Source organism: Poecilia mexicana, unplaced genomic scaffold, assembly GCF_051168715.1.
Source record: "Poecilia mexicana isolate PSO_F unplaced genomic scaffold, ASM5116871v1 scaffold_12, whole genome shotgun sequence".
NCBI lineage: Eukaryota > Metazoa > Chordata > Actinopteri > Cyprinodontiformes > Poeciliidae > Poecilia > Poecilia mexicana.
Window position 1 is genome coordinate 26,828,570 of NW_028263381.1, and position 139,838 is coordinate 26,968,407.

The 139,838-nt window shown below is 43.6% G+C and overlaps 10 protein-coding genes and 1 long non-coding RNA gene across 16 annotated transcripts; 3 read left to right on the forward strand and 8 right to left on the reverse strand.

Annotated features, from left to right (window-relative positions):
- Positions 1-4,684: 4,684 nt before the first annotated feature.
- june (JunE proto-oncogene, AP-1 transcription factor subunit) lies at positions 4,685-12,060 on the reverse strand. The gene is made up of 2 exons (XM_014998389.2): positions 11,925-12,060; positions 4,685-9,908 (listed from the first exon to the last, which is right to left on the reverse strand). The coding sequence occupies exon 2, from the start codon at positions 9,812-9,814 to the stop codon at positions 8,831-8,833; it is 984 nt and encodes a 327-aa protein (XP_014853875.1). The 5' UTR covers positions 9,815-9,908; positions 11,925-12,060; the 3' UTR covers positions 4,685-8,830.
- Positions 12,061-13,729: 1,669 nt separating this feature from the next.
- On the reverse strand, positions 13,730-22,195 carry LOC148156296 (uncharacterized). Its single transcript, XR_015764938.1, has 3 exons — positions 18,621-22,195; positions 16,518-16,620; positions 13,730-14,734 (listed from the first exon to the last, which is right to left on the reverse strand). It is a non-coding gene; the product is annotated as an uncharacterized LOC148156296 (long non-coding RNA).
- Positions 22,196-29,882: 7,687 nt separating this feature from the next.
- Positions 29,883-42,224, reverse strand: LOC106924589 (leukemia inhibitory factor receptor-like). The gene is made up of 17 exons (XM_014998385.2): positions 41,664-42,224; positions 40,631-40,782; positions 40,403-40,556; positions 39,471-39,734; positions 39,279-39,396; positions 38,079-38,215; positions 37,864-38,003; positions 37,634-37,793; positions 37,500-37,561; positions 36,348-36,558; positions 34,231-34,410; positions 34,050-34,151; positions 33,316-33,483; positions 33,073-33,201; positions 32,177-32,264; positions 32,024-32,087; positions 29,883-31,787 (listed from the first exon to the last, which is right to left on the reverse strand). The coding sequence occupies exons 1-17, from the start codon at positions 41,722-41,724 to the stop codon at positions 31,398-31,400; spliced, it is 2,580 nt and encodes an 859-aa protein (XP_014853871.2). The 5' UTR covers positions 41,725-42,224; the 3' UTR covers positions 29,883-31,397.
- Positions 42,225-47,880: 5,656 nt separating this feature from the next.
- On the reverse strand, positions 47,881-59,333 carry crata (carnitine O-acetyltransferase a). Of its 2 annotated transcripts, none has more exons than XM_088011225.1 (14): positions 59,090-59,333; positions 56,509-56,799; positions 55,571-55,689; positions 55,322-55,375; positions 55,013-55,178; positions 53,667-53,841; positions 53,216-53,394; positions 52,531-52,631; positions 52,067-52,186; positions 51,807-51,962; positions 51,034-51,169; positions 50,873-50,935; positions 50,179-50,316; positions 47,881-49,532 (listed from the first exon to the last, which is right to left on the reverse strand). In XM_088011225.1, exons 1-14 carry the CDS (start codon positions 59,114-59,116, stop codon positions 49,317-49,319), a joined length of 1,941 nt encoding a protein of 646 aa, XP_087867351.1. In that variant the 5' UTR covers positions 59,117-59,333; the 3' UTR covers positions 47,881-49,316. The 2 variants fall into 2 exon arrangements, with proteins under 2 accessions (XP_087867351.1, XP_087867352.1); XM_088011226.1 differs by having other exon boundaries at positions 51,840-51,962; positions 59,090-59,327.
- Positions 59,334-60,026: 693 nt separating this feature from the next.
- On the forward strand, positions 60,027-76,179 carry ptpa (protein phosphatase 2 phosphatase activator). Of its 2 annotated transcripts, none has more exons than XM_088011228.1 (10): positions 60,027-60,113; positions 61,160-61,263; positions 61,344-61,430; positions 61,887-62,012; positions 62,080-62,197; positions 62,404-62,503; positions 63,321-63,445; positions 65,149-65,249; positions 70,329-70,508; positions 75,572-76,179. In XM_088011228.1, the coding sequence occupies exons 1-9, from the start codon at positions 60,089-60,091 to the stop codon at positions 70,458-70,460; spliced, it is 918 nt and encodes a 305-aa protein (XP_087867354.1). In that variant the 5' UTR covers positions 60,027-60,088; the 3' UTR covers positions 70,461-70,508; positions 75,572-76,179. The 2 variants fall into 2 exon arrangements, with proteins under 2 accessions (XP_087867354.1, XP_014853876.2); XM_014998390.2 differs by having other exon boundaries at positions 70,329-70,436.
- An 8,166-nt stretch (positions 76,180-84,345) lies between these two features.
- Positions 84,346-86,895, reverse strand: ier5l (immediate early response 5-like). Its single transcript, XM_014998414.2, has one exon. It carries the CDS (start codon positions 86,495-86,497, stop codon positions 85,700-85,702), a length of 798 nt encoding a protein of 265 aa, XP_014853900.2. The 5' UTR covers positions 86,498-86,895; the 3' UTR covers positions 84,346-85,699.
- Positions 86,896-103,831: 16,936 nt separating this feature from the next.
- On the reverse strand, positions 103,832-106,170 carry LOC148156297 (uncharacterized). Its single transcript, XM_088010661.1, has one exon. The coding sequence runs from the start codon at positions 106,004-106,006 to the stop codon at positions 103,832-103,834; it is 2,175 nt and encodes a 724-aa protein (XP_087866787.1). The 5' UTR covers positions 106,007-106,170.
- Positions 106,171-107,945: 1,775 nt separating this feature from the next.
- ntmt1 (N-terminal Xaa-Pro-Lys N-methyltransferase 1) lies at positions 107,946-110,691 on the forward strand. Of its 2 annotated transcripts, none has more exons than XM_014998406.2 (4): positions 107,946-108,083; positions 108,800-108,959; positions 109,034-109,286; positions 109,966-110,691. In XM_014998406.2, the coding sequence occupies exons 2-4, from the start codon at positions 108,801-108,803 to the stop codon at positions 110,220-110,222; spliced, it is 669 nt and encodes a 222-aa protein (XP_014853892.2). In that variant the 5' UTR covers positions 107,946-108,083; position 108,800; the 3' UTR covers positions 110,223-110,691. The 2 variants fall into 2 exon arrangements, with proteins under 2 accessions (XP_014853892.2, XP_087867358.1); XM_088011232.1 differs by lacking the exon at positions 107,946-108,083 and adding an exon at positions 108,110-108,662.
- Positions 110,358-116,012, reverse strand: ndor1 (NADPH dependent diflavin oxidoreductase 1). Of its 2 annotated transcripts, none has more exons than XM_088011231.1 (15): positions 115,899-116,012; positions 115,149-115,331; positions 114,253-114,330; positions 114,032-114,129; positions 113,863-113,961; positions 113,690-113,791; positions 113,389-113,613; positions 113,139-113,266; positions 112,561-112,772; positions 112,378-112,485; positions 112,194-112,308; positions 111,286-111,432; positions 110,956-111,074; positions 110,774-110,868; positions 110,358-110,619 (listed from the first exon to the last, which is right to left on the reverse strand). In XM_088011231.1, the coding sequence occupies exons 2-15, from the start codon at positions 115,281-115,283 to the stop codon at positions 110,475-110,477; spliced, it is 1,806 nt and encodes a 601-aa protein (XP_087867357.1). In that variant the 5' UTR covers positions 115,284-115,331; positions 115,899-116,012; the 3' UTR covers positions 110,358-110,474. The 2 variants fall into 2 exon arrangements, with proteins under 2 accessions (XP_087867357.1, XP_087867356.1); XM_088011230.1 differs by having other exon boundaries at positions 115,149-115,288; positions 115,899-116,010.
- A 619-nt stretch (positions 116,013-116,631) lies between these two features.
- On the reverse strand, positions 116,632-126,617 carry lrsam1 (leucine rich repeat and sterile alpha motif containing 1). Of its 2 annotated transcripts, none has more exons than XM_014998393.2 (25): positions 126,346-126,617; positions 125,080-125,217; positions 124,920-124,976; positions 124,230-124,274; positions 124,081-124,158; positions 123,945-124,013; positions 123,771-123,855; positions 123,581-123,702; positions 123,368-123,458; positions 122,851-122,960; positions 122,753-122,782; positions 122,557-122,679; positions 121,842-121,981; positions 121,725-121,769; positions 121,574-121,644; positions 121,241-121,340; positions 120,338-120,425; positions 120,194-120,268; positions 120,008-120,088; positions 119,383-119,478; positions 119,164-119,262; positions 118,960-119,091; positions 117,951-118,017; positions 117,686-117,876; positions 116,632-117,511 (listed from the first exon to the last, which is right to left on the reverse strand). In XM_014998393.2, the coding sequence occupies exons 2-25, from the start codon at positions 125,149-125,151 to the stop codon at positions 117,389-117,391; spliced, it is 2,190 nt and encodes a 729-aa protein (XP_014853879.2). In that variant the 5' UTR covers positions 125,152-125,217; positions 126,346-126,617; the 3' UTR covers positions 116,632-117,388. The 2 variants fall into 2 exon arrangements, with proteins under 2 accessions (XP_014853879.2, XP_014853877.2); XM_014998391.2 differs by having other exon boundaries at positions 125,080-125,290.
- A 3,097-nt stretch (positions 126,618-129,714) lies between these two features.
- On the forward strand, positions 129,715-134,923 carry lmo4la (LIM domain only 4-like a). Its single transcript, XM_014998409.2, has 5 exons — positions 129,715-130,009; positions 132,424-132,668; positions 133,687-133,783; positions 133,860-134,003; positions 134,412-134,923. Exons 2-5 carry the CDS (start codon positions 132,430-132,432, stop codon positions 134,418-134,420), a joined length of 489 nt encoding a protein of 162 aa, XP_014853895.2. The 5' UTR covers positions 129,715-130,009; positions 132,424-132,429; the 3' UTR covers positions 134,421-134,923.
- The last annotated feature ends 4,915 nt before the right edge of the window (positions 134,924-139,838 follow it).

Here is a 139,838-nt window from a genome sequence, read left to right on the forward strand (position 1 = left end):
AGAAATTACACAAAGTTTTTTCCTCTAATGACTAAATGATATTAACAACAATACATTAACTTTACAGTTTAACAATCTGGGATTATCAGGCAGCAGGTTTAGGTTTTTAAAGGCGTTTTTGTTTTTTTAAGGATTATTTTTTATTTGACGGGAAAGTTGGAATGGAAATAATCTTTTTTAAAATGATTTTTAATTTTGCACGCTGTCGTATAAGCTGCTGTTGAAGGAGTTTATATGAAGGCAGATTTAATTTGATGAGTCTGAGCTGAAGGTTTCCTCAGTGGGGGCGGAGCCTGTGCGGCCTCAGGTGAGGCTCATGAATATTTAATGAGTTGCTTTTCCTCCAGGTCTGAACCGCTGCAGAGCAGAAGCTGAAACTAATCTGATTTATCTGAGGCTCTGCTGGTTCCTCTGAAGATATTTAATCCATCCTGACACGATTCAGCCTAAATATTTATCTACGGCTCAGTACAGGAAGCCCGACCGACCCGATCAGGACGGGACGTTCTGTTCAGCGCCATGTTGGTTCTGGACCCACACAGAGGAGAAAACGTTTCCCTGCAGCTTGGAAAAATTCAGCTCATCTTCGCTGCTTCCAACAGACACAAAGGAGAGAGAATGAGCCGAATCGCGTTTATTACTGCATATAAACCATAAAAACAAAAACACACATATTTATAGGTGAAACTTTATCCGAGTCATAAATTCATCCTTCATCTAATAAGAGCTCAAAAAGGAGAGAAGACAAAACATTTTGCATTAACTTAAAATTAGAAACTTTACATTTAGTAAATTTCTAATTTTTATGAGATTTTCTCGTTTTGTAACTCAAGAAAATGATCCTGAATTTATTTCCAAGGTTTTACAGCTAAATATGGAAACATTTAACTGCCAAAAAACTCGTTAAAACAAGAAAGTTTTTCATTTTAACATTGTTAATAAGTCGTTTCTCTTTAAATGACACAAACTTTAAAAACTTCTTGTTTTAACAGGTTTTATCTCATTAAAACGTTAAAATGTTTCTCAGTGAGATTTTCTCATTAAGATGAGAAGTTTTTGTTTTAATGAGTTTTGTGTTAATGTGAAAGTTTCTCGTTTAAACAACAAAAGCTTTATATTTCATTACGATATAAAACTTTTTGTTTTAATGAGAAACTTTCTCATTTCAACAAGTTTAATCTGGAAACTTCCTCATTAAATGAGAATCTCGTCTTAATGAGGAAGTTTCTGGTTTAAGTGAGGAGTTTTGGTTGTAACGTGTTTTTATCTGGTTAAGCTGATTTGACTTCCAGTTAAACTCTCTCACATTGGGACGCTCTCTCTCGGTTTCTGGTTTCCTGCAGCTTTCAGACAGGAAGTTTCCCGTTTGGTTTTCATCTGCAGCCGGACCCGTCCGGCGGGTCTCTGCCGTCCTGACGTGACCCAGCAGGTGAGGATTTGCTCCACCTGTCTGCGGCCTGGAAGCCGTTCCAGACCGGCGTCTTCATGGAACAAAGACAGAACCAGAACCAGCTGTGGGCCGAACGAAGCCGCTCCTCTGCTGCTTCAGTTGGTCAAAGTTTCCGGGTCGAGGTGGGATCGTTCTGGTCCTGTGTTTTAAAGCTTTGTGGTTTTCCATCTTCAGAGGCGTGTGAAGCAGCAGCGAAGCCAGGAGGAAGTAAAAACACATAAAACTACAATAAGCATTCCTGACGTTGGCTGTCAGCACTCATCCCTTCACAAACATCTTTATTTTTAACAAACAGCCATCAGAGAGCGAAAACAGAGTAAAACAACATGACTGAGGAGGACACGCCAAGCAGCTCGCTGCCTGCGCGCGCGCGCGCGCGTGTGTGTGTGTGTGTGTGTGGAGGTGTGGGTGGAGGGGGTATTAGTCACCAGAAATGGCACAGAGCCGCTCTCTCAGTAAGTGGGTCACTCCATCTGGAGCAGAATATGGAAAAAACAGCCACATAACATTTTCTACCAAAACGTCTCAGTAGGAAAGTAATGAAAGAAATCACCTGACAGGTTGAGAGAGCAAGGCTACTTAAAGGAATCACCTGACAGGTTGAGAGAGCAAGGCTAGTTTAGTTAAAGGAATCACCTGACAGGTTGAGAGAGCAAGGCTAGTTTAGTTAAAGGAATCACCTGACAGGTTGAGAGAGCAAGGCTACTTAAAGGAATCACCTGACAGGTTGAGAGAGCAAGGCTAGTTTAGTTAAAGGAATCACCTGACAGGTTGAGAGAGCAAGGCTAGTTTAGTTAAAGGAATCACCTGACAGGTTGAGAGAGCAAGGCTAGTTTAGTTAAAGGAATCACCTGACAGGTTGAGAGAGTGATGCTCATTTAGTTAAAGGAATCACCTGACAAATGAGTGCTGCTCTCTCAACCCAACAGGAAAAACCACCATGAGCCTCCATGCACAAGGAGAACATGCAGAAAGACCCCAGGAATCGAACCCAGAACCTTCTTGCTGCCAGGCAACACCTCTACCAGCTGCTCCACTGTGCAGCCCGCATCCAGTCCAATTACATTAATTAACATTAATTAGTATTAATTAATATTAATATTTAGACCGGCAGCTTTATCAGCCTGACGGTTTAGCAGTGATTCTGGGTCATTGGTGTTTAATTTCTGCTGACTGAAGTTTCCTGGACAGTGGGTCGGTTCTGCTCTGTCAGCGGATCGGACCGGCGCCGACCCGCTCAGGACGGCGTTGCTCCTTCAGGGCTCAGTTTCCCACAGAGACGCGTCATCGAAGGATTTCCTTAAACACGGTTATTAAGTTCTGGGTTCTGACTCGGTTTGGCTCACAGACACAAACACCGTCTGAGATCTTGACCTTTAACCTTTCAAACATTTTCACCAACTGCTCAGGATGCCGCAGGCAGATTCAGCCCGAGAATGTCAGTGACAAATTTAACTCTTCATTAATGGAAAACGTTTTCTTTTAACCTGAATTTCCTTCCAAAACGTAAAAGAAAAGACTTTTATTCTGCTAGTTTTTGAAGAACGTTTTCCTTTTTGATGCTGAGAAAAGACAAATAACCTGGAAAAAATTACATGAAAAGTTCAGATATTTCACATTTAATTCATTAATAAACATTTAAATAAAAATTCCCAACAAAAACAATGAAGCCCTGAGTCATTCTGGTCCACGCTGCGCTGGTGGGGCTGCTTTAGTTTCAGGAGTTACAGTGTAATAGTAATAATAATAATAATAATAATAATACTGGATGACTAACTGGATGTGTTAAATGTGTGAAACATAAAAGAGCCTCAGAAACGTCTCTGATTCATCGATGATGGAGAGAAGCGACTCGCCGCCTTCAGCGCTTCGTTTCCACCAAGTTCTCCAAAGCAGAAGCAGGTTCCTCCGGTTCTGGTCGTGTTCCTGAACCGGATCTCAGTTGGTCTGGAGTCTCAGAGCATCACAGGTCATCGGGTCAGAAGTCCAGGCCGAAACTTTTCCCAACGTCTTTTTGTTGGGATTTAAAGGTGAAACATCTGAACGAGGAGAGAACGGCGCAGCGTTTACCAACCAGTTTATTTCTCTTTTCTCAGCAACAAAGAGCAAAATGACCTTCAAAAACTCTAAAAATGCTCTCGACTTTTTTCTTCAGTAAAAAGTTGCTGAATATTTATTATTTATTAGGAAATTAAAATTAAAAGAAAAGTTTATGAATCAAGAAGAGTTAAATTTGTCACTGAAATTCTTGCTCTAAACAATCATAAAAGTTTCCCAGATTCATTCTTGAACTGCAGTCTGGGGCCACGGAGAATTATTCTAAGGGCCACAAACGGCCCCTGGACCACACGTTGGACACCGCTGGTCTACATTAAGTCAGGATTTTAAAATTGTTGGACAATTTTTAAAATCTGAGACCCAAAACACAACGATCTGAAATCTTAGCTAAAGGAAAAAACTAAAAAAAACAACTTTCACTGCAAAACATTAAAATCTTCACAAAACGTCTCGAAAGGAAACAGAACAAAGATGGCCGACCGGGAAGAAGCAAAAAGACGTTAATATGAGGAATTGATTAGTTAAATAAACTAGCCATTGATTCATCAGTAAAACAAATGATTTATACTGTTGGGTTGGAAATAATAATAAGCTGCTAACGAGCTGCTGACGAGCTGCTGACGAGCTGCTGACGAGCTGCTGACGAGCTGCTGACGAGCTGCTAACAAGCTGCTAACGAGCTGCGCTGCTTTAATGAGGTTGTTTATAACAACCCTATTAAAGGTTGTCATAAACCTTTAATAGGTAAAGTTTGGGGAATATTCCTGATTTATTAATCAGTTTATATAAAATCCATAAAAGAAAAAGTCGTATTTTAGTAACTTGTAGCATTTTGATCCCAACATCAGCTGGGATGGACGAGACCGAAAGAAAATATAAATTCATAAAAATCTGGAGAAATAAAGATTTAACAGAATCAGAACATATTAATTATGAAACAAATATTTTAAAAAATTAATAAAACAAAACCTTTTTATTATAATTTGGCACTTTTTGTCTCTTTTTTTTATAAATGGTGAAGCTTAGAGTTTCTCAATGTTTCCTTAATTTCTTCAGTTTACAGTAAAACTGAACTAAAAGTTTTGAAACATCAAGTTTTCCTGATTTCTCAACATTAAACCAACAACTTTACAGTTTTACATCAATAAAAAAACCCAGACATGGAAATTTACCACATTATTTAACTCAGTTTATCATCATGAAGCGATAAAGTTTATTCAGAAACAACACGGTCATGATGGGGTTAAACGTTTCAACACTTCATCACAAAAACACTGGAGTACAGCAGAAACCAACAGTAAAAACATTATAAATAGAAACATGAATCTGATCATGTGAACATAGAAACAGGTTCTGTACATCTGTGCAAAAATATCCTCCTCAGGGAGGTAAAAAGCCTCGTTCAAGTTTAAAAATAAATATTTGCTCAACACGTTGATCCTTCTTAACCCGTCAACAGGAAGTTCTTTCCCCAGTCCTCCATGTTGTTTTATTACTGAACCTGATTTACGTTGTTTACTGTAATATCCTCAACCTGCAGTGAAATCTGACTGCATGTTAAACAGTCCTTGGTGGTAAAGGGTCGATTCGCCTCCTGGCTGAAAGTTTGTGATTAAATGTCGATGAAAACACAAAACAAACGGCTTCATCAGAAAACTTCATCTCAAAACTGAGTTTTATTTACATAAAGTAAAAAAATCACTTCACGATGTGAAGCTCTGAAACACTGAAACGATTTCAGTCATGAATCTTCTGCTTCCTGATTGGTTTTCTATAAAAGAAGCAGACATGTTGATGCTGCGTTGCTCTCCATCAGGAAAAGTTTCAACCAAAAATCTGCAACATTAAACATAAAGCAAACACATTTAATATGTAAATATTAGGGCAGGTGTTTATGGGAACCAACAAAGACTAAAACTAAATTTATTGTGGTTAGTCCTGCGTGGAAAAGCCTGTAGTTAGCTTCATGCTAGCTGCTGCAGCTACATGTTAGTTAGCATGTATGGCATTATTTACGTTGATTCTGTTTTTATTTCACTACTTAATGTTTGAAAAGTGACTTTTAGACATTTCTGTCAAACCAGAAGCTTCGACTCTTCGATGCTAAGCTTGTTTTGCCAAATTTAGAAAAACTTTGTGCTCTTTGTTAGCTAACTGCAACCAGAAACTCCATCCAACTTTTACATAAGTCGTCAGTCATTCAGTTATTTTCATGACTGTTTGATATCTTTTATGATTTTTCTAAAATCACTATTTAAGTTTGATACAGATTTTTTTGTCTTTTTCATTTTTACAATGTAAACCAATAACAATTCTTCAACTGCTAGCATGCGGACGCTAACATTCTGAAAACTGTCCCCAAACAAGTTCTTCTTAATTTTAAATACATTTTAAAATAAAAGCAGTGTAAACAGTCAGTTCAAGGAAAATGTGAAACAAATATGCTAGTTAGCTTGTAGCTAACTTCACATCAGCTGCTGCCTGATAGCTACAAGCTAGTTGCTGTAGTTTTTGTCATGCTAGCTTCTGTATCAGCTGCTAGTTAGCTGCTGCAATAAGCAGGTTTTTGTATTTGAGCTAAATGTGTTTGAAATGTGGATTTAACTGCCAGAGCTCAGACAGGAACAGCTCATTATGATGAAATTTACATTTCATTAAAACCAAAATAAACTGGAACTGGATGTAAGGTTAATCTTTTTAAAAGAGGAAACGTTCTTTTAAAGTACAGATTCTGCTCCAGTATTTCTGAAATATTACAAATACTTCAGCTAGATAATCAGTTTTTCAGCCACAGAGTCCATATAATTAAAGGATGCTAAGATCCTAAAGCTAATGCTAATCTGTAAAAAAGTTCAGTGGAATAAATACAGTTGTAGATTAAAGCTCAGTATGAAAAACTAATTATTTTTGTATTAAAGTAAGTGTACTTTTTTTCAGAGCATCATTAAATATCCCTCCAGGATTTTATGATTGTTCTTGTTAGTTTTTGTTTTGCAGTCAATAATCGATGGGCTCTTTGCACCTACGGCGTTGACGTCACATCTCCAGGAGCCGATGCGGCTCACTTGTTCCCGCTTTGAGTTACCATGACAACTAGAAAAGACAAAGTCGTATTTCAGACGCAGATAAAGCAATGCTATGAACATTGCTGTCTTCCTAATATAATGGGCTTTTAAGTTTTCGTTAATTTCCAAGCGATCCTGAATTAAGAAGATGGCTTGTAAATATCTGTCGCTACCAGCTAACGCCGCACAGCAAAGTTTGCAGCCTTCACTTCACTCCGGATCAGCCTAAAACTACCGGGGACACGGATGGTAAATAAAGGAGCCTCCCTGAGTTATTTCCATGGAATCACTTCTGTATTCAGCCTGAAAGAGTTTATGGGAACGAGAGAGCAGACCAGAGCCAGACAGCCGAGCAACTGATCCGCCTGTACATCCTGCTGTAAACACCGTCCTATCTGAGCTCTGAACAAGAAACATGCAAAGGTAATAAAACGAAATAACACGGAGACATGAAGCAACACGGTCATATTTTTCTAAAAGCAGCAACTTTGAACCTGAACAGCTGAACCAGATCTCTGACACCAGAGCTGCGCTACTGTTAAGCTATGAGGCTTGTTGAGCTTTATCAGGCTTCGGAAGTAAAAAGTCCGAACCGGAACCTCCCCGTTAGTCTGTGACACTAACGACAATAAACACACATAATATACTTGAAAATAAGATAAATACATTGTCCGTTAGAATGTTTAGATACTTAAATAGCACATTTTACAAGAACAATGTCCGAGAATATTGCCTACTAGCATAAGCTAAAGTTAATGTTAGCCACAAAGTTTAAGAAAGTAAAAGTGACCTTCGTGTCAGTGAACGTATAACGAGGCGAACATCTTAAAACATTTCTCCAGCTTGTTGGGCTTCAGATCGATGTTCATCATCAGCCCTGCAGCTCCTGGTGGAAAAGGCCATTTTCTACAGATCAGAAACAACCGAACCAGAAGCTGACGTGCAAAGAGCCCATTAGAAATATTTGTGCAGAATTTAGTGACATCCACTAAATGTCACTAAATGTGGGTACTGCAGTGGCAGTACCCACTGCCACTGCAGGTGGCAGTGGGTACTGCCACCTGCAGGTGGGAGGTAGCATCATTTAAACAACGCTTTTGACTACTTTTGTAGGAAATTTACAGTAAAGTCATAATTTTGTTGCAGGATCAGATAAATTTGCGTGAATTTCCAAGAAACCACATAAAACTGGAGGAGCAGATTATTTAAATGTCGTAGAAATCTCCATGCAGGACTGAGAAACATTTATAAAAACTGGAGCAGTAGCTTATAGTGACAACAGAAAACAAGCAAATCATTAATTTCATACAGTCAACAATGAGCTTACAGTTTAGTCCTGTTTGAAACATGACAGAAAAATTCAGCATCGATCCAAAAATCCATAAAAGATCCTCTTAAAACTGACTTAACCCTCAGTTTGAACCCAAGAATCTTTAAAAACGTTAAAGAGGCCAAATCTGAAACCAAACTGGGTTCATCGTATCTATTTATCTGCTTTATTCTAAACAGAACCTGACGCCTCACTTCACTTCTAAAAAGTCTAATTTAGCTCCTAATTCCAGTATTTCCCTTCAAACCGTTCGTCTATAAAATAAAATCTACCGGCTGCAGGTTCGTAGTTCAGCTCAGAAAATATTTTCTGGATAAAATGAGAATAAAAAACTTTTACCTGCTCAGCCACAAAACCCCAACAGTCTGAATAAATTTACATCCATGAATATTTTCATGTAGAAAGATTGAAAAACATGTTTTCCCCCAAAAGAGGTTACATAAACCTCTGATCAAATTTGATGATAAATGCAAGTCGGTCATTTTAACCGATTCCAAACCAGAAACTGGAGGTGAAAAGTTTAAATGTTTGTTTTTTAACATGAAGAAACGTTTTTGTTAAAAACTGATAAAACTGCAGAGAAGATTTCAAATATCATGAACATATGAAGAGAAAATGACAGTTTATGATGGATTTGGATGAAAACTGTTAAAATAAGGAAATTAAAACATTTTTACAAAGTTTTTTGTTTCCATTTTGGAAAATTGTCTTCAAACTGCAGAGTTTTTATTTTCATGTTTCTTCAGTTTTAATCCTTAAAATGTTGAAATAAAATCTCCTGTCAGGAAAACCAAACGGTCGGATAAATCCCAGGAGCCGTTTTAAAGGATCCCAAACCGGAAACGTTTCGTCTGGCTCCGCCTCCGCTGCGATCCGATTGGCCGACGGCTCCTCACCTGTCCAGGTGTCGTCCAGGTGTCGTCCCGCTCAGCAGCTGGAGTCCTCGCTGCCGGTTCCAGACTTGGCGGCGGCTCCGGTCGCCACGGCGATCTGGCAGCCGTTGGTGACGTGGCTCATGACCTTCTGCTTGAGCTGGGCCACCTGCTGCCGCAGCATGGCGGCGGTGGACGCCAGGTCCGAGTTCTGGCTCTTCAGGACCTTCACCTTCTCCTCCAGGCGGGAGATCCGCTCCAGCTTCCGCTTGCGGCACTTGGACGCGGCGATGCGGTTGCGCAGCTTCTTGCGCTCGGCTTTGATTCGCTCCTGCGTCTCCAGGTCGATGGGGGACAGGGACGGCGGGGACGCGGGGTCACCGGGCAGGTGGGGGACCTCGGGGACGGTCTGAGGGGCGTCCGGGCCGCGGCCGTGGGTCTGCGGGCCGCCGCCGTACCCCATCTGCCCCCCGGCGTAGGGCATCTGCCCCGGGGTGTAGCTGCTCAGGTTGGTGTAGACGGGCATGTCTCCGCCGGACATCAGGTTCCTCTGGTAGGACGCAGACGGGGACACGTGTCCGCCGCCCACCAGCTGGTTCTGCTTGTGCAGGTCGGCCAGCGCCTTGACGAAGCCGTCGGCGAAGCCCTCCTGCTCGTTGGTGGCCTGGCTGCGGTACAGGAAGGGGTTGGCGGCGCTGGAGGCGGGGCTTGTGGACACCAGGCCCTGATTGGACTGGATGATCAGGTGCTCCAGGTCCGGGGACGCCAGCTTCAGCAGGTTCATGTCCGCCGCCGCGGACGAAGAGCCGGGCGCCATCAGGGCGCTGCTGCCGGGAAGGCCCAGGTTGCCGTGGTTACCGCTCCTTCCTGCCGCGGCGCTGCCTCCGCCCAGGAAGTGGTGGCCGCCGCCCATGGACGCCGCCTTCTTGCTCATCAGCATCTTCCCGCCCGGGTAGCGCTCGTACTCGGCCACCTGGCTGAAGCTGGGCGCCGCCGGCGCGTCGTCGTGGTAGAACGGGGTTTCCATGGCAGCCGTCATGGACAGGGAGGGGCCGGAGAGGAGAGCCGCATAATCCGATTAACCTGAACGCCTCAGCAGATCCCCGTTGACCTGACGTCAGCAGGATGAAGAGCTGCAGAGGAAACAGAACCGTCAGCAGAACCTACAGAACCGGCATCAACAGAACCAACAGAACCATCAGAACCAACAGAACCATCAGAACCAACAGAACCATCAGAACCGTTCTCTACTCGTTCAGCATCCTGAAATCCTGGTTTTTCATTTTCTGCTAAAAACAAAACCAGGTCTGGAAAAGATGGAAGGTTTTCTACAGAAATGTAACTTTGACGTGTTTCATTCATTATTATTCTCTAATTTAACCATCTGATCAACACATTTGTTGCTAACAGGAAGTAGCAGTTGCTAAGCAGCATGAACCACATCTCTGGCGCCTCTGGTAAGGCACAAAGGATGAGCAGATCTAGCTAATAAGTGAAATATCATGTCTGCTCCTGGATGTAGAGCTGTTAGCATGTCAGTCTGCAGTCAGAGGCCTCTTCACATTTACTGTGACACTGACTGCTACTGGATTCCAAAAGGATTCGGAATTGGATCAAACGTTTTCAGATGAAAGCAGAGTTTCATCCATCCCATAATGAGCTGCAGCGTCGGCTGAGGTTTCCCTCGAGGCGACGGACTCGGCTCCACTTCCACTGCAGGATTTTCTTCCTGCCGCCGATCCGACGTTTTGTTTCCTGAAATGTCGGATTCTCCTGAAGTGGCGATGAAACGCGGTGAGACTGGCACTTCCTGTCTGGAGCACAGCACCTTTCCCATCCAGAACCAGGAGGAGGAATCCAGGAAAACCCAGGAAAACTAAGGAAAATCCAGGAAAACCTCCAGAACCCCAGGAGGAGCTATGAATCCCTTCTGACTTTCACCTGGAGAGTTTCACCTGCTGCGTCTCTGTGACCCAGATGGACGGAGGAAAACGTTCTGAAGTGTGCGGCTGACATTTATTTTGGTTTCTGGACAATGAGCCGTTGTTAGCAAAGCCTTAAAAAATAAAAACCAAAAACTGAGAAACTTTGTTGGGTTTTGCTGTGATAGAAATAATGATAAACTGAAAAAAGCCACAATAAAAACTGTAAAGTGTGGCATGCATGTATACTCAGCCTTTACTCTGATGCCCCCAAATAAAATCTAGTGCAAAAAGTAAATTAAACGTTTAATGTGAATGTAGCTGATCTGAAAAAAAGGTCTTAATATCCAGCCAGAGGTATTAAATGTCTTAGATCAGAGCTGATTCATGTAACGGCCTAGTCAAAGTCTAGAGTTGAGTCTGTAGAAGGGTTTTAAAACTGATGTTCTCCCTCCAACCCGACTGAGATGGAAACGTTTTAAATTAAAGATTCAGACTGCAGAAGTTTAAAGCTGACTAAATATAAATGTACTCCACACTTTTCAGAGTTTATTTATAAAAATTGTTGAAAACTATTTAAAATATTTTCCTTCTGTTTCATGATCATTTTCTGTCACATAAAATCCAAATGAAACAAACTGAAGCCAGAAAAAGGATAAAAAGTTAAAATCATGTTCCAGGTTCCTGTTTGATCAGAAAAAATGAAAACAAATATCTAAAGAGTCTTCACGTGTTTTTATAACAAAGACAATAAAAAGGTAACAAATCTGAGTTTTTACTGTAATTTAAAGGCCATCGTTACTGATCGGTGCCCTCTGGTGGACAGATGAGGCAACAGCAGCTGAACGCTCTCGGGTCCGAACCGGACTCTTTCCAAAGGACGTTTCTGTTTTATTTACTTTATATTTAAAATAAAAAGTGTTTTACTTTGATAATCAGAAACGCTCTGAGTTAAATACAGTAAATATGATAAATAAATGAGTCACTGAAACGAGATTTAAAGATGTTTCTACAGAAAATAAGAGAGAAATACCAAATAAATCTGAATAAAACTGTTAAATGTTTCAGTTTCTGGTTAAAACATGAATAATAAATTAAAAGCTGCGACACAAATCATCCACAGTGGATTAAAATAAATCTGCGTTTCTCGTTTTTTCATTAAAAAGCGCTCAAGTTGCCGTGAAGTTCAGCGGCACCGACACCGACAGAGTCATCATCCGGACTCACCTGCAGAACCTCCGCGGGCCGCCGAACCGGTACCGGAGCGGAAAAAACCCCGGAGAGACGAGAAGGAAGAGAGGAGAGGAGGGAGCCGGAATAATGTTTGATAATCTGAGAGAGAGAGAGAAAGAGAGAGAGAGAGAGAGAGAGAGAGAGCGGGGTGAGTCAGAGTCAGACTGAACACACACACACACACACACACACACACACACACACAGACACACACACACACACACACACACACACACACACACTCCCAGCGTGACTCACCATGATGTTTTCTCTTCATTTACACATTTATAGTGAAGTTCAGGTTAAATGTCAGATTTTCTCTCTGAGCCTGAAAATGAACTAAAATATCATCAGAATCATTTTAATGTTTATTAAAACCCAGAAGAAGTTCTGTTACGATGCGCTGCAGGAACCAAGCGGAGCGTTCAGGCATTTCAGCGGAAAGTTGAGTGGAAGGAGAAACTGTGGGACAAGAAGTCAGAACTTTAAGAGACGACTTTAAGAGACGTGAAAACACAGATGAAGCTACACCTGAACCAGAACCTTCTGAACCAGAACCGGACTGTTGTTCAGTCCAAATTGTTTTTTTAGATTTTATTCCTGAATCGAGGTCTCAGCGTCTGGAGGAAGAGCAGAAAGAACCAGAATCCAGAGTGAAGCTTCATCACTGGTTCTGCTGGTTCTGGTCCACTGGGTTTTCTGAATCCCAGTCCACCAGAACATTTCAGAGTTTCATGATGTTCATGATTTGAAGCTGGACCTCAGACCAAACCAAACTGCTAAATGTACCAATAATTAATTCAGAATTGCAATCTTGGTGAGTTATAGTCGATGGAAACGCAGCTGGAGTGAAACCAACCTGTTCCCCTCCTGGCCTGTGGGGGCGCTGCACCAAGAACCACTGAAGGAAACGACACAAAAACCTCTGAAGACGCTGAGAGCAACTTCCTTCTTCACCAGATGGAAACAAGATGGAGGCGTCAGATTTTAGCGGTTGGAGGATTTCTCTTTAGTCTTTGGCTAGCATATTAGCTTTGGTTGGATTTACCCAGAATCCCCTGCGCTGTAGTCCACTTCCTGTATACCATGGAAGAGTTCATGCTTGTGAACAGGTCAGAGTTCGGTTAGCGTTCACATCAGAACTGGACTTTCTTGATAAATGGACTGGAGTTCCTTTCTGGTTCTGGGAACTTCAGTTTCCCCAGATCCTCTGAACTGGACTGGACCGGGTCTGGACCAGAATCTGATCCTGTTTGGTGCTAAATGATTATCTTCAGAGCATGAGGTCTGAAAACAGACTGTGTGTGTTTGGATCTGTCACAGCCGGAGTAATTACTGTAACTATAGGTGGAGCAGCAGAACACACACACACACACACACACACACACACACACACACACACACACACATACTTGTATTAGGTGAAACGTGAGGACCATTTTTAGCGAGTGACTAGGTGGTTACGCGTGGGGACTCAACTTTCTAAATGAGCTAAAGACTCCATTTTAGGTTTGGATTTTTTTTAGGGACATTGGAACATGAAATATCATCTTTAACATAAAAATTTATAAAGTTTAGAAAATCAAAAATCTGTCAGGTTTTGGGTGCACGTGGGGACTTGTCCTTCACCAACTACCACCAGGTGGCACTGTGTAATTTTTGTGAACACAGTTTGTTAAATATGAGCAATCCTAGTTGTTTTAAGTCAATAAACTGCATTATATTAGATTTGTTTTTGTTTAATGTTATTTTAAGTTCCTGGTAACCTGCTTAAAGCCAACCATCAATATTGGACTGCATTTTCAGGTTGTATGTGAACCATTTTATTACACAATTTCCAGATATACGTAGTACAATTCAACATGGATATACATATATGAAATGGATTCATTGATTTGCATCCATAAACATTAACATACACACTTCCTCTTCTATGAAAGTATGCATACATACTTGGATTACAAAACTTGACTGCAGCTGTCTCAGAACTTCAAAACTGGCAGAAACTTCAAACAGATCCAGATACCAAAAAAGTCAACGCTTACCTTCTTTTGAAAGTCTCTCGTTTTAACGCATCTATGCGATTTTTCACATAGAATTTAACCCCTTGCCATGTCCTGTCCTTGAGGGCCACTGGTGAGGTTTCAATGCACTTCATACAGTCATGGCCAAAAGTTTTGAGAATGATTCAAATGTTAATTTTTACAAAGTCTACTGCTTCAGTTTTTATAATGGCAATTTGCATGTACTCCAGAATGTTATAAAGAGTGATCAGCTTAACAGCAATATTTGATTTTGGGTCCATGGCCTGGAAACTCCCCAGATCTTAATCCCATTGAAAACTTGTGGTCAATCATCAAGAGATGGGTGGACAAACAAAAACCTAGCAATTCTGACAAAATGCAAGCATTGATTGTGCAAGAATGGACTGCTATCAGTCAGGATTTAGTCCAGAAGTTGATTGAGAGCATGCCAGGGAGAATTGCAGAGGTTCTGAAGAAGAGGGGTCAACACTGCAAATACTAACTTGCTGCATTAACTCATTCTGTCAGTAAAAGCTTTTGTTACTCATAATATGATTGCAATTGTATTTCTGTATGTGATGAAAACATCTGACACATGAAAACCAGAGGGCAACAGTTAATGTGAAAATATAATATTTGTGTCATTCTCAAAACTTTTGGCCATGACTGTACACTGGGCTTTCTCAGGAACCTTTCCAGATTCAATACAGTCCATGAGCGTTTTCTCCACCGCCTGAATTTCTTCTTGGCTCCACTTGAGTCTCTTCTTTTGTGGTGGGCCTGAAAAATAATTAGGGGCACATAAGTGTTCTTCAATGAAAAAAGGTTTCAGTCTGTGTGACAGGGCAAGTTATAAAGCTATCACAAAAACATTTTTCAATCACAGCTGTAGTAAAGTATTTAATATTAAAGGGTCAGTTGTCAGCTGTAATAGTTGCCACTGATGAAGCTGACAACTAGTAATGAGTGAAAACATTAATCTCACCAGTCCTTAAAAAAGCATCAGCAGGTACCCTGCCAGCATGCCTAGGTGGGCCCCATGTGGGGGAAAGGAGGGCTGATATATGGGTCCCATATGGGTTTGTCTGCGGGTTCCACAATGGCCCGGCATGGGTTTGCCCATGTAGGGCCCATGTAGGGCCACAGCCCACATGGGCCCTACATGCCCTATATGGTGGTGGCCCACATGGGTTTGCCCATGTATGGCCCATGTGGGCTGTGGCCCTACATGGGCAAACCCATGTGGGGCCATCATGGAACCCGCGGACAAACCCACATGGTCTGCCCTCCTTTTCCCCACATGGGGCCCACCTAGGCATGCTGGCAGAGATGTGAATTATGGCATAAAAACAGAATCCGACGCTGAACAGTGAAAAATGAACACATGATGTGAAACATGATGATTAGGCAGCGCAGCAGGTGATGAGTGAAGATTACTGAGCATCAATAAATGATAAAATAAATCTAGAAACAGAAAAGAAACTAAAGTGGACATAGCAATAAACCAAGAGAGGACAATACTAATCAAAGGAAACTAAATGGAAATGAATGAAGAACAAAATGCAAGAATAAACTAAGAAACTAAAGTAAATACAGAGGAATAAACTGGTATGGCAAGGCCTTTCGAGCAATAATTAATACAGAGGACTGTATGGCAAGAATAAACAGACACTATTTCCAGATAAAAGGTAAAATAATATTGTTGAAGTGCCATGGGTTTGTTGAGACCACATCTAATACTGAGAATAAATATATCTTACAGACCATAACAGTAAATAACTTATCACTTATTTATGTTTTTAATTATATTTGATATATTTATTTCTTCAATATTATTTTTCATGTCAGTGTTAATGTCATGGTGGTGTTCAGTGACTCCATGACACTTTCAGTTTGACTCATTAGGATTTGATGAAGAACCAGATTTGTTCTTTGTAATTTCTGTTCAGTAAAACTATTAATCTATAATCAATAGACAGGTCTATATAAAGAAATAATCCATATTTCTGTCTCATATTTGTGTGGCATTAAAAGGAACTTTTGTTTTTCCACTAAAAGCTCTGGTTTGCACAGTAAATGCCATTTGGGTGAAATTTTATGGATGATGCTCTGATGTCCCATTCTCCTGAAGGCAGCACAGAGCTGCACCACAAGAAACTGACAAACACTGAACAGAAGAAGAGCTATGATTAATGTAGTTACAGTTCTATCCATGTTTTAATGCTGCAGAGTTCAGTTGGTTTGCAAATAGTCCAAAGTTTAAACTGGCATGTTGTTCATCTTTTATCTCCTCATTTTGTGGAATATTTAACAACTAGAAAATGGCACAAAATAATAATATTTTTTCCACTCTGATTGGCTGCTGTTAGGCCTACCGATGTTAACCTGAATGTTCATTGCATTTTTCTTAGACGCCTGTGAAAATAATTTCTATTCCCATGACTTTTTGTTCTCTGGGAAATTATTTCTGATGATAAATACAGAAACAAGCATAAACATCAAAACATCTACAATCATCAGTTAAAAAAAAGTGTGATACTATGATATTTATAGATAAACTTACAATCAGTTCTTGTGAGCTCAGGCACGCTCATGTCCCGTACTTCAGCTGGTGTTGGACCAAGGATGACGGTATCGTCGCTCTCATCGGATGACTGTTTCAACTCCTAAAAATTGACAAGTTTAACAGTAAAATGCCTAAATTAGCTGTTACAACTTAATACAGAGCTACAGAGTCAACTTCAACTTCATGAAGGTATTTAGAAATCCCAAATATGTCACATATTAACAGCATCAAAAGTGTACAGGCTCCATCAGATTACACTGGAGATTCTGCATTTCATGGTGCATAATATGAAAACACAGCACTTAACAGAGGGGGTGGGAGGACAAATAAAGCAAAAGCCTTACTTATATATTTAATACTAACCATGAAGTGATCCACCCGGATCTGTCACAAATACACCAAAAGCTAATATTCTGCTGTGTCCAAATTTGACAGTTAAAAATCAGACACCCACACAGGAGTTAGGTACTGACCGCAGCAAATTACATTTGGACTATGATATCCATTTTCACCTAATCTGACCTATTAACTGTAGGTTAAATGACACAAACTATGCACATTGATTTTATACTTCAACATGCAGGGTTTCCCCCAGAAAACTTGCTAAGCCCGGTGGTCGGGTGCCCAGGTGGTCCACCGTGTTTTTTGTATTAAAAGATGTTAAGTTGACAATAAAAGTAAAAATATCACTGGGTAATTATGTTATGGGAAAACATCATCATTGAACTGCTATATAAACCCACAACTAGTCTTAAAAACAACTAATCAAAAAATACAATTAAAATGAATATCAATTCTGTCCACTTCTGTTAAATCCAAATTAAGTCAGCAGCTCCATTGGGCCCCCAGAGCTTCAGGGGCCCCATAAAAGCTAATATTTTAACACAGACCACCATTTGTTTATTGAGATTATCATTGCTGCTAAATTTGACATAATGGTTTCAGCATACATAAATTAAAAGGCTTTAAATTATTTGACATTTATATGCAAGACAGTGGTTCTTAACCTTTTTTGAGGTACCAAACCCACCAGTTTCATATGCGCATTCACTGAACCCTCCTGCAGTGATAAATAAAATATGATTTCCCCAACTAGAAGAACAACTAAAGGAACAACTAGACTGTTACTAAATAAAATTAGCAAAGCTATAAGAAGTCAATAACAGATGAATGTATAAAGGAAAGCAGTTGAACTGGGTCCTACCAAAACATCTCCCGCTGTCAGAGATGACAACACAAATCTTTATTTCTTTGGATATTTAGAAACAACTGGCATTTGAAATAAAATAACTGCAGGAAAGATGTGTTGAGCCTTTTCTTTGTTTAAGAAAAACCTGACTGTGTACTCTTAAATCAAACATTAACTGATATTGTGTTAGCTTCTTCTAATCTAGGCAATTAAAATCAGGTAAATCCTCTTTCACACCTCCAGGGGCAGATCTACTGGGGTGGCATGGGGAGGCAGTTGCCACCCCATGTTTTTGTTTTTTGACAGATTTCTGCTTGTCCTGCATTGGGATAAAATTATTTTCTGGACACAATGATTTTCTGGACACAATGAGTCACAAAGCGATTAGTCCAATCCAGTAATACAAATCAATTAGTAGCAGTATGAAATACATAAAAATAATTAACTATACTATATTAAGAAATTTTATTTAATCCTCAGTGCTACATGAAGCTCATTTTGAAACAATGCAAGTTAAAAACAGATTAAGTCCAATGTTAGGTCTGTGTAAGCCAAATGTGAGAGTGAGACATATCTATCTATTAGAGGTGTGCCGATCAATCGGCCATCGATCATAATCGGCCGATTTCCGTGAAAAAGTGTATGATCGGTGATCGCCGATCACGGTATTGGCACATCTCTATCTAGATTCATACTTAGATACTGGCATATGCTGCCACCCCTGAAAAAATCCCTGCCCTCCTCTTGTCACCCCATAAATATTTTGCTAGATCCGCCCCTGCACACCTCCCTTCTCTTACCTGTGCGGTTATGCACAGGTTACATTAATTTAGCTGAAACAGTTATGCAAAAACAATTTAAAAGTGGGAAAAACACTGTGGGCTAATGCATCTTTCCCTGAGATAATTCACCTTTTAAACTGGAACAGCCGTCACTCCCATCACTGGATCTGCATCTCTGGTTGGGATTTTCCTGGAAACCCCCCCCCCCAAACATTCAATGATTATAAATGTGTCAAAGCCCTGAAATTCATTTTAACAAAGCAGATTCACTCTCTTCCCCTCAACTAAAGTTATGATGCTGAAGTTAGTTTCTAATTCACAGCTCTTCCCCAAATATCCCAACCTTTATTATTCTAAAGAGAATGTAGTCTGGTGTAATGTGCCCTGAAGGCCCCCCTCCCAGCAGAATCAACCTTTACCCACAAGGTATCCATTTACTTCAGCCTCGTGTTTTAGATCCTCATGTCTATCGTCTCTCCATTCAAAACACATGCAAAAAAGCAAAAACCCTCTTCAATCACACAAGCAGGGTGACTGAAAATAGTGCATATTTCATTATTTCTGCTTTATGAGGTTTGCAATTTGCTAACTTAGCTTTTTATATTTTGCATTTGAGTTATTTTTTGAGCAGTCATATTTTAATAACATATTTTTTAGGTTATCACTTTTATTTTTCTTGTAAGACTGCACATCAATAAATTGAAAATAAAACATGCATGTTTCTTATTAGCTGTACTAGGCTAATGTAAGCTAGCCATCCAAGTGAAGCACAATTGAAACAGTTTTTACAGATCAACACGTTTAAACAGCATTTAAAAGTATATCTGACCGAGTGATATAATGGATAAAAACTAGGAGTCCATTAAGATAACTATAATCTTACCATTTTTTTAGCTCATTCCTCGTCATATGTCGCTCCTCATTCCTCGGATGTGTTAGCATGAATCCCCTCCTTCGGTGTGCAGTAGTCAAAAAGGAGCGCTTGATTTTTCCTCCGGCACACGCCGGAGTTTCTGCTTGGTTGCAAAAAGCATTGAGCTGAGGTTGACGGCCCAGCCCTGTGTTAATAACTAATGACACCTTAACTTTGGCGTCACAACTTTCCCGCGCCATCAATTAAGTTTTAAAACTATGAAATTAATAAGTTACATTTTATTATCTCCCACAGTAATGCTTCAGGAGACAAAATTATTCTTTGTAATGGAAATTTTGTAGGTTCAACACCAGTCAATTCTGCAAAGTTTGAGAGCAAGTTATGGAGGAATGTTGAGGGGGGATGGGCATGGGTGAGGTGGGGACGTCAAATCTCAGGAAGTGTGTGAGATGGCAGCCATTACAGAGAGACTGGGGATAGAGGCTATAGCATATCAGAAAAACAAGATGTGGAAAAATAAATATATAAATTAGGAAAGTTGAAAGAAAGTGACTGAAGAAATGTGAGCCAGTCAACTTGTTTGATTAGCATACTGATTTTGTTATTTTCCCACCGTTCTTTATCTTCAACCAAGCATGTTGAGGGGGATGGGCATGGGTGAGGTGGGGACGTCAAATCTCAGGAAGTGTGTGAGATGGCAGCCATTACAGAGAGACTGGGGATAGAGGCTATAGCATATCAGAAAAACAGGATGTGGAAAAATAAATATATAAATTAGGAAAGTTGAAAGAAAGTGAAGAAATGTGAGGTGGTCAACCTGTTTGATTAGCATACTGATTTTTTTTATTCTCCAACCATTCTTTATCTTCAACCAAGCATGTTGAGGGGGGATGGGCATGGGTGAGATGGGGACGTCAAATCTCAGGAAGTGTGTGAGATGGCAGCCATTACAGAGAAACTGGGTAGATGGCTATAGTACATAAGAAAAACTATATGAGGAAATGTGAGCCAGTCAACCTGCTTGAGTTGCATGCGGATTCTTTATTTCTCTTCTCCCACCATTCTTTATTGTCAACCAAGCATTTTCCTTAAAAAGTTCAAACATGCTATACTTTATAGTTCAGCATGTTTCCCTCCAGGCCATGGAGGGAATGTTGAGGGGGGATGGGCATGGGTGAGGTGGGGACGTCAAATTTCAGGATGTGTGTGAGATGGCAGCCATTACAGAGAAATTGGGTGGAGGCCTATTGTAGATAAGGAAAACTATATGTGGATAAATATGTGGATAAGATTATACTATTATACTATTATTATACTACTATATATTACTATTATTATACTACATGTGGATAAATATGTGGATAAGATTTTTATTTCTGTTAAATTTTGTATGGGTAAGTCACTTAAAATGATGGACAACACTGCATAACCTTTACATAAAACAAAGAGCAAATAAAGGATTGTGTTCAGCAGAAAGCTTCTGCACTTAATGCACCTAATACTGTCATTTCTACTAAGCAGGCCTAAACATGACCTGTTTGACTTGACTAATGAACATGGAGTGAAATACTTTCTCTTTAGGAATTATTCAATTAGTTTTAATTCAATTTCCAGACATAGAACTGCTATGTTTACCATTTTATTAAGATTCCTGTTTCTTTCAGTCATACCATTCCCCTAGCACACAATGGGATAGAACAGTACCCCATTCCTAGAACTGTTTGATAGAACGTCAGACTTGTCGCATGAAGAATCAGAATCACTTTTATTGCTATTGCTAGTATACAGGGTCATGTGTTAGGAAATTGCTTTGATATATTGATGCAAAATATGACTAAAAAGTAAAAATATGTATGCATGTGCAGAATAGCAGGTAGATAAAGTGGCAGTGTTATGCAACATTCAATTATCTATTGTTAACAGTCTAATGGCTGAGGTAAAGAAGCTGTTCTTGAGAAGTGTTAGTTGCAATCCAACCTGCACGACCTACATCCCTGAAGTACAGGTCATGTAAATGTTGGAGGTTGCACCCAATCACCTTTTCATCAGTATGCATGATGTGTTGTAATCTAGGTTTGTCCTTGGTTGTGGTTCCATTGTACCCAGTGACAGAGGTGGTGAGGACGGACTTGATGATGGCTGTGTTAAACTGCACCAACACTCAATTGGCAGTTTGAGTTCTCTCAGCTGCCATAGCTAGAACAACTTGTTCTGGGCCTTTATGATAAAGGAGCTGATGGTTGGCTCCCACTTGAAGTCCTGGATGATGGTGATGTCCAGGAAGCAGAATGAGTCCAAATTGGAGATAGAAAGGACTCTGAGAGGGGATGATGGGTCTGTGACTTTCCTAAGTCCATCATTAACTCCACTGTCTTCTGGGTATTGAGCTTGAAGTAGCTGCACCAAGCCACCACCTCTAGTGTGACCCTTTTTTATTTTAGTTTCCAACTCCTTTATCCATGGAGGGTATTCTCTCTGTGTTATGGCCACTCTTCCATCACAAAGGTCCAGAAAACAAAAATGCCAGAGTAGTCCTTCAGGAGAAGGTTTTTGACTCACTCAAAAACAATAAAAAGCACTCACGGAGACTTTTCCTGTGTCAAAGGAGTTTCTTTTACTTATAAAAATAACAAAAAATAATCTCCGAGTTGACTTCAAATAAAACGTTAATTTGCGGTACAAAAACTCTGTTTCACTCCTCACTCCTTCACCCAACAATCAGATCAGCCCCAACAGCTGCTTCTGCCTGTTAATCACTGCAGGAGGAGGGTCTAAGCAAAACAAATAAATACATAAATAAATAAATAAATAAATATACAACAATAGAGGTACAATACAACTGGAGGTGGGGCACAATGGTGAGCGCCTGGTGGCCGGGCTTTTACCCACGGAGCCCGGCCGGGCTCAGCCCGAAGAGGAGACGTGGGTCCCCCTTCCAATGGGCTCACCACCTGTCGGAGGGGCCAAAGGGGTCGGGTACAATGTGTAATGGGCGGCGGCCGAAGGAGGGGACCCTGGCGGTCTGATCCTCGGCTGCAGAAGCTGGCTCTTGGGACGTGGAACGTCACTTCTCTGGTGGGGAAGGAACAGGTGCCAGTGTGCGAGGCTGAGAGGTTCTGGGTAGAACCTCTCAGCTTGAAGTAGCTGAGAGGTTACTCGAAAGGGTAGCCTCCTTCCGCCTACGGGTGGGGGTAAGAGTTCTGACTGTTGTATGTGCTTATGGGCCGAACAACAGTTCAGATTACCCACCCTTCTTGGAGTCCTTAGAGGGGGTACTGGAGAGTGCCCCTCCTGGGGACTCCCTTGTTCTGCTGGGGGACTTCAACGCTCACGTGGGCAATGACGGTGAGACCTGGAGGGGCGTGGTTGGGAGGAACGGCCCCCCCAATCTGAACTTGAGTGGTGTTCTGTTATTGGACTTCTGTGCTCGTCACGGATTGTCCATCATGAACACCATGTTAAAGCATAAGGGTGTCCATATGTGCACTTGGCACCAGGACACCCTAGGCCGCAGGTTGGATGATCGATTTTGTCGTCGTTTCATCGGATCTGCGGCCGTATGTCTTGGACACTCGGGTGAAGAGAGGTGCGGAGCTGTCCACTGACCACTACCTGGTGGTGAGTTGGCTCCGGTGGTGGGGGAGGAAGCCGGTCAGATCTGGCAGGCCCAAACGTGTAGTGAGGGTCTGCTGGGAACGTCTGGCGGAGTCCCCTGTGAGACGGAGCTTTAACTCTCATCTCTGGCAGAACTTCGAACACGTTCCGGGGGAGGTAGGGGACATTGAGTCTGAGTGGACCATGTTCCGTGCCTCAATTGCCGAGGCGGCTTATCGGAGCTGTGGCCGCAAAGGTTGTTGGTGCCTGTCGCAGCGGCAACCCTCGAACCCGTTGGTGGACGCCTTCGGTGAGCGATGCTGTCAAGGAGTCCTATCGGGCCTTTTTGGCCTGTGGGACTCCAGAAGCAGCTGATGGGTACTGGCGGGTGAAGTGGCATGTGGCTCAGGTGGTCGCTGAGGCAAAAACTTGGGCATGGGAGGAGTTTGGAGAGGCCATGGAGAAAGACTTCCGTACGGCTTCGAGGCGATTCTGGTCCACCATCCGGCGTCTCAGGAGGGGGAAGCAGTGCAGCACCAACACTGTTTATAGTGGGGGCGGTGTGCTGCTGACCCCGTCCCATCAACTCGGGCCGTGGGCCGTTGGGCGGAATACTTCGAAGACCTCCTCAATCCCACCAACATGCCTTCTGTTGAGGAAGCTGAGCCTGGGGACTCTGGGTCGGGCTCTCCAATCTCTGGGGACGAGGTCGCCGAGGTGGTCAAAAAGCTCCTCGGTGGCAGGGCCCCGGGGGTGGATGAGATCCGCCCGGAGTTCCTTAAGGCTCTGGATGTTGTAGGGTTGTGTTGGCTCACGCGTCTCTGCAATATCGCATGGACATCGGGGGCAGTTCCCCTGGATTGGCAGACTGGGGTGGTGGTCCCCCTGTTCAAAAAGGGGGACTGGAGGGTGTGCTCCAATTACAGAGGGGTCACACTCTTAAGCCTCCCTGGTAAGGTCTATTCAGGGGTTCTGGAGAGGAGGGTCCGTCGGATAGTCGAACCACGGATTCAGGAAGAGCAGTGTGGTTTTCGTCCTGGTCGTGGAACACTGGACCAGCTCTACACCCTCAGTAGGGTCCTGGAGGGTTCTCTGTTGCCACTGATCAGAGGCAAACAATCTACATAAGTTACTTTTAATGGTTTTGATAACCTCATCAGAATAATGTTTCTGGTTGTCGGCAGCAGTGATACTGAACCAAAGAGGTGAAATTTTATCCTGTAAACCTCAAGAGGTTTACTAATGTCCCCTTCTGGCCACCACAGAAACCTCAGAAAGTCCCTGTCCTTTTCATCAACATAAACTTGATAAAACATTGCCTCAATGTCTGCCATAACAGTGATTGCTTCTTGGCGAAACCTTAACAGTACCCCAATCAGGGTGTTTGTTAAATCAGGACCTTGGAGATGTTTCTTGTTCAGAGAGGTTCCTTGAAATGAGGATGTGCAGTCAAACACCACCCTCAGTATGTTCTTTCGCTTATGGTAAACGCCATGATGCGGAATGTGCCAGACATGTCCATTCTCCCTAGTGACTTTGGTGCTGCTTGGCTGAAATATGTGGAATTTAGAGCCAAATGAATGGCAATGGCTTGCTATATTGTGTGGGCATGGGGAAGTCACCTTCCAGTGTAAACTTGTTGAGCTTTAAAGCAAGTAAGACCAATTTTTCTGGTATCTGCCTCAGTATCATCTTGATTAGATCAAGGGAGTCAGAAATGGAACTTTCAAAGGAAAAAAACAGACTTCTTGTTCTGATAGGGTGTGCATTTATGTCATCATATGACCAAATAGTATCATTTGGCATACCACATGGATCACTCATTGTTTGGTATAAATCAGTCTTTCTTTAAGAAAGTTATAGATTTTCCAAATTTATGGTATGAAGCTCAAAGTTAAGGCCTGGCCATGCCCCTTTAACATCCACAAAAACAAAAAAAAAATTGATAATCATTACTCCCCAACACCTTAATGCAGTGGTTCTTAATCTTTTTTGAGGTACCAAATCCATCAAATTCATATGCGCACTCGCTGAACCCTTATGTAGTGATAAACAAAATTATTTTTTTCAAAATTCAAGACATAGGGGGTGACCCAATTAGAGTCTATTTGGGTCACCCCAAGATCACTAAGTCTTCTTCAAAGGTAGAGTCTCTGATAACAGTTCTTCAAAATATAGTCAGTGTTTTCAGTTGAGCTGACTGTCCAGGAACGACCCAAGGTATTTAAAATTTGCCACAATTTCAACAGGTTGACCATCGAGAGAAACTGGATCCACTTTAAGGTCTTGTTTAGATCAAATAATTAGCTCTACATTCTTAAGAGAATGAAAAATTAATAATAAATAAAGACTTTGCAGTATTCTGATTTAGTAATGTAATCCTTCTAGTGCAGGCTCCCAATCTGCCTCTGCGCGAAAGAACGCACACCTTTAATATGTCCTGAGACGCAGGCGGAGTGTCAGGGTCAGACATTGTTAATGATCACACAATCCCTTCACTTTCAAATAAGTTCATCCATAAACATCCTTTTTTGTTGCAATTCTTTTCCAAAATCCACAACTTTGCTTTCTGTGGCGATTGATTGTTTCTCTGCAGCGCAGCTGCACTTTCATTCATAAACTCAATCAGCTGATTTTACTCACTGCCCGCTGGCTGCTTTCTTTGTTCTTCTGTGAGTGATCGGCTGGATCCCACAACTTTGTGCTTTTCTTCAAGTCGTCGGTGAAGGTTTTTGTACTTGTTATGGCCACTCTTGCATCACAAAGGTCCAGAAAACAAAAATACCAGAGTAGTCCCTCAGGAGGAGGTTTTCGACTCATTCAAAAACAATAAAAAGCACTTGGGGAGACTTTTCCTGTTTCAAAGGAGTTTCTTTTGCTTATAAAAATAACAAAAAATAATCTCTGAGTTGACTTAAAATAAAACGTTAATTTGCGGTACAAAAACAATTTCACTCCTCACTCCTTCACCCAATAATCAGATCAGCTCCAACAGCTGCTTCTGCCTGTTAATCACTGCAGGAGGCTGACTGAGTAATTATGTTACCACCCCCATGCCACTAGAGGCAGTAGCAACCCCGAAAAGAATTTGGTACAGAATTTGGTAAAAACTGTGAGCTTTGCTGAAGTAAGAAAAGACACAAGTTCAAATTCATGCTGAGAAGTGGAGCTTCTTCAATCAGTGCGGCAGAGGCTCCACTGAACCCCTGAGACCGACTGATCAAACCCCTGGGGTTCGAATGAACTCACGTTAAGAACCACTGCCTTAATGTCATATTGACCAAATTTGAAGATAGCTCAGAATCTGTAGGAGTTTGTTGAAGTTCGACATGTATGAAAAGTCAAAAATGCCAAAAAATTTGACCCAAAATGGCAACATTTCCTCCAAAAGGCTTTTTTTCTTGTTTCAGTGGGTCCTACCGATGTACCAAATTTCAGCTCTTTACTATTTGCCAGTTAACTTGAGTTTCAATAGTGTGTGTGCGCTTAGCTTCTCAAAGCTAAGAGCGCAGCTTTGAGCTAAGCTGCTTATTTAATATTTATAATAATAAATAATAAATTTATTTATTACAATAAATTTATTATTATTTATTGTAATAAATTTTATTTAATTTATTGCAATAAATTAAATAAAAAAGTAAATACTGGTAAACTTCACTTTAAATTGCAATAAAATAAATTAAATGAAAAATACTCCATTAATCCCACAATGTAAAAAAATAAGTTAAAAATATTACATTTTTACAGTTAAAGTTTAATTTCACCGATAAATTGCAAAACCTCTGACCGACCAATAGAGGGAGCTAGAGAGTGAGCAGATGGTGACGCACTGTTCCGGAACACCTAGCCTAATGGGGACTGCAATAATCTGTGTGACCACTAGGGGCGGTTCCCTTATACACACACACACATTTTGTCTTGGAATGGAATTCGTGGGGACTTCCTGGAAAACTTCACCAGGCATGTTTATACACCATTTTCTACTTGAAAATGGGGTTGTGCCGGTGGGGACCTCAAATTTGGTCCCCACGTGTCATCAGGTCCCCACGTGTATGCACAGAGTCAGGCTGAAGTCCCCACGCGGCAGGTAAAACAAGTACACACACACACACACACACACACACACACACACACAGCCAGTCTACGGGGAGATGACTGATGGAACAAGTGAAAGCCAACAGAACTGTTCTGGTATTTTACTGATGTTTTTATGTTTTTATAAACACACTGAAACAATTCATACTGTTAGCTTTAAGTCTGGACTTTGACTAGGCCATTCTACACATAACAAGAACTTCTGAACGGTGTTAGCTTCTGGGTGGACCAACAGACGATGTTACAAAACATGTGAAGAACCTTTGACTTCCAGAATGTTTTTAACCGTATTAACTTAAATGTTAAACCCATCGTCTGATTTTAGTCGGCCAGGAGGTCATTAGGGTTTTTCTGAAGTTTCTCCAACAGCAGATCAGCTGGATGGATGATTGGTCAGTCATTTTATGCTAGCTACGGTATGCTAGCTATGATTTTCGCAGCATATTTTCCTCCACCTGAGCTGCAGCTCTCTGCAGCTCCTCCAGACTCAACATGACCTCATTTTGCTTTTAGTTTATTTCAGTTTCAACTTTAATCTGCAGGAAATTCAGGATTTTTTCTAGTGGATTGTTTCATTATTCTGAATCAGGTCAGTCCTACAAAAATTGGGCCAAATTATTCTGATTGATTTTTCCTCCAAACTTCATTTTTACATCTTTAAGAGTCACTTCCTCCTCATTTCCAGGTGTGAAGACGCTTCAGGTTCTGACTGGTTGGTTTTCCTCCAAGCAGAAAGACTCAAACATCTGAAAGTCATCAGCGGTGCTGACATCACTGCAGCCAGCAGGCGGTGACATCACTGCAGCCAGCAGGCGGTGACATCACTGCAGCCAGCAGGCGGTGACATCACTGCAGCCAGCAGGCGGTGACATCACTGCAGCAGGCGGTGACATCACTGCAGCCAGCAGGCGGTGACATCACTGCAGCAGGCGGTGACATCACTGCAGCCAGCAGGCGGTGACATCACTGCAGCCAGCAGGCGGTGACATCACTGCAGCCAGCAGGCGGTGACATCACTGCAGCAGGCGGTGACATCACTGCAGCCAGCAGGCGGTGACATCACTGCAGCAGGCGGTGACATCACTGCAGCCAGCAGGCGGTGACATCACTGCAGCCAGCAGGCGGTGACATCACTGCAGCCAGCAGGCGGTGACATCACTGCAGCAGGCGGTGACATCACTGCAGCCAGCAGGCGGTGACATCACTGCAGCAGGCGGTGACATCACTGCAGCCAGCAGGCGGTGACATCACTGCAGCCAGCAGGCGGTGACATCACTGCAGCCAGCAGGCGGTGACATCACTGCAGCCAGCAGGCGGTGACATCACTGCAGCAGGCGGTGACATCACTGCAGCCAGCAGGCGGTGACATCACTGCAGCAGGCGGTGACATCACTGCAGCCAGCAGGCGGTGACATCACTGCAGCCAGCAGGCGGTGACATCACTGCAGCCAGCAGGCGGTGACATCACTCCAGTGACACCGAGCGGCTCAGGACACGGAGAGGAGAGTTGAGGTTTCGCTTCGGCAGCGACTTCAGAGAATAAACATCCAAACTCAGAGAAGTTTGATGTGGAGGGGAACCAGGAGGGACAACTGAAAGCTGCTCAGAGGAGGAGGAGGATGAGGATGAAAAGGAGGAAGAGGAGGATGAGGATGATGAGGAGGAAGAGGAGGATGAAAAGGAGGAAGAGGATGATGAAAAGGAGGAAGAGGAGGATGAGGATGAAAAGGAGGAAGAGGAGGAAGAGGATGATGAAAAGGAGGAAGAGGAGGATGAGGAGGAAGAGGAGGATGAAAAGGAGGAAGAGGAGGATGAGGATGATGAGGAGGAAGAGGAGGATGAAAAGGAGGAAGAGGAGGAGGAGGATCTTCCTCAGCCTGTTTGGATCGAATCAGTTTGTTGTGATTCAGACGACTCAGAACTCGTCCGTCTGAGTCGAGTTCTGATATTTTCTCCCCAAATCTACAAACATTTCATTAAAAATCCTCAATATTCTGAACATGTTTCTATTTTTCTGCTTCTGAATCATTTAAAATAATTTATTTCTCCCAAACAGAAGAAAATAAAATATCATTTCCTGGGCTGCACAGTGGTTCAGTGGTAGAGCTGCTGCTTTGCAGCAAGAAGATCCTGGGTTCGATTCCCAGCCTGGGTCTTTCTGCATGGAGTCTCCATGTCGTCCCTCTTCATTGTCCCTAGGGGTGTGTGTGTGTGTGTGTGTGTGTGAGCGCATGGTGTTTCCTCTCAGAGCTGCTGCTGATGCTGCAGGTTTCACTCTGAAGCTCCTCTTTGGTCAGATATGATGGAGACGACTCTCTGAACTTCCTTCTGCTCTGGGATTTGGGGTCAAAGTTCAAGTATTAATTTGGATTTTGAGATGCTAACTAGCCGCTCCAAGTTGTAAACCACCCAGCCCCAATACCTCGTTGTCACGGTTACGCATGATAAAAAAAACATCTGAATTTAAAAAACAAGTAAGAGGAAAACCTTCTTCTATCGGGTCAGAACCAGAACCAGAACCTTTGTAATAAAAACCAGATGATGTTAAAACAGATTTAGATCAAAGCAAATCGCTGCTGACTGAACGTTTTATCTCTTTATGTCGTTTCTCTTACATTTAATCAAAGTTCAAAATATTATAAATCAACCTATAGCCGATTTTTGGATTTTAATTTAAAATAACTCAAAGATGATTGTTAAATATTAAAAGACTGAAGGATAAATGTTAAATATTCATGAAATGTAACTGTTTGGAGTTAGATTGGAGCTGGATGTATTTGATATTTTTGTTTTAGTTGGGTAAAAATTAATTAATAAAACAAACATGATTTGGTTCTGATTCATAATTATTTACTTTATTCAGGTTTACAGATCCAGTCAGAAACACAAACTGTTTTATTTCTGAAAAATATAAACACAAAAATCTGTTGATTCATTTTATAATTCATTTGTTTGATATATTCTGAAAATTGTACAAAAACTTAAAGCTGCTTCAGTTATTTAAACGTAAAAAAAAGAGTAAAGAAAATAAACTTTATGTGGCTCTGGCGCCCCCTGCTGTTCGCTCTGCATCATCACCAGCTGCTCAGTAAGAACTAGCAGGGTTTATTTACAACAAAAATAATTCACACAGATTTAATATCTACAAACATTTCAACTTTTAAGAGTCGTTGAATTTAAGTAAAAAACAAACAGCAGAAAAGACAAGTCCTAGTCCAAGTCTTCCAGTTTCCAGACATTTAAAACAGCAGCACAGCAGGACGAGTCTCAGCTTGTTCTGTTTGCACTAGAAATATTACAATCTTTTATTTATGAACAACAAAAAGAAGATGGAAAGGTTCAAAGTATTGGAAACAGAATACGACACGAAATGCTCAGTAGAAGTTTGAAATTTTTATATTCCAGATGGTTTCAAATGTAATTTAGAAATGTTAGGATGGAAGGAAAACTCACCATTACAATGAGTAGGCTACATACTAGCATGTAGGCTACATACTAGCATGTACGCTACATACTAGCATGTACGCTACATACTAGCATGTACCCTACATATTAGCTTGTAGGCTACATACTAGCTTGTAGGCTACATACTAACTTGTAGGCTACATACCAGCTTGTAGGCTACATACTAGCATGTACACTACATACTAGCTTGTAGGCTACATACCAGCATGTACCCTACATACTAGCATGTACGCTACATACTAGCTTGTAGGCTACATACTAGCATGTACGCTACATACTAGCATGTACGCTACATACTAGCTTGTAGGCTACATACTAACTTGTAGGCTACATACTAACTTGTACGCTACATACTAGCATGTACGCTACATACTAGCATGTACGCTACATACTAGCTTGTAGGCTACATACTAGCTTGTAGGCTACATACTAACTTGTAGGCTACATACCAGCTTGTAGGCTACATACTAACATGTACGCTACATACTAACTTGTAGGCTACATACTAGCTTGTAGGCTACATACCAGCATGTAGGCTACATACGGTGTGACGTTAGCTGCCTTCATTTTAAGGTTTGCGTTCCTTTGTGATGAATCTTACTGTTTGCTATTTTTCCTGCTTCTCTCCAGTTGTTGTTGCTCTCAGTAACTTTTTGTTCTGTTTTCATTCCTAGTTTAGTGATTCTGTTGTTCCTCTCTCCTGTCGCCACGTGTTTGGACAGTAATGTTGGTGTGACTGTTGCCATCCTGTGACGATCTGAAGGAGTTTTATTTTGAAGTTCATGTTTGGATCAGATTGTTGGATTCACATCTTTAAAGATTTAATTCACCTGATTCTGCCGAGTCTCCATCATGTTTCCCTCCATCTTTATGTCGGCTCATTGGCTTTGCTGTGGCACCATGATGTACTCTGACACACAGATGATGGGTTTCTGGGCCGCCCGGTTCTGACCGAACACCTCAGCCTGAATCTGGGGGTGGTAGCCGCTCGGCTCCGGGTCCGCCGGCCGCTCCGGGTCCGCCAGCCGCTCTGGGTCCGCCACCGGCAGGTTGTATGTCAGGTTGGGGAACACGGTGGAGACGCCGTGGCGGCGCAGGGCCGGGTTGTTCTGGTAGAGGGGCGGGGCCTGTGACATCACAGCCATGTCTTCCTGGTCGGTGTTGTTGTTCAGCGGCTCTGCAGGTTTGAGGAGAAGCTCTGGGACGGCCATGTTCTCCTCGCCATGGCAACCCAGCTCCGACTGATAGTAAGGGTTAACGCTCTTCTCCTGGAAGACATGGAGACGTCTCCATCAATTCACAGCAAAGAGATAATCAAGATAATTCATTTGATCTGTTTTGTTTATTTATTCTGAATATTTAAAATGTAGGCAAAAATATTTGGTAAGATTTTTACACTGCAAAGTTATTAAAAAATAATAATGTTCCTTATTTTTCACAATTATTATTTTCTGTTTGTACCTGAGCTCAAAACGGGGTATGAAAACTTTTGGTCTGAACTTACAGGTGAAGTGAACCAGTCGGCCATGTTTGGCTTCGGGACCTCAGGGTAAAACGTCTCCTTGATGCTGTCGGGTCAGAAAAACAGAGTCAGAGACGACATGTCTGGTTCTGTTTGGTTCTGTCTGGGTCGGTTCTGTCGGGTCCGGTTGCTCACCAGGCCCAGTGTCTGTAGCACAGGACAGTGATGAGGAAGAGGAGGATGAAAACGGCGCCCAGGGAGATGAAGATGTTGCTCAAACCGTCTGCAGAAGAAAAACATTCAGACACCTGCAGGTTGCTTCAGAAAAACAGTAAAATTATCCAGATTCTTTGTTTTCAAACTAATCACACATTTAAAATGTTCCTGTAACGCCTCTGACCTGCCAGCAGGGGCAGCATGGCGCTCCGTTTTCCAGACTTTCTGCTGATTTATGGATAATTATTCCCTCTGGTTCTGATGTTATGCTCTCATCAAACAACGCATCAAAACAACTTTCAGATACTTGTTTTGATGCGTTGCCGTGACAACGAGGAATTTTTATTTTTATTTTTTTAAACAGTAGATTAGCATCTAAAAACTCAAACGACACCTGAACTTTGACCCTAAGTCTTTCCTGTTATTGTTTATTTGATACAAACCTTTACAGGAAACATAAATATAAACAATCTGATGCGTTTATAAATAATTCCCTAGAATCACCTTTAACAGGTTTATTTAGAAATGATTCCAGTTCCAGTTCTTCAGCCTCGAGGTGAATATTTAAATCTCAGTTTTGTTCTTAAAACCAAAGTTTAAAACTTCTAACAGAGAAAATGTTTTGCTGCCAGGACTAGTGGTGCATCATGATGGACAATAGAAGATCTTTGGCAAACAAAATGGATGAATTTCAAATATAAATATTACATTCATTCTGTCATCTCTTGGCGTCTGGATGCAGCATCGTATCCCCAACTCCAGCATCTCTGCCAAACAGAGGAGTAGGATCTCTACTCCAGCATCTGACCAAACGGAAACCATGGAAACCGTCATGGCCGTCTTGTTTTGGCCGGAAGTGGAAGGAAGTTTCTTACCCTGGTCGTTTAGGAGGACCTGTAAGGTCGTGTTGCCATACGCTCCGCCAGCCGTCCGCGCCGCCACGGTGAAGGTGTAGGAGCCGCTCTGCAGGTCCCTGGCGGTCAGGCTGGAGTCCGCTGGGTTTTCTGAACCAGAACATGAAAAAACTCTGATTTATAAACTGGTTTTAAATCAGCCTTCAGCTTTATGAACTGAAGAGCAGCTCAGAGTGAACCTGAAGCCTCACAGGTGAGCATTACCTGTGGTCACGCTGATGGGTTTATCATTGTTTTTAGAGTAGTACAGGACGTATCCATGGATACAAGCAGGCTGCTGTGTGAGAGGAACCGGAACCCAGTGGATCTCCACATCGGAGCCTCGCTGTGTGTAGGACAGAGGCTGGAAGAGCTTCGTTTGTTTTCCTGGAACTGAGAGGAAAGTAAGGCATCAGGGAATGAATTCTATGCTAACAATGCTAATGCTGCTAGCTGCTACTAACGCTGCTGACTGCTGCTAACGTTGCTAGCTGCTGCTAACGCTGCTAATGCTGCTAGCTGCTGCTAACACTGCTAACTGCTGCTAATGCTGCTGACTGCTGCTAACGCTGCTAGCTGCTGCTAACGTTGCTAGCTGCTGCTAACACTGCTAACTGCTGCTAACGCTGCTAGCTGCTGCTAACGTTGCTAGCTGCTGCTAACACTGCTAACTGCTGCTAACGCTGCTAGCTGCTGCTAACACTGCTAACTGCTGCTAACGCTGCTAGCTGCTGCTAACACTGCTAACTGCTGCTAACGTTGCTAGCTGCTGCTAACACTGCTAACTGCTGCTAACGCTGCTAGCTGCTGCTAACGTTGCTAGCTGCTGCTAACACTGCTAACTGCTGCTAACACTGCTAGCTGCTGCTAACACTGCTAACTGCTGCTAACGTTGCTAGCTGCTGCTAACACTGCTAACTGCTGCTAGCTGCTGCTAACACTGCTAGCTGCTGCCTCACGTTTCTCCGTGAAGAAGCCATCCTTCCTCTCCAGGAGCATCGGAGCGCCGTCCCTGCAGGCGTAGATGGATACCGAGTATCTCCGCCCAGCTGCGGCGCTCTCTGAGGACGAACCAGAGGACATGTCAACGGGACGGACAGATCAGCTGAGGACTTTACTGGATCATGGACTGGATCTCACTGGGTTTTATCCTGACTGAGTTCTGACTGGGAGGCAGCTTTAACCAGTCAACAGGATCATCCTCCAACACTGGGAACCAGTCCACTATGTAGCCACAGCTAGCTTCTGGATGGTGGGACCAGGACAGGTTGAGGCCCCCATCACTCCCAGTGAAGCAGGACAGGTTCATACTGGTTTCATCTGAAAACAGAGACGCTGAGGGTCAGATGTGGAGAAGAAGAAGTTCTGATCTGACCAAAGGAACAAACGAACCGTCCAAACCGCTCAGATCATCTGGAGGAGCCAGCAGTTACAGCTGAACGACTCCAAAGAGTTGGACTGAAGTCTGAAAGGTTTAATCTGGATCTGGAAACCAAATGGACAACCAGCAACTAACCAGCAACTAACCAGCAACAAACCCAGAAACAAACCAGCAATTAACCAGCATGGAGATAAAAAACAAGAACATTTGAATCATGATTATAAAATAACTGAGTGTTTTTGATCAGCGTGTCTCAGTGAAACCGTCCAGAACCTGGACCTCAGTGGTCTGGACCTCAGTGATCTGGACCTCAGTGGTCTGGTCATCAGTGGTCTGGACCTCAGTGGTCTGGACCTCAGTGGTCTGGTCATCAGTGGTCTGGACCTCAGTGATCTGGTCCTCAGTGGTCTGGACCTCAGTGGTCTGGTCATCAGTGGTCTGGACCTCAGTAGTCTGGACCTCAGTGGTCTGGTCATCAGTGGTCTGGACCTCAGTGATCTGGACCTCAGTGGTCTGGTCATCAGTGGTCTGGACCTCAGTGATCTGGACCTCAGTGGTCTGGTCATCAGTGGTCTGGACCTCAGTGGTCTGGTCATCAGTGGTCTGGACCTCAGTGGTCTGGACCTCAGTGATCTGGACCTTAGTGGTCTGGTCATCAGTGGTCTGGTCATCAGTGGTCTGGTCCTCAGTGGTCTGGACCTCAGTGGTCTGGTCATCAGTGGTCTGGACCTCAGTAGTCTGGACCTCAGTGGTCTGGTCATCAGTGGTCTGGACCTCAATGGTCTGGACCTCAGTAGTCTGGACCTCAGTGGTCTGGACCTCAGTGATCTGGACCTTAGTGGTCTGGACCTCAGTGGTCTGGACCTCAGTGATCTGGACCTCAGTGGTCTGGTCATCAGTGGTCTGGACCTCAGTGATCTGGACCTTAGTGGTCTGGACCTCAGTGGTCTGGTCATCAGTGGTCTGGACCTCAGTGGTCTGGACCTCAGTGGTCTGGTCATCAGTGGTCTGGACCTCAGTGATCTGGACCTCAGTGGTCTGGTCATCAGTGGTCTGGACCTCAGTGGTCTGGACCTCAGTGATCTGGACCTCAGTGGTCTGGACCTCAGTGGTCTGGACCTCAGTGATCTGGACCTCAGTGGTCTGGTCATCAGTGGTCTGGACCTCAGTGGTCTGGACCTCAGTGATCTGGACCTCAGTGGTCTGGACCTCAGTGGTCTGGTCATCAGTGGTCTGGTCATCAGTGGTCTGGACCTCAGTGGTCTGGACCTCAGTGATCTGGACCTCAGTGGTCTGGTCATCAGTGGTCTGGACCTCAGTGGTCTGGACCTCAGTGGTCTGGTCATCAGTGGTCTGGACCTCAGTGGTCTGGACCTCAGTGGTCTGGACCTCAGTGGTCTGGTCATCAGTGGTCTGGACCTCAGTGGTCTGGTCATCAGTGGTCTGGACCTCAGTGGTCTGGACCTCAGTGGTCTGGACCTCAGTGATCTGGTCATCAGTGGTCTGGTCATCAGTGGTCTGGACCTCAGTGGTCTGGACATCAGTGGTCTGGTCATCAGTGGTCTGGACATCAGTGGTCTGGTCATCAGTGGTCTGGACCTCAGTGGTCTGGTCATCAGTGGTCTGGACCTCAGTGGTCTGGACCTCAGTGGTCTGGACCTCAGTGATCTGGACATCAGTGGTCTGGTCATCAGTGGTCTGGACCTCAGTGGTCTGGACATCAGTGGTCTGGTCATCAGTGGTCTGGACATCAGTGGTCTGGTCATCAGTGGTCTGGACCTCAGTGGTCTGGTCATCAGTGGTCTGGACCTCAGTGGTCTGGTCATCAGTGGTCTGGACCTCAGTGGTCTCTGTAAAAACATGGACTCCATCCTACCTGAACTGGTGGCAGGAACCGTGATGGTCGATGGGGGGGAGCGGCCATTCTGGTTCTTCGCTGTTACCGTGACGACGGCATCCCCGTCCAAAGTGTACTCATGAACGCTGGCACTGACTTCCTCCTTGCTGAGCCGATCCGAGCCGCCGGTTCTGGTCCAGGTTACTTCATATCCGGTGACGTCTCCATGACTCTGATTGGCCAGAAGCTTCTGCAGAAACAGCCGCAGTTAGAAAACAACAGACTGGAGAAACACGGCGACCAGGAGCCTGTAAGTTCACTAAAACACAGGAAAGGATGAGGTCAGATGTTGGGATTCAACCGCAGAACGTTTCATAACGACACCGACTGGAAAGGATCGACAGTTGTGTTCTCAGAAACAGGAAGTCGCCTCCAGCTACGTTTCCTTTAGCCATAAAGTTGCACAAATTGAAATTATGATAGCAAATTCGCTGAATGGAAACACGCTAGTTGAAAAAAAACAAATCACCGTTTTTGATAAAAAGTTGTTGTGTCATCATGAGGTGGTTTCTCAGAAACACTTTCATGGGTCACATGATCAACAGCCAGATGTTACTACTGGTGGAAACACAGAAGAAGACTGTGTTTAATTCCAACATGTTGAATCCATAACGCTTCAGGAAAATGGCCGACTACAATTTCCCCAAAACACCGCAGACGTAGCCGCTCCCAGGTAGGCGGGGCTTGTTGCTCCGACGCCTGAATGAGACGCAGACGGCTCCTCTGATCATTTTAATCTACAATGAAGCGTTTTTTCATCAGATGGTGATGCTGCACATGGCTGCAATGAACAGGAAGTAGAGTTTAACTAGCAACAACCAAACATCTGAGGAAAACAAAGAGTCTCCCAAACCAAACAGGAAGTTTCTCAGGGCTTCGTGCCTCTGGTAAGGCACTGTGGATGGGAAAGTGAATTAAGTCAGAACTTATCTGGTGAATGTGCTTCAATCTCAGAAAAGCTAAAAAAATCATCTCAAGAGAGCATTGGAAGTTTATTGTAAAATTGAGGAATTTATTTTGAATGTTGCCTTTTCTCCTCTTCCCAAACGTTGATGGAAACACGGTTACTGTGAGGGTCCGAAACCTTTCTGTGCTGGAAAACGTTCCGGTTGGTGGAAGCTGAAGACTCACCTTCCAAACAATCACAGTCTGGTTTCCCTTCTTCTGCATCCACACATCCAGAGCATCAGGAGCTGCAGAGCCAACAGGTCAGTGATTCTCTGTTCAGACTCATTTCTGAGTTCCTGTTTTCTTCAGAAACTCACCATCGCCCTCCGTGTGGAAGGAAACTCTGCTGCTCCAGTCGCTCCAGGTCCAGAAATGTTGGGCTGTTCCACACCGAACCTTCACCTCATATTTCCAGTTTGGCCTCAGATCAGTTAAAACTGCCGCCTTCAGTCCGACTCCATGTTTGATCTGCAGAAACTATATCAACACAACTCAGATTAAATGTAATATTTTTACTATCTGGCGTCTTCCTTTGCTGTGAACGTACGGATCCGTCAGCGTCAGAGACGATGATCTGGCAGCTCAGGTTCAGGCTGTGGTACTGCTGCACCGTCCAGCTCCAGCTCAGCCTCACGCTCCTGGCTTTCACGTCACCAACGCTGAGACCATGTGGAGCAAACATGTGAACTGAAACACAGAAACTGTTAGCCAGGCTGGTTTAAGAAGCCAGGAGGTTTTAGCTTTAGCGGCGGCTAACTGCACCTCTTCTGCTCAGATCTGCAGAGTCTTGGATCTCCACCTGTCCAAGAACGTTCTGAGCTGTTAGAGTCCAGTTCCTCTCACCGCCTCCAATCTTTACCCTTTTAGAGCATCTTAACTCTGAACTGGAGTTACACGGGCTGCAAGACGAAAATAAGGTTTAGGTCTGGACTTTGACTAGGCCATCCACAGTCATCCTGTTGCAGATTTTCGGCTGTTTGGGATCATTTTTACTGTTTCATGTTTTTGTGTCATTATTGCATGTGTGGACTTGCTAACATGCTATTTTACAAGTTTGATTTTCATGCTAACATATTAGCATAGTACACAGCTCATCGGATGCTAAATTGCTAATTCCTCATTCTCAAATCTGCTAACCTAATTAGTTGGTGAGAGCAAACTAACTTTCATGTTGTCTAGAAAGCTACATGATCACTTGTCAATATTTTCATTAACTAAGCAGAAATCCAAGCTAACATACTAGCATGTTATTTAGCTAGTTAGGTATTCAGACAAACTTTCTAGCATGCTAGCTAGTTGGTCCATCTTACATTCCCTTGTCAGAATTCACATAACTTAGCTTAAGCTAGATATTTATCTTAAGCTAAGTTATTGAGACAAACTTTTTAGCAAGTTTGTCATGAGAATATTTACATTGTTACACATTAAAAATATTAAAACAAACACAAGCAAGTTAGGGATCCTTGCTAACCACTGCAGTAGAAGTAAGCTAGTTAGAGTTATCTAACTAATGTTAGCTATCTAGCTAACATACTGCTTAGAGTCACCTTTCGATATGTTTACTAGACATCCTGGCCAACTTACTAGCTTCCTAATTAACTGGATAGAAATCCAGAATGACTTGCTAGCATGCTGGTTAGCTATTAAAACAAACTTGCTAGCATGCTGGTTAGCCTGTTATATATTCCCAGTCCAGGACTTCCTGGTTGACTGACAGACTGAAAGGTCTCCAGGTCAATATTGTTTCTAGAGAGAAGAAACTTTCTCCTTCAGCACTACCAGGCAGCCATACTGGTTCAGGGTCATGACCTTTAACCTGCTAACAGTGGCTGTTAGAAGAGAATAATCTTCCTCTCCTCAGATGCAGATTGGTCAGTGCTAACGTCTTTCTGTCTCGGTGTTTTGCTCTAATTGTGGTAAAACTGACCTCCATTGTTCTGATCTGAGATCATTTCCTTTTACCTTCCATCCAGCTGATAACTCGTCCGTTTCACCATCGTGTTTCTTCCTTCGTTCCAACGGCATTCCACCGACTCCAGATCCCGAGTTTCACACTGAAGGTCTTTGTCACCAGGCGGGTCTGATTCAGGGAATAGAACATCTGAGCTTTCTCACCAAAAGGAGGGAATCATGAGAACGCCATTTCTTACTTACAGCCAATGTAAACAATAGAGCCGTATTCTCTTCCTGATTTGGTTTCACAGAGGACAACCGCACCAGACTCCATGACGGGTTTCAGCCGCACAGTCAGGGCGTATCTATGCTCGCTGATCTTGGTGGTGTTGCCTGTATTTCCATCCAGATGCATTTTGTCAAACTGTTGATCGTCTGGGACTTTGCAGCAGAAGGAGGCCAAGCTGCCAGCCTGCAGCACTGCATCCTGGGGGAAGACGGGTCTGTTGTAAATGGCTTCTTTATCTGCAGAAACAGGAGATCGGCGTTAACCACAGTGGAGGACAGGAGGCCCAAACGGAGAACCACAAGGCCTGGAGCCCTCCAGGTTACCATGACAACCTTATGATGTCACCAGGTGACTGAACCATCCAGTCACTGAACAAATCAATGCATGATGAGCCATGACAAACCTAAATCTAGAGTTACAGATCTAGAGTTACAGATCTAGAGGTATAGATCTAGAGTCAACACACAGCTTCAGTTCTTCTAGCTGGAAACCAGAGATCAGGCTGACCTCTGACCTCTGAGCTGAACCTTCAGAGCCACATAAAGACGGTTAGAAAGTCGGCCTTCTATCAGCTGAAGATCATTTCCAGGAAACATGAAAGATCTGCTGCTGTTGCCATAGCAACCTTCAGGCCTCTCAGGTCTTCTGGTTCTGCTCTGCATCCAGAACCAGAACCAGACATGGAGAAGCAGCATTCAGCTTCTATGCTCCACAGATTGGGAACAAACTGCCAGAAAACTGCAAAGCAGCCGAAACCCTGAGATCCAGTAACTGGAACGTTGACCAACATTTGCATATTTACGTTGATGATGGCATTGATAACATGTAGAACTTTCTTGTTGCTGAAATGGGCCCTGCTACTCGACTTGATTTGACTAGGACTGTTGGGTTGTGAGGTACTGACCCGGCAGAGTCCACTCCTGGCCCAGCCGGCTCGGCTGGTTGTCGATTTGGGCTCTCAGCCTGACGGTGTGAGCAGCGCAGTCCATCGGCAGAGGAGACGTCCAGTTCCAGGAGTGGGCCGACCCGACAAGGCCCGGCGCCACCCAGACTCCGTCCTGAAACGTTTCCACAGCGGGTCAGAACCAGCAGGACCGGCGGGCTTTTATCAACCCGATCGGGTCAGACTCACTGAGTGAACTTCCTGGTTCTCCACCAGAATCGTCACGTTGTAGAGAATCGGGTCATTCAGAGCCGAGCAGGACGCGGCGTCTTCCCACGCTACCAGAACCGTCTGGTCCGATCGGCTGACGGTCAGGTTCTGAGGCCCGCATTGAGAAACACCTGAGGAAAGGACAGGTAACGTTACCATGACAACCTCATGGTTCTGATCATCACTGAAGGATCAACCTGAGCAAAGTTTCCCCAGGGAACCTGCCAAACCCGGTGGCTTGGTGCCGGTCCAGTCGGGTTTTTGAGTTAGAAAATGTTGAAAGTTGACAGGAAATATAAAAATATCACTTGATAATTACGTGTTATTGGAATATTAATACCTAAGCATTTTAAAAAGACTTAAATAAATAAGCAATGCTCAGCCTGGTGGGAGAACAACTGGAGCCTGGTGGCCCGCCAGGCTTACTGTACACTGCGGGAAACCTGCTGAGCACCAGATTAAATCTGGATTTAATCTGGACAACGAGCAGCAAACAGCACGAATATTCACAAAACCACAAAGAACAACAACCAGGAGAAGAAGAAATTAAATAAAATTACGATGAAGCCGAAATAATACGAGAATAAAGTCATAAAATCACAAGAATAAAATTATAACAATGTGAGAACAAAGTCACTGTCATCAGAATAAAGAAACAATCTGAGAAAAACTCGTAAAACACTAAAGTTGAAATAAGAGAATAAAGTCATAATATTAGGTGATTTTGTAATTCCAGCACAAACAAAAACTAAAATATAGTTTTACAAATAAATAAATATTTAACCTTCTAATAATCAGTAGCAGAAACTGAAATAATTGAATCTGTTTCTAAGTAAACGGATCACAAATTTAAATTCTGCTGCAGGTTCTGTGATTCTGGTCGGATTTAGTCAAAATTCAGTTTTTCTGTTGATTCCCTAACAAACCGTCCAAACTGTTCAACTGGTCCATAATCCCGTCAATCTGAGCATTTAAACATGTTCTGTTAATCCGGAGCGAAGGAGAAACTCACCTGTCTGGTTCTGTTGACTCAGCCGGATCAGAACCAGCAGCAGAAACCAGAACCGGATCATTTTAATCCTGATTTGCTTCCAGATGCTGTAGATCCGTCAACGGGACGATCCGCAGGGATTCAGCTGTCAGAGGGAAACGTCCAGCTGCGGTTCTGACCCGTTAACAAACAGAACCGGGCCGCTCAGGCGGATCCAGTGAGTGCTGTGTTCCTCCCAGCAGCCAATCAGTCGCTGCAGTTGTGAAATCCATGAGGAGTTCAGAGCAGGAAACGCAGCTGCTGCATTCCAGTAAGAGTTAGTCAGACCCAGCGGCCGGATCGGACCTGCAGAACCGAGTGACTGGAAATGATTCAGACTGAAACTAAAACAGCAGCAGGTCCAACGCTGCAGAAACCAAACGTCTGATTCCACAGAAAACCAGCAGCGGTTTGGATCGGAACCAGAACTACTCAGATTCATGATGCAGCAAGTTTCCTACAAACAGGAAACAGAAGAAAAAGCTACAAGTTTTCCTCCGACTGAAGGATCCGGAGCTGGAAAAGCAGAACCACTCAGGACGTTTCCACATCCAGACCCAAACAGAACCTCTGATTTATGCAACATGTCAGAGCAGCTGCAGCCAGTTTGGTATCAACGTTTATTTAATAACTGGGATTTTCATAGTTTATGCAAATAAAAACATGAATAAACCTGGAGACTAAAATGCTGCAACAATTCTGAATATTATTAAATCATATTTTAACTAAAAAACCCAAATTCAGCCACCAGGAGAAACGGATTTACTCTCTTGGTTAATATCACTAAAATAACTATTACTAATAATCTCTCTTAATTCATCTACGGTGCACCAATGGGGGTTTTATTTAGAGGCATCAGAGTAAAAGGGGCCTCTTCCTGCTGGTTTGTCCCAATAAGTCCCAGTAAAACAAACTGGTTGGATGAGATGCTGCTGGTTTCCCAAACCGGATGGCAGCTTTATTCCATCAGCAGAAGAAGAAAGTGAGTCACGAACCCGACCGGTTCCTCAGAACCAGAGCAAAGCAAACGGGTCGAATTACGACCCGCTGGGAAAACCCACCATCAGATCCGTTTATACTGGAGCTCTGATGGTTTCCTGCTGCTTGTTTTCACTCATTACAGCAAAACGTCTAAATTTAGTCACTGAGGAAACATTTTATAAATTTCTCCTCTCAGAATAAATGACATTCTGTCTTTATGAGGAAGTTTCAGTTCATCTGTTTCTGGGTAAAATCATCACATTAACAGTTTCTCTGTACTTTTACCTTTAGTTGAGGAATATTTCAGGACCCGCCGAGAGAAACTTCACTGGATGAAGAACAAACAGCTTTTAACCAAGACACCTAAAATTCATGTTGAAGTGAGACCTCCTGTTTCTACACCAGCTTTGTTGGTCCAACATTATTTATTTTGTTCCGTAATTTCTTTCTTTTTTTTTTTACTAAAACCATATTTTCAGTAAAATATGTTACTGATCAAGAAGATTCAGCTAAATATCATTTTTACTAAAAGCACTGTAAACTGAGATATATAAATATACACACAAAACCTGCTGTAAGTATTTATTTTATAAGTTTTATATTGAAAAAAGTATTTGGAAAGTCAGAGATCTGACTAAATTTGTTTTTTGTCATCATGTTAATAAAAGTGACATTATACATACATGTATACAATTACATGTATATTTATATATTTCTGATGACATAATTTTAAATAAATTTAATTGGATGATCTGATCAGTGACTTAGTAATATTGTTACAAAACCCAAATTAATTAGATGCATAAAACAATATTTACTGAATTATATTCTGAGTTTTTAAACCTGGCAGAACCAGAACCCTCCTGGATCCATCCGGGTCGTGGTTCTGATGGTTCTGATGGTTCTTCACTGCTCCAATAACTCAGACTTCACCTGAGTCTAGAATATAAACTCAGTTTTAATTTAATCTGGGTTTAAAACTTGGAATAAATCTGAGTGATTTACTGTGGATGTGGGAAACAGCAGAAGTCGGGCCAAAGCCCCCAGACCTGTAAAAAGCTTCTTACAGCCCTGCTTTGAAAACTCATTAAAACTTATATAAACTTTAAAAAATAAAGACTGTGCATTCAGATGAGGTGAGTTTGTGTTTTTGCAGAGGGATGAGAGAGGAGGTGTGTGTGTGTGTGTGTGTGTGTCAGAATGATGATTTTATGGTGTCTGCTCATTAAAGCCGTCATTAAATGACTCTGCTCATGTTCAGGGTCTTTGCTGAAAAACAAACTGATATTTTTCTGCTCCACAAAGTGAACCAGGGAGGGTGAGGATTTATTTCATGCTTCATAAAAGACACAATCAGATTAAGATAGCTAAATTAATCACTGCAGAAAGGGAAACATTTTTACTCCTGTCAGTGAGACAAGTTTCATGTTTCAGTTCGTTTTATACAATTAAAATATTTATTGCATTAAACTTGCTGAACAATGCATGCTAAACAAACTTCAGCTACATAATAAATTATTATTTAAATAATGATTTAGTGAAGCTTCTGTAACATTGAGGGTTAATCTCTGTTGCTGTATTTTATTGCCAAGCAGCAAATCTGACACAGGCTGGATAAAGAAACAAAACTGTCATTTTCAGAATATTTAAGTGGATAAATAAAACATTTTTCTGAGTGGATACATTTTAAGTGCCACTGACACCGAATCTCCACCAGGTGGCAGCAACAACCCACCCAGCCCACATGCAAAGAAATCAAAAAACAGACGCCCATAAATTAAGTGACGTGTGGTAACATGGAATGACCAAAATGATTCCTTCAGGGTTTCAGGCAGAAAAGAAAATAAAGTTATCATAAAATTGGTCAAAAAGCCAAGGACCATTTGTGGAGATCTTCAGAAAGACCAGGAATTATAAACAGTTTCAAAGAAAACCATAAGCAAAGCATTCAGCCACCACGGTCTGTAAACATCAGATGTGGTTGACGTTTGCTGGTTTTGTTCTAGAGGTGTCTGTTAGTGTCTGTTACGTGTCTGTTAGTGTCTGTTACGTGTCTGTTAGTGTCTGTTACGTGTCTGTTAGTGTCTGTTACGTGTCTGTTACGTGTCTGTTAGTGTCTGTTACGTGTCTGTTAGTGTCTGTTAGTGTCTGTTACGTGTCTGTTACGTGTCTGTTACGTGTCTGTTAGTGTCTGTTACGTGTCTGTTAGTGTCTGTTACGTGTCTGTTAGTGTCTGTTACGTGTCTGTTAGTGTCTGTTACGTGTCTGTTAGTGTCTGTTAGTGTCTGTTACGTGTCTGTTAGTGTCTGTTACGTGTCTGTTACGTGTCTGTTACGTGTCTGTTAGTGTCTGTTAGTGTCTGTTAGTGTCTGTTACGTGTCTGTTAGTGTCTGTTACGTGTCTGTTAGTGTCTGTTACGTGTCTGTTAGTGTCTGTTACGTGTCTGTTAGTGTCTGTTAGTGTCTGTTACGTGTCTGTTAGTGTCTGTTACGTGTCTGTTACGTGTCTGTTACGTGTCTGTTAGTGTCTGTTACGTGTCTGTTAGTGTCTGTTACGTGTCTGTTAGTGTCTGTTAGTGTCTGTTACGTGTCTGTTAGTGTCTGTTACGTGTCTGTTACGTGTCTGTTAGTGTCTGTTAGTGTCTGTTACGTGTCTGTTACGTGTCTGTTAGTGTCTGTTACGTGTCTGTTACGTGTCTGTTACGTGTCTGTTAGTGTCTGTTTCGTGTCTGTTAGTGTCTGTTAGTGTCTGTTACGTGTCTGTTACGTGTCTGTTAGTGTCTGTTACGTGTCTGTTACGTGTCTGTTAGTGTCTGTTAGTGTCTGTTAGTGTCTGTTATGTGTCTGTTACGTGTCTGTTACGTGTCTGTTACGTGTCTGTTACGTGTCTGTTAGTGTCTGTTACGTGTCTGTTAGTGTCTGTTACGTGTCTGTTACGTGTCTGTTACGTGTCTGTTAGTGTCTGTTACGTGTCTGTTAGTGTCTGTTACGTGTCTGTTACGTGTCTGTTAGTGTCTGTTACGTGTCTGTTACGTGTCTGTTACGTGTCTGTTACGTGTCTGTTAGTGTCTGTTACGTGTCTGTTACGTGTCTGTTACGTGTCTGTTATATGTCTGTTATGTGTCTGTTACGTGTCTGTTAGTGTCTGTTACGTGTCTGTTACGTGTCTGTTAGTGTCTGTTAGTGTCTGTTACGTGTCTGTTAGTGTCTGTTACGTGTCTGTTACGTGTCTGTTAGTGTCTGTTAGTGTCTGTTACGTGTCTGTTAGTGTCTGTTACGTGTCTGTTAGTGTCTGTTAGTGTCTGTTACGTGTCTGTTACGTGTCTGTTAGTGTCTGTTAGTGTCTGTTACGTGTCTGTTAGTGTCTGTTACGTGTCTGTTACGTGTCTGTTACGTGTCTGTTAGTGTCTGTTACGTGTCTGAGACGTCACAGTGTCCCTCTGTCACCCAGAAGTGACAGAAGTCACTGGAAACATTGAGTTTTTCAGCATTGCTTAATGTCCCCAATTATTTCCGACACATTATTTCTTTTTGCAACTGCATAAATACAAAGTCTAAACTTAAAGCCGCTAGAAATCTACTTGCAGTAGATCAAACATGAACCGGATGTGCGCTTTTATTGTGAAAGAAGCACGTAAAAAGGGGTACAGTAACGTCTTGAGCTGTCGCGTGCAGGCCGGAAAGCTCGTAGCCTCATCATCAGCTCACATGAGTAAGTAACAGACAAAGCTATACGGTAACATTTAAAACTTCAACAAAGTTCACACCTCCAGGAATCGGTTCTTAATAGCATAAAGTCCAAACCCTCTGTACGAGGGACAGAGTAAAAACATGGGGGTGTTTATTACCAGACTAGCCCGGTCTCAATCCGCTGCTGATTCCTGGCGCCATTTTTGTTTCTCGGGTGTTTCAGCGACTTCAGCTATTAAACAAAACGCCGCGAAAGGGTCGAGGTCGGGCCTTTTATTTAAAGATCCACAAAAACTCAAAATGTGACTTTAATAACTTTATCAGGGAACTAGTAAACTTATTTACAGGTAAATAAATGCAGCGATCTTAAACAGCCGCGCTCCTCCAGGCTTACTCGGTATCATTACGGTCCGATACTCCAAGAGGCGGGTTAGGGGAGAAGGACCTCGCTGCAGCAAACAGGAAGGGGCGGGGACGGACCACTGACAGTCTCTTACCTTATTTGGAAATGGGACCATTGCACTCTGGAGTTTTAATTTTCTTTTGAAATCTGTGATATAACTTCATCTTTAGGAAGGAGTTTCTCTCTCAGCATGTATTTGAACTTAATATTAATATATTAATATTAGTTAGCTAAATTATCTCTATTTGATTTCTATTTTTCAAAAATAACTTATTTTTCTTGCATCACTTTCAAACATATTTTCAATTGTTTATTTCAGGAACTTTATCACTGAGAAACGCGAGATCAACCACAGCAGTTTGGGAGGTTTTCTCGGTTTTTTACTTACAGGTAATGAAAACGTGACATTAGGATATCACACCACCATTAAAAAGCATATTTAATAGTTTAATGTTCGGACTTGATGTTCACCAAACGTTGTCTGAACGTTCAACCTTAACATTCAGTCACTGAAGGAAAAAAATAAAATTATTGCTGTATTTTATTTAATGAGTTTGTATATCCATTATGGTATTTATTATTTTCCACAAAATCACTCTTTTGTCTTAGAAAAAGACAAAAATAGCTCCTAATGTTACAAAACATCTGAACTTCAGCCAGTAGAGACAAATCTTCCATTCTAGTGATGGTTATATTATGTTTTCATTGTCGTTTCTGCTTAAATGTCAAATAAGTTAAATAATTTAGAGCAAAAACAACTAAAGTGACCAGGTTTACCTGGGGATATTTTAGCTCAGAGTTGGATGAATTAAATTTATCAGACTGAAATTAAGAAACTGGGCCAGTTACAGTTTAGATATTTAAGCAATAATAACCTGATTGATGACCTGAGGGAATACAGGAACAATCCCTAAAGCTACAATAAACTTCATCCAGTTTCACAAAATTTAAACCAGAAATTATTTTGACCATTTCAAAACCAAAGTTAGAGAAAAATCTAAATTATGAATCTCCTTTCATGTCAATGTTGTCCAAACACAAATATTTATATTAAGTCCAATCAAAGCTAATTTTTAAAGCTCATCAACAGGGATTAAAAAGTTAAATTACAGATAATACAATAAAATAAAGAAATCATGTATTTATTTTCAGGATAAAAAAACCAGTTTATACAACCATATTGTATAATCATGTTAAATTAATTTACTTTAGTTAAAATAATTGTTGCATTAAACAGACTGACCCACAAATGATCAGTAAAATGTTAAAGTCTTCATTCAGCAGGAAGAAAACAGGAAACATTTTATTAAAAAGGACAGAAACCTTCATGATTATCAGCTGATCTAAAGTCTGAGTGAGAAATCGGAGCAAAACTTCCACAAACTGAGGAACAACTGGACCGAGTCATTTACTTCAGAATCATTCAGATCTCTGTGGAGGTTCTGGACAGAACCGGTCCGATCCGTGCCAGAACCTCCTCCCAGGTTCTGAAACCCAGCAGAGGTCAGAGGTCACAATATCAGTCTTCACTTAAAACTTCAAGACTGGATCAGAAAACTGTCAACTCAGCAGTTTTCTATAAATCTTTATATGGAGCCAAATTAACAGCAATATTTTGAATTATTTAGTATTTTATAGGAGAAAAAGAATGGATTCAATTTTCAAAGTTATTTTTTCACAACTTTACTCATTCATTTATGAAAGTTAGCTGCAAATTAAATATTACTAGGAAAGCTAAATAAGTAGCCTAGAAGCTAAATATTTATCAAACTATTTAAATAACTAAATACTTAATTAGCTAAATGTTTACCTAAATATTTAGTATTTAATTGATAACCAAAGATTTTCCAGTATAGTATTTAACTTACTAAACACACATTTAGCCTGTCAAGGAAATATTTAGTTTACAAACTAAATATTCATCTTGGAGCTAAATATTTAGTAAATTAGCTAAAGGCTTCGCTTTCTAACTAAATGTTTAGTTTGCAAACTACCTATGTAATTAACAAGCTAAACATTTTATTGGTGAACTAAAGGCTTAGCTTACTGACCACATGGTCAAACTAAATATGTAGTTAGAACTGATAAATATTTAGTTTAAATCATTTATAAATGAACATTTATGTGAAAATATGAAAAGTGAATCTAATAACAGGCTAAATAATCCAAATCATTGCTGTTAATGTTTGACTCTAACCTTTTAAAATTTTGCTTATGAACATGTTGGACCAAACTGGCTTTAGGTAAACAGACATTCTGACTTTTTATATAAAATGATTCGAAACAAAGTATAAAAACAGGTGCAGTGAAACGTTTAAGGACCGACGATCTTCTTACAGCAAATGGTTGATTATTAACTTCATCTGATTGTTTTTGCAGAACTTAAATCCTATAAAACATTTTGAATAATTTAGGAAATAAATCAACTAATTGTCATTTCTGGTGGATTTAAACTTTTCCAGCTGATGTTTCTGCTGTTCATCAGAATCAGAGGATCTTAAAGTGCAGAGTGTTGATGGACGAGCTGATCAGAGCGGCGCCCCCTGCAGGTCGGGGAAGCCGTCACAGTTTGGACCTGGGGGTCCGGTCCAGCAGAACCTTCATGTCCAGCAGAGCCTTCTCCACGGCCGCTGCCAGGCCGCCGGCGTCCGTCTCCCCGCAGCTGTTGAACGCCGACACGGCGAAGTTGATGTGGTCGTCCATGGGGTTGTAGCAGACGCCGTAACCGTCGGTTACCACCGGCCCGAAGCACATCACGCAGTCCGTCTTAGACGGGACCTGATGGGAACCGGAGGGCGGGTCAGAGTCCAGAACCAGGAGAGGTTTGGGTTACAGCCTGACGTCAGGATCCTGAATCTCTGCTTCCTGCTTTAGTTAACAATGACTAGCATTGATGTTAGCTGCTAAGTTATCAACATAACACACTAAATCTTAAAGAAAACTGGATGCAGTGCATTGCTACTAACTGTCAATATTAACATAGCGAGTTAAAAAGGTTAGGAACAATTTGTAGCGAAGAAAAGGGAAGTAGCTCAGTTATGCTAGCTTGACTATGAAACATTAACATGTAGATGTGATGTGGAATTTGGCGTTTCAGTTAAAAATAAAGGTGACAAACAGCAACTGGCAGATCATCATCAGTTTAAATCAGCTGTTGCTGAAGGACAGTTTTGCTTCCAGAAACATTATAATTCATTTTATTTGGGTTTTTATTTTTATTTTGTACATTTAAAATGTCTTCAAGTTCCAGTGTTAAATTTTAAAGCCTTAAATTACCGTTATGTTACTGAAAATGGACTCAAAGCAACAATATTATCGTTTATATAATATGATAATTTATCGTCCAGCATCATTTGCTATAGTGACAGGCTTAGATCCGGGTCGGGTTCTGGACCCAGAGCGGCCCGGTCCGGTCCGGTGGTACCTGGCTGGTGGACAGTCGGTAGTGCAGAGCTTTAGCGAAGGCAGGATCTCTGAAGATCTCTGGGACGGGAAGTTTCTCCTCGGCCGCCTGCAGCTTCAGGCCCAGCAGGTGTCTGTCGATGGCCTGCCCGCTGATCGCCTGATCAGAAATAAAAACATTCAGACATGGAGGCCATGATGAGGCGGAGCAGAACCGGACGGAGTTCGGCAACAACGGCTCAGGTTCGTCAGGAATGTCAAACTTTCTGTGTTTAAGGACCAAACTAATAACGTGAAAACAACAAAACTTTGTAGTTCAATATTTTACTCTCCATTCTTACATTTCTCACATTAGTCCTAACAATGTGAGAAATGAAGAAAATTATGGACGACCCTGACCATCCTCTTTAAAATAGTCTTCAGTCAGAGGCTTCTTCAGGTTCGCTGTAGCACAGACTGCTACAGGAGATCCATCAGCATCTACAGTAACTCTGAAGAATCTGAATTAATCTGAGTCACAGCAGCTTTAATTTCTCTTTGGGATCAAAAAAGTATTTTTGAATTGAATCATTTAGTGAAATAAATCTCATTTCTTTCAGTGAGCGAAACAAATGGGAATGTTTTTATAAATGCTGCGCCAAGCAGACACTGAAATAGATCAGTAATAAATATTTTTATCATCATGTTAAAGTGTTGATACTTCCAGTGACGCTCACCATGTTGGTGTACGATCTGTGGGCTTTCACAGCTTCCGCCATCAGATCCACCTTCTCCTGGTTCTGAGCACAAAAACAAGATTTTACTAAATGAAGAATCTTCACATCCCAAACACCAGAATGTCGCGGTGAGCAGAACCGGGTCTGGTTCTGGTTCTGACCTGCTTGCTGGGGTCGTCGAAGGCCTTAACGAAGGCAGCCGAGGCGCTGGAAGCCGATCGGATCGTGTCGGTGCGGCCGAGTCGGAACATCCGCAGCGAGGCGCTCTCATACGTGGCGCAGCAGCGCCGGTACTTCCTGTTCACACAGGAAGAACAACAAACCTGTAGAGCCTCAGCAGCCCAGATGCATTCTGGGAAATATAAAACAACATGGAGGGAAAAACTAAACGACTAAGTTCTGAACTCAGAGAAAACTGGTGTCAACGTTCAAGTCATTTTAAATAAATCAGTAAAGAAGTTTCCATCATCAAAACATTTCTGACACCAATTTTGTTAGATGTGAAGAAGTTGTGGGGCGGCAAAGTTTCAGTAAACTGACCTTTGACCTCAAACGTGTCTGTAGAAATACTGTGTGGTTTTTGGAAATGATCCTTTAGGATCCAGAACGAACTGATGAGGCGTTCAGGTTCAGTTTGGATCAGATTATCTGCGGATCAGATTATCTGCTAATCAGATGATGGATTAATAAACCATCAGACTCTTTTCTTCCTGTTAAATTAGATTTTAAAGCGATTTGGAGGAAATGTTTGTTTTCATGTGAAACTAAAAAAGAATCTTTTAGAAAAATAACCAGGAAGTTTCAGGAAATATCCAGAAAATAACCTGAAACTCTCAGAAATGTCCAGAATTTCCCAGAAAGCATCGAGGCGACAGAGAAAAGTCTGAGTTGGTTCCATGCAGTGCAGCCCGGTGTTACAGGCTCAGTGGTAAACCTGCTGTAGCGTCCAGGTGTGGTGACCTCTGACCTGTAGAAGGCCAGCTGCAGGCCGGCCTGGATGAAGGCGTCCGGACTCATCCTGTGGGACTTCGGCACGTTTTTCCCAAAGTGTCCGAACACAGAGACCCTCATGTCCAGGTCCTGGGCCAGGCTGTGGAGGGACAGAACCGGGTCAGAGTGATGGGACCAGGTCAGAACCGGGTCAGAGAGATGGGACCCGGTCAGAACCGGGTCAGAACCGGACCAGCCGCTCACCTGTCCATGCTGGCCTTGGCCGCCTCGATGTCCCTCTTCACCTCTGCTGAGACGATGAAGGGAAGTTTATGAGGGACAGGAAGAGACGCTGCAGGAGACGGAGACGTGTCCGGCTTCCTCCTGTCCAAAGACACAAAGATAATCCAGATTACTGGATTATCCACAGATTATGATTGGAAATGATCTGGATTATCATTTGGATTCAGGTTCATGTTTTATCACAGTCAGCATTAATGATCCGATCACATATCAATATCTGTATCGGTTCTGATATTGAAAATAATTCTAGATCAGGTATCAGTGACAGTGTGGCAGATCTAGTCAGTCTAACTCTATGCCTTATTTATACCTGATACAGATATTGATATCAGATCAATTCTGTGGTTTTGTCTCCTCAGCTGTTTTTCCGTATCAGATATCGGTATCAGATATCGGTATCAGATATCGGTATCGGTTCTACTGACGTGAACTCGACCACGTGGTCGATCAGCGCCACGATGGGCGGGCCTTCAGCCGGAGCGTGTTCGTAGTTCGCCCCGCAGGTCCCGTCTTCCCCCACGATGAACTGAAACATCAGAAACGAGCATCAGGTCCAGATCAGCAGCAGAACTGAAGTTCACTTCCAGACTCTTCACGTAAAAAACAGAAGATAAAACTACAGGGGAGTTAAACTACCGACTGCTCTGGTTAAACGGAGACGGTACGCTTCACGCTGGAAGTTTTTTTTTACATATTGAAAAACTAAAAACACAAACAGATGATCTGCAGTGGAAATGATGTCATCATGTCTCAGGTCAGAATCAGTAAACTACCTAAACTAAACTACTACCATCGGTTCCTTCTGGATTTTATCATTGTTTGCATTAAAATCAGACTTTTTGAGCTTCTCTAGAAATTTTAAATGTTTCTGCAGAGGAACTGTTTGCTTGGTAAATCTTCGCTCATACACATTGATAAATGTCAATTTTACGTGCATCACTTAAATCCAGTGTTTTCACCATTTTTGCTGAAAATGTGAAATAAAAATGTAATTTATGCGATAGCATGAAAAGAGCAGAGGTCTGAGGATTTTGTGTGAATTTCTGGGATCTTTTAGAATCATAAAAACCCTCTGGACAGCCCGGAGTGTGATCCGGAGCGTTGGGTCACCTGCAGCGTCTTGTCGAACCAGCGGTTGGCGCTGTAGCCCCGGCTGCCGCCGCCATGCAGCATCTGGACGGCTGCAGCGCTGCGGCTCTGATCTCCAGCTGCTCCAGACGTGGGTCCATCCAGACACAACGTGAAGATGCTCCTCTGGATCGACGACACAGACGCTTCGTTGGTCGGGTCTGAACCAGAGGAGAGACTCCTGATCTACACCAGTTTAACCCAGTCCAACAGTGCTGGTTCTGATGGTTCTGAACACTGACACAGAACATGTTTTACTAAAACAAACTAACGTCTTCCAGGTTTAATTGGCTGATTTCTAATCATCTAAACTGTGATTCTCTGCAGCGTCGCTGCCCTCTGGTGGTGGAAGTTGAGCATCACAGCAGATTACAGAAAACCTTTTCTGTCCCTCTAATGAAGGAAGAGCTGCAGAGGAGGTTGTGTCTCTGACCTCTGATGAGGTTGAGGTAGGATTTCCCCCAGACGTCTCGGTGTTGGGTGGTCAGGATCCCGACGGGTTCGGCGCCGGGATCCGGTGAAGCTCTGCAGATCTTCTCCAGCTGGTCACAGAGCTGGTCTGGAGTCAGCGGCGTCCCATCGCTGTGGTAGACGTCCAACTGGAAGAACTGGGAGGAGCAGAGACACTTAAAATGAAACAAAGGAGCAGCAGGTCTGGATTCACATTCTGAACAGAAAAACATTCTCCAGCTGAACAGAAACTACATTTATTAAACAGGAAACGATCCAGAGTCACAGATCCAGAGTCACAGATCCAGAGTCACAGATCCAGAGTCACAGATCCAGAGTCTTAGATCCACAGTCATAGATCCACAGTCATAGATCCACAGTCATAGATCCACAGTCACAGATCCAGAGTCACAGATCCAGAGTCACAGATCCAGAGTCTTAGATCCAGAGTCATAGATCCACAGTCACAGATCCAGAGTCACAGATCCAGAGTCACAGATCCAGAGTCATAGATCCAGAGTCATAGATCCAGAGTCTTAGATCCAGAGTCATAGATCCAGAGTCATAGATCCAGAGTCATAGATCCAGAGTCACAGATCCAGAGTCACAGATCCAGAGTCACAGATCCAGAGTCACAGATCCAGAGTCACAGATCCAGAGTCACAGATCCAGAGTCACAGATCCAGAGTCACAGATCCAGAGTCACAGATCCAGAGTCTTAGATCCAGAGTCACAGATCCAGAGTCACAGATCCAGAGTCACAGATCCAGAGTCACAGATCCAGAGTCACAGATCCAGAGTCACAGATCCAGAGTCACAGATCCAGAGTCTTAGATCCAGAGTCTTAGATCCAGAGTCACAGATCCAGAGTCACAGATCCAGAGTCACAGATCCAGAGTCTTAGATCCAGAGTCTTAGATCCAGAGTCTTAGATCCAGAGTCTTAGATCCAGAGTCACAGATCCAGAGTCAACACATAGCTTCAGTTACTACAGACAGACACCAGAGATCAAGCTGAACTCTGACCTGAACCTCCAGAGCCACATAAAGATGGTTACAAAGTCAGCCTTCTGTCAGCTTAATTTCCAGGATTAAAGATCTGCTGCTGTCGTCATAGCAACCATCCAGACTCTCAGGCCTTCAGTTTTCCCACTTTTCACCTCAATACGTTTACAAAGAACCGTATTTCAGCCAACAGATGGCAGAGTTGGACCAGTTAAAGGTTTTTATCTAAAACTAGAATAATTTGGCCTTTATGAATCAAACTGCATCTCCTCCATCAACCCAGCAGATTTCCCAGTATCCCAGTGTTCCCAGCAGCGTTCCTCACCTGGAAGTTGTGAACCACGGTGATGTGTTTGGGGGGCTGGGGGCTCCTGGCGTGGTTCACCACAGAGTCTCTGCTGACGCCGGGGATCCGGCAGGACGACAGAACCTCGTAGTACTGGTTCATACACAGAGGCTTCCCACCCAGGAACTCCACTGGGAGAGTCTCACTGGAAACCAGTTCACAGATCAAACACTGGGAAAACCTCCAAATCAATCTGACTTCTACAGAGAACATGATGTTTAACCAGAAATCAGACAGAAACAGGAGCAACTTCTCTGTTTAAACGTCTTTCACGGCTGCAGGACTCACTTATCGATCATCATCTTGAAGTCTAAAACTCCTGCAATCAGTTTGGACGCAAACCTGCAGAGAGAGAGAGAGAGAAACGGAGAGAGAAACAGAGAGAGAAACAGAGAGAGAGAGGACAATTAACAAATAGAATGAAGAACAAACCACAGGTTGATTCTCTGAGAAGTAAATTATTTCAGGTACGTTCCTCTAAAAGGGAAATTCAGCCCAACACCAGGATCAGTAGAAACTGTTTGTTTGTTTGTTCACCTGATCTGTCCTCGTTTGTCCCCGAAGTCCATCCTGGGCAGAACCAGGCCTGGACTGGAGTGGACCACCACCGGCAGCCGGTACTCCAGGTAGGCCACCTGGACCCACCACTGGGAGAGCTGCGAGCAGAACCACAGGAAGGTTGGAAAACGTGCAGGAAGCCATGGGATTCAAGGACTTTCAAGATCTTTCCAGGATGAAAAGACGTGAAAATTAAAGGAGGAAGTTCATGAATTTAAATCCAGATAATCTGCTGCTGGCCACGCCCCCAACTCAACGTTTACACTCGTATGTGAAAATGGCTGCAAACAGATCTGCATTTATACAACTGTACATCTTTGAAAAGCATTAGTAGAGCTTCCTGCACAACCAACCAGAATGCAGCAAGTGGTTTCTGGATGGTAAGTCAACAACAAAACTCTTGTCTTTTCCAGCAGCCATTGTACATTGTACAGCTGACCAAACATGCTGGAGCTCAGCTGGGGTTGCTAGGTAACAGCACAGTCTGACTCAACAATTGGGAGGTTTTTGAGATGGTTTGTTTGCCAGATACCACAAAACATTAACTTATTGCCAAAGAAACAACTACATGGTTTTTAAGTGCTTGGACTGTTTCTAGAAGCTGTAAAGACTAAAATAGAAATAGAAAATGTGAAAAAAGTGAGTTTTGTGTAAAACTCACTTTTTAAGTCAGATCATCTCAAATATTTGTTGGATTTTAATTCATTTTGATTGAATTAATTTAAAACTGTTGGGACTTGAACTCATTTCTGTTTTTAAATGTAAAACTTTATATTTCTACTCAGAAATACCAAATAAAATCCACCAAATTAAATATGTGAAAACCGTTGCCTTAATTCTATCAGTTACAGTTTGAGTTCAGCTCTATGGAAGGAGAATCTATTGATGCAGTTTAACAGCCTGAGCTCTGGGCGTACCCAGTTCTCTGTGTTCCTCGCCCGTCTCTCCAGGCCTCTCTGCAGCTGCTCCCCGACGCCGCCGGCCTCCTGGAACTGCTGGACCAGCCGCCGGGTCCGGCTCAGCTCCTCCGCCTCCACGATGGGCTCCAGGGCCGTAAGGTAGCGCTCGCAGGTCTGCTGCAGCGGGGGTACCGGCAGGCTCGGCAGCCCCCTCTGGTGGCTCAGGTACCTGCCGGCCACCCGGGTGGCAGAGACGGGCTTCACCAGGTGATGCGGCCTCACGAAGCCCCAGGGCCTCACCATGCCAACCTGGAGACAGGAAGATCTGTGACCGTTAAACATGCTAACGGCTCTACTCTTAAACATGCTAACGGTTCTACTCTTAAACATGCTAACGGTTCTACTCTTAAACATGCTAACGGTTCTACTCTTAAACATGCTAACGGTTCTACTCTTAAACATGCTAACGGCTCTGCTCTTAAAACATGCTAACGGCTCTGCTCTTAAACATGCTAACGGCTCTGCTCTTAAACATGCTAACGGCTCTGCTCTTAAACATGCTAACGGCTCTGCTCTTAAACATGCTAACGGCTCTGCTCTTAAACATGCTAACGGCTCTACTCTTAAACATGCTAACGTCTCTACTCTTAAACATGCTAACGGTTCTACTCTTAAACATGCTAACGGCTCTACTCTTAAACATGCTAACGGTTCTACTCTTAAACATGCTAACGGTTCTACTCTTAAACATGCTAACGGCTCTACTCTTAAACATGCCAACGGCTCTGCTCTTAAACATGCTAACGGCTCTACTCTTAAACATGCTAACGGCTCTACTCTTAAACATGCTAACGGCTCTGCTCTTAAACATGCTAACGGCTCTGCTCTTAAACATGCTAACGGCTCTGCTCTTAAACATGCTAACGGCTCTACTCTTAAACATGCTAACGTCTCTACTCTTAAACATGCTAACGGCTCTACTCTTAAACATGCTAACGGCGCTACTCTTAAACATGCTAACAGTTCTACTCTTAAACATGCTAACAGTTCTACTCTTAAACATGCTAACGGCTCTACTCTTAAACATGCCAACGGCTCTGCTCTTAAACATGCTAACGGCTCTACTCTTAAACATGCTAACGGCTCTACTCTTAAACATGCTAACGGCTCTACTCTTAAACATGCTAACGGCTCTACTCTTAAACATGCTAACGTCTCTACTCTTAAACATGCTAACAGTTCTACTCTTAAACATGCTAACGGTTCTCCCCTGTTGAACTGATCAGGTGTTGAAATAAACATTGATTCATCTGCTGAGGTGAATGAATGTTTCCTGAATCTTTTTCCCTGTGAAACTGTTCCCAGAAGGTTCCCGGATTGTGGATTGAAGGTCAGCTTTAACAACATTCACAGAAACATTTAATCCATAGGCAGCCATGATCTCTGGGAAAACAAATGCATTTGATACCTTTTATCCACACAAAATCTCAACTTACAATCACTTAAAACGATTATTTATAACATAAAAATACCACATGAAAGTAGAAATTAACTTTCAGTCAACCTTCAGAAAACATTTGCTGAAACATTTCTGATTGTGTAGCTTTTAGAAAACATTCAACCTTCAGAGAATGTTCCCTGGATTTTAAACAGTTAAAACTTTATATGAAGTTCCCTAAAGTTCCCTGTAGGTCAAAGAAGCTTTCTAACATTTAGAAATCCTAACGAGAATAATTATCTGCAAGTTAATTATTTAAATGGTCACACAGTGAAAGTTGCAAAAAAAGAGTTCAGGGAACATTTAGGGAACATCAGGGAACATTCCTAAAATAGGAACAGCTGAATGAACAGCTTCAGGTAATTCAGTAAAGAGTAAAACAGAAAATATTTAAGCTTTACAGTAGGGAACATGCTGCTCATGTTCATAAAGTTCCCTAAAAGGTTCCCCTAATGTTAGTACTTCCCAGTGTTTCCATTGTGACCTTTAGGAAAGTTTTTAGAAACTGTTTCTGTAAAGGTCAGAGTGACAGCTGCTGCTGCATTAGGGAACATTAATCTGAAAGTTACCGTTTCACAAAGAACAAGAATTTGATTTAAAAAATAAAACTACACATAAATTGAAGCTTTCAGCAGTTTTAAGCAACCTAATTTGAATTAAAAAAAAACCCCATCAAAAATAGCCTAAAAAGCTCTAAAATTAGACAAATCTAATAAATTATAACGGTAAATGTTGTTTAACAATAAAAGCGTTTGGATCTTATAAACAGTTAGATAAACCATAAAGTTCTGGAGGACTTCCAGCTGGTTTTATTCCCAGCTAACCCAGTTAAACTGACCTTTCACCCAGTTAGCCTGTTAGCCACCCGAGCTAATTAGCTCCGTTCAGTTTAATGAGAGCTAAGCTAAGAGCTAGGAAACTTCTGCGCTCTGTTTCAGTCAGAAAACACCAAAACCTAAACTGTCAAGAGTCAATAAAGCTGCTAAAATAAGCCATAAGTTCTTAATAAGAGTCACAGACGCAGTTTATGTTGGTCAGCTTTAGATATTTCGGCAGATAAAGGAGTTTTTCTGCTACATTAGCTGGAGTTGTTCCACTCACCACAGTTCTGCTGCAAAAAGCCAACATTCTGACTCAGATACGCCCACAAACTGTGACCTGAATCCGGGGAGGATCAGCCGCTCAGCTCGGGGTTTTATTTCTGAAAAACCTCAGAAGAAACTAAAATCAACCGAGGAACATCTGGAGGAACCTGCTGAGCTGCTCAAATGCGGAGAGAAAAACTCCTCAGATGTCATAAAGAGGAGCGAAGCAGAGCAGATTCTACAGACTCACTGTCCAGACGGAGGAGAAATAAAATACATTTAAATAATATAATAAAATATAGACATAGATATAAATAAAGCAGTGTCTCATTTTATTTTATTAGAATAAACATTTTATTACCTCCTCACTGTATTTATTTGTAATATCATAGAACATTAATTTCTTTATTGTTGTTTATTGGTGGAAGATGTGTCCACCAAAATGTACAGTAATTTTAGTACATAAGAAAGCTTATTTTCCTTCAAATACAAATGGAGTCTTCAAGTGTTATTTATTACAATTTAAAGATGTAACTCTTTGCAAATTTCAGTTTTATTACAAGAAATTTTACTCTAATCTGTTTCACTTGATCTATTTTTTAAATGGATTTCTTTATTAATTTATTTTTCTGAATTATTCTGAAATTATTTATTTGTTTATTATTCTTATTGAAGGCTTCAGTTAAAACCTAATTTAATTACAGTAATTTTATGAAGTGAAAAAACTTACACATTGTTTTCTTTCGTTTGCTTGCATCTCTAAACCTTTTGTTAACTGTAAGAGCATTAAAATCTTCTTTAGTCTTTTGTAATCTACTCTGGGAGACTTTCAGTAATTTTTTCTATGGTGAATATCAGAGAATTAAAATGATTTTACAGTTTTAATTATTGAGTTTTTATGTTTTTAGATGTAGTACTGTATGTCCGCCACGGGAGGGCAGTGCTGATCTTAATCTGGTTTAAACCTACGTTTTAAACCTCGTGAACAGACCGTAGAAGAAAAGTGGGGCTCGCTATGGCGGAAACAGAACAGCAGTCAGGTAAATATGATGTTTCTGCTCTCTGTCTCCAGTTCTGCTGTTAAACTGGGAACAATGGTTCTCCTCCCAGCAGTTCCGCTGCTTTTCTACATATTACCGCTGGAAATTCAAACTGGTTTATATGGACATTAATCTGGCTGCTTGTTTTGACCTGAACTGGTTCAGAAAAGATTTCAGGTTTTAATATTTATAACTCTTTCACATTAGTTACTTCACTGTTGAATCTCCTTTTTATCGGTTAAATCCGGCATAATTTTAATAATTAGATAATTTAAAGCTTCTAGTTGATGCTGTGAACCGAGCTGCAGGTCAAACAGCTGAAGGAGAAAAATACAGTTTGGTTCGGCTGGAAGGAAAATAATTCAGCTTTAATTAAAACACAACATGCATAAAAATGAGTTGTCATGGAAATTAAAGATTATATCCTGCCCTGTTTATTATTTATTTATTTATTTATTTATTTATTTATTTATTTATTATTAAATTGGTTGATCAGGCTTTCTCTGGGTGGAAATACAAAACAATTGAGAGTATTTAACCTTCTAACAAAACGCTGAGAAATATTATTGCTATATTTATATTTACTGAACGTCAGAATAATGAGAAGGTTTTAAAGTCAGAAGTTTACCTAAACTGAGATCAAATCCATTTTAAGCAATTTGGGAAAGGCCAGATGACGCTCATGTTGGGTCCAGTTTCCAGGTTCATCTGTTCTGTTATAATCAGCTATAAACTTGATGGAGACGCCAGATGTCGACGGGTTCTGTGTCCCAGAGAAGAACCGGTTCTGGTTTGAAATGTGTGAATGAACCTTGGAAGAAAAGCTGAAGACATTCTGAAGATCCTGGCTGAAACCAATCCTGTACCAACATGGGCTGAAATGCCTCTCTGGGAGGAAGAAGCTCCAAAAGCAACTTAGAAAACCAAAATACAGTTTGCAAAAATGATTTAATGATCTGAACCATATGATAAAAACTTATTGATCTGGATCAGCTGATAGTGAAAACTTATGGATCAGATGATGATGTCTACCTGGTTCTTTCCAGCATCTTCTCCTGAAGATGAGGCGCCTGACGCCGGGACCGCCTACATCATCCCCAAGAAGGAAATCAGCATGGTGCCGGACATGGGGAAGTGGAAACGCTCTCAGGTACGATTCCTTCCTGTTGAAACTCCCAGACAGAAATTAGAGCTGCTGCTGTAAAAGGTTCTGGTTCTGGTTCTGTCCAGGCCTATGCTGACTACATGGGCTTCATCCTGACCCTGAACGAAGCAGTGAAGGGGAAGAAGCTGACGTGTGAATACGAAGTCTCTGAGGTGACTTTACTTTTTATCAGATGTTTTTAATGGAGGTTTTTAAACATTTTTAAACATTTAATAGTTTTATACATTAGCAGGAACTGATAACTATAAAGTTAGCCGCTCTATTCTTCCAGAAGTATTTGATGCATAAATGAGCTAACAGTGGTGCTGTGACAAGTAGAGCTAATGTTTAGCTTAGTGTTAAACTTTGGAAACATTTAGCACAGTTAGCTTCATGCAGTGAGCTAACATGCTAATGCTATTAGCACATTAGCATGTGTCCGCCTCTGGTTTTATTTCCGTAAAGGAGAGCTAGCGTCTCTCCGGGTCCATCTGGACTCTCCGGAACCAGTTGGTTCTCCTATCGGTTCTGTCTCAGAGAGCAGGAAGCTGTTATCTTATTTCTCCTGTTCAGGTTTCATCAGCACCGGGTTACGGGTCAGAACTGAACCAGTTCTGTTGGTTTTGCAGACGGTGGAGAAGCTGCTCGGCCTTCTGGGAACTCTGGACCGATGGATAAACGAAACTCCTCCGGTCGACCAGCCGTCCCGCTTCGGCAACAAGGCGTACAGAACCTGGTTCTCCAAGCTGGAGCAGGTTGGGTCAGAACCACCTCTGTCCGGTCCGTATCTCGGGCTCGGATCACGTTCTGTCTTCGTTTCAGGAAGCCGAGGCCTTGGTGGCCGCAGTGCTGCCTGCAGAGAAAGCCGCCGCTGCTCCAGAGATCGCCGTCTACCTGAAGGAAGCTGTCGGGAACCCGACCAGGATCGACTATGGGACAGGTACTGGTCCGGATCAGAACCTCCGCTCAGTCAGAAGTTCTTTCACTGAACTTCAGCTGCAGTTTCGCTTCATTATTTATCTATAAAAAATAAAAATGTTATCCATCTGCCAGCACTTCCAGGTTAAAGGTTAAAGTGTTTCCAGGTTGAGGTCAGTTTGTCCAAGCATTAGGACAGTTCTGACCCGGTTCTGTTTGTCTCTTCAGGTCATGAAGCGGCCTTCGCTGCGTTCCTCTGCTGCCTCTGTAAGGTCGGCGCTCTGAGGATCTCTGACCAGCTGGCCATCGTCTTCAAGGTGTTCAACAGGTGAGACGCCCCGGCTGCGGTACCGCAGGACGGGTCAGGCGGGTCGTATGGGTCAGGAGGGTCAGACCGGGTCAGGAGGGTCAGACCGGGTCAGACGGGTTCAGGCGGGTTCAGGAGGGTCAGACCGGGTCAGACTGGGTCAGACGGGTTCAGGCGGGTTCAGGAGGGTCAAACCGGGTCAGGAGGGTCAGACTGGTTCAGACGGGTTCAGGCGGGTTCAGGAGGGTCAGGACCTGGTTTGCTGTTTGCCACACTTAGACTTTTCCAAACATAACCAGGTCTTTATAAAAACAAATCCACGTCAATTAAAAATTTAATATCATAAACTCTGGATCTGTTTCAGAAAAGTTTTCATCCACAGGAACTGACACAGCGTTGCTCTAACCATGCCAGCCCATAGGGGGCAGTGCAGCGCTAAGCTAAAACCTGTCAGCCAATCAGATTGCTTCAAAACAACCACCACTTCCTGTTAGGAGCTAAACATGGAAGCCAGGAGCTTCAGGTGTAGATTTAATTACTTTATAATTAAAATTTAGAATATAAAGTTATTAAAACACAAGATGATGTTGATTAGGATTCGTTTATCACTGATTTTAGCAAAAAGCAGAAAAAAAAACGACCTGCAGGGTGTAAATACTTTTCACATTAAGCCAAGTTGATTTAGAGAGATTTTTTATTCTTTTTTACAATTGTTTTCTGCATTTATCATCAATATTAGCATTTACAGAGTCAATAATCAGAATAAAAGCGCCCTGTAGGGGTGTAAATACTTTAGAGTGACTGTGTTGCTGAGCCTCCAGGTGTTGCGTGTCTGCAGGTACCTGCAGGTGATGCGGAAGCTGCAGCGGACCTACAGGATGGAGCCGGCAGGCAGCCAGGGCGTCTGGGGACTGGACGACTTCCAGTTCCTGCCCTTCATCTGGGGCAGCTCCCAGTTCATAGGTGAGCCAGACAGGAAGTGACATCAGCAGAGCAGCCTGATTGGTCAGGTTAATGTGTCTTTACCATAGAAGAAGAAAGGTCAGTTCTTCAAACTGAGAAGAAACATTATTTTTATTTTTTAGATTATTTTGGAGTTTGGAGATAAAAACTGATGTAGTAAATGTTTGTGTCCAGTAGGGGGCAGCAGTCCCATACAATCCAGTCTGATTTATATTCACCACACAGAAACAAAGTACACCCTCTGAGTACACCCCCTGACCCAGCAGGGGAGCTTCAGTCTGATCCAGTGTTTCAGTCAGGTTGAGGTCTGGACTTTGACTAGACCATTGTAGCATCGTCTTCAGTCATTCTGCTGTAGATAATGCATAAACACACATTCTGAAATATCAATAAACTTTACATTCTAACAAACATTTAACACTGGAAACATTTTAAATATCAACAATAAACAAACAACAAATAAAATGAATTATTAAGAATCTGCAAACAAAGTTATGATTCATAAAACAGATTTAATTTAAACCAAAGCAACAGACTGAAGAGTTTAATTATCCAGTTTTTGGTAGAAAGAGAAAAACAATAAATCATACATATGGAAATTATTGATCTCATGTTAGTTTCTTATGCGATTTGTTGCGACAGGCCTCGTGTTACCTTACAAATATTTGCAAGAACTTGAGATATTTTATTTTCTAAAATATCAAACAGACAAAAAGATTTTTATTCCTCGGATTAAAACTCAACATAAATTCAGGTTGAGGCAGCAGAGTAGAGCTGCTGCCCCCTGCAGGTGGCAGTTAGCATCACTTAAAATCAATAGTTTTGATCATTTATGCAAACTAAATTGCAAAAAGCTCATAATAATGCTTTTACATGAAAAATGCAGGGATTTGTTTGTTTATGTGATATTTTTCTTCTTAAGTCCTTCTAAAGCAGCCATGTTGGCTCAGTGACCTTTAACCTTTAACTGAGGTCAGTTAGCTGGTTAATATTTTAATGATTCCTCTGAACAAAATGTTTTTAAGTCTTTCTAACTGAAACATTTTAGTTATAGGAGAAAGAAACAAAATGATGTAACTTTTAACATCCAAGTATCTTCACAGTCAGTGATGCTGATCTCCTGTAGCAGTCAGTGTTACAACGCCTCTGGAGAGGCCTCTGACTGAAGACAGTTGCTATTAGACAGTTTCATGCTAACAGTTGAATATCCAACAGCAGAGATGACTTCTAGATGAGTTCTGCTAATCCACCTCATTTGCTTTTGCCACAAAGATAAAATCATTTCATAAATCAGAACATCGTTACTAAACTGGCCTGATCCCACAGAATCTGAACGTAGCTTGTGGCTGCACGGCGCCCCCCAGTGTTGGCTGCATGGCGCCCCCCCGGTGGTGGTGGCTGCACGGCGCCCCCCCGGTGGTGGCTGCACGGCGCCCCCCGGTGGTGGCTGCATGGCGCCCCCCCGGTGGTGGTGGCTGCACGGCGCCCCCCAGTGTTGGCTGCATGGCGCCCCCCCGGTGGTGGCTGCACGGCGCCCCCCCGGTGGTGGTGGCTGCACGGCGCCCCCCCGGTGGTGGTGGCTGCACGGCGCCCCCCCGGTGGTGGCTGCACGGCGCCCCCCGGTGGTGGTGGCTGCACGGCGCCCCCCCCGGTGGTGGCTGCACGGCGCCCCCTGGTGGTGGCTAACTCTGGTCTGTCCTCAGATCATCCGACTCTGGAGCCGCGGCATTTCATCGATGAGAGAGTGGTGAACGAGCAGCACCAGGACTACATGTTCCTGGACTGCATCCGGTTCATTAACGAGGTGAGAAAATCACGCCGTCCAGTCCATCAGAACCGGTCCGACCCGACACCCACAGCTCATATTTATTCATACAGAACCAGGATTATAAATTCAGTTTCCACATCTCCTCGGGTCCAAAACCAAAACTTCGGCTTCTTTTTAAATGAAACTCATTTAAATGAATTTACAAACAATCCTCAGTATGAATATTATTGATAAATTATTAAATATGTGAGGAGAATTTCATGTTTTTAGGTTAATATATTTAAAAACTGATAAAAGCTCTGAGAACAAGCAGGAGTTAAAAACAGATTCTGGTTTTTCTTTGAGTTCTTAACGTTTCTTTTAAAATAACATCATGAAACTGTTGGTTTGTTTTCCTATTTATGAGAATAAATTACAGATTTTGTGTTACTTATTACTGGTCATGTAATGACATGTGTATTCATAGCAGAACTATTGGGTCCGGTCGGTTTGGTACTGAATGAACTGCATTGTTTTCTAATGTCAAAATGAGGAACTAAGAGCAGATCAATGCAGCGTTCTGGGGGGAAACTTTAAGAAGTGACACTGTTAGACTGCTAAAACTGTTAGCCAAAAAACCGATTATGCTTTCATCTTAATATATCAGTGACAACCTGAAATTAACTTAAAACTAAATAAAGAGTCAAATAAAGAAATTAATTTAGAGTTAGTTACCCTTTTTTTCTTGTATGGAACATAATAAATCAGGATTTTTATTACTTCATGTTGATGCAAAAAACCCTCCAGTACCAGAAAGTTTTAGAAAGCATTTTAAATCTGGAGCTCAGTTCAAATCTGCTGAGTCACTGGTTGCCTTGGTGATTCTCGCCTGGTTGCCATGGTGATTCCCACCTTTTCCTGGAGCCAGGAACTAGACTAGGCATCATACTAAAGAAACCAGAATCTTCTTGGTCCACAAAGTAAATGTTTCTGTAGCAGAGCTGACTGGTTGAACAGAACCTGCAGGTCCAGTTTGTCCAGAACCAATTAGAGCAGAAACTAGCAGCCAATGAGAGTGGGCGTGTTTCTGATTGGTCAGAAACCAGGAAGCCACAGAAACAAAGACTGGATGGAGAAACTGGTTAACCCTTTTACGCCGGAGTTTCAAGCGTCTGCCTAAATAAACCTTCCTTATTTTAATTGTAAGTAGTTCTTTAAATGTCCTGTGAGATGATATACTTACCCATGTATCGATAACAACTGGAACTTTCAATATCTAGCAAGTTATTTTCGCAATATGCCGTCTATAAAACGAGATTAATTACCTCTCTGCAGCTGCAGCTGTGAAGTTGCCATATTAACCCGATACTTGCTGGAAAGGGCAACGCCTCCCCTTTCAGAAACCGTTGGAATTTTTCAGATAGCGCTACGTGTGGCGGAATTACGGTACTGCAAATTTGGATGTGTCGCTGCCGACACATCCCGCCTAGAAGGGTTAAATCCAAAAGGTTCTGGATGCTTAACTGGGTCAGAACCATCATCACTCTGAGCTGAAACATTCTGGAGGAAAATCTGGAAAAAATCTGGAAAATGGATGAAAATTAAAACTACTTCCTGTTCCTGTGACCCGTTTAAACGTTGAAGGACGGTTCTGTTGGGACGGATGGCCCAGGTCCAAACAGAACCGGTTTCTACACGTGATGTGAAGTTTTTCTATGTTCAGTCATTTCAGCTGTTTCCAAACCAAACTTCTACTTTTCATGGATTTGTTTTAATATTTTGGGTCAAACTAAAAATTTGAATAATCTAAAAAATATATGAAAAATGTTTCCCTGAATTAACGTTAATAATAATCCAGTGTCATTTATCTTTAAAATTTAATTTAAATTGAAATTTAATTCAGATAATTTTTTATTAAACTAATTATATTTAAATTTTAGCACTTTATGTTTTTTAAGTGAACTTTCTACAGATTCAGATGTTGGAAATAAATGAGCCGCAGCTGAATGTGGGTTTGTCCAGGAAGAGGAAGAGTGTGTGTGTGTGTGTGTGTGTGTGTGTGTGTGTGTGTGTGTGTGTGTGTGTGTGTGTGTGTGTGTGTGTGTGTGTGTGTGTGTGTGTGTGTGTGTGTGTGTGGGCAGATGGACTGCGTTGGTCGTCTGCCAGAGCAGGAACTGAGCGCTTTGTTTTGGGAGTTTTGGAGGAAAAAGGAGGGGAGGGAAGCGGAGTGGGCGTCAGTGGAGCGGCTACATCCTCTTTCCTTTTCCCAGTCTTCCCAGTGGAACACCTCCTTCACCTTTTTCCTTCTCCTGCCTTAGCCTGACCTTTCCCCTCGTCTCGCTCATGAAATTATATTTCTATGGATTGATTCTTGTAATTAAGGCTGGAGATATTTCAGATTTATTTCCAGCATTAATGGGCGGTTTAATGTAATCAGACTCTCTCTCTTTCTTCTTCATATGTTTTTTACCTACTACAGATGAAATTATTTATTAAAACCGACCGATGAAGCTTCCTTGAACATGTTAGGATACGTCTACAGTCTATGCAAAACATGTTCATTGCATTTTTTGTACAAATCATTCTTAGATCATCAGATTTCAGTCTGTTTTGTATGTTTTATGGTCATACAAAACAGACACTAAAAAACATTAAATTATTACCCAAACCCAGCTGCTGTGGTTCTGAGTCAAACCAACCTGTTCCCCTCCTGGCCTGTGGGGGCGCTGCACCAAGAACCACTGAAGGAAACGACACAAAAACCTCTGAAGACACTGAGAGCAACTTCCTTCTTCACCAGATGGAAACAAGATGGAGGCGTCAGATTTTAGCGGTTGGAGGATTTCTCTTTAGTCTTTGGCTAAAGACCAGGAGCCATTTCTGCTGCTAACGTTAGGCTAACATGTTAGCTTTGGAAGTGTGGAAGTATGTGGTTTTATTAGTGTTACTCAGATGTTTATCCAGAATGCCTTGCGCTGTTGTCCACTTCCTGCTTTTGGTTCAGTTTCTGGTCCGCTTGGCGTTCACATATCAAACCGAACCCAGACCGAGGTTTGGAGGACCAGAGGTCAGAGGTCACTTAGGCTGATTGAGGTTCAGCCGTGCCACCATGGCTACCCTGTTTCTTCGCTTTCAGCTCCAATGCCAGCGGTTTTCCTTCTAACTAGCTTATTGTTAGCTTGTTAGCCGGTCTGTGAGCTGAACCAGAAGCATTTCCTGTTCCTGTGATGAACTCGTTCTGTTTGCTTATGATTCATCAGTCTGACCTGATTCTGTTGTTGTTCTAACAGACTTTTAAATCCTGCCGTTTCATCTCTCTGGTTCTGGTTCTGATTCTGGACGCTCACCGTTTCCTTCATCGCTCTACCACATAAAAACATTTCTAAAATAAAACCTTTCTTCAGAGCAGCAGATGTTCATCAGTCTCGATTAACTCATCGTCGCTTCTCTGTTTCTGCTCCGTTTATCGGCTTTAAGTGCTGGTAACCATGGCAACAGCAGTATTTACTGTTGAAGCTGAACAATTTAAAAGCCAGCATTGCCGGGAAGCGTTGCACGTGACGACACATGGAGTGGTTTTTCTTTTTGTTCTGTCCTGTTTGGACCTGACTGTGTTTGCTGCTCTTTGTTTACAGCTGAAAGCGTAAACACGCCCTCCTCCTCGCCGCGCCTCCCTCCTCCTCGCCGCGCCTCCCTCCTCCTCGCCGCGCCGCCCTCCTCCTCGCCGCGCCGCCCTCCTCCGCGCCGTGCCGCCCTCCTCCTCGCCGCGCCTCCCTCCTCCTCGCCGCGCCGCCCTCCTCCTCGCCGCGCCGCCCTCCTCCTCGCCGCGCCTCCCTCCTCCTCGCCGTGCCGCCCTCCTCCTCGCTGCGCCTCCCTCCTCCTCGCCGCGCCGCCCTCCATGGCCTTCCTGCCGTCTCAGCCTCCCGTTTCTCTCTGTGTTTCTGCGCTAACGTCAGACACAGGCCTTGTGTGCGAGCGCGAGCCCCAAACATGAGTCACTTCCTTCCCCACATGCTGCTGTGAATCACTCCTTCCTCCAGGGAATACGGACTGTCCCCGCCCCCCGGCCCCCCGGCCCCCGGCCCGCCCTGCCCCCGTCTTCTCCTGCGAGGCCCTGCAAAGCGTCTGCAGCGGCGCTCCGCCGGGCGGAGAAACGAGGTTTTCTTCTGAGGTTGGCGCTCCGGGGTCTGGACTCGGTTGCTCTGCCGTCGCAGTCAGACGCTCAGAGACTTAAAGTCGCTGAGCAGGAACCGTTTGGTTCTGATTAATTATTGATTTTATCCAGAATTTATTCAGATTTTGACCATTTTTTTCATTCAGAGACAAAGTTTCATTTTGTTAGTTTTGTTGTTAATTCACCAAAATAAAGTGAATCTGAAATAATCAGAAACATTTGAGGCTTTTCCTCATAGATCAGATAACTAGAAAAATAATGTTGGTGTTTGGTTGTAAAGTGTCTGTGAAATTAAATTAAATGCTAAAAACTGAGTAGAGAACCCAAAACACCATTTCAGTAAATTCTAGATGTTTTCAGTTCAGTTGAATTTAATTAATTTTCTCCTCAGAGAGTTTATAGAGGATATAAAACACTTAATTTCAGTCTGATGGATTTCTAACGTCTTGGTTTCATCAAAAACACAACAATCTGATTTATTTTAGGAAATTTCACAGAAATGACAGGAAATGATCAATCATTTGCATTAAATCAACCTTAATGTGTTGAAGCAGGAACGTTGTGTAGAGAAACGAATGTGATATTTTGAATCAACAGTTAAAAGTTGAATATTTGTTCACCAGCTTAGTACCACATTTATTCAGCCAACTGAGTTTTAAATTTAATTTTTCATTTCTTCATATTAAATGTTTCTAAGTAGGAACAGGGTCACAATAAGCAGCCAGCTAACTGATCCAACTCAATCTGTTGCGTTTGTTAGCAATAGCATGCTAAGCTAACCAGTTAATGGTTTAACTGGGCTCTGAATCGTTACTTTCTGTTTGTTTTTTAATTTCTTAAAGGTTAAAATTCTCCATTCTGTGTCTCTTGTGTCGTTTCTTCATTTAAACTTTTATTTTCTGACGTTTTTAACGACGTGAGTTCGTTCTGACGGATCATTTCTGATCATCTTTGCTCTGCAGATGAAGACGGGTCCGTTTGCTGAGCACTCCAACCAGCTGTGGAACATCAGCGCCGTCCCGTCCTGGTCCAAAGTCAACCAGGGCCTGATCAGGATGTACAAAGCAGAGGTGAAACCGATCACTGATCAATGAACCGATCAGCCTTTGCTCATAAACGTCAGAACCAATTCGACCCAGAAGGTAAAATCCAATCAGACTCTTCCTGCTCGACTGGTTGATGTTGAATCTGAAGTTTTATTTTGATGGATTATCTGGAATAATCTGGAACAGCCATGGAAATCTCATCCAACATTCCAGTTTCTGCAGACACCTCCACAGTGTCTCTGCTCCAGTTTCTCGGAAATGTTTGGCTCTAAAAACTTAAACTTGAAAAAAGAGAAAAGGTTATTTTGGTGAAAGCGGCTCGGTTCTGCGTAAGCAGCAGCTTCACTAACGGCAACGAGGAAAAAACGTCTGGAGAAGAGAAACTTTTCCTCCAACGGCAGCGAAATGAGGCGGTGAAAACATTTTATTAAAAGTTTTAATAAGAGAAGTAGAAAGGAATGTAGATAAACATCAAACGGTTTTATACAGAGATGGAAATATTAAATTTTTCTGAATAGATTTGACTGATTTCTGGCTAAATGAGACCATTTCTCTCCCAGATTCCTTGGATTTGATTTAAACTCCCAAATAATGAACAAAAAGTCAATGAAAAAGCTGAAAAGTTTACGTCATTTGGCAGTCACTATGACAACGTATAAACATCGTTTAAAATCCCTGTATTTGTTTACAATTGTCATTATTACCGGGGTCCACCTACAGGTGGCGCCATAATCAGGACATTTATTCTGATTTACTGAATATGAATGAACATCAGTTATAATGAGACGTTTTCACTCTTTAGCTCATTTTTTATTAAAAAAAGTTTTCTGTCCCTTTAAAACTTATTTTTAAATAAACAGAAGTGATTGAAATGTTTCCATTTTAGAAAAAATAAACATTTTATAACAGTCTTTAATATAAACATATATTGTTGGTCTGCTCTCTGACTTCCACTTATTTTTCTTTTGCTGCGATTTAAACAGATTGTGGATCTTTTTTAAAAACAGTTAGCTCAGAGACGTTAGCTTAAAGCGCTAGCTTAAAGCACTAGTTTGAAGGTGCTAGTTTAAAGATGCTAGCTTAAAGACGCTAGCTTAAAGCGCTAGTTTAAAGATGCTAGCTTAAAGACGCTAGCTTAAAGCGCTAGTTTAAAGATGCTAGCTTAAAGACGCTAGCTTAAAGCGCTAGTTTGAAGGTGCTAGCTGTGCCTACAGGACTTTGTGTTCTGCAGCTTTTACATTCCAGGAACCATCCGGAGAACCGGGTCGCTGAACCGTGGTCCTGAGGGCTGCAGAGGCAGGAAAGGGTTAAAGCAGGAATGGAGAGAATGGGGCTGTGTGTGTGTGTGTGTGTGTGTGTGGGCGGTTGGGGGTGGGATGGGGGGAATGTCTAAGCCCGTTTTCCCCGCCTGCATGCCCACATCCTGTGTTTTCCAGAGCAGCCTGTGAGTCTTCCCAAAGAGCTGAGGGGCCAGGCTGTCTGCGTTCCCTTCCCCCTCCCCGTTCCCTTCATTAAATCCTCCCTCCTTCCCTCCTTCCCTCCCTCCGTCCGACCTTCCTCCAGCCTGAAGCAACCATCAGCAGACTCACATTCCTCGCTCCCTTTCCCGGGCCCCACACGGTTTGGGGCTGAGCTGCAGACCAAAGTTCTGCGTCTGACGGCGTCACGATGCAGAAACAACAGAAGAAGAACTTCTGTTGGTTCTGCTGCTGTTCGTAAAATCACAGAAACTGAATCAGTTTAAGAAAAACTCCAAAACCTGGATTATTTTCCTTAGTTTTCAAATGAAACATAAAATCATAATAAAAATAAAAGAGTTTACTCACAGAACTAAACCAGAAACAGGATGAGAGTTTAACGGCTTTCTGAGAGGTTAAGAAAATAAAATCAGACTTTTAAAATAATGAAAAACAATATTACTCGATGTGTTTTCTAGATTGTGTACTTAATATCAAATGTATCCATGTCAGAAGATAAAACCTGAAAGAACTGAAGCAACTACTTTTACCTTATTTAGTTTTATTCATTTAAAAGTTTCTGTAAAACAGATATTTGAGTCATAATCAACGCTAACTAAGCTGAGCTCTTCGCTAGGCTAATAATTAGCCTGAAGTCGATAAAACATGTTTTGATTCGCAGCTAAATGAAGCTTTTATGAAAGTAAAACTGGAGTAAGTTATAGATTTAAAAATGCATTATTTAAATTACGTTTAAAACAAAATAATAATATTTTGGAGCTTGTGGCTGTGGAGGTGAGCTAAGCTGTTAGCTGAAGCTACTGAGCGAACAGCAACATTTAGCCACGATGTGAATCCCGTCTGGACCAGCTGCAGATGGAAAAATGTTCAGTTTAATCTTTTGGAATATAAATATTTAAACTACGTTGAGCTGAGCTGAAGCTATGCTAACGGCTAAAAGCTAAGCTGGACATTTCCTGAATTCATGTAACTGTTGCTTTGTTTACCTTCATGCAGCTTATAGTCATTTTTCATACTAAATCTTTAGTTGATATAAAACTTTGTTTTTGATCTTTAAATCGATATTTCAGATGTTGGATGTTAAAACTAAAATAATCTATAGTTAATAACTTTCTCCACATCACTTCCATAGTAGTATTTAGCTTTATTGTTCATTTTAAAAAGCCTCAGTAATAAAATGATTAAACTTATTCACTTTAACAGGTTTTAGCCTGAATCTGCGATTAACGATGACTTTAACTTTTCTGTTAACTAGTTTTAGAAAACCAGATTTTTTTGCTCATCAGCAGTAATCACAACGTTTTAATCTGAAACTCTTTTAGATGCTAAAATTCAACCAGATTTATAACTTTTATTAATTTCTAAGTCAGTTTTTTTAGTAGGAAACGAATGTGAAAACCTGGTAAATACTATTTTTGTTTGGCTTAATTAAATTAGAACATTGATAAACTGGCCAAATTATGATCAGTTTCTAGGATATTTTTAACATTTCTGAGCGTAAAACTTTTCTCCTCTGTGACTCTTTGATTTTACAAACAAACTGATCAAATATCAGTTCAGCTGGAGGTTTTTCTGCCTGGATGATCGAGACCTGCAGTGTCACCGCTCAGACCGATTGAGGCTCCCCGCCCCCACCCAGACCACCACCCAGACCCCCACCCAGACCTCCAAACCTCCACCCAGACCCCCACCCAGACCACCACTCAGACCCCCACCCAGACCTCCAAACCTCCACCCAGACCCCCACCCAGACCACCACCCAGACCCCCACCCAGACCTCCAAACCTCCACCCAGACCCCCACCCAGACCACCACTCAGACCCCCACCCAGACCTCCAAACCTCCACCCAGACACCCACCCAGACCCCCACCCAGCCTCCAAACCCCCACCCAGACACCCACCCAGACCACCACCCAGCCTCCAAACCCCCACCCAGACCCCCACCCAGACCACCACCCAGACCTCCACCCAGACCTCCAAACCCCCACCCAGACCTCCACCCAGACCCCCACCCAGACCCCCACCCAGACCTCCACCCAGACCACCACCCAGACCACCACCCAGACCCCCACCCAGACCTCCAAACCCCCACCCAGACCTCCACCCAGACCCCCACCCAGACCACCACCCAGACCCCCACCCAGACCTCCAAACCTCCACCCAGACCTCCACCCAGACCCCCACCCAGACCTCCACCCAGCCTCCAAACCCCCACCCAGACCTCCACCCAGACCCCCACCCAGACCTCCACCCAGCCTCCAAACCCCCACCCAGACCTCCACCCAGACCCCCACCCAGACCTCCAAACCTCCACCCAGACCCCCACCCAGACCTCCACCCAGACCTCCAAACCTCCACCCAGACCCCCACCCAGACCTCCACCCAGACCTCCACCCAGACCCCCACCCAGACCTCCAAACCTCCACCAAGACCCCCACCCAGACCTCCACCCAGACCTCCAAACCCCCACCCAGAACCCCACACAGACCACCACCCAGACCTCCAAACCTCCACCCAGACCCCCACCCAGACCTCCACCCAGACCTCCAAACCCCCACCCAGAACCCCACACAGACCACCACCCAGACCTCCAAACCCCCACCCAGACCCCCACCCAGACCACCACCCAGACCTCCAAACCTCCACCCAGACCCCCACCCAGACCTCCACCCAGCCTCCAGACGCCCACCCAGACCCCCTTTCAGCCTCCAGAGGAATGAAATGACAAAGGGCCAAAACGACCAGCACTGATATTAATCTAAAATAATTTCAAATAAATGTACAGATCCAACATTTATTCAGTTTATTTCCCACATAAAACAGTTTGTAGCTTAAACTAATATTAGCAAGTAAGTACATTTTATTTCTTCACCAGCTTTTAACAGACAATTATCACAAACTGCTTTACAATAAGAACACAAAAGCAGCAACCTGTTCCCCTCCTGGCCTGTGGGGGCGCTGCACCAAGAACCACTGAAGGAAACGACACAAAAACCTCTGAAGACACTGAGAGCAACTTCCTTCTTCACCAGATGGAAACAAGATGGAGGCGTCACATTTTAGCGGTTGGAGGATTTCTCTTTAGTCTTTGGCTAAAGACCAGGAACCATTTCTGCTGCTATTGCTAGGCTAACATGTTAGCTTTGATTGTATTTACACATAAAGTTGTGGGCAGGAGTCCACTGCCTGCTTTTGGAGCACTTCTTTTCCCCTTTAGCCTGTCCTTCGTTAGCCTGTTCTGTGTTAGCCTGTTCTGTGTTAGCCTGTTCTGTGTTAGCCTGTTCTTCGTTAGCCTGTTCTTCGTTAGCCTGTTCTTCGTTAGCCTGTTCTGTGTTAGCCTGTTCTGTGTTAGCCTGTTCTTCATTAGCCTGTTCTGTGTTAGCCTGTTCTTCGTTAGCCTGTTCTGTGTTAGCCTGTTCTTCGTTAGCCTGTTCTTCATTAGCCTGTTCTGTGTTAGCCTGTTCTTCATTAGCCTGTTCTTCATTAGCCTGTTCTGTGTTAGCCTGTTCTTCGTTAGCCTGTTCTGTGTTAGCCTGTTCTTCATTAGCCTGTTCTGTGTTAGCCTGTTCTGTGTTAGCCTGTTCTTCGTTAGCCTGTTCTTCGTTAGCCTGTTCTCCTCCATTATAGCAGCAGTTTTAGCTCCTGTTGCTAATCCGTCTTGCTCTCTGTCGTGTTTTCAGTGTTTGGAGAAGTTCCCAGTGATCCAGCATTTTAAGTTCGGCAGCTTGCTCTCCATCCAGCCAGCGAAGCCTTGACGCTCCACAGAGGAAGGATTCCCAGCGTTCCCAGCGTTCCCAGTTCCAACGGTAGCGAATGCTAGCTGCGTAGCCCAACACATGCATTCCCTCACTGGCATGCTGCTGAGAAGGTTTGGACACATCCTCAACTTTCCTGCTCAGCATGTCGCTGATGACCTCTGAACTCTGGAGCATCTGCGGATTTTTGTCTTATTTATATAAAAGTCTCAGATATTATTTTTATGGTTTTCGGAATGTGTGATCATGAATGCTGCAGTATTGCTGTCATCAGTGAGACTGTTGTGTTTTTGTTTTGCTTTTAAGGCCAAAGGTCAAATTTTCCTCAAACGTATTCGCTCAGAGCCAACTGTAGACCGCTACAACATCCATCTAGGTTAGACAGAAACTTCTAGAGTCAGCAAGTCTAGATGGAAAGTCTGTGCATGGAAAAACTCTTTCAGTTTGCCCAACGCTAGTCTCATCCAGCCCCAAAAACAGATATCAGCTCCGTTCTGATGAATATCGTCATTAAAAGAATAAAATGAACATTATGGTTCTGTGTGACGTGTTTTGTGTTTTAACGTCCTAGTCCAAGCAGAAAAACAAGTTTTAGCTGCAGTTCAACAAACCAGGTTCTACTTTCGGCCTTTCAGTAAACAAACTTAAAATGTTATAATAGATATTTTTATTAAAAGATTCCAGCTCTTTTTTAGTTCAGCATTTTGTTATATGTGTACCTTTAAGCTAAGTTTATAGTTGATACGCTGAACTGGACGCAACAGAGCTAACCTAGCTTCTACACGTTAGCCTAGCGCACTAGCTTAGCGCACTAGCCTAGCTCAGAATGTTAGTAACTCAAACTGAACAATTTGAAAGCTTTTCTTCTGCTCTGGTATTCATCTGAATCCTCACTATCTGTGTTTCCGTTCACCATGTAATTGTGCTGTTTGACATTTATGAATTAATTTGCTTAATGGAAACACAGAAATTAAGAAAAAACTTGTTTTCCAAAAAAAGGTTTTAGTATGAGCTGATTTCATGACTGTAATGAAATTGGTTTAATTTGGAAAAGCTTTTTCGGCATCACAAGTCAAATGATCAACAGGATGTTGCTACTGACAGAAACCACAAAGAAGACAACAGGAAGTCATTGGAGCACGTTTTTATAACATTGCGAGAACAAACTTATTCACATTTCTTATTCAATAGAAACAACAAAATTGTTTTTTTGACATTAGTGAAAGTTTAGTTAACATTTGAAATGAAAATGCAGATATTGATGGATCATTTCAGAGAATATCTGAATGCGGCTTCTCCATGTGTTCATATTAATATCCTTTTAAATATTAACTACCATCTGTTCTGGAGGGATTTTTTGTTAAACACCAACAGGAAGTAGCAAAGAAGATGTCTTTCAATTTAGTGCGCATTTTAATTTCCATTAACTCAAAACTTTAGAACAAACTTTGGTTCTAAAATTAAAATAATTCACAGATTTTATGATTCAGAGTCACCAGGAGATCAGAGCTGGAGATCCATGAGACCAGCAGAGATCCGACAGGATGGATGTGGATGGATGTGGTTGGATATGGATGTGGATGGATGTGGTTGGATATGGATGTGGATGGATGTGGTTGGATGTGGATGGATGTGGTTGGATTTGGATGTGGATGGATGTGGTTGGATTTGGATGTGGATGGATGTGGTTGGATGTGGTTGGATTTGGATGTGGATGGATGTGGTTGGATGTGGATGGATGTGGTTGGATGTGGTTGGATATGGATGTGGATGGATGTGGTTGGATGTGGATGGATGTGGTTGGATGTGGATGGATTTGGATGTGGATGGATATGGATGTGGATGTGGATGTGGATGGATGTGGATGTGGTTGGATGTGGATGTGGATGGATGTGGTTGGATGTGGTTGGATGTGGATGGATGTGGTTGGATGTGGATGTGGATGGATGTGGATGTGGATGGATGTGGTTGGATGTGGTTGGATGTGGATGGATGTGGTTGGATGTGGATGTGGATGGATGTGGTTGGATGTGGATGGATGTGGTTGGATGTGGATGGATGTGGTTGGATGTGGATGGATGTGGTTGGATGTGGATGTGGATGGATGTGGATGTGGTTGGATGTGGTTGGATGTGGATGGATGTGGTTGGATGTGGATGTGGATGGATGTGGTTGGATGTGGATGGATGTGGTTGGATGTGGTTGGATGTGGATGGATGTGGTTGGATGTGGATGTGGATGGATGTGGTTGGATGTGGATGGATGTGGTTGGATGTGGATGTGGATGGATGTGGTTGGATGTTGATGGATGTGGTTGGATGTGGCTGGATGTGGATGTGGTTGGATGTGGATGTGATTGGATGTGGATGTGGATGGATGTGGATGGATGTGGATGTGGATGGATGTGGTTGGATGTGGATGTGGTTGGATTTGGATGTGGATGTGGATGGATGTGGTTGGATGTGGTTGGATGTGGATGGATGTGGTTGGATGTGGATGTGGATGTGGTTGGATGTGGTTGGATGTGGATGTGGATGGATGTGGTTGGATGTGGATGGATGTGGTTGGATGTGGATGGATGTGGATGGATGTTGATGGATGTGGTTGGATGTGGCTGGATGTGGATGTGGTTGGATGTTGATGGATGTGGTTGGATGTGGCTGGATGTGGATGTGGTTGGATGTTGATGGATGTGGTTGGATGTGGCTGGATGTGGATGTGGTTGGATGTGGATGGATGTGGTTGGATGTTACCTGGTTTCTGACACTCAGGTAGATCTATAGAAATCAGCCTTGTCTCTGTTGACAGAGTCCAGGTTAAACTTGGTAAACTTTGTGTGCAGCACATTTTATTAACTAAATTGATTTGGTGACAAATAACCAGGTAGTTAGCCTGTTTATAAGTTAACAGTTTCACCTGGTAAAACATGAACAGTTAAAAGGATGTAATCTGGTTTTAAAGGGCCAGTGTCACATAAAATCAACGTTTTAATCTTTCCATCATGTTTTCATTTTATTAATGGAGTGTTGCTTTGATGCTTTAATGTTTGAGAAATCCTTTCATCACTATGGCAACCAATCAGCTTTCCAAAAACGCCAGGGTGAACCTAGCCCCGCCTCTGAGACGCAGCTCCTCCCCCAGCCAGCTCCTTCAGACTAGCCAGCAGCAATTAGCAATCACCTGCTGAGCTCATCTCAGAGCAACGCTGGTAAAAACATTGAAGGGTTATTAGAGGAGCCATGTTGGGATGACTTCCTGGAGGCGGAGCTTCAGAAAGAGCAGGAGCTTCTTAAAGAGACAGAGGCCCAATTTCAAGATGTTAAATCAGGAAGTCAAATGTATTTTAAACCAGAAAGCATTTTTAGAACAACGAAGAAACAAAGTTACTTAATTGTGACATAAAAAGGATGGAAAATATATAATGTGTTATAAATAAAGGGAACATAAATGCCGGTTTAACTCATTTTATGCACATTAAAAATCTTCCCAGTTCCTCTGAAACTCTTGAAACTGAATGTTTCTTCAGAAATTTGCAGTTGTCCATTTTCTCCAGACAAAGCCTGTTTCTGGTTTGAGCTGCTTTATCTGAAACAGACTTCGCTCTGCTGACCGGCCGATGAACCTGCGGCAGATTCTGAGCTGAACGGGGAAACTGCTGAATTTTACATGAGCAGGTCGACTTCAGGAGCCCGTCACACAGAGGAAGACCTCCGTCTCCCAGAGCCGGCTCCGGCGGCCATGTTGGCTGCTTGGAGTGGAAATCCCCGACTGACAGGATGTGGAGGGAGTGGAGCTGAACTGAGGGACTTCACACAAACGTTCATTCAGAGCCTCGACTGTTTGATTTCAGAACAAACTCCTGCAGAACCAGAACTGAGTGGAGACGCTCAGATAATCTCCTGAATGTTTGGCCTTGTCTATAAAAGTTTAAAACATTTATGAGTCGGTTTCTGATAATAATCCAGTTATTGGAGATCCCTGGAGCTGAACTTTCTGCCTTCATTTGGAGAAAAAAATCATGTTTTATTAAATAAATCAATGTGATGAATCATATCAGCATCACTGAGGAACAAAGTGGAAGAAAACACCAGCAGATGAAATATGGCAACTTCTCCAGGGAAACCTCAGATTATTTAACCATAAATTAAGGTTATTGTTTCACCAAGCTATAATAAACATGTTTTCATTCAAATTAATGTAAAGCATAGCAAAAAAAACCAAGAACAAAGAATTGAATTCTCATTTTCAAAAATAATAAAGGTTAGCTGATGCTAACAGTATGTTTTTCAGCATTTAGCTTAAACATTAGCAAATAGCATTAGCTAGCAGTTCAATTTTAGCATAACTTAAAATTAGCATCGGTTTTATTTTACAACTGTTTTATAAAAAAGTAAAGTTTGAACTAACTTACTTTAAGTTAATTGATTTTAATAGGTAAGCAGCTAAAGTTTAGTAAATGCCAAGAGTTCAAGGTTTAGCAAAAACTAGCCAAATTTCTGTGCTTATGTTTTAGCCTAGCTATCTTAAAATTCAGCACAGCAACCATATCGGTTTATAAATATTAAATGATTTGTTTAAATTAAACTATGTATAGCTAACTATTTAGCATTAGCTGGATTGTAAGTTTAGCATATGCTAAACTCATGAATTCAAACTTAATTTGAATTCATGAATTATTTACAAAAAACTGTAAATGAAAACAACCAACTTGAGCTCCGTTAAAACGAACCAGAAAGTTTTATCTGAGCCTTTAACTTTCTGTTGAAATTCTGCTCAATACTTTGAAATATGATTGGTTTGTTTGATTCAAAACTACTTTACATAAATAAACACATCTAATTCATTATTAATCACAATTAAAGTCTTCCAAATAATTAAAAAGTAATAACTGGTTAAAATTTGACACATTTTACAAAACAACCAGATGGAATATAATCGGTGAAATAATTCTAAATGAAATGAGATTTTTATTTTTCTTCAGATCCACCCAGAACCTTTTCCTGTTTAGAAGTGATTATTTATTGATCTGTCATATTGGATTTTATAAAAGACGCTCCGGTCGTAAAATCGCGGCACATTTTGTCCGACATGTTTGCAACCACCCAGCGTCACTAATGGCCTCTGCTGTATCCATGGAAACCAAACACACCCGCCTCTCCTCCGGTCGTTCCTGTCAACATGTTGCTCAACATGTTGCTCAACGGGCCGGAGCCTTTTTCCTGCTGGTTTCTCCCAGTTGTCCCAGTTCTCCCAGCAGCAGATCTCCAGCAGGCAGACAGTTTTGTGCAGGAATGTTTGGAATGGGACAGCTGCGGTTCTGACCCGTTTGGACTTGTCTGAGACTCAAGTTTTCCAAAGAGAAACGGGATGCAGCTGCAGATGAAATGAAACAGAAACGGACTAAAATCAGAAGTTTATAAACATAAAGATAAAAAACAAAAACTGATCAAATATTAAAAACCGAAGATAAAAAACATTAAAACGTTTCGGTTCCTGCAGGGTTAAAGCGGAGCTGAGTCATGAATCATCATCAGCTTCATTTTATTGGCTTCATAAAAACTTGAACTAGACCGGAGCTCATCCTGGCCGCTGTCCCTCAGCGGGACCGCGACCCACTTAGGAAATCCAGCATAAATTATCTTAGATGAGCTGCAGCCTGGTTTCCTACTTAGGGTTAAATGTGGGCGGGGCTTCCCGCTTCATGAATATTCATGAGCACACATGGCGGCTGGGTGTGTTTTTGTTTTAATATAATTTCAATTAAAACGGAAGATCAGAAAATAAGTCAGGCATAATGCAGGGCAGCCTGTTTGGGTCTCTGTCTACGGCAGCCTATTAGGGCCAAATCAGAAAAACTAAAAAGGAGGATTAAAATTTGACCAAAATATCTGAGAACCTTTTTAGAAATTTTGAAAAGTGGAAAATTTTCTAGAAAAAAATGTGAAATGTTGAAATGAATCTAAAATTATCTTAATGAGATTAAATGACGTTTCAAAGATTTAAAATTTGTTTGAAAAAGTTTTAGTTTTGAGATTAATCTCAGAAAGTGTTGAAAAAACCCACCTATATTTTCCTAGTTTTTCAAAAGTTGAAAATTTTTGAGTTTTGTATCTGAGACATTTCTACAAATGCAAAGCAAATTTTCAACATTTCAAACTCTGAAATGTTCTTGTTTTGTCTGGAATATTTTAGAGATAAATCTGAAAATGTCTGAGCTTATTGGTGGAAATGTTCTCCTTTTTTAAAAAATGTTTCCTGTTTTGTTTCTTATTGATTTTTAAAATAAATAAACGTTTTCTGTGTTTTGTTCGTTTTTAAAGTGGCTTACAAAAGTTTTTACACCCTTGGAACACCTTGTGGTGTGCAAACATTTGTTTTCACACCACACTTTTCAGTTCTTTACTTGTAAAAAAATGTTTTGAATATTGCATAATTTTATTTCTACTATAAAGCACTTTGTGCTGGTCTTCCATATTAAGTTCCAATAAATATTTGTTTGTCATAATATTAAAAAATATGGAAAAGTTCAAACGGTGTGAACAGGATATTAAATTATTTTGATTTAAAAATTGAACAGAATAAAGAATTTAAAACTTTTTTGAACAAAATCACAGATTCTTTTGCTGCAAACATTGTTTTGTGTATTTATGTATTCATGTCTTCATTTGCTTTTGTTTTGTTATTTTTGTTGGAATAAAATATAAATAAATGTTTCCTGATGTTCTTCACTGAAACTCAAAGCCTAAATCGTTTTTACTCCTCAGCATTTTAATAAAGTAAATAAAACTCAGTGAAAGAAAATTAACTTATTTATCCAGCCGCCCCTCCTCCATCAGACCTGACCAGTAAGACCAGTAAGCTCCTCCCAGTACAGCGCAGCTTCCCCACCTCCTTTCTGCTGTCACATGAGACCCCCCCCCGCCCCCCCCAGGAAACAAACCGGTAAAAATAAAACATGTTTATTGATTATCGGCGCCTGAATGTTTTGATTTATTTAATCTAAAAGATAAAAACAAACAATGTGACGAGAATCAGATCTGTGTGTGTGTGTGTGTGTGTGTGTGTGTGTGTGTGTGTGTGTGTGTGTGTGTGTGTGTGTGTGTGTGTGTGTGTGTGTGTGTGTGTGTGTGTGTCAGTCTCTCTAGACGGAGGAGCTGTGAAGACAAACGGCTTCAGAATCAAACCCCGATCCGGTTCTACTTTCAACCGGATCCATCTTCATCGTTTAAATCTGGACAAACGTCATCATCATCCTCATCTTCATCCTCCGCCCTGCAGAGCAGCAGAGGAGGAGGAGGAGGAAGAGGAGGAGGGAGGTGGGTCTGCGGTGGCTCCGCTCCGTGACGCTGATATCTTCATTCATTGATTTTAAAGAACTCCACCAAGTGGCACAGAGCAGAGATAACAGCAGGCAGGCAGTCTAGTCAAAGTAAAGCAGGAAGAGCGCTCCAACCCACACTACTTCACTATTCTGTCTATTTAACACCTCTAATCAGTTTAAAATATATATTTTAGGCTTATATAATAAGTTTAATTACATTTATATGATAATATGACCTGAAAAATAGATAAAAAAAATCCTAAGATGTTTAAAAACGTGTCAGATTATATTAATAATCCAAAATGGAGGAGAAATAAATTAATCTCTTCATGTTCAGTTAGCAGCTGTTAGCACAACAGCAGGGCGGGAAGACATCAGCAACGACTCTGTCATCAATCTAAGAAGGGTTCAAAGGTCAAAGGTCATCTCCAAACCATCTGAAGAGAGGAAAACATCTCAGGCGTCTCGGCAGGTTCAGATCAGAGAAATGACCAGAAACCCAACAGCTCTACTGGGCTCTGTTAGCAGGCTGAAGGTCAAAGGTCAGGAGAACCAGCATTGCTGCTTGGAGGGACTGAAGGAGGAACGATCTCTCTAGAAACAAGATGGCTGCCGGACTGACACTAGCAAACACAAGATTCTGGAACCAAGTGGGAAAAACAGCTCACTCCTGCTGTCAGCATTTTAGCACTTTTGCTAACATTTAGCACACTTAGCTTCCTGTAAATGAATGTGTCCAGGTTAATAATAAAGTGCTAATTTACTGTTTTATAAACTTTCAGTTGAATAAAATTCAGCGTCTGTTTTGAAGTTTCAGTTACTGAACGATAAGTTAGCTGCTTATGTTCATGCTCTTATTTTGAAATGGGTGAAGTTCCATTTTCTCTCCTCATGTTCTGTGTTAGCTTCAGCTAAATGTCACTGGGATAGCGCTTTAGCTGAGCTACATAATGTGTTATAGAACTTTAGCTTTAGCTTCCACTAAATACCTTGATTGAATAGCACTTAAAGTTAGCTTCTTTAGCATTGCTGTGTTTTAAATGGCTTGTTGGTGTAGCACTCTAGCCTTAGCAGAGCTAGTGTTTGTGATTGGAGCTTAAGGTTTGACACAGCTAGCTTTCTAGCTAGCGGTTTCATCACTACAGGATCATAAACTCATTTATAAAACCAAAATATTCCAGAGTTAAATGTGTCCAATCTACAACAGAAAAGATGTTTTAATGGCCTAGTCAAAGTCCAGACCTCAGAAATCTATGCAGAAACTTTCCTCTAAATGTTTAGTTCATCTTAAATCATCTGAGGTTCGTCGATTCTCAGAGGATTTTAACTTGTTTCTCCTGATTCTTATTTTAATCCTGCTGAAACTCAAATACGACAGTTCAGATGAAAGACTTTTATTTTTTATTAAGATTATAAATTTTAACAAATACTTTCTTGAACAGTTTGACCCGGAGATATACAATTTATTAAGCACAAAAATACAAGAATAAGAAAGAAAATATGTGGAGAATGGCTGAGTTCTCTGTTTGGTACACATAGTGCTCATAAAGCTAGCGCAGGATCCTCGGGTTGATGCTGAAACCAGGAGCTTCCCTTTCTAAAACAAAAGGACTAATTCTGATCCGTTCTCACAACGTTCGGACCCACAGAACCGAGCCGGGACTCAACAGAACGGCGGCCATGATGGAAACAAAACCACGTTTGAGATCCAGAGTCTGTTTCTCCAACATGCTGCTGAAAACGCTCAGCGAACTTCAGGGTTAAGGCAATGGAGTTCCTCAGGGATGACCCGGTTCTGACCGGTACTGACCGGTACTGACCCGGTTCTGAGGTGAGGCTCAGCTGTATCCTCCACTTCCTGGTTCCGTTGAGACTCGCTGCTCTGAGGTAAAACCTGGACCGGTTCGGGCCTGCGCCACCGCTGCTGATGTCAGGCGAACCAAGATGGCCGACTCGGCCTGAAACCTGCAAACGTGTCACTTCCTGTTGGATCAGCAGACATGTCTACAGCCACACAGCAAAACATCAACAATGATTCAGATTATTGAGCCAGAAAAGACACCATGTTATTCCTACATTTAGTTTGTAAATATTTAGTTTGCAACTCTGATATAAATGTAGGAAAAATGATGAAAATAGGACTTTGAACAGCACTAAATATTTAATTTGGGGGTGAATATCTAGTTCAAAAACTAAATATTTATCTTTGTAACTAAAAGTTTTATTTGAAAGTTAAATATTTAGCTTATTAATTGAATATTCTGTTTAAAATTCTGACATTTATAAATGTAGGAATATGGCGGTGAAAACATTTTTCTCTTTTATCGTTAAAATAAACCAAATTATTGCTGTTCATTTTTTACTGTGTAACTATAGAAATGGGACACAGAAGAAGAAGAAGAAGTGTGGAGGACCTCCAGCCTCCCGGATGTGCAAAACGACCCCCCGGGCCCCAGGGGCCCCGGGCCCCCCACCGTGTAAACTCTGGACCCGCCTCTGAAATGTTCCCACACAGAACAGCTAAGCCCGGTCTCCATTCCGTCGTGCTCGTTCCGTCCCTGCGCCATTTCGTACCCGGGCATGAAACAGCTGATTCTGACTGTCGAACCGAACCAGATCAGAACCAACCGAACATCGGAACATTTATGACCATTTATATTCATGACGAAATAAAAATGTTACAAATCAGCGCATCGGACATGGTACGAAACGGTCCGTCACGAAGAGGCGGCTCAGAACGCCACGATGGCCCGGGTCCAGGCGCCCAGGCTGGCCAGCGCCTGCTTGCTGCAGACCTGCTCCAGGTCGGCCTGGCGGCTCAGCAGCCCCGAGAAGCCGGAGCCGAAGATGGAGATCAGGTTGGAGATGTTGGAGGCGTCCGGGCTGCAGTCCGCGCCGGAGCACTCCTCCCGTTTCAACCGCTTCCGCCCCGCCGTGTAGTCCGACGGCTCCTCCGCGTCCGGCGAGCAGGCAGCGGAGTCCACCTTCCGCTTCCTGGCCGCGGCGCCCGGCGCGCACTGCGGCGCGGCGGCGCAGCAGCAGTCCTGGTGCAGGAAGCCGTTCTCCACAGTGGTCACCACGTGCGTGTCCAGGTCCAGCACGGTGGTTTTGTTGCAGTTCTGGGAGAACTGGTCCTCCATGCAGCAGCTCCGGTAGTACGGCGGCTCCGGCGGCTCCGGCTCCCGGCCGCCCGCCGCCCGGCTCTCCTCCTCGCAGCCCGCGGCGCGCACCGGCTGCTCCGGCTCCGCGTCCTCCGCGCCCTGCGGCTCCAGCTGCTCCAGCGGGTCCAGCTCCTGGATCCCGCTGCAGACCGCCATCACCTCCTCGTACTGCTGCATCCGGTAGATCTCCGCGTACTTCTCCTTGATGTAGAGCTGGCGCGCGTTGCGCAGCACGTAAGAGACCAGCAGGTTCTTGTGCAGCTTGATGCCGCCGCGCTGCGTCCGGGAGCTGTGGATCTTCATCAGGGACATGGAGATCAGGCTCTGCGCGTCCACGGCGCACTCCATGGCGCCCCGGTCCACCTCCATCCGGCTCCGGAACCGCCTGTCACTGCTCGGGCTCGGTCCTGGCTGAACTGCTCCAGTCAGCTGTGAGTGGAAACATCGGAGACGCCGCGGCGCCGCTGAGGACCAGCACTCATTTCCAGCCGCTCAGGAGGCTGACCCTGCGTTTATACCCCGCGCTGAGCCCGCCCCCCGCCGCAACCGGCCAATCAGCGGTCAGCGTTCCGCTGACAGACAGCCGCGCGGTCAAAGCAGCCCTCCCTGCGGACCAATCAGCGGCTGGCGGCTCCTCTGAACTATTCAAATCCAGCAGGCAGCCTGACAGGAACGTCCTGATTTCAGGAAAACTTGTTCTGAGATCCAGAGAGAAAAGTTCACGAAACTCAGCGGCTGGATTCAGAGGATCACTGGAGGAAGACGAGATTATAAAATAATAATACATCAAATTTCTATAGCTCTCATACTAAATAGCTTCAAATAAATATGCTAAATAGTCTGTATTTTAACTCATGGTATATTTTTGTTAATTTATGGATGAAGTGATTTCCGGTCAACTTGACAGGAAATGTGTGTTTGGTTCAGGAAACGGCAGGAATGTTAGACAGGAAGTGGGTTCTCGTTTCCTGGAAACGTTTCTGCGTTCAGAGGGAAGTGACGTCCTTCATCCTGAATCTAAATCTTAAATTCCGGTTCTGAACTCGGAAGCTGAAGCTCAGGCTGAGCCGGGTGAGTTTGGCCCTCAGGAGCGTTTCTGTTAAACTTCATCCTCTCTGCTGCTGAAGGTCCTGATGGCCGCTAGATGGTGGCTCCCTGCAGGAGGCTTCAGCCAATCAGAGGCTGAGAACATCAAACATTCCTGATTCCAACAGGAACTCAAACTCATCCTGACCGGAGCCTGAACGCATCAACCTGCGGAGGGTCTGCCTCCTGGTCACCGTCACAGCCGGGACGTCCGGCAGGTGAGGGCGGCGCCGCGGCTGCACCGGCAGCAGGAAGCGTCTGTGGCCCCTGCAGGTGATTCAGGACCAGGAGCCCCTCGGAGTGACTGCAGTAACCTGCGCTGAACCTGTAGAGGCCAGTGCAGCTCCAGTTTTCCTCTTTGTGATTAGAGGCTCTGTTATTTAGAGGGAATAACGGAGCTGCGGCCCGCAGAGGGAGAGAAGAGAAAGAGAGAGAGAGAGAGAGAGAGAGAGAGAGAGAGAGAGCAGAGCGGAGGGGAAAACATCTGCTATTAATGTTCTCAGTTCTCTGGATGATGAATGCAGAGCCTGACAGAGGCTCATCTCTCCTTCCAGAGGAGGAGCTGTTAGCTGTTAGCTGTTAGCTGTTTGTCTTCACTGCTGGCTGGGAAGGAAACACTGAACATCTAATCACAGCGAGGTGTCCAAGTGTTGACTTTAATTAGGACAGATTTAGGTCAGGAAGGATCTTAAAGGGTTTCTAACATTCAGAGCAGAGAAACATTCACTGTTTCCGTTCACAGGATTATACATTCAGACGTTGTCTTTCAGGTTATGAATCAAAATATTATGAAGTAAAATCCAAATATTATTAAAAATCTTAAAAGTTTAGGATTAAACTGAACCAACAGGTTCAGAACTGGGACATAAGGTGTGCTGTGGTGGCACAGGGGTTAAGCACAACCCACATATGGAGGCCCTAGTCCTCGACGTGGCTGTTCTCTCATTTCCCACTTTCTTGTCAATTAACTATCAAATAAAGGCCACTAGAGCCAATAAAACCTAAAAAAAAAAGAAGAAAAAAAAAGAACTGGGACATGAAACCAACCAGAGGTTCATCAGTGTGTTTCTTTAGCCTGCTCTGCTTAGATGAATTGGTTTCTTTCAAACACATTGAACGATTTCCAGCAGGAACAATCTTCAGAGTATCTGAAGTAGATTTTAGTCCAGACTTTGTAATCTGCTCACCGGAGACTGGAAACTGATTTAAATACATTTATGACAGTTTCTTCCTGATGTCGCTAATTTGCATCCTACCTCGATCAATGTTCACAGTTTCAACAAGCCATACTGAGATTTGTAACTTCTGCTTCATCTGGCAGACAGTAAGAGTTTTCCACTTATAGAACAATCTTTCAAGTGGATGTAAACCCGATGTGGAAGTTTAGCTCCGCCCCCACAGAAACATTTCCACCAAAGTGGGCCTAAAGGAATAAAAACTCGTTAAATATTATTATTATTTTTAACCTTTTGTGTTAAATAAAAGAACTTCGGCTGTAACCGTCCATGTTCCTCTCTGGCTCCCCCTGCAGGCCGCAGCGCGTCACTGCCTCTGCTTACTGCAGTTTCTCTCTGATGGTTTTGTCTTTTTGTCTCGGTCCATTTCACTTTGTCCTGGTAGAATCTGGACCTGAAGCTCAGTTTGTTGTGTAGCAGCAGAACCAAATAAAACCTGTTTTTATTTTTCTGGTTCCTGCTGCGCTGCTCCCTCTCTTCCTCCGCCTCCTCCGGCTCTGTTTTCACTCCATCCTCCCCCCTCGTCTTCCCTCTGGAGAATAGGGGTCATTGCACAACTGATTACTCAGACCCCGGTCTCCATGGCGATGCCGCCGAGTAACGGTGACAGGCCGCCGATCAACGGCTGGAGGGTAAGCAGCGCGGCTCAGTGCGGCTCCGCGTCGCCTCCATGTTTCTGCGCTGCGGAGGGAGGAGGATGAGGAGGAGGAAGAAAGGGAGGAAGAGGAGAAGGAGGAGGAGGAGGAGGAAGAAGGGGAGGAGGAGGAGGAGGAGGAGCGGGTTTCTGTCTGCGTCTCTTTCTTTGCCGTCTGTTTGTGAATGAGCTGCTCTGCTGCTGGTTTGATTCACAATCGGCTCCAACGGCCCAAAAGAATCAGAACCGACTTCCTGTTGTTCCTTGAAGACGTTCAGGAACGATTCAGTCAGACCGTTAGCCTCATCCTGATTACCCATAAGGCTCTGTGGCTAACCTCGAGAGTCCATGTTCCTGGTTCTGGTTCTGGATCTCATTGAGCCAAGTGGATCTAGATGTTCTGACTCTATCCTCAGTCACTGCTGAAGCTCCTCTAAATTATTGGATGGATTTCAAACAATCCTCTTTAAGCTGCAGAGGCACCTTTCACATTTCTTCCTTCCACTCAACTTTCTATAACATCCTTGCATTCAGAACTCTGAACAAGCAGCTTCTTCTTCTTCGTGACCTTTTATGGTCGGAGTTCATTAGATGACGAGGTTCCAACATTTAAGTTTTTATTCCCTGAATCATCAAAATGATAAAACTAAACCCTGAAATCCCTGAATGAACCAAAGCTGACCGGCCGGATCCTGGTTCAGATATTCTTTATGCTTCATTTATAAAACTGGATGATTTTTGCTGGTATTCTTTGTGTTTTGGGAACATCACCTTTGGACTCAGAGAAGCGTCGCTTCCAGACTCCACCGTGGTTTTGCTCGTGTTGGACTTTCCGGATCGGGTTTCCGCTCAGACTGCGGGAGCAGGAAAACATTCCCACCGAGTCGGACAGACATGTTGTGTCTCAGCAGCTGGCGGCCCAGATGGAGCCGATGATCCCAACGTCTGAGCGTGTGACCTCACCGAGGAAAAACCTGGAGTCATTAGAGACGGAAACGTTTCGCTCCGAGATCCTGAGGCAAAGTTTGATCAGTGATGCTGCGCTGGGCCCACAGTGAAACATGGTGGTGGCAGCATCAGGCTGTGGGGAACATGGATGGAGATAAACCAGAACAAACCAACCTGAACATGCGGACAGATCAGAGCAGACTCACATGCTAGAGTGGCCTAGTCAAAGTCCAGATCTCAAGACAGGACGGCTGATGTTTGCAGTGTTTTATAAAATAGAAAAGCTTCTTAAAGAGACAGACGCCCAAATCTGAAGCATTAAATTATGAAGTGTAATTAGTTTTCAGTCATATTTAATATGCAGCTGAAGGAAACATGGTGACTTTATTATATCAAAATGTCTCCATTAATACATGATTCCCCTTTACAGCAGCAGAATGAAGCTAACATGTTAGCTTTGATGCTAACATGTTAGCTTTGATGCTAACATGTTAGCTCTGATGCTAACATGTTAGCTTTGATGCTAACATGTTAGCTCTGATGCTAACAGCCTTTCTGAGTCCAGGTGACTCTGAGCAACACCTGCGCTCTCTGCTGCCCCCTGCCTCCAGACTGAAGTACTGCATATATTACAGTTTAAGGTTTTAAAGCTGCTGAATGAAACCAACCAACTAATGTCACTGTGATCCACAACATTCATCTGATTCACATCCAGAGGTCAGAGGTCAGCATTAACAGCCCAGCAGCATCATGGGAAACGTAGTTCCTGTTTGTTAAATCGGTCCAGAAAAGCAGGAATAAAATTCTGATTCTGACGAGAACCAGAGATGAAGAGAGAGCAGAAAACTGAACTGAGAGAGAAAGAAACAGAAAGAGAGAGAGAAAGAGAGAGAGAGAGAGAGAGAGAGAGAGAGAGAGAGAGAGAGAGAGAGAGAGAGAGAGAGAGAGAGAGAGAGAGAGAGAGAGAGAGAGAGAGAGAGAGAGAGAGAGCTTCAACATTTTCCGTTTAGTTTTGTCTCGCTGTGTTTGTCTGTGTGCGGTTCTGTCAGCTTTGTCCCTCAAAGAGCTCTTTTTCTTTCTCTCCAAAGCCTTTTTCTTTTTTTTCTCCAGGAGAGAAAGAGGAGGAGGAGGAGGAGGAGGAGGAAGAGGAGGAGGGGGGCTGGAGCCAGCAGTCTGGAACAAGCATGACAGAATCTGAATTATAGAAGCAGCACAGCAAAGAGGAGAGGGAGGAGGAGGCTGGTGTGTGTGTGTGTGTGTGTGTGTGTGTGTGTGTGTGTGTGTGTGTGTGTGTGTGTGTGTGTGTGTGTGCGTGCGCGCGCGTGTGTGTGTACGCGTGTGTGTGTGTGTGTGCGCGTGTGTGTGTGTCTGTGTGTGTGTCTGTGTGTGTGTCAGTGTGTGTGTCTGTGTGTGTGGTGGAGAGCAGAGAGGAAGAAAAGCCGGTTTTCAGCAGCAGAGGCTGTTATTGTTGAGAAGCAGCTAATTTCTCATTTAGATGCAGCTGCTGCTCATCCTCACATGATGATGAACAGAATGTTGGACCTGAACGTCCTGGACGTGTTCATCCTGGAAAGAAAGTACACCCTCAGGTGCACCAGGACTGAATGAAAATAAAATCAGTTTATTGATTTAAACCTGAACTAAATACATAAATATTCATTGAATGAACATAAAGCTAACATTTGAGGAACACTAAGTACACCTTTCAGTAAGTCGGTGCTGATTTTCACATCAACAACGACCTTAGAGAAAACTGCAGGGGTCATAAGGTCAAGCTGCTCTATGGAGGAACAGGATCAGTTAGCGCTTAGCTCCTCCGACTGTTTTAAATTTATTTCCATAAATAAAGTCAAACTGTGTGATTTTTAATATACAAAACACAAATTATATTAAATGTTAATTATTCATATGAATTATTATCTTAAACATTAACCGACAATAAAAAATATAAATATATAATGAATATTCAGAATCTGTCTTTTAATATTAATGTTACTGAAAACCAAATTTAAAGTTTCTTTTATCTTGTATCTTCTGTAGAGGTTGTTCTCCTCCTGATTGGTTGCTGTATTTTAAGCCCCGCCCATCCACTTCCTGCTCAGGGTCAATGGTTCACCCGCAGTAAAACAAAGAACCGCAGATATTTTATGAAGGATGTTTTGTGGGAAACCCTGCAGTTCACCTGCCGCGCCAACAGGGGGCGATAATGTAGAGAGATGAAGATTTTCAGCAGGAGTTCCGGACCGAATGTTCTCTGGGGGGTTAGGAGTGGGCTCTTTGCACCTCAGCTTCGCGTTCGGGGTAAAGCGGCTCGATTGTTTCCAATACAAATATCATTTACATTAGGTGCTTGCAGGGCTTGGCCAAGGTTTGTACATCGATCCGAAGCCCCAACAAGTCAGCTGGAGAAAGATTTTAAGATGTTCGCCTCGTTATACATTCACTGACACGAAGGTGAGTTTTACTTAAACTTTGTGGCTAACATTAACGTTAGCTTATGCTAGTAGGCAATATTCTCGGACATTGTTCTTGTAAAATGTGCTATTTAAGTATCTAAACATTCTAACGGACAATGTATTTATCTTATTTTCAAGTATATTATGTGTGTTTATTGTCGTTAGTGTCACAGACTAACGGGGAGGTTACGGTTCGGACTTTTTACTTCCGAAGCCTGACGAAGCTCAACAAGCCTCATAGCTTAACAGTAGCGCAGCTCTGGTGTCAGAGATCTGGTTCAGCTGTTCAGGTTCAAAGTTGCTGCTTTTAGAAAAATATGACCGTGTTGCTTCATGTCTCCGTGTTATTTCGTTTTATTACCTTTGCATGTTTCTTGTTCAGAGCTCAGATAGGACGGTGTTTACAGCAGGATGTACAGGCGGATCAGTCGCTCGGCTGTCTGGCTCTGGTCTGCTCTCTCGTTCCCATAAACTCTTTCAGGCTGAATACAGAAGTGATTCCATGGAAATAACTCAGGGAGGCTCCTTTATTTACCATCCGTGTCCCCGGTAGTTTTAGGCTGATCCGGAGTGAAGTGAAGGCTGCAAACTTTGCTGTGCGGCGTTAGCTGGTAGCGACAGATATTTACAAGCCATCTTCTTAATTCAGGATCGCTTGGAAATTAACGAAAACTTAAAAGCCCATTATATTAGGAAGACAACAATGTTCATAGCATTGCTTTATCTGCGTCTGAAATACGACTTTGTCTTTTCTACCAGTCATGGTAACTCAAAGCGGAAAAAAGTGAGCCGCATTAGCTCCTGGAGATGTGACGTCAACGCGTGCAAAGAGCCCGTTGATCTGAATGTTGTTGCCATAGTGATGACGGTAAGGACATTAGAGACCCGACAGAACCAAACAGAACTCCTAACAGAACCTGAACAGAACCCCGAACAGAACCTGAACAGAACCGAACAGAACCCTGAGGAACGCCGAGGTCTGAAGAGAATCCGACACCGGACCGACTTCCTGAAACCGAACGGTTCTGCACAAGGTTTTAATATCCGGGTGAAATCTGCGTCAGGGCAGAAATCTTAGCAGCCATTTTTTTATTCGGTTGTTTTGGCACAAAGTGATCCCTGCTCCCCTCTTTTCTTTGGTACTTCACCTGCCCTGCCTGCTGGTGGCGCTCTGGAGGTCAGAGGTCTCCTGATGATGGAGTCTGCAGGGATACGAGGGAAGAGCCAGAAGGTGAAGCTCTCCTTTGACCTCTGACCTTCGTTCCTACCCTCCTCCACTCAGCGTCTGGACTCGGTCAGCAGAGCCTCTGCTTCTCCACACTGAGAGGAGCCAGTAGAGGCAGACCGGTTCTGTTACCCCGTTACTGCAGCCTGCACCACTCATGTAACGGTGCTGCAGTCATTCTGACCTCCTGTCACAATGGAGCCACATTCACTCTGATGCCTCGGCCAGAGACACACGGACCTGTGGAGGGAGGAATGTCTGGGTGATCGATCAGCTGAACAGAACACTGATCACTAATCAATAATCTATAAAACTGTTTGAATGATTTTTGGTCTGAGCTGCAGGTTGTTGGAAACCAAGGAGACGAAACCTGACACATCCAAACATCTGCATCCCAACCAGGAACCAGAACCAGAAGACCTGAGAGGTCTGGATGGTTGCTATGGCAACAGCAGCAGATCTTTAATCCTGGAAATGTTCTTCAGGTGATAGAAGGCTGATTTTGGAACCGTCTTTATGTCGCTCTGAAGGGTCAGAGGTCAGCCTGACCTCTGGTTTCCAGGTGGATGAACTAAAGCTGACTCTAGATCTAGATCTATAACTCTAGATCTATAACTCTAGATCTATAACTCTAGATCGTTCCTCCTTAACTTCAGTTTCTGTTCAGAAAGTTTTTCTCATGTACACTCTGACCTGTTCTGCGTCACCTGGTGACATCACAATATGGAGCTGTGCATCATCTGCGTAGTCATGGTAACTAATCTAACCTGAGCAGGTGGGAGCAGGCAGACATCAGCAGGAGGGTCCTGGGATTGAGCCTCGAGGTTCTCCGTAGATTCAGCTGCTTTCAGACGTTCCCTGTGAAGCTTGAAGGAAGTTCAGGGTCCCAGTGTGTGTGTGTGTGTGTGTGTGTGTGTGTGTGTGTGTGTGTGTGTGTGTGTGTGTGTGCATTCCAGAGAAAGAAGACAAAAAGAGAGAGAGGATTGATACACATCATTATAATGGCTGCATGCAACCCGATCCTCTGCATACTGAATTTTCCCCCAGAGGGTTTTTTCCATTATCCTGAACGGGGGAGTCGTTTAGCTGATCCAGCCCAGCTTCGCCTTCCTTTATTCCCTCTTTTTTTCCACTCTCTCCCTCTTCTTTGCCGGTTTCTCTTTTTCCACTGACACATTGTGCAAATGTAACCTTTTGCGAGGCCCGCCCCCCCACCGCTCCCCATCCCCAGGAAGTTGGCTCGCCACTTTGCTGCCAAGAAATATGAAAAACTGGCAGGCTGCCCGTTTCATCTGCAAACACACGGCGGAAAAAAGGGAAGGGTGGATGGAAGCAGCGGGAGGCGGAGGGAGGGAGGAGGGAGTGGAGGTGACACAGAGGCGAAGGAAACGCTGCTGCTTCTGCTGCTGCTGCTGCTTCGCCACGAGGAAGAGAAAGACTCTGAAGCAGAGAGAAAGCAGGCAGCAGGGAGATAAGGAGGAATTTCACTTGCATGAAAAGAGGCCACATTACCGACTCCAGATAAATCTTCTGTGGACGTTTTCTGAGCCGCAGCCGGAGATGAGCTGGGTTTACACACACACACACACACACACACACACACACACACACACACACACACACACACACACACACACACACACATGCAAATCATCAGCGGCCGCCGTCCCTCAGCTGAGCTGCTTCCTGGACACAGGATTTATTTTTACTAACAGGAAGATGGAGCCTCAGCACTGGATCCAGTGTTCATGTAAACTGGATCCAGTGGAGATCCAGTACAATTCATGACTTCTGAAAACCTTGCAGTGTTGAACCAGTGAAGAAGAGTCTGTGGTCCAAACAAATCGCATTAAAATACTTTAATTATCTCAGGATGTAACTCAGATTATTCTGTTATAGATGGCAGGAAATGAGCTCCTGTAGCAGTCTGTGTTACAGTGAATCTGAAGAGCCTCTGAATGAAGACTGTCTCAGGAAGAGGATGGTCTGAGTTATCATGTCAAAACCAGAACCAGAACCAGCCTTCTTCATCAGGACTTTTCTTCAGGCTACCTGTTAGCAAAATGGCTGCTACAGAAAGTTTTCACAGGAAGCAGAGATCCCTCCATGTTGTTCTGAAGCAGCGGATCGGGTCGCTCTTTGCCAGCCTCATGGATCCTGTGATGCCGTTCCTGTCGCTCTGCTTTCTGTCTCTAATCTTGACCCTCCGCTGCTTCCGTACCGTCCGCAGTAACTCCAGCAGGGAACGGATGAGATGCTGGTTTGACCTTTAGGGTCATGAAATGTTTGGACCGATGCCGGAGGGCGGAGATCCCAGACAAGAATGAAGAGGAAACTCAAACTTCACGAACAGCTGATTGGATCAGCTCATTCCGTCTGATCCAATCAGCGCATCAAGTTCACTTTATTATTAAGATTTAAAACGTTTTCAGTCTGAGAAACACAACAGGTTGCATCAAGCCGTTGCTAATCCAGTTAGCCTAGTTAGCGCAAAATGGCCAAGTTTCTGACAAAACGAAGGAACCGGGAAACTAAACAGACCGACTAAACTCAGATGGTGACATTTACGGTAAACAAGAGTAATAATTACTGAATAAAGAAGTGAAACATTGTAAAAGTTGATGTTTGCATATTTTGTAGCGTCGTCTGTTTGGGGTTTTCTAGGATCCTCCTCACTGGATAAACCAACACATTCACTTCATGAGCTCAAACTGTCTCTACTTTTCTCTCTGTTGGACGTTTTATTTTAGGAAAAACTAGGAAACTTTTACATAATTCCAAATTTTGGAAAGAAAATGAATCCACAATCTGCAGACTGGATGTTCACTGGGGATGAAAAGCTGCAAATGTTCTGACACACATCCCTGAAATAAAGGAGGAATCTGAACTGATGCGGTGAAGCTCTGGGATGTCTGAGCCGCCAGAATAAACGCTCAGGTTGCTTCTGCAACAAGGCAACGTGGAAAACAGACGACCAGCTGAAGAGTCTGAGAGCCTCAGGAAACTGATCATTTACTGAATAATATCCAGTTCTTTAGTTCAGGAACTGTTCAGTTTGGACCCGTCTGTCTCTGCTGTAGGACAGGATCGTTTTCCTCCTCATCCTGTTTGGTGTTTTATTGTTTTTCAGCCATTAAAGCTCATAAAGCTCCTTCAGCGCGCACCGGGCCGACGTGTTGCTTTTCCAGGTCTGTTTGTCTGCAGCCTGAAGTGTCTTTCTGGGAGCTCTTCCTGTGGTTTGGACGTCTCCAAGTGATGCTCTTCCTGTCGGTTGCCTAGCAACAGAGGAGGGAAAAAATAGATGAGGTGATGAGTGAAGGTGATCCCGAGGGAGTTTGGAGGAGGAGCGGGGAAGAGATGTTTTCTTTTCAGAAAGCTTTTCGCAGATTGTTCCGTTTCTGTTTCTGTTCAGAAAAATAAAAATAACCTTCAGCTCCAACCGAGCAGGAAACCCAGAACCGATTCAGAACCGATTCAGCTGCAACGCTTCGTCATCTACCTGCTTCACAAACAACCTGGAGAGGAAAACAAAAATCAGAATCAGAAACATTGTTTTAGTCTTCATTCAGTCGGCCCTTAATGCTCCATAAAGACATTAAACTTATATTTAGTCATATTAGGTTCATAAGTATTCATACCCTCTGCTCTGAAACCAGAAGAAAAAAACACAAAATATCGTCATGGCAACATCCCCGACGGTTTGGATAATGTGCGTTTTAATGCTAATGTAATATTCAGCCAGCTGGACTCAGGTCAAAGGTCACAGGGTGATGGATGGACTCCTGACTGCAGGTTGAGAACAGTAGATTCTCTCCAGCTGCTTGATTTAAATTAAAAAGTTTTAACTTAATGAGAGCAGATTTATCCCGACTTAAATCTCCTTACAGGAAAATATCCAATATTAAACACCAGAACCAGTTTTCCATTAATTTATTAAACCTGGATAAATACAGAAAACTTTTCCAAAGAGAGACAGAAATATTGTTTTATTGAAAATGTTTTTTTCAATCGAGATCCAAAATATTCAAAGCCTGGTCGCCTTTCATGTAATGAAGGAAACCTGCAAAAATATTTTCAAAGTTTTGGGTCTAAAGTAATTTACACATTTCCTTTACAATAAACAAACTATTTATTTAATTACAGTTCTGCAGCTTAGTTTATTGATAAGAAGGAAAACTACTATTTTTTAACATAATCCTCTTGATGTTTTTGCCACATTTAACAAAGACTGAACTCTCCTGCTGTAGATGTTAGCTTCTGTAGCGTTAGCATTGATAATTAAAGTATATTTAGAAAAAATAAAAGATGATTTCTATATTGTCATCCTTCCTCGGCAGATCTCCCGTACTGCTCGTCTCACCTCTGGGACTTTAATTTTAACTTTAGCAAACTGCTAAATGTTTTACATTTGTGATGGTAGGACAGTTTCATTCAGGGAAGTAGCCATGTTGTTGAGGCCATCTGTTTAATGTCTTTCCCATTTTGAAGAGTGTCTGTCTTCTCATCTTTTCCCTTAAAGTATGTCAGTTTTATAAAACATATATTTTTCATATATTTGTTAAAACTGTCACCATGTTGTGACAGTTTGTTTTGAGACAGATAATCTGTGAACAGATGGATCTACTCTGTTTTTTTCTCAGTGCTAAATAAAAACAACCAATCAGAGCCAGGAGGCGGGTCTTAGCGCTGTCAATCAGCTCTGCCATGTCATGAATGCTAAGGCTAATGCTAAGCATAGCTACTGATGACAGTAGATAAATGGTTTTCCTGTAACGGTCAGTTGTTTCTCCACCATTAGCACATTTAAGACCCGCCTCCTGGTTCTGATTGGTTGTTTCTATTTAGCCCTGAGAAAAAAAAACAGAGTAGATCCATCTGTTCACAGATTATCTATCTCATAATAAACTGTCACAACGGAGACAGTCACTTTAAATAGATGTATTTAAGTGACGCTGCAGCTTTGCCTGCAGATAGAGGAACCATTTGGATCAGGATCTGATCGGTTCTTCATGTTTTATCTGTTATATTAGTTATTAATAGGTGAGTATGTTGTTAAATCTCCAGGAATGTGATAACTTGAGGATTATCATCTGGGTGTATCGGTGTGTTTGGGCTGCAGAGCGAGCAGCGGTAGGCATAAAGTCAGAGATCAGATCAATAAGTGCATCACATAAAGTGTCAGATCATCTCTGCTTTGTGAAGCATCAGCAGCGGCTGAACGCTGAACTCAGCAGGAATATTTCTGGCTTCATGGCCAAATATGCCATAACAAGCATAGCGTTACTGTAGCTTCAGAGAGGAAAGCGGCGTTCCTCCTCCAGGAGCGGACTAGGATCCAGGAGATCCAGGAGATCCAGGACAGGAGGTCAGAGGTCAGGGATTCCCCAAAGAGGTCATAATGATGTTCAGAGGTGGACACACGTCCGCTAACATGCTAAAACCAGAGCTAATGTTTCAGTTAGCGCATTAGCATTTTCGGCGTTGACGTCACATCTCCAGGAGCCGATGCGGCTCACTTGTTTCCGCTTTGAGTTACCATGACAACTAGAAAAGACAAAGTCGTATTTCAGACGCAGATAAAGCAATGCTATGAACATTGTTGTCTTCCTAATATAATGGGCTTTTAAGTTTTCCTTAATTTCCAAGCGATCCTGAATTAAGAAGTTGGCTTGTAAATATCTGTCGCTACCAGCTAACGCCGCACAGCAAAGTTTGCAGCCTTCACTTCACTCCAGATCAGCTTCTTCTTAAAACTACCGGAGGATACGGATGGTAAATAAAGGAGCCTCCTGAGTTATTTCCATGGAGTCACTTCTGTATTCAGCCTGAAAGAGTTTATGGGAAGGAGAGAGCAGACCAGAGCCAGACAGCCGAGCAACTGATCCGCCTGTACATCCTGCTGTAAACACCGTCCTACCTGAGCTCTGAACAAGAAACATGCAAAGGTACAGAGAATATACTAGCATAAGCTAAAGTTAATGTTAGCCACAAAGGTTAAGAAAGTAAAAGTGACCTTCGTGTCAGTGAACGTATAACGAGGCGAACATCTTAAAACATTTCTCCAGCTTGTTGGGCTTCAGATCGATGTTCATCATCAGCCCTGCAGCTCCTGGTGGAAAAGGCCATTTTCTACAGATCAGAAACAACCGAACCAGAAGCTGACGTGCAAAGAGCCCATTAAACAGTCTTCACTCACTTCAAAATAAAAGCATGAAACTACTTATAGAATTAACAAAACTTCAACACAGTTAAATTTAATTTAATTGAAGGTTTACTAAATACTAAATTGGCGCTTTAGGATTTATCTCAAAATTTGATTTCAGGAAAGCTAAGGGCGCTAAATGTTTTCAAATTAGCAAAAACGCTAAAGCGCTAACTGAAAAATTAGCTTTGCTATTTGCATATTAGCAGAATGTGCTAATATGCCACCTCTGAACATCAGCATGAGCTCCTCATCTCTGATAGGCTGGAGTAAAAACTTGGAATAAAACCTGGAGTGTTGAAGTTTTGGATCTCGGCCGTTAAGAATCCTTCAAGTAGTTTGATATTTATATTCATGCTCTTATTTTGAAGTGGAATAAGACTGTTTCATTTCTTTTCTTTTAGCCCTTTTGGGATAAATTATTCACAAAAATTACACAACATGTCAGTAATATGAACAGTATTTATCAGTGTACTCAGACTAAACACATAAAATGCCTCCTGTGGTCCTAAAAATACTCATTGTCAGTAAATATGAAGCTGCTGGTGCAGCTCCAGTTCTCCCAGTCTCACGCCTCTCCTCCTGTTGGTGTGGGAGGAACCAGTGATGGAAGCCAGGACGCATAAATGAGAAGAATCCCAATTAAATGGATCCCAGGAGTGACAGAGAGAAGGAGAGCAGGTCTAAATGAAAGAGAAGGGATCATCGGCGTGGAGCGCCAGCGCCGGGTGGGGGGAGGATCAATATCTAATTTCAGTGCTGAGCTCACGCTGGACGCTTTTCCAATAAGGCTGGGATAAAAACACCCAAGCCTGAATAGGTGTGTGTCTGTGCTGTCTGCAGACCACACATCCATCTGCTGCCGCTGCCGGAGAAACCGTCAGCTTCTGCAACAACCGGTGGAGCCAGAAACGGAGCTGGAGCCGATTTAGAGTTTCACAGTTTGGAGTTTTAATCCCAAAACGATCCAGAAATTAAAAAGATTTAAACCTGAGCATCACCAAACGCATGCAGCAGCTCCACTTCCTGGAGACGCAGTTAGGAAGTAGCTAACAGCAGATCAGCACGTCTCATGCTAAAGACCACTTAGCATGATGTTAGCATGAGAAGGCTGAAGGGCCGGGGAATCTTGAGTGGAACAAGAGATCATCTGTAGACCAAAGTACTCTAGAGCTCATCAATGATAACCAGTAGTAACCAGTAATAACCAGTATAATTGTTAACAACCTGTAAACAGAAAACAGAAATATTATGTTCTGCTAGTTGTTAGAATAGCGTGTTAGCTTTAGCCTCAGCTAATTATGTTGGTATAATGTTTGTCATGAGCTTCAACATGAGCAGAATTAGTTTCTGCTCTTTGCTGTGTTGGTAAGCAGCGCTTTAGCACTCGCTTCAAATAATCACGCTATAGTGCTTTAGCATTATCTTCTGCTAATTACCCTCTAGCATTAGCTTACACTAATTACTATGTTAGTGTAACGCTTTAGCATGAACAGAACTGATATTCATGATTAGTGCTTTAGCTCGTCTTTTAGCTAGCGGTGCCCACCATTAGTTTTAATTTGTATGTTTTTTGTTTTTAAACTGTTTTAATTACTTTTTTATTATGTTGTGTTTTTCAATTGTACAGCACTTTGTATCAACTGTGGTTGTTTTAAAGTGCTTTATAAATAAAGTTGGTATTGGTATTGGTATTGGTATTGGACACAGCCAAAGACGGCTAAAGCTAACCGATCTGCGCTGACCAGGAAGTTGATGAACTTCACTGTAAGAAAAACAAACAGAAAATCTCCAGTCAGTAATGATGAGCAGGTAGAGCAGCAGCAGAGGCTCTGCAGGTGGACATGTTTTCCTTCATGAGTGGAGCTGTGTGCTGACCATCAGAGATCTCAACCCTACCAAACAGTCATGCAGGAAACGATGAGCAGATCCATCCGATCACTGAAGCTGGAATCTTGTTTATATCTGAGAAATCAGAGCAGAAAGTGGATCAGTGACCAAAGTTTCTCCAGTTTTTCAGCCTTTGTGGAAGGAAAAATCTAAGGTTCGTAAATTGTGAAGCTGTTTTCCTACAAAATAAAAGCCCTGAATGGCCCTCAGAGCAGCTGTACTGATAGGAACAGTCCAATCACAGAGCTCTGTATGTGGACTTTATCCCGTAGGAACACAGCAGATTATTTTCATCTCCATTAAGACAATAAATCTTTGACTCCAACATCTTCAGTCTGACTGAGAATCCCAGTTTTTCTGTTTGTCAGGATTTTCTCTCCTCTAAGTTGAACGTTGGAATGAAAACTGAAGCTTCTCTCTGAAGCTTTATTTATTATTTTAGCAGGTTCTATTTCTGCGCTGGAGCTCCCCTCAGTGGACGCTAACAGGAATGACACTCAGACAGAAGGTCTTCTCCATCCGTCCGGAGGTTCAGAGGTGATACACCTGGCAGGAAGTTCTGAGAGCTGAAACAGGAAGCAGCGGGCTGCTAGCTGCTGCTAGCTCAGGTTTCCGAGTCTGGACTCAGCAGCTAACTGTTTCACTGAGAACAAACTCAAACCCTGACAGGAAATCTCCCCAAACCCGCCCGCAGATCGCTTCAGCTCGGAGCTACACTGCCATCATGTGGCCGGGTTACAGAACTGCAGCTGCTGACTGAACAGGCAGAACCAGAACCTTTAGCTTCAGTTTTCTCCGAACCTCCACTGATGGAGGTCCAGACGTTCTGGGAAGAAACAGGAAAATGACTCGGGATTGTAGCTCATAGCGGCAAGTAAAATTCATATTATTTACTTTATTTTTTTATTTTGCCTGATTTTGTTATTGTAATTTATGTATGAATTATTAACATTTTAATTCTTAAAATACCAAAATTTACACTTAACTTTATATTTTAGTCCATCTGATGATGATAATTTGATCAGTTACTCAGTACTTTGGTTGACTTTTTATTAAATACTTTTTTACTTTTACTTGAATAATTTCTTGGATGGATATTTTTTACTTTTCAGCAAATAATTTCAACATTTCAAAATGGTGACAGACAGTTTTTATAAGTATAGGCCGATCTCAGTGCTGCCCCAAACAAAAATGGTTTGTTCAAAAATGTCCAACTTTAAACCGATTAAAAATACTTTATAAGAAACAAATATTAAGTCTTATACACTTTTGAGTTAACAATGAGGAGAATGAAATATTAAGAATATATCAGAAACCAAACCTGAGTGAAGTTACTTCCACCTTCTTCAAATCAGACAAAAATGGTGTCAAACCTTTGTGCTTCATTTGTGCTGCCTTGGCTTTAAAGATATTAATGAAAGGTTAAAGGTCATTTTGATTTTGTAAAAGTGGGGGGGGGCTGACCTTTTGACCTTTAAACTTTCACTAATATCTTCAAAGCCAAAGCAGCACAAACGTTTGGCACCATTTATGGGTGATTTTCACTCAGGCAGAAAACCTGAAACACAAAGAATGAAATTAAAAAACAGATGAAAACTGAAACTCAAGAGTCCAGACCTGCTGGATTACTGACTGATTTATTAATAAACCCCAGATGTTACAGCTGTGGTTTGTCTTTTAGAGTTTATCTGTTACTCAGGAACATTTAGAATATAGAATTAGATCATAAATGCTTTTTAAAAGGAAAAACCGGAGAACCCGGTGAAAACCTAAAACCCAGATATAAAAGAACTGATGACCTAAAAATGATAATAATTTAATAATTATATTAATAATTATAATAAGTTAATAATAGATGTATTCCTGAATTTTTTCTGGTCTGTTATCAAATACAAAATGATTTCTCCTGTTATCAGTTTACCATGTCAGATCCTGTGTGTGTGTGTGTGTGTGTGTGTGTGTGTGTGTGTGTGTGTGTGTGTGTGTGTGTGTGTGTGTGTGTGTGTGTGTGTGTGTGTGTGTGAGGTCTACTGGTAGGTGATTTGACTCTGATTTCCGATCAGGATCCTCACGGTCTTCCTGACTTTTGAAATCGTTTTCTGAGATGCACTTTTCTTGCGTCTCTTGGGGATGTAACTCTTTAAATGCGTCTCTAAGGCTTTCTGAAAAGCTTTGCCGTTCGGTGACATCGCCACCCTCTGCAGCTCTTCTGCAGAGCCAAACTGCTCCTTCAGATCTTCATAGAGGTTTCTAGCAAAGTGTGTGTTGTTGTCATTGTCCATGCTGACAGAGAAGTCTGTGATTCGACGTATTCTCTCCCCTGACAGGTAACGTAAGATTCTCCTCATCTCTTTACGGCTGAAGGATCCTCCATTTTCCTGTGAGCAGTTTAAAACCGCCCTAAACACAAAGCATGCCGTACCTATCTCTAGGTTTCTCATCTGTTCTTCTGGGGTTTCAGGTGGCTCCTCAATTTGAATCACATTGATTTCTTGAACAAATGTGACAAATTTATTATCTGGGTCCATAAACCCTATCTGAAGGTTGGAATTGGTGCCAGATTTACGGCCGACGGTTGAGATGGAGTGCCTGGGGATTTTAGTCTCATATGTTTGTCCAACGAGATCACAGATCTCCGAGAGCACATTGGACAACCTGTCGCTGTCACTTATGCGATTTATTTGCTCGTCTCTGATCCAAAGGAAGATGTTTTGGAGAAATCTCCTCACCTCGTCTTCTGTTCTGGCGTAGAAGATTTCTGGGCAAATTTCCCTCTGGCCAGAAAGGTCACTTATTTTCTCGCTGGAGAGGACGGACTCTGAAAGGTTTTCAGGGGGAACAGGAAGTTTGTAATGATGGCTACTGGTGATGTCAGTATATAATTTATCAGTCAGTTCCTTGGAAAACTGCTTGACCCTGTCATTCAGCTGTGGGTTCTCCATGAATTCTGCACACAGTCTGTCAAACAGAGGTTTGATGGACTGAAAGTCCAGTTTAGGGATTTGGTCTGTTTGGGTTTTGTCAGGCAGTTTTGACCTGGCCTGATCCGCTGAATCCTCGGGGACACGTCCAGGAAACATGAGGCGAGCCAATCTGTTTGACAAAGATCTGCCTCGTTTCAGTTTCACCACATTTGTGTCACTTGAATCCTGAACTGAGCTCTCCAAAGAAGACGTCATGGTGGTGAACTGGTGCTTGGCAAACCTGGAAAATTGTGGTTTTTTGATAATTTCTTCTTTTGCAGGAGGAGCAGTTTTGCTCTTTGACCGGAAAAGGTTTCTGATATCACCAAGAATCTTTTTCAGGTTAAAATGAGGGGCGTGTGAACAACTTGGGTCTTTCTGTCCAGTTGGACCTTCAGCCTTACAGTAATGAAGGTCGTCAATAATCGTTTTGCTTATTCCGTCTGCAACCTCGTTTACTTCGACATGATCTAGGCCAGATTCTGCATCTTCTGCACCTTTGGCATCATCAGAATATTTCTCTATGATTTCAGTAATGCTCTCGCTAACTGAGGCCACAGAGTAGAGAGATTTCACAACAGGAGAAACGCTTCTCTCTGTAAGGTCGAAGGCAGGCGTGTCTGCTGCTGGAGACACGCCTGACGTTCTCTTTTTAGTGAACGCACTCCAGTATCTTTCGATGCATCTTGATCTGGGTCTGTTTATGTGTTTTCGGAAACACTGAACTGCGTTGGAAACCATATTATTGAAATTTCTCAGGTTAGAAATGCAGCCACTTGCAAACACTGCTGGTGATGAAGGGAAACTGGAGGTTCTCTTGATGCCATTTGCAATGGATGTGACTTTTTCAGAGACCTCCTGTTCCATCAGAGAGTTCAACTCCATGCTGCTCTCACAGACTTCTGGCTGTGGCACCTCGAGGACGGCAGCCATTTCTGTTGAAATCATGTTGGTCAAATGCACACTGATGTTTTCATCTGGTATTTTAGTCTTCGTGCACTTCACCATGTTTTCTTCCAATATTGGCACAAGGACGGTCAGTGAATTTTCCACACATTGTTGAAAAATGTTGGTAAGTATGTCAGCCATGACGCCTGTTATATGTGAATCCCTCAGGCCCTGTGAAAGCAAGGTCCACTGCGCTGGTGTTAAAGTGTTCAGACGGGGCAATATGATGTCCTCCAGGTTGTCAATGGAGATGTGGATTCTTCTGTTTATTGGCTCGTTTGACTCTTCCATTTTTCAAAGTTTTTATCTTTTTTCTCAAAGTTTTCCTTAAAGAAACGACGTTCTGCTCACTACAGCTTCTCTTCTTGGAATTAGTTTTACCTGAAATTAAACTAAACCGTAGCAGTAAGCTGCCTTTGATGCTGGTTCACGTCATAAGCCATTATGACGCAGCCATGCCCGGCGCGAACCCAGAGACACGCCTACGCATATGCGCATGCGTATAGACATGACTGTAAGCTAGCTACCAACAGCCGATGGAAGAGCAAGGCCTCGACTGTCACGTGGTCTACAGAGCTCTGTAACCATGGAAACCTAGACTGATCCTAAAGAAAAGCTGTAATTTAAGGTTCTTTTCGATCATTTAATGCGTTAGTCTACATTATTTATGTAGACTAACAGTAGAATTAAACTGACAGGCTAAAGTTAGCATAGAGCGCCAGCTGTCGCATGACTCCCTACGGAAGCTCATGAGGGCTTTGTGGGAGATGGATCCCGAGTTTTGGTCGTTTTGTCGGGCATGCAGTGTTTTAAAGCCGCAGATATAATAACTGCATGTTTGATTAAAGTACACCTGCTGGTAAAGTATTCATATTAAAGTCTAAAATTATTACAAACATGTTTTTATGTCTTATTTGTAAAAAAGTTACATCAACATCTACTGAATTTAGAGAAAACTGAAGAATTATGAGTTTGAATCCAACATTTCTTTGTTAAATATGAAATAGTTGTTTCATCTCTTTTTAAAGGAACATTTTGAATGAAAAGTAAGTTTCTCTGAGGAACAACAAGATCAGGCCGGGGATCTTCCTGCTGCAGAGCAAAAGGCTTTTATTTCCCAAAGTTATTATTTCACCGAGTTTGTTTCAAGGCCAATGGGCTCTTTGCACCTCAGCTTCCGCGTTCGGGGTAAAGCGGCTCGATTGTTTCCAATACAAATATCATTTACATTAGGTGCTGCAGGGCTTGGCCAAGGTTTGTACATCGATCCGAAGCCCCAACAAGTCAGCTGGAGAAAGGTTTTAAGATGTTCGCCTCGTTATACATTCACTGACACGAAGGTGAGTTTTACTTAAACTTTGTGGCTAACATTAACGTTAGCTTATGCTAGTAGGCAATATTCTCGGACATTGTTCTTGTAAAATGTGCTATTTAAGTATCTAAACATTCTAAAGGACAATGTATTTATCTAATTTTCAAGTATATTATGTGTGTTTATTGTCGTTAGTGTCACAGACTAACGGGGAGGTTCCGGTTCGGACTTTTAGCTTCTGAAGCCTGATAAAGCTCAACAAGCCTCGTAGCTTGACAGTAGCGCAGCTCTGGTGTCAGAGATCTGGTTCAGCTGTTCAGGTTCAAAGTTGCTGCTTTTAGAAAAATATGACCGTGTTGCTTCATGTCTCCGTGTTATTTCGTTTTATTACCTTTGCATGTTTCTTGTTCAGAGCTCAGATAGGACGGTGTTTACAGCAGGATGTACAGGCGGATCAGTTGCTCGGCTGTCTGGCTCTGGTCTGCTCTCTCGTTCCCATAAACTCTTTCAGGCTGAATACAGAAGTGATTCCATGGAAATAACTCAGGGAGGCTCCTTTATTTATCATCCGCATCCCCGGTAGTTTTAGGCTGATCCGGAGTGAAGTGAAGGCTGCAAACTTTGCTGTGCGGCGTTAGCTGGTAGCGACAGATATTTACAAGCCATCTTCTTAATTCAGGATCGCTTGGAAATTAACGAAAACTTAAAAGCCCATTATATTAGGAAGACAACAATGTTAATAGTATTGGTTTTTTTGCATCTGAAATACGACTTAGTCTTTTCTACCAGTCATGGTAACTCAAAGCGGAAAAAAGTGAGCCGCATTAGCTCCTGGAGATGTGACGTCAACGCCTTAGGTGCAAAGAGCCCATAAACCTGGATGCTGCTGATCCTGTACTTCTTCAAATCTACCAGCAGGGGGAGCTACTTGCTGGCCATTTCCCAGGAAGACCAAATAAGGAAATGACGTGCTGTCTGTGTGGCGATGTCCTCAAATAGAAAGTGAGTGAAACACGCTGAGGAGGACTGCCAGAGCTCCAGCGGACACTAAACCAGGTCAGTCCTCGAGTTTAAGCCGGGCTAAAGCCGTCCGGAGCCGGCCAGAGCTGCTGCTTCTCACCGCGGGGAGGGAAGCTAACGGCGGCTAACGGCTAACCGGTATTTTGCTGTTAAATCAGCAGGAAGTAGAAAGGTTTGGGTCTTTAAGGTGACTTTTTAAAGCAGGTGTTCTGCTGTAAGGTTTTAGATCTGTCAGTAGTCAGAATTATGTCTGATATTTATGTTGAGTTTCCGTGTTTCTAACCGTTCAGACATTTTACTAAAGCGACCAAAGCTCAGGTCAGAAATATAGGCTTTAAGTCACTGAAGCTCAGGATGACCGATGGTCACGTAACGGCTGAGCTGCTGCCAAATATGGTCAGTGTTACTGCCCCCACTTCCTGGAACTGACAGGTTCTGACCCACCTGTTAGAGAGCGGAACAGGAAGTGGACCTGAACCGGGTCAGAACATTGACACAGCTGGATGCAGTCAGTCATTTTCTATTCAACCATCCGTCCGTCCATCCATGCATCCATCCGTCTGTTCATCCATCCATCCATCCGTCCATCTAGATCTAAAAAGATGGATGACTTTGGTAACGTTGTGTTGTAATGATTTCTGTCTGTTGGATGTTTCCTGTATTATTGATTATTGGCTCCAATCAGCTGATCAGTAATCCATCCCTCCCTGGCGTTCCTGGTTGTCTACTTCTCTCCTCGTCTCTGTGGACAGGATGGGGGACGTGGCGGAGGACAAGTCCAGCTTCTACTCCAATGCAGAGGACTACTGGAGGGAAGTCCCGCCCACCGTTGACGGGATGCTCGGCGGCTACGGCAGCATCTCCAGCATCGACATCAGCGGCTCCAAGGCCTTCCTCAGGAAGTTTCTCGGGGTAAGAGTCGTTAGCATTAGCTCAGTCTGGAGCACCGTGGCCACTTCCTGTCCAACGTGTAACGCCCCCCGCAGGACGGCGAAGGGAAGACGGGAAAGGGCCACGCCCTGGACTGTGGCGCGGGGATCGGCCGCATCAGCAAGCGCCTGCTGCTGCCGCTGTTCCGGACCGTGGACCTGGTGGACGTGACCCAGGAGTTCCTGGACAAGGCCCGGACGTTCCTGGGTGACGACGCCAAGCGGGTCGGGAACTACTACTGCTGCGGCCTGCAGGAGTTCGTCCCAGAACCGGACCGCTACGACGTCATCTGGATCCAGTGGGTCATCGGTGAGTCAGGGCCGATCCAGCAGAGACGTGTCCATGATATCCAAAATATCCAAACCAAGGATATTGTGGCCACTACCAAAAACAAAAATCTGACTTTTTTCTCATAATTTTGACTTTACGCAGTCGTAATAAGTAATTCAAAGGAATTATTACTGATGTATTCACAGCGCCTAAACTTTTCCACATTTTGTCATTTTTCTACAACGGAGCATTAGAGCCGGACTTGAGGCTTTTTTTTTTTCAATAGTTTTTTTAAATGATTTGAAATTTTTTGACTGTTTTTGTATCATTACAAGTTTAATTTTTTTTTTTCTCAATTTTCGAATTACAACTTTTCTTCCTGAAATATAATTTTATTCTGGTGTAAAAACACGAGAACAAAAACACATTTTGGTCCAGAAATCTGAGCTTAATGAACATTTGCTACCTGCTGATTTATTTTGTAAAATACTTTAAATCTGACAGACGAGCCTCATCAGAACCAGAACTTTAGATATGTGACCCACATCGTTGTAGAACCTCAGACTGAAACGTTCTCCTCCTCTTCCTTCTTTGGTTTCTCTGGGATTTATTTTAAGTTTAGCGGAGAACATAAATGTCTGCCACACTTTTCAGATTTTTCATCCCTCCTTTCTGTTTGCCTGGTTCTGGGGTATGAAAACTTTTGGTTTTTCTGCAGGTCACCTGACCGACGACCACCTGGTGGCGTTCCTGCGGCGCTGCCAGAAAGCCCTTCGTCCCGCCGGCCTCATCGTCATCAAAGACAACGTGTCGTACGAAGGCGTCGTCCCCGACGACGTGGACAGCAGCGTGTGCCGGGACCTGGACATCGTGCGGCGCCTGGTGGGCCGGGCCGGCCTGCGGGTCGTCCACGAGGAGCAGCAGCTCAACTTCCCCAAGGAGATCTACCAGGTGCACACGCTGGCCCTCAGGTAGGGGGCAGAGCCTGTCGCCATGGCAACGCCCTCACCTGGACAGTTTTTAACTCCCCTTTTCAGCCCTGATATGAACTTTACTGCCTCTCCGGCTGACAGAACAGTTCTGGTTCTGTCACTGAAACATGAAGGTAGATACGAGACAAACAGATTTATTGATGCTCAAACTGGAACCACAGGCTCAGAACCAGGGTCCGGGTCAGAACCAGGGTCCGGGTCAGAACCAGGGTCCGGGTCAGAACCAGGGTCCGGGTCAGGACCAGGTCTCGCTCTGCAGGCGGCCCGTCTTCTCCATGGCGACCAGCATCTGCTCCGCCTCCTGGGCGGACACGCCCCCTTCCTGCTGGAAGGCGAACTGCAGCGCGTCGCGCACGGCGGCCGGCATCTGCTTGGCGTTCCTGAACAGAACCAGAAACCGGGTCAGGAACGTTTGAACCAACGGGTCAAAATAAAAACAGCAAAAACACAAAGTTCTGTTTCTGGTCTCTTCATCTGTAGAAAATTAGAGCAGAACAGCAGGGAGGGGTCCGGAGGTTCTGGTTCTGGACTGACCCGGCGATGTAGAAGCAGCCATGTTTGTTGCTCATCAGGTCCCACAGCAGCGCTGCCTTCTCCCTCACACGGTGCTGAACGTACACCTTCTCCTCCTGAACACACACACACACACACACACACACAGCTGACGACTCCACCTCACCGGGTCAGAACCGTAGCCGGTCAGGTCGGGTTCTGACCTGATCCCTGGAGAAGGCGGTGAAGAGCTGCAGCTTCCCGGCCGCCGTCATGGCCGCCCACTCAGAACGGAAGTAGAAGTCCTTGGCCTCCGAACGACAGCCGAAGAACAGAACGTTGGCTGGAGGGAGGAGAGGGGAGCAGGATGACGAGCCGATCCGGAGCGGCCGATCCGGAGCAGGATGACGAGCCGATCCGGAGCGGCCGATCCGGAGCAGGATGACGAGCCGATCCGGAGCGGCCGATCCGGAGCAGGATGACGAGCCGATCCGGAGCAGGATGACGAGCCGATCCGGACCAGGATGACGAGCCGATCCGGAGCCACAACTCACCTGCTTTTCCTTCAGAGAGCCTCTCCTGCAGCGCCGCCCTGAAGGGAGCCACTCCGGTTCCAGGTCCTACCAGAACCACGGGCGTGTCCTGGTCCGGAGGGAACCGCAGGCCGCCCCGCTTCACCCACAGCGGAACCAGAACCTCGCCTACAGGAACAGGAAGTACCAGGTCTCACTCTATCATGATCCAGAAACTCAACAACTAGAAGCTGAAATCAGGTTTTTATACGAAAGAAAAACTGAAGTCCATCCACATTTCTTCCTTCCACACAACTTTCTTTTCTATAAAGAATCTCATTTCTAAAATATTCTGCAATTTTTTTTGATCTACAATTAAAATTTCTGCTGACTTTATTTAACTTTAACAATAAAATAAAAATTTAATGGAAAAGAAATAAAAATTAAACATTTACTTCATTTAAAAATAAAAATTGGTTTTAGCTCGTCTGCATTTAATAAGAAAAGGATATTAAAATTAAAACATTTTAAAAAGTGGATGGAACATGAGGACCATAATGAAAAATATTTAAAAATTTATAAAATTACTTGAATAAAGTCAAAAGAATAAAATTATAATAAAGTTGAAATGTTTTTATTCTGTAATTTTTTTTTCTCTGGTTAAAAATCGTTTTAAGGAATAAAAATTATTTTCTTGCTCAGATTTATGGTGAATTATTCAGATGGGTTGAACAGAACCACGTCTGGGTCCGACCAGCCCGACCCTGTTCTGAAGAGGGGAAGCTCCTGCTGTTACCACGGCAACCACACAGCCTGATGAATTTACCGTAAATCCTGTAGAAGCTGCACATCTAGAAAGTAACTATCACTGGATCTGGGTCCAGATGAGACCTGCTGTGGTTCTGGTTCTGACTGCGCTGAACTGGACATAAACAGCTACCAGAACCGACCTCGTTCCGGGTCCAGAGAGGCCAGCCAGTTGGAGCAGAGCCCGGTTCTGGGTCGGTGCAGCTTGGTTCTGTAGCGGACCACGGCCAGCAGAACCTGCAGCCGGCCGGGCAGAACCTGCAGGGAGACGGACCGGGTCAGAGGTCACGCTGCGGCCCGGCGGCGGCCCACGGCGGTGGGCGGTACCTTCAGGGACGAGGCGATGGAGAAGGAGCGCGGCTGGATCTCTGGGATCAGGTCCAGCAGCCGGTCCGGTTCCAGTTCTGCTGTGGTGAGAGGAAAGTCTGCCAGAACCTGGAACCACAACCAGAACCGGGTCACCGCGGGGAGCCCGGTTCGTCACGTCAGACGGCGGGCATGACCTCTGACCTCCAGCGCGGTGCGGCGCGGCCGGTCGCAGTACGCCTGCAGCTGGTCCCGACCCGCCGGCGAGCAGAACTCCAGCAGCTTGTCCCGCTCCAGGTCAGAGGTCGCCACGGCGGCCAGCAGCTCGAAGAAGGAGCGGCGAGGAACGGCCGCCACGTCCAGGTACCGCTCCACCAGGTGGCGCACCGAGCAGGGCCGAGGCAGCCGGGCCGGAACTGGGTCAGAACCACACACATCAGCACCAGAACCAGCTGGAGCGGATCCACCCGGAGCGGATCCACCCGGGGCGGATCCACCCGGGGCGGATCCACCCGGGGCGGATCTACCTGGAGCGGATCCACCCGGGGCGGATCTACCTGGAGCGGATCCACCCGGAGCGGATCTACCTGGAGCGGATCCACCTGGAGCGGATCTACCTGGAGCGGATCCACCTGGAGCGGATCCACCCGGAGCGGATCTACCTGGAGCGGATCCACCTGGAGCGGATCTACCTGGAGCGGATCCACCTGGAGCGGATCCACCTGGAGCGGATCTACCTGGAGCGGATCCACCTGGAGCGGATCCACCCGGAGCGGATCTACCTGGAGCGTCGCTGTTTGGCGTCAGCGTGAATCTGGACTCCGGGTCCAACCGGAGCAGCTGGCAGAACCGCTGGACGTCGTCCTCCGAGTTCTGGGGACGGATCAGAACCACGTCTCCGGCTGAAAACCTGAACAGAACCACAGAGTTTGGGTCAGAACCGGGAATCAGTTGTCCATCTGGGAACGTTACGGACTGGACCGGACCAGGACCAGAACCGGACCGGGACCAGAACCGGACCGGACCACCTACTGGATGTTGGATCCGCTGATGTCGAAGTCGAGCAGCCGGACGTCCTGGAAGTGGGTCGGGTCGGTGACCCGGCGGTTGGACAGCATCCGGGCCGGGAACAGACTGGACTCTGAGGGGACGGGCCGGTCTGGGTCGGTTCTGGTCTGCTCTGGGTCGGTTCCGATCCGCTCCGGGTTCTGGTCTGTCTTCTCATCCAGGAAGTGCAGTGTGTACGACGGCGGCAGTCTGCAGGACAAACAGCAGAACCTTCAAACCGGGCCTCAGAACCGGCTGCCGGGTCGGATCCGGTCGGGTCACTCACGGCTCGTCGTCCCTCAGCGGCTCCACCTCGGACAGAACCGGGTACAGAACCAGAACCTTCTCCCAGAACGACTGGAGCCACGGGTCGATCACGGCGTCCGGCCTGCAGCAGGAGCACAGTTAGACCCGGTCCGGTCCAGAGCCGGTCCGGTTCAGACGGCAGGACCATCTCACCCCAGGTCGTGCTGGTCGTCCGCCAGACCCACCGGAACCAACATGGCCGCCCCGAGCTGGACCAGACGCTTCTGGAGCTTCTTAGCCACAAAGTTAAACCTGCAGAAGAAGAAGAAGTTCTGAACGGGGACCTGGACGGGCTCTAAGTGGGTTCTGGTTCTGGACTAACTTTGGGTACGAAGAGTCTCCAAGTCCCAGAACCGCACAGTCCAGGCAGCTCAGCGACCCGGCCGGCAGAGACTTCCTGAACAAGAACCTCCAGAAATTCTGGGGAGAGACAGGAAAACAACCCGGGTCGGACCGGATCAGACGGGCCGGACCGGATCAGACGGGCCGGACCGGATCAGACGGGCCGGACCGATCCAGTACTCAGACTGAGCCCTGCGTTACCTTCATGTTGTCTGGAGGGTCTCCCTGACCGGTGGTGGAGCAAACGAAGACAACCAGAGACTCTGAGATCAGGTCGGCCTGGAGAGGAACCAGAACCAGAACCGTTACTGGACCCGCCCGGTCACTACAGAACCACCAGGTTCATTAAACAGGATTACTTTCTAAAACCTTTTAGGACTGTTATGAATAAAATTTAACACCCGTACCTCAACAAATCCTGATCAGTAAATAAAACGTCTGATAAAATATTCACTGAACTCTGATCCAGAACCGCACAGCATTCTGGGAGACGTAGGCAGAGGAAAGGCTGTAGCTGCTCAACGAGCCAAGAAAGACATCATGTCACTCACTCTTTGGTTACCTAGCAACTCACTCACTCTTTGGTTACCTAGCAACAGCCTGTTGCGCAGCAGCAGTTTCAGGTTTCGCCTCATAAATGTTTAAAAATAAAAAACGGAGCAGAGAAACTGAATGAACTGGAAAAGTTTGGAAGCATTTCAGATACAGAAAGAAAAACAAACCTGCAAAACACAAAAGTTTTCACACCTCAAACTTTTCCCTTCCTGTCACTTTCTGACCAAACTTCAGAAATTTAAGCAACAAACCGACACGAAAAATAAATATTTTATGAAACTGAAGAAAGTTTACACATTTAATAAAAGTCATAACATTTTAAATAAATTAGTATTCAGCTCCTTTTACTGCAACGGCCTGAAATAAAACCTAGTGAGATGAAATGACATGGGCCTAAACGGAGGAGCACAGAACCTCTGGAGGAGCTGCAGAGTCGCACCGCTCAGGTGGGACAAGTCAGGCCCCCAGTGAAACATGGCAGTGGCAGTGTCATGCTGTGGGAAGCTGAATGGAGTGAAAACCTGCATCAGAACCGGACTCACCACATTGTATCCGTCCAGAGGCAGAACCCGGACCTTCAGCCGCCTCCTCTGGGCCTGCCGCCCGACCCGCTGGGCCGTGTCCTGGGCGGTTCCGGTCTGACTCCCGAACAGAACCAGCAGAGCGGGAGCCGCCATGATGTCTGACCCAAAACCCGGTGAAAGTCAGATGGAAACGATCCTGATCTACCCGGAAGCACTAAAACCTCATTCAGTCTCTGGACAGTTTAACAGCTACGTGCAAATATAAACTAATTCATGATTTAATTTAATAAACACCGCTAAACTGGTCCAGCAGAACCAGAACCGATGCTAACTGAACACATGGAGATAAAAACAAGCCTGCACGTTAACTAGTGTCTGCTCTGAGTTTTATATAAATATTAGACATAAAGACAAAAATAAATCATCTTCTGATCTGCAGCCAACACCTAAACATCAGTATCTACAACTTTTGGTTTTCACCGATAAAGTTTGTGTTTTAAACAGGAAAACATTTTTATAATAATTTTCCAATAAATATTGAATTTCCTTTAGTCTTATATTTCCTTACTATATTAAATTCGTGTTTAAAAACAGGAAAACAAGCAGGTTTTGTGTCTGACATTCATCAGTGCTGCTAGCTGCTAGCTGCTGCTAGCTGCTGCTAACTGACCGGTAACAGAGAAAATGAGCCAATATTTCCACTCGGGGTAAATTTCCTCGCGTGTAAAACTCACAGAAAGGGAGAAACTGCACCGGTAAAATATTTACCTCTGCTATCTTTCTCGGGATCAACTTTAAACGACCTTAAAGTTAATTGAAGCGAGCCAGAAAACAGAAACCAAACGAAACACTTTACGGCAAGCCGGTAGCGCGCTGCATTCAAGAACCAGCCAGAGAGTGGGAGATTACGCCCTTATTTTCCTATTATAGAAAATTATATTTAATCCAGTTACTCATCTCTGAGTGAAACACGTTATATAGATTACTTCCGCCCAGAATGGTGATTTAATGTCTTTACTTATGTTAATTATGATGATTTTCTGCTTCCAGCTAAAGAAAAGATGACATTTAAGATCTGAATATTATGAGATCAATAAAAAACATTTTAATACATAAATTTGGTCCTAATGTATTTTAGCACTTAAATATTTTCTGAAGTCACATTTAAGTTGTGGTTTATCAGAACCAAATCCTCATTTAATTTATCTGTATTTCGTGAACCTGCGCAGGCTGACCAGTAGATGGCAGTGTAAGCAGCGACATGCTGGAGACGACTGGAGCGGTTTATAAATACACAATAACGATACATATTAATAGGAAAACAGGGTTTTAAAGGCTGACCAGTGTCTGAAGATTGAATCCAGAACTCCCAGTAACATTTTAACTGGTTCTGATCAGAAGTTTCTGAATGTTGGTCCATTCTGTTTGCCCCGGTCTTTTAATGCTGAACAATCCGGACCTAAAAACGGCTCCTGAACGCAACAGAAAGCTTCACACAGGATGATTACAGGTTTTATTTTATTGTCTTACAGCTTTAAATATCATATCTATATGTGGTGTAAATATCTTAACATTCAGGCTGAAGCAGATATTTTCTGGAAGAGTTAAGAGCACTTTAGAGAAACAACGTCCAGCTTCACATCCAGATGAAACAGAGACTGTTCAAATGGTGACCAGTTTATTAGATGAACTTCACCTGTTCTGAAAAGGAAACCCTGATTAAACAGTTTGTACCTTCTTATTAACCGTATGAGAACAACGAAAAAGGGGCAAAAATAAACAAAAATATAAATTTACTGCATGTTTTCATGGCCTTCTGAACAAATATTTTCTAAATCTTTTCTATTTTTTATTAAAAAGCCATAAAGTGGGATTGAGGGAACAGATCAGTTTAAAGTGCTTTAATATTCTGACCCGGGTGTCTGACTGGAGTTAATTAAAGCTTTTTAATAGTTTTAAAACTCATAAAGTAGCAATAATAATATTAACATGGAGGAAAACCAGCCATCGACTCTTCTGCTGCTACTTTGGCTACAAGCAGAAAGATTCACACGATGAAAGGCACCAACAGAACCGGCCCGGTTCCGACCCACAGAGAGAATCCACAGGGACCGAACGGCAGGCAGAAACTCGTCTCAAGGTTCTGTTGATGGACCTTTAAAACCAGCTGAGAGTTTTTACTCGTTTCCTCAGCAGCTTGAGGATCATGCATAAATACACAGGGAGCGGCCCGGTTCCGGTCCGGTTCCGGCCCGGTTCTAGTTCTGGTAGAGCCGTATGCGCTGGGAGATGCTGCTGCGGCACAGAGGGCAGTTCTGCAGGGCGTCGCTGCAGACCTGGCAGCAGCAGACGTGACCGCAGGGCAGGAAGACGACCTGAGCCTGGAGGACAGGAAAACCTGGTGAGACCCGAGGACTGGACCCGACCAGAACCCGTCCAGAACCAGCTGGTCAGGAAGAGTCAGGTCAGTAAAACATTACAGATTCAAAACCGAAGGGGACTGAGGACACGCCCTGAGGGACGCCGCAGCCGGCAGAACCCAGGCGGTGTCTTACCCCGACCTCCATGCAGACCACGCACTCCGAGCTGCCCGGCCCCTCCACCGGTGTGGGGGCGGAGGGCGTGACGGGGGTCCCGGGGGTCCGTGGCGACCGCGGCGGGCTCGGGGTCGGCACGGTGGCGGTGCTGGGCGGCAGAGGAGACGGGGGCGGGGTCAGACCTGTCGGGGTTTCTGCTTTGCTGGTTCCTGCAGAAGCAGCAGAAGGTCAGTGACCCTGAGGGCGGGGTGGGCGGGGCTTAACCCAGGTGTCTGTCAGGTACCTGCAGGTGGGCGGTCCTGGGCCCAGCTCAGCAGAGCTTTCTGGATCCCGGCTTCCTGAACGCCCAGCTGCAAAACCAGACCCAGCTGCTGATTGGACGATCCGCTTAAACCGCTAAGCTAGCAGAGGTTCATTCTGCCGCTGCTAGCTTAGCCGGCGCTCGTTAGCTAGAAACGTCATAAACCTGAACTCAAAGGAGGAAACAAAACCTGACAAAAATAATTCAAGTTCAGACAAAACGGGTTCATTTTCACAAACGTCTTTAATTTATCAATGTCGGTTTTAAACTAAATATTAAACTTACTAAAAATTTAGCTTCCAACTTAATATTTAGATTCAGGGTAAATATCACATTTGCTAACTAAATATTTAGCTTACGGTAGAGCTGTTGCCTTGCAGCAAGAAGGTTCTGGGTTCGATTCCCAGCCCGGGTCTTCATGCATGGAGTTAGCATGTTCTCCCTGTGCATGCTGGGTTTTCTCTGGTTTCCTCCACAGTCCAGAAACACGACTGTCAGGTTAGCTGGTCTCTCTAAATCCTCTCTAGGTGTGTGTGGTTGTGTGTCCTGTCTGTCTCTGTGTTGCCCTGCTACAGACTGGTGACCCGTCCAGGTGACCCGTCCAGGTGACCCGTCCAGGTGACCCCGCCTCTCGCCCGGAACGTTAGCTGGAGAGGAACCAGCAGCCCTCCTGACCCCACTGAGGGTCAGGGTGTACAGAAAATGGATGGATGAAATATTTAGCTTACAATATAAATATTAATAAATAAGTATAAATAAATATTTAGTTCCAAGCCAGATATTTAACAAGCATGCTAAATATTAATTTTGCAAACTAAATATTTAGCTCCAAACTAAGTTATTAGTTATGAAGCTAACCAGTTAGCATCCAACTCAATATTTACTTTGAAACTGACCTTTATAACAATTAATTGAACCTGAACCCGTTTTTTTCTCTTCCTACAGGCTGTTCAGTTTTTACAGTGTAACTGGACCTCGGGTCCAGCCTGACCTTCTTGAGGTCCGGCGCCGTCATGTGGCGCAGCGTTTCCATGGTGACGTGGTGGTGGGCCAGGACAGGCAGGTAGTGCTGAGCCGACAGTTTGCAGAGCAGGTTCACCAGCTCCGTCTCCAGACCGGCTTCCTGCACCCAAACCCACGTTAGCTCATTCATTCACCTCATCAACCCTCACCTATCAGTGGGCTTTGACTAGACCTGCATCCGGAGCGACAGCGGCTTGGCGTCCAGCAGCCGCTGGTATTGGATCATCCAGTAGTTCTGCTGGCTGGAGTCCGACTTCTTCTCTATCTCCACCTGGAAAACACAGAATACAGAATGCTAAAGCTCTGACATTAGCAGACAACGCTAGTAGCTAACGCTGCGTCCGCTGCGCTGCGTCCGCTGCGCTGCGTCCGCTGCGCTGCGTCTCCTCACCAGAACCTGCCGCAGCTCCTGCTCCCGCTGGTCCCTCTGCTTCAGCAGCTGCTGCAGCAGGTCGCTGAGCGCCGTGCGCTGCTCCGCCAGGACCTCCTGAAACACAGAGCATCATGGGAAATGCAGTTTAATCCTGCTGAACAAAGTCACTTAGAAACTAAAATGTAATAAACAAAATAAAACAACAACGATGCAACAATATAAAAGAGAAGATAAAACAGCAGCAGGACTCAAGTAAAAATTTTAATTGGTTTAATTTCAGGATCTGAAAATAAATTTAAAACTTCATCAACAAAATAATCAACATTTACAACTAAAGAAAACTTTTTATTATTTTTTTAATTAACATTTTTGTAAAAATACCAGAAGATGATGCACATTTTGTTACATACAAAACAAAAGAAACACAATTATCATAAGAAACAATTAAACTGTTTCCCTTTGCTGCTAAATTACTGAATAAACAAACTGAAAAACAGATGTTTACAGTGTTTGTGCGTCAGATTTATGGATGTAAGAAACACTGAAAACAAAGGTTCCAGGTGGACAGATGGACGGATGGACAGATGGACAGACGGCATGAGGAACTGAACCAACATGCAGCAAACAGGAAGTGGCGACGCACCTGCAGGCTCTCGGCGTCCAGGCTGCGCCTCTTGACCTCCAGCTTAGTGAGCTGCATGAGTTCGGCCTCAATGAGTTTGATCTGAGGAATGAGAGCCACATGCAGCTTTAACCGGCCGGATGGGATGAGAGCTGCAGAGATGGTCGGCTGAAGGTCAAAGGTCGCCTGAAAGCGGCGGCGGCTCACCTGGCTGCGGATGTAGCCGTGGACGGCGTCCTTCTGCAGCTGCAGCGCCTGGAACGCAGCTTTCTGCATCTCCTCCTGAGGAGCACAGAGACTGTGAGGGCGCCACCTTCAGGCCAGCACCGGCACCGCAGCGCGACCTCTCACCTCCTGCAGGATCTGAGCGATGGCCTTGGACTTATCCAGGACCTGCAGCGACAGCATCCGGTCGAACTTCCTGTCCAGAGACTCCAGGCTGGCAGAGGAAGGCGGGGTTAGCAGAGGACAGGCGGTGCGTTCAGGGACACGGCGGTGCGTTCAGGGACACGGCGGTGCGTTCAGGGACACGGCGGTGCGTTCAGGGACACGGCGGTGCGTTCAGGAACACGGCGGTGCGTTCAGGGACACGGCGGTGCGTTCAGGGACACGGCGGTGCGTTTGAGGACAGGCGGTGCATTCAGGGACACGGCGGTGCGTTCAGGGACACGGCGGTGCCTTCAGCGACACGGCGGTGCCTTCAGGGACACGGCGGTGCGTTCAGGGACACGGCGGTGCGTTTGAGGACAGGCAGTGCGTTCAGGGACACGGCGGTGCGTTCAGGGACACGGCGGTGCGTTCAGGGACACGGCGGTGCCTTCAGTGACACGGCGGTGCCTTCAGGGACACGGCGGTGCCTTCAGGGACACGGCGGTGCGTTCAGGGACACGACGGTGCGTTCAGGGACACGACGGTGCGTTCAGGGACACGGCGGTGCGTTAAAAGACACGGCGGTGCGTTAAAAGACACGGCGGTGCGTTCAGGGACACGGCGGTGCCTTCAGGGACACGGCGGTGCCTTCAGCGACACGGCGGTGCCTTCAGGGACACGGCGGTGCGTTCAGGGACACGACGGTGCGTTCAGGGACACGGCGGTGCGTTCAGGGACACGGCGGTGCCTGCAGGGACACGGCGGTGCCTGCAGGGACACGGTGGTGCGTTCAGGGACACGGCGGTGCGTTCAGGGACACGGCGGTGCGTTCAGGGACACGGCGGTGCGTTCATGGACGTGTGTGTGGGCGGCGTGTGGTCAAACCTGCGGTGCGCCTCAGAAACCAGGCTCTGCCTGCGGCTGTCGCTGGCCTCCTGCAGGAGGCTCATGGCGTAGCCGTCTGATAGCATCTTCTGCATGGCGGCTGCAAACACAACCGGACTCAGAGGGAACCAGAACCAGAACCAGAACCAGAACCAGAACCAGGTGATTAAACATCACAAGGCGATGCAGAGAAATGCTCTGAGCTGTTAGCGCTCAGGACTAGCACTGCTAGCTGGAACGCTGGCTGAGCTAACCCTGAACCACTGATCATAGATGTTAGCTCTGCTAATGCTAAAGCCATATGCTAACACAGCATTTAGCTAAACCCAGTACCTGCCACCTCCCTCCTCCTCAGGGAGCCGGCCTCCTCCTGGGTGACGGCCGTCAGCTGCTCCATGCGGATCCTGATCGATCAGACCAGGTTTATATATTTCAGTTTTTCTGCCTCCAAGTTTTTCAGCTAAATAATCGGATCAGAACTCACCGATCCTCCTCCATGGCCTGGAGGAACTCCGCGCTCTTCTTCTGCCTGCAGACACATCCACATGATCATCAACGTCTAGCGGTTAGCTGCTAGCGGTTAGCTGCTAGCGGCTCCTACCTGCTGTTGTCCATCAGCAGGCTGCTGATGCGGCTGCTGATGTTGTCCTCGGCCTGCCGGACCCGCTCCAGAACCAGCTGCCTCTCGGCCTCCTGAGCTCTCTGCTGCTGGCTGAAGCCGAGCTCCACGCGCTGCTGGTCCTGATCGGGATCAGGAACCGGACCAGGATCAGGATCAGGAACCGGATCAGGACCAGGATCAGGAACCAGATCGGGATCAGGATGAATGGATGGACATGATTCAGAACCGAACCTCTCAGTGTTTGGGCTTCTGGTTCTGGTTCAGACCAGCTACTCCAAATGATCCAAACTTTATGAATATGATCTGTTGATCTGCTTCTTCCATTTTCCTACAAAACTTTTTCCTTCCACCAAACTTTCCATAATCTGACCTTTTGCTCCTATTATTATTTTTCTGCAGTTAAAAAATCTTTTTTATAGATTTTTGTGATATTTAACTTTTCTTTTTTTGCTTTTGTTTTCTTTCTGAGCTGAAAGATGAAATCAATGATTTTTAATGATTTGTAATCAATAAATCAGTTTAGCTCTAAAGAACTTTAAACATTTTTCCCAGAATAAATCAGCTTCAGATGAAGAACTTGATGTTCAACAGATTGATGTCGCCTTGATGGAGACATTTATGAAAGAGTCTGGATTTCTCTCCAACTCCAGCATCAGAACCAGAACCAGAACCAGAACCAGTCGTCGTCTCTCACCTGTCGGACCGAGTTCAGGATGTTCTCCTTGTGTGAATGGTTCATGAGGAGAAGCTGGGTGTGCTCCCTGTGTTTCTCCTCCAGGTGGCGCTCAAACGCCAGCTTCTCCTGCAGCTTTTGCTCCTGAAGGAAACAAAACTCAGACGTTAGCCTGAAGCCGCGCCGCCGCCGCGCTGAGGGTGATGACATCACCAACCTTCCTCCTCTCATAGTCGCTGAATTTGCTCTGCAACAGAAACAGACGGCGGTTAGCGGAGCAGAGGAACCCGAGCCGGTTCAGGCTGAGACACCGACCTGCCAGGCCTCCTCCAGCCCGTCCAGACAGTCAGAACCGGGTTTACTGCAGTCGCTCTCCAGAACCGGCAGCAGGTACTGAGACGGAGCGCAGTACTCCTGACCCAGCTCTGAGGAAAACACAAAACATCCATGTTCAGCTTCACAGCAGTGGGATGACGTCTGCATTCGGGTTTCTGGATCTCCATTTAGCATGTAGCATCAGCATGTAGCATCAGCGTGTAGCATCAGCGTGTAGCATCAGCGTGTAGCATCAGCATGTAGCATCAGCATGTAGCATCAGCATGTAGCATCAGCATGTAGCATCAGCGTGTAGCATCAGCGTGTAGCATCAGCGTGTAGCATCAGCATGTAGCATCAGCATGTAGCATCAGCATGTAGCATTAGCATGTAGCATCAGCATGTAGCATTAGCATGTAGCATTAGCATGTAGCATCAGCATGTAGCATTAGCATGTAGCATTAGCATGTAGCATCAGCATGTAGCATCCCGTTAGCCGCTCCGAGTCTGGTCCTACCGTCACAGAGGAAGCGCTGGATGCTCTCTGTTCCCTCTGAGCAGACGGACGCAGGTGGGTAGGTCATGCTAGCAGCATCCAGAGTGAAGCTCTGCACACACACACACACACACACACACACACACACACACACACACACACACACACACACACACACACATTTAATAAGAGCTGCCGGGGCGCGCTGCAGCGCTGCAGCAGCTGCTGCCTCACCTCTAAGGTGCGGATGTAGGCCAGATGTTTGGGCAGCTGCTGGACGTTGTTGTCGCTGATGTCCAGGGTTCGCAGGCTGCTCAGGGAGCCGATGGCCGCCGGCAGCTCCGCCAGGCAGTTTCCTGTCAGACACACAGCGATGCGTTCAATGACCGTCTGAGTTTCTGAGTTTCTGAGATAAATGCCTCACCCTTCAGGTTGAGCGTCTGCAGCAGCTGCAGCCTGCAGATGGACTCCGGCAGAACCTTCAGACGGTTCTTCTCCACATTCAGGATCTGCAGGGAGGAAGACTGAGAGATGAGGAAGAGGAGGAGGAGGAGGAGGAGGAGGGAGAGGAGGAGGAGGAGGAGGAGGAGGAAGGTACCTGCAGTTTGGTCAGGGTCCCGATCTCGTCTGGCAGAGCGCTCAGCTTGTTCTCATGCAGATCCAAAACCTGCAGAGACAAAAACTGATCAATAATCAATAATCAGAGCAGCAGCAGGTCAGAGACGGGCTGATACCTTTAAGGTTGCTAGGCAATCAATGTCACATCCTTTAGGCAGCAGAAACTTCAGCTCATTGGTGTGGAGGATCAGCACCTGAGGAAGGAAAACGGCCAGAACCTCAGAACCAGAACCAGAACCAGAACCAGAACCTCTGTGGATCTTACCTTCTTCTGTTGGACCTTGCAGATGGAGAAGACTTTGGACGGGAGCTGCAGCAAAACAAAACATCGACTGACGAGACGAAGGTGGAGAAGATTCTGCTGATTCAGACCAACAGAACCGAACAGAACCTAACAGAACCGTCTGGCAGTATGAAGAAGGAAGAACAAAATCTCTGACCTCCATCAGAACCATCTCTAAGGTTCTGGATCGGCAGAACCTTAGAGAACCTTGTGTTTCTGCAGCATCTTTATTCATTTTCTATTTGTTTTCTGTGGTTTTTCTCTTGAATTACGTTTCTAATATTCTAGATTTCCTCCAATCTTCCCATCAGAGCTTCGCGGTTCTGGACCGCAGCGATCCGTTGGGTTTGGAGAAACAGAACCAAACTGGTTTGCTGGGTTGATTTACCAGCAGCTGACTGGGATTTCTGTTTCACTTCCTGGTTTCTGGGCTCAGCCACAGGGTCAGCTGACTGGCTGGATCAACTGTCAGGGTCAAAGGTCACCAACAACTGAACCAAGAGCTTCAGAGACCAGCAGAGGAAGCTGGGATCAAACCCACAACTTCCAGTTTGTAGCTGTAGCTGTGAGGAGCTGTTAGCTCATCAAGTTAGCGGCTAGTAGCTAGCGGCTCCTCACCTCTGCTAGCTCATCAAGCTAACAGCTAGTGGCTAGTAGCTAGCGGCTCCTCACCTCTGCTAGCTCGCAGGCTGAGATGTCCAGGATGTCGTCGGCTCCTTCCTGGTTGGACTGCAGGTCAGGAGAGAAACCATCAGATTTAGTCCATCATGAAACCAGCAGGTTCTGCTCTGTTCTGGTGGTCCAAACGGACCTGGACCGGCCCGGTTCTCACCCAGTACAGCTGATGCTCCAGCCTCTTCTTGGAGTCTTCGCTGGGCTTCCTCCTCCTGGAGAACAGAGGCATCCTGACGCCCGTCCCGTCCAGAACCGCCCCACTGCAGCTGCTGGTCCCACGGGACCGACGGACCGGCTGGAAACCGACCAAACAGGAACCAGTTTAACCAGAACTTCCCTACTGGAAGCCTGTATGAATATTTTTGGCCCTGTGGGTTAGAAATGCACCAATCAAATCAGAACCGGTTTCTGGGTTTCTTTGAGGTCCGATCTGCTGATTCAGATTAAGAACCAGAGGAAGTTCGGATGCACCGATATCTGATATTTATTGATATTATTTATTTTATATACATATGCCTGAACTTTTAATGCCATCCCATAATCTTTTGCTGCCTCACCGTCACATGACCAACACGTTCCTGAAATACTAACAAGATAGAAATAAACGTCATTTTACTTATTAAAACAATACATTAAAAAATGATGGATATCGGACCGATACCGATGTTGATGCCGATATATCGTCAACAGAAACAAACTGAAAACAAAGCAGTTGCTGCTTTATCTCCTACTACATCAAACGTCTCTGAAATAATGAAAGATTTCTGATTCAGAGTTTAAATTAACAGATTAACCTGAACTGGATTTATTTATTAACCTTATATGAATTTAATCTGATCAATGTGGGATTGGTTTGAGCCCAGAATGATGAGAGGCTCCTGGAGGAAGTCGGGTCGTAAACAGGATGGATGTTATGGATGAGGTAATCTGATTACATGTTGATGCTCTGAGTGTGTGTGTGTGTGTGTGTGTGTGTGTGTGTGTGTGTGTGTGTGTCGGGGAGACGGACTCATCATTTCCCATCAACAAAAATCCCACAAATCAATTCAGGCTAAAACTATGAATGTTGAGCATAGATGCTTAAAAAGCTGTTATTTTATTTTTATACTGTTTGATGTTTTTGCAGATTTATCTATTTATGTTGTTACTATAATCTCATTTTTTAATAAAATGTTGGTTTAACTGACTCCTTAAGTTAGCTGCGGTTCTGTACTGGTTCTGGTTCCCATAAAGACCCAATAAACGGATAAACGTCCCATCAGAACCTGACAGAAACAAACAGGAGGAGGAGGATGATGCTAACCTTCATCATTACGGTAAACACCGATGCTAACAGAGCTAGCATGCCAGAAATCCCTGAAAGCATCACAAACACGACATGTAGCTGATATTTAGAGATATAATAAATATATTTTATACTCACAGGCTCAGCCTCGGCGTTGACTTGTTTCCGGTTCCACTTATTTAAAGGTTGAAGACCTTAATTTAAAAGGTCTTCCGATATTTGCTAACTATTAACTGGTTAATGCCGCTGTCATAAAGGACATAAATCTCTCTAAAGTTATATCTCAGTCCTGTCAGATAGTAAAATTAATTATTATAGCGACTTTTCTACTCTGAGCCCCGACAGGCTGAGTCTCCCTCACACTGTGAAACCAGCTGAATTCACTACGGCAACACCGTCCACTGAAAAACTGTCTGCGCCTCTACGCTGGTTATTACGGCCACGTAAACGCCCTGTTCGCTAACAGAAACGATTCTTCCGCCATGTTCCGAGTGGCAACCGTGTCAAATAAATGTGAAGGGAAGAAAAACATTCACTCGAGTTAATATTTTGTAGTAAATCTCTAAAACGCACCTCTACAGACTTACCGTAATGAACTCAAACACTCTTTTATCACGACTGATGTATTTAGCAGCAAAAGCAAATGTTTTTGTTTGTGGTTGATGTTTAGCAATTAAAATGATTCATTACTAAATTCTACGGTAGTTACATTGTTATTACTGTTTATTAAATCGGATCTTAGCCTAAAAACCAATAAGGGAAATTGTTTAATATGAAATGAGTTCTTATTTTATTGACTTAGACATTTTGTGTGTATTTGACATATCATTGACACATCCATATGTAAATGATGCATTTTTTTTATTATTAATAACAGAACACTTATTACGGTTTTAATTAAACTTACTAATCTAAATATCTGGCCTTCAATGAAGACAGGAGTATGAAATATTTAACTCGCAGGTTCCTGGTTTGATCAAGTAACAGCTAATTCAAGGCAGCTTTTTAATTTACGAGGTGTTATTGAATGCAACATGATCGGAAACGGGGACCGTAATAAACAGTATAGAAGCGCAACCAGTTCATATTTATTTATTTATGGTTTGTTTGACGAAGTTTAAAATAAAAACAATAAGAAACACGTTTAATTAAAAATGCTTCATAATGTTCTGAGACGAACACTGTAAACTTTCAATAGAATCGACTGAAAGGATTTTCATAAATCGTGGCAAATTACCAAATAACAACAAACAAGCAAACAAACCTTTTTGTTATTTTGCTATTAGAAAAAAGGAGCTAAAAACTCTGGATTGATGTGAAGAAAATCTGCTTTTAATTTAAAGATATAAGTTTGACTTTATGGATCATTAAAAACAAGTCATTCAACAAGAAATTCAAAATTCCTACTTGAAATTGAACGCACCACCTTGGACACCAGTCTGTCTTCTTCTGCCACATAATTAGTATGATATGATGAACAGCGCCATCTACAGCCCGGAGCTAAGACCCCGATAGTTCTTTAAAACATCTGTAAACATTTTAATGTTGTAAAGTTAAACTCAGATCAAAATCACGAAACATGTTTAAAAAATGTAGAGAAGTAGTTCTGTTTAAGAGATAAATATTTTAAGAAATAAAATAAAATATATCCATGTTGTTATTTGAAAGTATTTGGGTAATTAAAAAAGATAGATACAAAATAAATAGAAAATAAATTACCGTAGAATAAAATAATGCACAAGTTAAAGATATAAAATGCAATGAACAAATAAAAATTATATGAATTCAATTAAACAAAAACATGAATAATGGAACCTTAGAATTATATGTTCTATTATATGTTTTCCTCATTTAAAACGGGAACCTGAGCAGCCTAAAATAATTTATTTATAAATACAGCAAGACATATATATATATAAAAATATATATATATTTGACCTCGGGAAGCCCCGAGGTCAAAGTGAGGAACACCCCCAAAGGTGGTGGAGAATGACCGAGCTAAGATCCTGTGGGACTTCCAGATCCAGACAGACAAGATGGTAATGGTCAACCAACCGGACATTGTGGTGGTGGATAAAGAACAGAGGAAAGCCGTTGTGGTGGATGTAGCAATACCAAGTGACCACAACATCAGGAAAAAGGAGAAACTGGAGAAATACCAGGGCCTCAGAGAGGAACTGGAGAAGGCCTGGAAGGTGAAGACCACAGTGGTGCCTGTGGTCATCGGGCCCCTCGGGGCAGTCACCCCCAAACTGGAGCAGTGGCTCAAACAGATCCCAGGAACAACATCAGACATCTCAGTCCAGAAATGTGCAGTTCTAGGCACAGCCAAGATACTGGAGGAGAACCTGAAGCTCCCAGGCCTCTGGTAGAGAGAGAGAGAGAGAGAGAGAGAGAGAGAGAGAGAGAGACCACCCGCGGAGGGTGAGAAGGGAATTTTTTATTTATATATAAAATAAAAATATATATATTTTTATTTTATATATATATATATATATATTTTTTTTTTATTTATTTATATATATATATATATATATATATATATATATATATATTTTTTTTTTTTCCGCATTCATCCGACTTTTTACAAACTGGAAGAAATTTTCCAGAATTCGAAATAAATGTCGCAGGTCACAGTTTGTCCAGCAGAGGGCGCGCTCTGCTCAGTGGGCGGAAGAGAAAATTCAAAATGCTGTAAAATAAAAACTAATATTTACTAACCACACGATGCTTATTGAATTATGTGTTATATTTGGTTTTAAAAAATAGTGTTAGGTTAAATAAAATAAAAAACATGAAGCAAATTACATTTAGAATGTATATGAATAATTATGCAAAACATACCAATTATGACATCTAAAATAATTTTAAATTTGATTAAGCTTTTTGTTATTTGTTTATTTATTTATCTAAAAAGAATAATAGAAGACATTTTTATTTATGTTTGTTTTATATGAAATAATTATTTTGTCTAAATTAAATGGTTCCAGCTAGTTTGGTGTTATTCTGACTGAGATAAATCAGATTATTTAATGTTTTACCTTCTAATTGTTTCCAGAAATATTCAGGATAAAAGTTACTAAAACAAGTTTAGGAATAACTGATCATGATTTTAATTTTTAAATCGCAGAAACCAGAGGAAACCCAGCAGCAGAGCGACAGCTTCTTTTTACTGCGTCATGATTCAAACCTCTGATCTGATTAAATTTTTGCAGAGATAATTAATGTTTAAATGTTCTATTAATGTCAAAATTCAACTGATCTTCTCTCAGCTTCTTGATTTCATAGTTAAATGATGCAGATTATTTCTTAGGACACTTTTTCCTGTAATACAGAGGGAGTTTGGAAGCTCTTTAACTTTATTACTGAAATATTTCAAAGGTTAATATTTAATATCAACAGAAAATAATGTTTTCTGCTCCGTATTTGGGTTTAAAACACCTTTATCGTCGTGTTTTCACGGTAATAAATGATCTAAATGTCTCCCTCTGGCGGCCAGGAAGGAAACCGCAGCTGGAGCGGAAGCAGGAGCCACACCTCCCCGTGACGTCAGTGGGGCGTGGCTTCAGTCTAATTTAAACCTCAGGCAGAAAAGCAGCGCTGAGCAGGAGCGACCCGCTACCGGACTTCCAGGGTCCGGTTCCGATCCAGAAGGAGTTTATATGGGAGCAGACGGACCGGAGGAGGTTCGGCTCCACTTCCCGCCCTTCACAGGACAAAACAGCCGCTGAGCAATTCCTCCGGCTGCCGGTTCGGATCCCTGAGGACCAAACGGAACCAGCAGCAGCTTTTCCAGCAGGAGGTGAGTCGGAACCGATCCGGACCAGAACTTATTCTTTCTGTCTGCTGGCTGGGCCAGAAACAGGAAGCAGAAACCTTTCATAGTTTAAATTAATTATAATTTATTTGTTTGGGATTTTTCTTAAATAAAAAACAGAAACATTTTATTTAAAAAACACATCAAACTATCTGTATGGCGCCCTGATGGTATTTAAAAATATTTATATCCATTTATTATAAAAAATATTGTCACCTTCCTAATGTTTTTCAAAAGTATTTATTTTATTTTATTTATTGCCAAAATTACTCTTGGAAAAAATGACTTTGTCCATAATTTTAGGAAGGTGATGATATGTAAATAAATAAATTAAATTTGTATAAATGCCAGAAAGACAAACCAAATGTTTGTTCAGATTGTTTTTACTTTTCAAACTGGATTTAATAAATATTAAAACAAAATGCATCAAAACACAAATTTTAAAATCTTTTTCATTTTTTTCTTTTAATTTTTCTTTTATTATTTTCAGCAGCTAAAAGTGTTTGAGCCTCTTGGAGGTCCGGTCCAGTTCGGTCCGGTTCTTGGCCGTCATTTGGGTAACAGGGTTGTTTCTATACAGGCCACCAGGGGGCGTCATTAGCGAGGTGACGCTCCCCAGGCAGTAACAGGAGCGTCCGACAGTCACTGGGCTCAGCATGAAGCAGCTGGTTCTGACCCGATGACCCAGAGTCCTGGTTCCGCTGGACGGGCCGAGCCAGACGTCCTCTCTGTCTGTTAGAGCGTTGCCATGGCGAATCCCGCCTTTTCCCAGGCGAAACTAGGAAGGGGGGTCAGAACCTCTTGCCAACATCATAAAGGTCAAAGTTCACACAGGACTCAAAAATGTAATTAAAAAAAAGAAAAAACTAATTAAAACAGGTTTTTTTTGCCAACCGTAATAAAAGATCAATATTTTAATGAAATGAATGAAATAGATTATAAATTCAGATTTCAGCCTGTGACTGAATAAACGATCCACTTCCTGTCTCTTCGTCATCTTCGCCAGTAGCAACATCCTCCTGTTGATCACATGACTTATATGACGGGAAAAAGTGTTTCCATAAAATCCACCTCATCCTAAGTTTTTAAAAACTTAAACTGGGTTGTTTCTGCAAAAATGTTTCCGTTTCAGAAATCAGCCTCTGAAATCTTCTCATCTCTAAAGTCTCGTATTTATTCAGTGATTTAAACCGTAAAATTATCTTTACTAATTAATATCTTACAGCAGCCATTTTACTGAAAACGTCCAGGTTCTGCAGAACTAAACGGCCCGTCCCGGTGATTCTGGCCCAGTTCTGGTGAACCGGTCCGGGTCCGGGCGGTTCTGTCAGCGGCTATATTCTAGCCTCGGGCTTCCTAACTCTGTGTTCCGCCCTCCGGCTGATTGGACCCAGGTGTCTGCTCCAGAAGAACCGGGCCAGCTGCTGCTGCTCATCTGGAGGAACCGGAGCTGCAGCTGTTTGATGTTGCTGCTAATTATAACCCTGGACCCGGTTCTGGTTCTGCAGAGGTTGTGACTCACTGCTGGGCCGGCCAGAGGCTGGATTACTCCCAGCTGTGCCTGGAAACGAGCGGAACCGTTTTCCTGCAGGACCGGGAAGAACCCGGCTGGTTTCAGGAGTAAAACTGATTAATTATCCGGAGAAAAGCTCCGAGTTCTGGACGGTCCGGGTCTAAACTGGACCTGAAGGTGTTGGGCTGAATGTTTCCACAGTCCTGACCCACCGGCAGGAAATAATCCTGAGATTAACGACTGGACCCGGGGCCAGCTCTACGGAGTGACAACAGTGACAATAATTTAACTTATTCAGCCCGTCATAAAACACGAGTCATAGTTTCACCACTTGTCTCAGTTCATAACTAAATAGCTAAATGTTTAATTGGCAAGCTAAGTATTTAGCTTCAAAGTTAACAGTTAACTCCATTCTAAATATTTAGTTTGCTAACTAAATGTTAGCAAATAGTTTAATTCTGAATATTTGGTTAGTGGGCTTTTTTAGATTGAAGCTAAATATTTAGCTAATATGTAAAATCACTTGCAGATAGCTGGAATTGCTAACTAAATATTTAGCTTAAATACCAAGCTAATTATTTAGCTTCCTGTTACCTGCAAGTGAGTTTGCATATTGGCTAAATATTCAGATGTCTGGCTTCAATCTGTGACATTTATGACTGAATTATTTAGTTTGTTTTATAAAAACTGGTCTCTTGTAAATGAAATCTTGGATCTCAATGAGAAAACATTTATAATTGAAGGTAAAAAATAAAACAAATGAACATCATGGTGAAAATATGACTGAACTTATCAAAATCAAATCAAATCTTCCTGTTTTATCCTGAAATGATTTTATTGTCATCCATGTTTGGCTGTGATGCTGAGCCGTGATCTCCTGCTCCAGGTTGCCATGGTGAACAGCAGGCTGGAGGCACCCGCGGTGGCGGTGCTGGGCGGCGGGGCGGCGGCCGTCCGGGCGTGTGCGGGATGCGGCGGGCGCATCGCCGACCGCTTCCTGCTCTTCTCCATGGAGCGCTACTGGCACACCCGCTGCCTGAAATGCTCCTGCTGCCACGCCCAGCTGGGCGAGTTCAGCAGCATCTGCTACAGCAAGGGAGGCATGATCCTCTGCAAGAACGACTACATCAGGTAGGCGGGCCGACCGGACCGGACCGGACCGGGTCCAAACCACAGACTGACCTCTGGTCTGGTTTGACCCCCAACCTATGATTTCAGTTCAATAAAACTTTATTAGTTTATCTGTAGCATCTGTGTTATTGTTGTAGCATTTATTTTTAGTGCTAAAGTTTTAGCCTTTAGCCTGAATGCTAGCAGGAATTATAAACTAGCTTCAGTGCTAATATTTGTAGCATTTAATATTTAGTTGAATAAAACTTGATTTATCCAAGTGGAAGCTAAAAGTTGAAGAGGTGCTGTGGTCGGTGATGCTGCGGGCTGGAAGGACCTCCAGCAGCAGTCAGCTTTCCAACCAATCTGAAGAAGCCTCTGACTGAAGACTGTGCTAACAGGACATGCTAACAGCTCAACATCCAGGCAGCAGAGACTTTATCCCAAAGTAACATGTCCTGAACGTTAGCTAGCTCTGCTAATCCACCTCCTTTGCTTTTGCTGCTCTTCTTTAAATCTGTCAGGTTGTTTGGTTAAAGAGATGCTGCAGCAGGGGATGCGATGCTGCAGCAGGGGATGCGATGCTGCAGCAGGGAATGTGATGCTTCAGCCATTGTATACCATACTACATGTAAAACTTTTTTTTTTTGGTTTGAAGTTCATCCATTTTGTTTGCCAAAGATCTTCTATTGTCCGCCATGATGGAGGGAAGAGACTTCCTCCTGGGACTTGGGGTCAAAGTTCAGGGGTTATTTCAAGCTTTTAGATGCTAACCAGCTAAAGAAGCTCTATGAATGATCAGGAGTTTCTGAAACTTTGATGGTTGAACGGATTTAAAAACTATAAATGTATCTGATTTATTCCTCGTGTGTCAATAAGTTAGCAGCAGAAAAAGTTTCTGATTTTGTTGATTTAAATGTGATTAATTGCAGCTGGTTGGGTTTAGGTTAGCTGGTTTAGGTTAGCTGGTTTGAGTTAGCTGGTAGCTGCTGTGAGGCCTGGCGGTGGCAGCATGGTGATGTGGGACTCTGTGTTTCAGGCTCTTCGGCCACAGCGGCGCCTGCAGCGCCTGCGGGCAGTCCATCCCGGCCAGTGAGCTGGTGATGCGGGCTCAGGGCAGCGTCTACCACCTGAAGGTTGGTGATGCGCAGCAGAAGCTCTATAGCCCCCTGCTGTCTGACGGGTTACTGACCGGTTACATCTGTCCCTCAGTGTTTCAGCTGCGCCACCTGCAGGAACCGGCTGGTGCCCGGCGACCGCTTCCACTACGTCAACGGAACGATCTTCTGCGAACAGGACCGGCCTGGCGCCGCCCTGGTGGCGGTGCAGGGCGGCAGCATCATGGCCGACCAGAAGGTCAGTCAAAGTCCAGCTGCAGACCAGAGCAGAGGCAGCTGATGTTTTTCTCTAAATGATAAACACCTTCAGTAAAAACTGAATTTTGTGTTTTAAACACTGAACATGATAAAACAAAGAGGAACTCAGGAAGGTGTGAATACTGTTATAAAACAGCTGCAGGTTCACAACATGGCTACCAGGAAAAACACAGCATCCTGTTTTTAAACTCTTTTAGTGTCTATTATTTTTGACAGTTTCATCTCTTCTTTGATTTGGGGTCAAAGTTCAGGTATTAGCCACTTTGAGATGATGATCGCCCCCCAGGTGGAAAATCAATTCCTTGTTGCTATGGTTACGCGTCATTACTGCTGTATGGAAGTAAATAAGAGTAGAAATTCTCAAACAAGTTGGTGTTTCTGGTTCCAGGTTTGCTGAAGAAGACGATGGAGCCAGACGTGCCTTCTTCTTCTTCTTCTTCTTTCCCGTCTGTCGCTGTCCTTCATCATCATCATCATCTTCTTCCTCCGGAACCCAGTGAACCCGACAGCCGGTCCAGTCCGGTTCGGTCCGGTCAGCAGTGGACGCTCTTCTTCTTGTAAATAAAGTTTGTTTGGGAGGCAACAGGAAGTCCTCCGAGGTTTATCAGGAAATTATGAAAACTTGAGGTTTGAACTTTGACTAGGCCGCTGCTGCTCCAGCAGATGGACTCTGATGGACCAATCAGAGGCTGGAAGAGGCGGGGCATGTGACTGGAAGTCAAGCCCGCATCATGATACCTCCTCTGCCTGTGTGAGTGGCTGGCTGACGTTTCCCCGCCTGGCGACGCGCCGCCGCCACCGGAGGAACTTCCTGTTCGTCTGGTTTCATTTTTTATGCAAATTTGTCAAAAATCTCCATTAAAAACAAAAAATCCTGAAAATAAAACGATTTTTACTGAATTATCTGACATGAATCATCTGTTATTTAAGCAGAACTATTTTATTTAGTACCAGCGGTGTCCAACATGTGGCTCGGGGGCCGTTTGCAGCCCCTGGACTGATTTTGTGCGGCCCCTGACAGATTTGGCCCCAGCAGAAGAAGCCGATGCAGATGGAAACTTTTTATTTTTAACTGGAGCAAAAAGATTAAAAACAAACTGAAATCTTATTTAAATACTAAATATTCATCTTTAAATATGTATCGCTGACATAAAAACTGTTTTTATTAGTTTTTCTTTTTAAAGGGAAAATCTGTACAAACGTTTCCGCACAACTTTCAACTGAAAGCTATTTTATTAAGCTAATTACATCATCAGAACGATAAAAGATCATAAAGCTGCGATTTGAGTTTTTGTGTTGAATTAACTGCAATAAAACGTCTGAATAAATCACCAAACTGACGTTCATGGATCAGATTTTATTTAATTTGTTGTTTAACAAAAAGCAGAAAATATTTCAGAAATGAATAAAAACAGGAGAAGCATCGAGATGAATATAAATATTCCTGTTGTGGCTGAAAACTGATTTCTACAGATTTTATAAACGTATCTCACTGAACGCCGACGTCACCACTGTTTGACTGAAACTTCCCACAATCCTTTGCTGCGTCACTGGACCCAGTTTTATCGGACTGATTCCGATTTATCGTGAATCCATAATAAAAACTTCAGATTTTAGATCTATAATTTTTATGATCTTATGTAATTTTCGCTTTTGTGACGGAGGGTTTATTTATTCATCGGATTTATTTCCAGATTTTTCTTGTTCTGCAGGACGTTGCGTTTTGCTCCTGCAGCCTCAGGAAGTTTTTATTCTCAACCCACTAAAAAAAAAACTAAACATTTTTATAGAGAGAAAAACAAATCCTCTTTGTCTTTATGGATCTGGATTTTAACCTTTGACCTTTTCCTCTGTCTTCGTTTTGCTGCTAATCATTTCTGAGCTGCGTGAGACGAGGCGGTTCGTCAGGCGGCAGACCCCGCCGCCAAAACCAACACATGAAGATCGCTGCGGCTAAACTGATTAGCATGCTGCGGCTAAACTGATTAGCATGCTGCAGCTAAACTGATTAGCATGCTGTAATGAATTTGTCTTCTGCTTCTCCTGAGCGCAGACACAGAGGTAATGACTGACTTCTCCCCATCGCCTGGCGCTGCCTTCAGGTCACCAGGCGGAGCGCTCAGAGCGGTTCTGAACCATCCGACCCGGATCCATCGTCTCTCTGCTGCCTGAACAACAAGAAACGATTTAAACTTTTCATTCAACAAACATCTGTAGAAATCAGTTCCACTTCATGGATAAAGAGCCAAAGTTTCACCCAGAAAACAGTTTTAAAGGAAAGATTTACCTAGCATGCTAATTTAATGTTTAACAGTTAGCGACGGAAATATTTTATTTGAAGCTAAATATCTAGCATGCTAACTAAATATTTAGCTTCAAAGTACTTAGATCTGTCACTAAATATTTAGTTTGAAGCTTAATGGTTAGAATGACAACTAAATATTTAGTTAGCTAACTGAATATTAAGTTTAAAGCTAAATATCTAGAGTTGCTAACAAAATATTTAGCTTCAAGCAAAAATACTTAGCATACTAACCAAATATTTAGTTTGAATTTAAATATTTAGCATGCAGCTTAAAACTAAGAACTTTGATTGCTAAGAAAAAAATTAGCATTATTTAGTGAACTAAATCTACTAAACTGTATTTAGTCATGTTTGCTAACACATTAACTTAGCTGGTGAAATTAAATATTAACGTTGCAAACTAAATATTTAGTTAGCATGGTTAGCATGCTTTTTGAAGCTAAATATTTAGTATGCTAACTAAATATTTAGCTTCAAACTGAGTGCTTAGAAAATATTTAATTTACAGCTAATTAGTTAGCATGCTAACTTCATATTAGCTACCTAAATATTTAGTCTGAAGCTAACATCAGTGCGTAATAAATCCTAAATACTAATAAATTCTCATTAATTGCTTTGGTGTGAAGCAGTTCTGGATTTAAAGGATCCATCAGTCCATGTCTCCAGAACCAGAACCGCCTGGTTCTGGTTCTGTCGGGTTGAATGGATACACTGGGAATCATAAAGAGTGAGTCTGAATCAGTAACTCCAACCAATCAGAACACTTTGAATAATTAAACTGATCAACTTAATTAGCTCAATTAAGCTGATCTGACCGGAGAGCGCTGCCATATGGAGAGAGGAAACAAAGGAGGGGAACTAATTAAAAGTAAAATAATGAGGATTTTAATTAAGCGGTTCCCCAGACGTCAGCAGGCTGGGATGTGGAGTTGTAATTAAAAAGTCCTGTAGCGCTGGCAGCACCTCCACACACACACACACACACCCACACACACACACACACACACACACACACACACACACACACACACACACACACACACACACACACACACAGCCCGCTCCATCCGTCTCATTAAACCTGAAAATGAATCTGAAACATCAAGAATCCCTGCTGGAGTTTATTCTGCTGCTCCCAGAGCCAACAGGCCGACCCGATCCGACCCGAACCAAACCGAACCGACCAGCAAAACCTCCCTGCTCCTCTGGTTCTGGAGGAACCGGTTCCTGTCTGAAGCTGGACCTGGATCAGAGGACATGACCAGCTTCCTGGAGTCGTCTCTGTTTAGACTACGGTGGCCTGCAGGGGCTAAAACCTAAATGATGCTAATCTCCAAAACACAAAATAATTCAAACAAAACAACAAAACGCTGCAACTGCAGGAAATACAAACAAAAACAAGAATAAAACAACACGTTAGCCTCCAGGCCACCAGGGGGAGTCGATCGCCACACTATCTTTTAGCAGAATGTAAAGACGGACGTCCAGAAAAAAGTTAGAGGAAAAACTGTCATATACTTCATGTTTTTAGGAAACAGCAGCAGATTTATGTGTTTAAATTTTAACTTATATACGTAATTGCACAATTCTTAATTATCGAACTTGTTAGTATGATGGCTTATTAGAGAAAAAGGAGAAAATTTCCCCCAAAATACTGGAAATTTTATTTTTAAAAAATGTCAGAACTCCAAAAGTCAAACATTTTCCACTTTTCAGACTGAAAAATCACCATGTTTTTAGAGAAAAGGTGTGAGATTAATCAAAAAAATTCTGACTTTTTTGGCAGAAACTTCCCTTTTTTACGTTGTCATATTCTTCTAAGGTCAAAAAATGTATTTTATAGTTGTGGAAATGAAATGAAAATCAGCTGTGAATAAGTTTCTTCACTGGATAAATCATTGATGAATCACGCTGCTCCACTTCCTCTTTCCTGTCTCTTCCTGTTTTCCACCAGTAGTAACATCCGGTTGTTCATCATGTGACTCGTGGCGCGATGTAATTTTTCCGTTGCTGTTTTGTGAAATATTCCTAACTTAAAATAATTTCTAGAAATAAAAACATAGCAGTTCCTTTTCTGTTTGAACTTTATAGAATAATTTTCAGCCTGTTTGAATCAGCTGTTTATATTTAAAAGTTTTAATTAATAGTTCCTGTTCAGATGAATCAGTTTGACTCTTGGTTGCTTTAAATGTTGCGGCTGCTGCAGCAGGTTGCTGGAACCGGAGCAACGTGCGGACCGAACAGCCGACCTTCAGCCGCTGAGCCGGGCCGGCTCCTCTTCCTCCTCCTCTTCCTCTTCCTCCGGAGCGTCATGGCGACCCGCCGGGCCGGGCGGCAACGGGCCCACCGGGCCCACCAGGAGAACGGGCTTTCATTAGCACTCTTTAATTAGGAACAGATGCAATTTGCAGCTCTTGACTCACAGTGAGTCACAGAAAAACCTGCAGAGATTAACGTCCAGCGAGTCCAACAGAACCGACAGAACCAACAGAAAAAAGCTATCTAAGCTAACTCTAAAGCACTAATCAGAAACATTAGCTAAACTACTGCTAACAGCTAAAATAACATGTTTAGCCAATGCTAACACCAAGGAGCTAAATTCATAACCCTTCACTCATGTCTTCAGTCTCATAATTGTTGAGTTTTGCTAACTCTAAAGTCGATGTTAGACTGTTTACTGTAGGACTGCAGCGTTGCATTTTGGGTAAATAAGCTAATAGCTGAATTATTCTTACCCAAAACTTCAACTCACATGTTGAACTTTATTTAACTTGAAGTTTAAAATCATACCAAGTAAATTAGCACTTTAGACTTTATAAGGAAAAATGTTTTTAAAGTTAGCTAAAGCACTAAGCTAGGAACTACCTCTGCTGTTAGCGCATTAGCATGAAAGCACAAAGTTTTTCCAGCTTTTGTGAGTCTGCTCGAGTCAAGAAGCAACTTCTTGACTTTTCATGGGACACTAAGCCAAGTTTCTCTGTCCTTTCTCGTCTGAGCCGGACCGACAACCTGCAACCCAACACCTCTGTCCTTTCTCTGCCCTCCACTTCCCTGAAAACCTCCCGATAGTCCAGATACAATATCCCTAATATCTCTAATTGCCTCATTAAAGTGACACACAAGCCAGGGCCGAGGCTGCGGCGCGCCGCCTAATTAGACATCCAAACACGCAGCCCAGGGCGATTTACGGTGGCGCTTTGGGGAATGTTTTAATGAGGACACGGAGCTGAGAATAACCCACAGCCATTTGTTGACGCAGATGCTGCACCTGGTGGCTAGCAGAGCGCTGTAGAGTCCAGATCCACAACGCTTCAGAAACCAGCTTCAGACGGATCTCTGGAATAACCTGCTGAATGAGTCTGAAGGATCAAACCTGCAGCAGATTAAAGATCCAGAAACACCTGGACTCAGACCTTCAAACGGACTCAGCAGCTCCTCTAATGAATATTACAGTTCAATGTTTTATGAACTCTGAGCAGCTGAAACCAGAAATTCTTTATTTTCACTGCA

What these genes read in the sequence shown, in the direction of transcription:
- june (XM_014998389.2), bottom strand. Translation starts at nt 9,814, where the DNA reads ATGACGGCTGCCATGGAAACCCCGTTCTACCACGACGACGCGCCGGCG.
- LOC106924589 (XM_014998385.2), bottom strand. Translation starts at nt 41,724, where the DNA reads ATGATCCGGTTCTGGTTTCTGCTGCTGGTTCTGATCCGGCTGAGTCAA. An exon ending in AGACTGTGATTGTTTGGAAG is followed by an intron (nt 36,559 to 37,499) that starts GTGAGTCTTCAG and finishes CTGTTTCTGCAG; the next exon opens with AAGCTTCTGGCCAATCAGAG. An exon ending in ACCCATCAGCGTGACCACAG is followed by an intron (nt 33,202 to 33,315) that starts GTAATGCTCACC and finishes GTTCTGGTTCAG; the next exon opens with AAAACCCAGCGGACTCCAGC.
- crata (XM_088011225.1), bottom strand. Translation starts at nt 59,116, where the DNA reads ATGTTGGCTTTTTGCAGCAGAACTGTG. An exon ending in GACAAACGAGGACAGATCAG is followed by an intron (nt 55,376 to 55,570) that starts GTGAACAAACAA and finishes CTCTCTCTGCAG; the next exon opens with GTTTGCGTCCAAACTGATTG. An exon ending in GGTTCGACAAGACGCTGCAG is followed by an intron (nt 52,632 to 53,215) that starts GTGACCCAACGC and finishes CTGATGTTTCAG; the next exon opens with TTCATCGTGGGGGAAGACGG.
- ptpa (XM_014998390.2), top strand. Translation starts at nt 60,089, where the DNA reads ATGGCGGAAACAGAACAGCAGTCAG. An exon ending in CAGGATCGACTATGGGACAG is followed by an intron (nt 62,198 to 62,403) that starts GTACTGGTCCGG and finishes TTGTCTCTTCAG; the next exon opens with GTCATGAAGCGGCCTTCGCT. An exon ending in TCAGGATGTACAAAGCAGAG is followed by an intron (nt 70,437 to 75,571) that starts GTGAAACCGATC and finishes TCGTGTTTTCAG; the next exon opens with TGTTTGGAGAAGTTCCCAGT.
- ier5l (XM_014998414.2), bottom strand. Translation starts at nt 86,497, where the DNA reads ATGGAGGTGGACCGGGGCGCCATGGAGTGCGCCGTGGACGCGCAGAGC.
- LOC148156297 (XM_088010661.1), bottom strand. Translation starts at nt 106,006, where the DNA reads ATGGAAGAGTCAAACGAGCCAATAAACAGAAGAATCCACATCTCCATT.
- ntmt1 (XM_014998406.2), top strand. Translation starts at nt 108,801, where the DNA reads ATGGGGGACGTGGCGGAGGACAAGTCCAGCTTCTACTCCAATGCAGAG. An exon ending in TCCTCAGGAAGTTTCTCGGG is followed by an intron (nt 108,960 to 109,033) that starts GTAAGAGTCGTT and finishes CGCCCCCCGCAG; the next exon opens with GACGGCGAAGGGAAGACGGG. An exon ending in CTGGATCCAGTGGGTCATCG is followed by an intron (nt 109,287 to 109,965) that starts GTGAGTCAGGGC and finishes GTTTTTCTGCAG; the next exon opens with GTCACCTGACCGACGACCAC.
- ndor1 (XM_088011231.1), bottom strand. Translation starts at nt 115,283, where the DNA reads ATGGCGGCTCCCGCTCTGCTGGTTCTGTTCGGGAGTCAGACCGGAACC. An exon ending in GCCAAACAGCGACGCTCCAG is followed by an intron (nt 112,773 to 113,138) that starts GTAGATCCGCTC and finishes GTTCTGACCCAG; the next exon opens with TTCCGGCCCGGCTGCCTCGG. An exon ending in GGCTGCTTCTACATCGCCGG is followed by an intron (nt 110,620 to 110,773) that starts GTCAGTCCAGAA and finishes GGTTCTGTTCAG; the next exon opens with GAACGCCAAGCAGATGCCGG.
- lrsam1 (XM_014998393.2), bottom strand. Translation starts at nt 125,151, where the DNA reads ATGCCTCTGTTCTCCAGGAGGAGGAAGCCCAGCGAAGACTCCAAGAAG. An exon ending in GCAGACGCTCAACCTGAAGG is followed by an intron (nt 123,703 to 123,770) that starts GTGAGGCATTTA and finishes TGTGTCTGACAG; the next exon opens with GAAACTGCCTGGCGGAGCTG. An exon ending in TGGACGCCGAGAGCCTGCAG is followed by an intron (nt 119,479 to 120,007) that starts GTGCGTCGCCAC and finishes TCTGTGTTTCAG; the next exon opens with GAGGTCCTGGCGGAGCAGCG.
- lmo4la (XM_014998409.2), top strand. Translation starts at nt 132,430, where the DNA reads ATGGTGAACAGCAGGCTGGAGGCACCCGCGGTGGCGGTGCTGGGCGGC. An exon ending in TGCAAGAACGACTACATCAG is followed by an intron (nt 132,669 to 133,686) that starts GTAGGCGGGCCG and finishes TCTGTGTTTCAG; the next exon opens with GCTCTTCGGCCACAGCGGCG. An exon ending in GCAGCGTCTACCACCTGAAG is followed by an intron (nt 133,784 to 133,859) that starts GTTGGTGATGCG and finishes TCTGTCCCTCAG; the next exon opens with TGTTTCAGCTGCGCCACCTG.